This window comes from Nuphar pumila, chromosome 15, assembly GCF_984573655.1.
Source record: "Nuphar pumila chromosome 15, dmNupPumi1.hap1.1, whole genome shotgun sequence".
Lineage (NCBI taxonomy): Eukaryota > Viridiplantae > Streptophyta > Magnoliopsida > Nymphaeales > Nymphaeaceae > Nuphar > Nuphar pumila.
This window is the reverse complement of record NC_143263.1, coordinates 25,600,776-25,744,954: the sequence shown is the minus strand read 5'-3', so window position 1 is coordinate 25,744,954 and position 144,179 is coordinate 25,600,776. Positions and strand designations below refer to the sequence as shown.

Below are 144,179 nucleotides of genomic sequence, written 5' to 3'. Positions count from 1 at the left end.
TTATCATGCCTTGTTTATCATGTCACATGGAAAAGGTAATAAAGTTGGAAAAGATCCAATTAAAATTCAATACTATCTATAATTATATATCTATTATACAAAAAACAATATTGGGAAGTTGGCCGAGCTATCTTTGACAAATGTTATATGGGTGATGTTGCATCTTGAAAATTGAGTTGAAATGCTAATTGATGAAAACTAAATTATGGGCCAGCTATTTAGTTCATTATCTAAATAAAAAAAGGTGAACATTGAAATTTGAGAGCCTCAAATATCATATTGTTGAACATGATGTGGTGTGGGGAGCTGCTAAGGTGGTGCTCGGATCTGGGGCATACAAATGATGTATCTCAGGTCTTCACTTTTTCGAGGATTATACATGTTTTGAAGGGGGGTATGTGGATCTCAGGCATGGCTTAAAGGGTACAGGGTAAGAGATCCTTTGTTCTAAAATCCTCGTTTCTCAAATCTGATCCCTAAATTTTGAGGACTGGGACATTCAAACACAGTGAATATGGTTTCCATTTTGAGATGTCACAAGTAAAAAAACTGCTTTCCAAAGCATAATGCCTAACACTGTGCCTGGACAGGGATGATGGGCAGCATTCCGCTGCTCTTGCAAGACTTTTGAATCATCTCTGAGGTGGAGCACATAGAGAAGATTAAGAAGGGGGAGAAAAAAAAACCCCACTCACATTAGTAAATAACTCGTAAGTTATCAGAATCCTTTCAAGTCCAGGCTCTCCAAGAGACACATGGGTCGGATCAACAACTATCCATTTAGATAGCTTCATGCTTAATTAAGAGCATGATGCAAGCCAATTTGGAAAGGCTTGGCTCAGATGGTAGGTCGGTATAACATGCATCCTTGGCCAATTTGCAAAAAATTGTTTTTATTTTTAATTAATTTTGCCGATAAAAACACAAGAAAAATTCCAATTTCTAATGAGCGAAAGAATTGCATTATTTGCTGGTCTTAAATTTTTGTAACTATGCTTGGCATGGACCATGCCCAATTGGCTAGGGTTTGGTATATGGCTTACTAATTTGGGTGCGAACATGTTTACATGATCGATCACAATAAATTTGACCATAAATCTGAATTTTAAACAAGAAGCTATTCCGAGTTGAATTTGAATTTTATGTGATATTACAAGATCTGACATTGAAATTGCAGCCTTACATATAAAAAATGCCAAGGAGTTGGACTTGTTCTGGATATGGAACAAGGATGAGAATGAAGGAGTCAAAACTCCTGAAATCAAGGAAGTCACCAAGAAAGGCACTACACAGACTAAAGTCGAGAAGATTTATAACAGCTATGAAAACACACACACACACACACACACACACACACACACACACATGCGCACTCTATGGTGCCCTAGGAGCACCTACATCCACTACTAGAAATTATTGGTGTAGGTTGAATTTTCTCGATCAGACCTTATAGATGTACTCAACATAGTTTATTTGATAGGAATCATGCTTTCAATCATGTTTTTTTATATAAAAATAGGATTTTTTGAAGTCATGAAATTTCAATATATTGTGAGTCATTGATTTTTGAAGATCTTGAAAAACCTACATATATGCCATAATCACATGATCCAAAACTTGTTTTAGATTAAAAAATGCATGCAAATAATATCTATGGGCTTTGATCAACAAAAAAACTCAAGCATTTTGAAAACGTAAAGCTTCTACTAGGTGAGAGTAGGTGCTCTCCAAGCACCCTATATATATATATATATATATATATATATATATATATATATATATATATATATATATATATATATATATATATATATATATATATATAGAGAGAGAGAGAGAGAGAGAGAGAGAGAGAGAGAGAGAGAGAGAGGTACCTACTTAATCTCATCCGTGCTTAATCAAATGCACACACACTAAGCATCCATCGTGTGTGTGTGTGTGTGTGTGTGTTATCAACGCTCAACAATTTTTTTGCAAAAAAATATCTTTAAGTGGCACTTTAGAATGCTGCTAAAAACAATAGGATTAATGCACGTGGTGCCCCATGCTGAGGTATTTAGCGACATTTTAAAGCATTGTTAAAGGTACTCATTAGAAAAATTCATACTTTTATAATAAATAAAAAAATAAATATAAAAAAAGTGTAGGAACTCAATCTCACCTCAGGCTTAAGTAGTCCTTTCTTATAACGATAACGAGCACGGTGAAACTCGATAATACTTCAGCTAAGCATGGGGTTCGGGAGGATAGGTGAGACAAGAGATCTAGACTTTATACTAGGTTTAGTGGGCTCAATTGGGTTGGACTCACCTGGGCAAAGTCTGAGTGTTGGGCTCTAGGAAGCTAGGTTAGATGGTAGGTACAACATAGTTTATTTGCTTAGGTTTTCAATATTGAACTAAGGAGAAGAGGTCCCTATTTATAAATTTTTTAATGTGTTTAGATCTTAATCTCATGAATCTAATATCTAAATATCTAAATTGAGATTCTAATGACCATATTGGTTGAAGGTTTGAAAGTTTTTTTCTGATTCATATCATATTAGTTGGACTTATTGAAACTAACCAAGTTCAATCAATCTAAGGTGAGAGCAATTCTTAAGATATTAGGAGCTTATCTCTAAGAGAAGGGTGAAAAGTTCTAGGTGACTTATAGGGTCTTTTCAGAAGATAAAAATCTAAGTTGTAGATGACTTTTTATAGATTGGATAAAAGAATTTTTAATCTTTATGTTTCAGATTGGGTTGTATTTTCATATCCATTATGATAGGCTAATTTATTTTGGTCATAACTTTCTATTCGGGTGTCTAATTGCGATTTACTGCATTGAAAAACTAACATCCTCTACTTTAATTAATCTTTTAAGTAAAAAATAAAATTTAATTTTTTTAGTGGTAAAAAATTCACTCAAATTGGGCCATATATGAAAAATAAGATTTTTACTAAACAAGTCATCTTATTTTTTGTCATAACTTCCTATTCTGATATCGGATTGATCTGATTTTTGCTACATTAAAAATTTAAGATTTAGTTTAATTGTTCTTTTAAATAAAAATCTTGAGAATATCAGTTTGAAAGACAAAAATAAAGTTAACTTTTATAATAACTCTAAAATAAATCAAAAACACTGAATTTTGGCATATTACTCATGACACAAAATGACTTGTCAAAATTAAGGTGTCTAGAGATATAAAACTCTCAAAAACCCTAATCCTTAACTCTTATACCTAACATTAAAAAGAAACTATAATATATAAGACAATGGACACAAAACCCTAGCAAGTACACGAGAAAAAATTACAAAACTAAATGGGTTCACATTTTCCACATAGGAGTACGTTACAGTCTCTAAAATATTTTTAGATCTGGTCATGGATCAAAGCAAGGCCAGGATTTAAGACACCCACAACATTTATGTGTTCGTTAATTTCCAAAGCACATCTTTAGAGGTCATTTCTAAACCGTCCTCAAGGAGTCCTTTTTGTCAAAAGAAAAATATGTATGTAGTAGGCTATGTCACAGGGACATGCCATTTTGGTTGTGTTTCCCTGGTGACATGAGCGGAGATAGTCAGACATGACTACTGGGACACTGATACCTGCAACATTATTTTATGCCGTTAAGACAACGACCATAAGTACGATGGACCGAGCCAACGTGGCTAGGTCTCTCTGGTCATGTGGGTGGTTTCTTTATGTAAATATCAAAAAAACAATATTTTATTAGATTTTTATTTTATTTTAATAAAATTTTTATTTTTTAATATTAAAACATTTAAAAATAGTTTTTATTGATTACAAAATTTCATGTCCTTGTGTCCCATTTTTGAAAAAAATTCCGAACTTTCGAGTCAAATCCCAATTTGGCGTAGGTCTATGTGGGCAGTTACTTATACAAGCATCTCCTCATACCCTTGGAAAGGCGTATTCTTAAAGAATTGAAGTTAATGTCGAGCTATATCATGTGCAGAGTTGCAGATGGAAGCTCTATTGGTTTTTGGATTGATCCTTGGTTAGGGATACCGTTTCTTCATTGTGATGATTTTAGGAGTACCCCAAGTAACTGGTGTAAGTGCTTGGCTGCAAAAGGTATACATGTTTGTGGGTAGGTTAGGGATAGAATTAAAAGTACTGCTATCTGTCATATGTCATTGACTCCTTTGTTTGTAAGAATCTTAGGATACACATCTGGTCACCAGGAAACCAATCTATTGGAATCTATCCCCCCTAAGCATGAAGTGCATAAGTGGAGAAAGCTTAAAGTGTACATCCGAGAGGTTCTTGGAGTCTTTATGTAGCTTCTTATGGGAGACTGCTTACAGGAAATAGATTGAAGCACTTTGAAGTTCATCTTCCGGGCAGGTGTTAATTGTGCTGGAAAGAAGAGTCGCCGGCTCATTAGTTCTTCAAGTCTCAGCTTTGCTGAAGCTGCTTGCAGAAGATTTGTAATTGGGTTTAGACGTAACAGGATTCCTCATACTTCTTTTAACTGGTTTGGTGGCATTTCATAAAATTTAATAAGCATTGGTTTAGCAAATGTTAGGGTCCTCTTTTTCCACATTGTCATCTAATTATAGAGCAGAAGAAATAAAGATAGTGATGCAGGAGCAGAGCATTGCCGACCGGGGTCCAGGATCCATTTGCTTTTCTTTTATGTTTTTAGTTAGATTTAAGTAAATAATTAGCATAGGATCGGATTTTGAGTTATAGTTAGGTTTTGGATCTATCTTGAATCCATATTATAATTAGGGTTTTGTGTTTCCTCTACAAATACTTCTTGTAGAGGTTTACTTTCAGAGATGGAATGAATTATGAGCTTTATTCTTTGCTTATTTTCTATCAATCCATAGTTTAGCATAGATTAAAGTAGGTTAAGCGTAGATCATAGCTCTTAGATTGGTAGTTTCTCGCAAATCCGGCCTTGGATTTGCATCAGATAGTCATGAGAATATTTCTTAGAATTTCTCAGTGAGATTTATGCAGCTAGACTTGAAACTGTTCTTAAAGTTGATTGGCCTGCTAAGCTTAGTTCATATATCAATAACTGGTCTAGAGGCTGCTCTTTTAAGTGATTGCGGTAAATCTGGGCGGATTCTCATGATTGGTGGACAGTTCAAAGATGTGATCTACCCCCAAGCACCAACATTCATCTACTCGATTAGCTTTTAAACGACATTCAAGAATGTTGTGATGTGCTGGTAACTAACTACAAAAGACGAGTGTTGCATTGTATCCTAGCATGGAAGGCTGTGGTCATAGCATGCTGCTCTATCACATGGAATGCCGTGGCCGATAGTACGCTGCTCATGGAATGCCGTGGTCGATATCAAAGTCAGTCCGTAATAAAATCATTTTCACCAAGATGCAATTTGTAATGTCTTTAATTTTCTTCATAAGGGGACGTCATATTTTGAGAACATAAACCCCCAAACTGTGTTCCTGCTGTAGAGACTGAGCTGATATATATTAATGAAATGGGAAAGGGACCATTATCTCCAGCATCTCGTCCACCCCCAACCCCCGCCCCCCCACACACAAAAAAAATCTAAAGCACCACTTGACGGCGGCATGACCCATGTAGATGGAAGGCTCTTTGATGATGATGATAACAACCAAATAAACATGATTTAAGTTAAACAGCAGGGCTTCTTCTCAAAAATACTCACCAGCAGTGTTTTCATCATGATGTGAGTTAACAGAGATATGGAGACGCCTCGTAATGAATTAGCTCTAACAGTTAAAAGAGACTGCTGTAAGAAGTTGGGTACCAGCATATTACAGATCTCAACAAAAGAGAGGATGGAAGGCCTTCACAGAACCTACTAAGCAATGTGCAAATACCAAAGGAGATTTTTTCTAACTCCTGAAGTTAAGCAAGCAACCATTCTGGCATCTTGTTGACAAAAGTACAGTTTTGCTTTGCTTCCATTGCTGTTGGATTAGACCAAGCTGGATAATGTCTACTTAGAGAGTGAGAGAGAGAGCACATGTTCAAACACCATCTTCATATGCCAGCTGGAACTTTGGCGTTAACTAGGAGACATAATTCTAACATTGGTTGGCTGTGTCAACCTGATTGGAGAGATGTATAAACTCTACAAGTTGGTTACCAGGAGAACCAGTGGTAAGGAGCACGAGTAGGGGCAGCAACGCTAACATGCTCTCTCTCTCTGACTGGTGGTGATTCTCTCCGTCAAATGAAGCCTCTAGCATTTGCTTCTCTTTCAGTTCAAAATGTTGTGACTGGTATAACTAAATTCACCAATTGTTGCTTGAATAACTTGGTCTTGTTGATCATCCTGTTGGACTCCCAAAGGAAAGTAATGTAGGATAGTACCTTCTCACCCAGCATCCATTTTCAGATTTCATGAGCTTCAGGAAACGTGGATCTTTGTAATGGTCCACCAATGTGTAACATTTTTGGCCCTGGCAGGGTGCTCTGAAATTCTGGCAGAAAAGTGAGGTTCATTTCTCTGATGTCTGGAGGCCAACAGACCGGTCAGGCTTCATGGTGCCACAATTATTTAATCCACAATGCACCACGAGAAATAAATTTATTACAGAAACCTCTCACAAAGTGTTCATGGATAGCTTTCAGAATGAATTCAATGAAGTATGGATCTGTGCAAGTGAAAAACGAAAGGAAAGAAAGCCATTGTCACACGATGAAATACATGTTTAACTTGCATAAGTACTGTAGGAGATGTTGGAATTAGCAAAAGCCAAGATCAAAAAGCTATGTAGATTAGGGAAACTAGTCATCCTTTCCTTATGATTATCCAACCTACTTTTTGCCTTGCACAGCGTAAATGCTTACAGACTCTAAGCCCAAGTATCGAGTGTTTCTACTAGTCTGTAAAACAAAGTAGTAGTTGCATGCATATAAATTAGCAACCATGGGAACTGGAATTATTACTGGATAACTTCAACAATCCAACAACAGCAAGGTAAACAGATGACAAAATAAGTTCTTGTTCATCACCACACAACTCATAACTGAAAAGGGTAGTTGATCAAGCTTCTGCACCACACCACTCTAGCAAAGTCGGTGTTGCAACCCCAATGTTTTTCATATCAAAAATATTGGCTGATTCAAAAAAGGATCAACAATTAGACATCAGCCATGGCCAAAGGATTGACATATCAGCAGCAAATCATGAAATAAACAAGAATTAATTACTCAGCAATCTGTTTCCGTAATTTAATTTTGGAAGCTTTTAAAAAACAATCATGGTGTTATATATAGATCACAAGATATCAGCGAAAAATTATGAGCACAGAAAGATGTAATCTAGGAATAACTACAAAGGGATAGAGAATACCATTGTGAACTTCAGGAGTAGCAGCAGCAGCTGCATCCACAATAACTGTAACAGATTTGTAGTCGAGTGCAACTGCATCAAAGACAGTCTGTCTAATACAGTTCGGTGTTTGAACTCCTGACACGAGAAAACAAGAATTTGTTAGAACAAGTAGAATCGTAATAAAATCCCATGCACACTGTAACCCATAAAAAATCCCATAATATTGTAGCTTAACACTGTTTAGAATTGCTGTGGCACAGAACACCATAAATGTTTTTTTTTTATAACACGAAGAAACCACACCCGGCACGAAGACCTGGTCGTGCTGGCTCAGCCTGTCATACCTATGGTCGTTGTGCCGGCAGCATAAAACTCCAAGGCTAGGACCCCTGCCCCAGGAGCCTATGCTACACATTGGCTTGCATAGAGGGGAGACGCCCATGGGAATCAAACCTTGACCGACCGTCTAGCAGCCAAGGCCCCACCGTACTACGCCAACCCCCCCTTAGGGCGCACACCATAAATGCTTTGGTTCATTCAAATCAAATTCTTTCTTCTTCAATAGGTCAGCTAACTAATTTTACCCAACACAAATTAGTTTAAATTAGACGTGGAACTGTAGTGTATTTTGGAAATTGCATGAAAAGAGTACTAGAATATATCCATGACGTTTCACTTACCAACAACAACAAGATCAGTGATGCCAGCACTTTTAAGAAGTCCATCTAGATGTGTTGCAAAGAATGCACTGAAGCGTGTTTTCACCAATTTGTAGTCCCCTTCTTCAATGGTAAGGCCATCAACTAGTTCAGCACCCTTAGATCCCTTGCTAACAGGTTTTTCTTTTCCATCACCATATAAGTGCCTGCGGAACAGTTCAACATCTCTGCCAAATGGGTCATGTTCACGAACAACCTACACCATCAACATGGAACATGCACAAGGAAAAGAAATATAAGCATGACCTGAGTTGTCCTAGCCTGGAAGGCAAGAGAATGGACAACAAGCTAGAACAGCGGGAAACTATTGTGAAACGTGTTAATGTACATTGTTTATTGCATATATATATATATATATATATGTGTGTGTGTGTGTGTGTGTGTGTGTGTGTGTGTGTGTTTTGTATTTTTTGTATGTAATATAAAATACCCATCAGGGTACTTTAGTTTTTTCCTGTTTGTAATAGGGTCAGCCTAGTAGAGGCTGTTTTGTAAATCTGTTTTTACTTCTTTGCTTTTTATTTTTTACAGTTTTTATATTAGATAACTGTTGGGACAGTCCAACGACTAGCTGGAATAGCCCCTTTTGCCCTCTTTTGTGTCTATATCTATGTAACACGGACTCTTCTAACAGGGCACCGCACCCGCACCCATGCAGCTATGACACTTGGACACGGATTCCTTTATGTTAGGTGAAGTCAATCACAGTGAGGTCCATTTCTGTCCAAAAGTAGATTCAGTTAACCCTAACCAAGTTCAGTTTTATCTATATTATATATATAAATACATAAATGCACATACATACATACATATATCCATATACCTCCGCACCATGCTATTTTTTATTCATAAGGAATAGCAATTGTAGATCATTAATTTGATTCAGTGTTGTGAAAAGCATTGAGGCGTAGCGAGACACTCCACCAAAAACCGAGGCGAGGCGTAAGCCTCAAATTTTTTTTTTGAAAACTTAAAAAAATTATAAAAAAATATCTAAAAATACAAATAAATAAAGAAATGCTTTATTGATGAAATAACAACTAATAAGATATAAAAAATCTCAAATAAGTACTAAAAAATATGAGATAAAGTTGATAAACATATAAAAGTAACTAAAAAATGATTATATAACTGGAAAATATATGAGATTAACCAAAAAACGTTAAAATTTACTAAGAAACTGATTACATAACTGAAATAACTGGAAAATATATGAGATTAACATACAAAAGTTAAAATATATGAGATTAACCAAAAAAAGTTAAAATTTACTAAGAAACTGATTACATCAGTGTTGTGAGAGGCGTACGCCTCAGTACCTGAAGCGTACGCCTCAGAGGCGAGGCACACGCTCAACGTACTGAGGCATTGTAGTGAGGCGTTTCAGGCTTAAAACACTTTCACTCATGTGAAACGCAAGCTTCCTATTTTTCTTTCAGCTTTGAGAAGGCTTGTGAGAAGGTAGTTCCTCTTTTTTTTATGTTTCCTATATGTTATAAATACATATGGTATTCTAAACATACCACTATCAGCGTGAAAATAGAGACGTGAAACAATGACTGTTCATGGACCTGTTAAGCGTAGGTTAATTGTAAGCAGTGATGACGATGATGATGTTCCTCTGGTATTCAAGAGAGCCAACACACTATCCAAAACAAAACAATCAGATCCATCGATGAGTAAGCCGCCTCAGAAAAACCTGCCCCTGATATAAGGGCTCCTAAACCCCAAAACTCAAGTTTGCAAATGGATAAAGGTGCATCATCTACGAAGATAGTGATAAAGAAGACACTGCAGGCTCACAGGCTTCAACTCAAGTATCTGCTCGGTCAGATTCAAACCATTCATCAAATCAAACCTTAATAAGCAACAACAAGTCGACGGTTTTGAGTAGGTCTCCTAATATACCAAGCATGGATTCTGATGATTCAGATGATGACAAACCATTGAATTTCAGAAGACCAGTAGTACCAAAGGTGGTTGCTAAACATAAGCCCCATGATTTGAAGGATCTGGAAAAAGAAAAGATAAGTTCAAAGGCATCATCTGAAGATGATAAACTGTTGGCTTTGAGGGCAACAATGAAGTCTTTAAATCCTGTTGGTATTTCTACAAAAACGGAGTCAGACTCTGATGAGGACAAGAGGCCTTTAGCTTTCAAGTTTCAGCAAAATGGTTCTGGCAAAGGTTTAAACGGTCAATTTCCTTCAAAGATCAATTTTCTTATGATTTTGTACTAAAATAACTAAAAGCAAATTAGTAGTTCTTATTTAAAATTTTTATTATTTTATTAATATTATATATTTTATTATTTTGATCATGAAGCTTACGCTTCATAGCATGCTCAACGCCTCGCTTCGCCTCATCGCATTTAACAACCTTGGATTACATAACTGAAATAACTGGAAAATATATGAGATTAACCTACAAGAGTTAAAATATATGAGATTATTCTAAAAAATATGAGATTAACATATAAAAGTAACTACAAAACTGATTATATAACTGGAAAATATATAAGATTAACCAACAAAAGTTAAAATATATTAAGAAACTAATTACATAACTGAAAAATATATGAGACCAACCAACAAAAGTAAAAATATACTAAGAAACTGATTACATAACTGAAATACTGGAAAATATATGAGATTAACCAACAAAACTCTTATTGATTATGTCTCATAAGTCCTGTTGTAAAAAAAAAACTTTTTTTTCCGCCTTGATGCACAGAGGGCCGCGCCTTTTTGATAACACTGGAAGAAAGTTTGTCATTTTTTATTAATAAGAACAAAACATTTGCATCCAAATATCACATATAGAGAGGAACAAAATATCCTTAGTCTAGAATAGATAGGAGAGATTTTAAAAAGGTTTTCATATGGAGAAATTTTTTGGATGTTTGGTGGAAGGAAGTCTACTAATAAGATATACGACAGTTAATGAAGCTTTGGCCCAAAAATTTTTTTGAACATGTTTTGAAATTTTAAAAGGGTTTTAGTAGTTTCAAGTTTCAACTATGTGCCTATGTTTCCTTCGACCAAACCATTTTGTTGGAATGTATAAGAACAAGATCTTTGATGTAAATCTCATTTGATTCAAGATATTTTTTAAATCATTTGACAAAAATTATCTCCCTGAATCGGAGCGAAAGATCAAAATATCAGTTTTAAATTGATTTTTGACAAGGTTATCAATTTTTCATATTTCAAAAACTTTATATTTATGCCTAAGAAAATAAATTAGTGAATCTAAGAGTAATCATCAACAAATATCACATAGTAAGTATAACCAGCTTTTGAAGAAATAGGAACAGGACCCCATACCATAGTGACAAATATCGCGAGATTTATGAAAATCTCACGATAATATAGCGAGAAATTGCTTGAAAGTTTAAAACGGCAATTTCTCGCAAGAATTTCAAAATATTGCGTGATTTATGAAAAAATATAAATATCACAATTTAAACGTGATATTTATGTTTTAAAGGGCTATTTATCGCCAAAAAAATATGTATTTTTATTTTTAAATAATTTTTATTAATAATTTCTTATAAAAAATAATTTTTTTATTTTTTATTTATTTTTTTATTGCCGAGATTTTTTCGAAAAAAAATGTGAGATTTATGAATTTTTTTCAATTTCTCGCGAGTTTTTTGAAAAATGAAAAATTGCCGATAAAAACGTTTGTCACTATGCCCCATACATTCGAGTGCACTAATTCAAAAAGTTTTGATGAGAAAAAAGTCTTATTGGGAAAAGGAAGCACTTTCATTTTACCAAGAATACAATAAGTAAAATGAAATTTTTCATTACAAAGTTTTTTCAAATATGGTAAATAAGACAATTTGGATATACTAGGATGACCTAATCTTTGATGCCACAAAAAAATGTTCATATTTTGAACATTGTAACAAAATGTATTTTTTTAAAAGGACAAGTCGATCCACATAGTAGAGATATCCTTCGCTATGGTCTTCCTCAATCCGCTTCTCTAACTGAAGATCCTTCACCCAACATTGGTTTGATGAGAAGGATGCAATGAGATAGAAAGAACACACAAAAGCCTTTTTATGGGCAAGTACAACACACAAATGGAGAACATTATGGGTCAAGATACAATCACACACAATGTCACCTATGGGCAAGAGAGAAAACATAAAAGATTTATAGGATTTATTAGGAGAGAGCTTGAGAACAAGCATACAAATGAGAGCGGATTCATCCAAGGCCATTGGGAGCACTTCCCCCAACAGATTAACTAACAAAAGTTAAAATATATGAGATTATTCTAAAAAATATGAGATTAACATATAAAAGTAACTAAAAACTGATTACATAACTGGAAAATATATGAGATTAACCAAAAAAAGTTAAAATATACTAAGAAACTGATTACATAATTGAAATAACTGGAAAATATATGAGATTAACCTACAAAAGTTAAAATATATGAGATTATTCTAAAAAATATGAGATTAACATATAAAAGTAACTAAAAACTGATTACATAACTGGAAAATATATGAGATTAACCAAAAAAAGTTAAAATATACTAAAAAACTGATTACATAACTGAAATAACTGGAAAATATATAAGATTAACCTACAAAAGTTAAAATATATGAGATTATTCTAAAAAATGTGAGATTAACATATAAAAGTAACTAAAAACTGATTACATAACTGGAAAATATGAGATTAACCAACAAAAGTTAAAATATACTAAGAAATTGATTACATAACTGAAATAACTGAAAAATATATGAGATTAACCTATAAAAGTTAAAATATATGAGATTATTCTAAAAAATATGAGATTAACATATAAAATTAACTAAAAAACTGATTACATAACTGAAAAATATATGAGATTAACCAACAAAAGTTAAAATATATTAAGAAATTAATTACATGACTGAAATAACTGAAAAATATACGAGATTAACCAACAAAAGTTAAAATATAGTAATATACTAATAAACTTATTACATAACTAAAATAACTGGAAAATATATGAGATTAACCTACAAAAACTTTTTTGATTATGTCTCAAAAATCTTGTTGTAATATATATATATATATATATATATATATATATAAATATATATATATATATAAATATATATATATATTTTTTGCCTCAGGCTTGCGCCTTGAGACACAGAGGGCCGCGCCTCAAGGCACATTTTTGATAACACTGATTTGATTTATTGCATGAATTTATGCATGATGAATTGATGATAATTATTTTTATTTCATTAGTGTTAACTTAAAACCGTTTAAAATTATATATGCCTTCCCTGCACCCCCGCACCCAAGGTTTTTGTAAAGTGTCGCATCTCCACATCTGCACCTGCACCTATGTGACATAGGTCTATATAAAAGGGTGTTCCCCATTGTAAAAACTATGCTTTCCTAAGCATTTTTGTGAAGTAATACAAATTTTATTTTTACATTGTTTATCTCTTGTGATGTGTAGTTATTGTGTACTTTGTGAGATTGTATTTTGGCCCATAAGTGGCCCTTTTGTATTTGTGCTCTCTTGTAGCCCTTAGTGGCATTCTCTTGTATTTTTCTTGTTTCATTACAAGATGATAGACCATGCAATTTCAGTTCACATCATTCTATGCAGTGGCACTTGAATGATAACACAGCTGGGATCACTATGCATGGATTAGCTGCAGTTAACTATATCTAGGTCCACCCTCATCCTGGATGTAGACCAAGATCCTCAGTCCCAATGTTATGTCACTTGACATTTTCAGTGGACTCATTTTGAGGCTTCATGCCATAGAGAATCACAGATATTGCTGATGTTTTGAAAATATCAGAACAATATTGCAATGTGATGGAAAATGAGCATCAAAATATCAGGAATTTAAAAATATTTATGGTATTATCACAATAATAACTTGGAATATTTATCTATCATAGTTTTTCTATAATTCAAATATGCTTTTCTACCATCCCTTTCTTTCTACATTTCAAAAACTTCAACATTTTTGTACACTTCTGTGCCCCCAAAACAAAAGGCAAAATCCAATCTTTCCATCTTTTCTATTATTTTTACATTTTTTTAAAATGCCAAGATTTTCCCAAGATTTATAATATCCCCAGCAATTACCTTGCTAACATGTCAAAATGGTATTGGTAACCATGATGCCACACCACCAAAGCCAAAGAGATGCAAATGGTGCCTGTCTGTGCACGCACACCCACAAACACCCACCCCCACAAAAAACCCACACCCACACACATACTCACACACATTTCTGGAAACTGGCACTTAATTTTTCTGCTTATGATTATCTTTATGCCTGGTTGTTCAGGTATTCCACTTACACACATTTCTGGAAACTGACATCTAATTTTTCTGCTTATGATTATCTTTACGCCTGGTTGTTCAGGTATTCCACTTTCCTATGCTTATATCTCCAATATCTTTATTGTTTTCTGCAAGTAATAGATCTATAGATTTTCTATTAGCCTCACAAATTTTAGAGTTTGAAGAGACTTTGACAAATCGCAAGGCTCCGCCTAGCAATTCAGATACAAACAATGTTGTCCATATCGTATACGGTACGATACATATTGTTACTATAAGAAACATCGATATGATATGTACTCGTATTGCGATATGAGTGCGTATTGTATATATCATACGATACAGACTCGTATCATACCCTATCGTATGATAAAGAGTTAGTACACTTAAAAAAAGGCCGAATCATAAATTTTCAGTTTTGAGTTTTAAAAACCTCTTGAGGGTCGACTCCCTCATTTGTGTAGAAACCATTAGAAATGTATCCACACACCCTAGGACTCGTGAGAGCGATTTGGGGGATAATCTGTGCGCAAGGAAGAGGGCTTGCAATTTGCTAAAGTAAAAGTGCATTTTCACTATTTTTCCACTCAAGAAAGTGGGTTAAGGTAAAAAATCTTTATTATGAGTAAAATTACAAAGCTACCCTCCAAAAAAATTCTGCCTCAGGGGGCGCTGCCTCCGGGTAACTTACCTCGAAGTTGGATCCACGGAAATTAGAGATTTATATCAAGGTAAAAATCATGCTTCACACTCCTCCAACAAAGATGACATGATTCGACATGGCAATGGAGCACTAAGGCAATGAGTGAAAACCGATTGAAAATTGAGTGTAACTATTGCCATAATATTTTTGTTTATGTAATATGAAAGTATGAGTCTTGTGACATGTTCTTAATTACAAAATATTTAATATTTTGCATTGTTCTTGTGAGATAGTTGATGTATGATGAAGTCTTATGCAGTGCATAGAGACATAAATATTAAATGCTTCATATGTGATTTTATGATCATATTTTGTGCAATTCATCATTTCTTCTTGTGTTATGATTTTTTTAAATTTTTTGTTAGTGTTTTATGATTTTTAATGATTTTTTTTTGGAATTTTTTGAAATCTTATTTTTAAAAAATTATGATTTTTTACAATACGTATCTTATTTTGGGCCCGACCAATATGGGTAACGATATGAAAGGGTGTGAATGGTCACCCAGGGTATCATCTAACACACAAAAAGACTCGGAAAACATGATAGGCAGAAAAAGAAAAGAAACAACTCTTTTTATGTGGTTCAGCTCTTAGCCTACATCCACGATTCTCCTTCTCTCAAATCATATCACTATGAGAGGGAGGTTCCTTTATTAAAACAATTTACAGCAGGATCAAGGGAGATCTTATTTTGATCATCATACCACAATTTTAGCTGGTAAGTATTACAAGTAGGAGTTGTTTCTTTAAACAACTTCTTAATCTTAGCAACTTTATCTTTTTTATCTTCATCCTTTCCAATCATATGCTCTTGCCTAATGATTGATCCTATCCTTCTGGATTGCCTTGGATCATTTGGAATTTGCGATGGATTTGATTTATGCTGACCCTAAATTGGATCTGGGTCATATGGAACCTGTTGAGATGTGCCTTGAATTTCATGTTACAACCTTGACACATGTTACTTGAAAAAAACCATATTGAGAAAAATTTTAGAAGTCTGTGGTGGTAGCGAAGGGACCGGTCCGTTAGGCTCTGGAGCATAGCACACCACTAACTTCGTGGGGGTGCGGGGGCTTCGCCCCAATGGTATGGACCTGATCCGTTTGTAAAAAGGTCCTATAAATACTCTTTTAGGGTTTTCTTGTTGATGTAACTTCTTTTTGCGAGTTTAGGCATTTTGTGCGGCTTTAGGGTTTTCTATGAGAAGAGAGTCGTCATCTACCTTTGTAAACCCCATTTTTTGACGTAGTGAAAATATCTGCTCCTCCGTTGCCTGTGGACATAGGCCTTTGACTGAACCACATAAATCGTGTGTCTCTCTATGTGTGCATGTTTTCTTCTCGAATCTCTCTCACTCTCTTTCGCTCTCTTAGTCATGTTTATTCCATTGTACAACTTTCTAACAGAACCAAACCTGGATCTTCTTCAACATGCCCCCCTTAAGCTAATCTTTTTGAGATTAAGCTTGTCTCTTAAATAACTGAATCTTGGTCCACCTAATGGTTTTGTGAGAATATCTGCAAGTTGCTCTTGAGATGAAATGAACCTAACTTCAATTTCTTGCTTTGCTACCTTTTCTCTGACAAAGTGAAAATCTACCTCTATATATTTGGTCCTGGCATGAAAAACTGGATTGGCAGACCAGTAGGCTGCTCCAAGGTTGTCGCACCATATGACTGGAGATTTAGACTCCTGAATACCAAGTTCACACATCTATTGTTGCAACCATAGAAGTTCTTAGACTCTTCCAGCTAATGCTTTATACTTAGCTTTTATACTAGATTTAGCAATTGTTTGTTGCCTAAAGGATTTTCAGGATAATAGATTTGAGCCAAGGTAGGACAAGTAACCATTTATGGGCCTCCGATCGTCTGGGCATCCAGCCCAATTAGCATCAGTGTAGGCGAACAACACAAAATTATTTGATTTGGATATTTGTAAACTTGAATTAATAATACCCTTGAGATATCTTAGAATACGTTTCACAAGCAATCAATCGGTATCCATAGGATCGTACATAAATTGGCATGCCTTATTTACAACATATGATATGTCTGGTCTAGTGAAGGTCATATATTGAAGGGCTCCTACAATGTTGCGATATTGAGTTGGGTCTTTAAGCTTTTCATCTTTGTACCTGGATATTGGAACGTTGGCTGCTGCGGGAGTCAAGAGATGCTTGCAATTTTCCATTCCTGTTTTGACAAGGAGATCATATATGTATTTTCTTTGGGCAAGAAATATTTTTGAGCCATTCTTAACAACTTCTATACCGAAGAAAAAATGTAATGCTCCTAGATCCTTGATAGAAAATTCTGCACTGAACTCCCTAATGAGTTGTTGAATAATAACTTGAGAACTACCTGTTATTATTATGTCATCTAACATAAACCAACACATAGAGAGTTACTCCATGTGAGTTTTTAATAAACAAAGGCGTGTCATCCTTAGAGCTAGTAAAGCTCAATTTTCCTAGATACTATCTGAGCCTCTCAAACCAGGCTCTTAGTGCCTGCTTCAATCCATAAAGAGCCCGATTTAAATTGCAAATATAGTGAGGAACTTGTTTATTTTCAAAACCAGTGGGTTAAGACATATACAATTCTTCTTTTAAAAATCCATGGAGAAAAGCATTGTTAACCTCAAGTTGCTGTATGGCCCAACCATGACTTGTAGCAACGGAGAGCACCGTGTAAATAGTTGTGTGTTTAGCTACGGGACTGTAGGTCTCAAAATAATCTATCTCTTCTTGTTGGTTGTATCCCTTAGCCACTAAACGAGCTTTGTACCCGACTATGGTTTCATCTGCATGTTTCTTGAAATTGTAAACCCACTTACACCCAACAACATTGAACAATATCTCAGGTGGAACAAGGGTCCAAGTATTGTTCCTAATAAGAGCATCATACTCCTCTTTCATGGCTTGACGCCATTTTGGTTCCGTACAAGCCTGGTTAAATTCAACAGGTTCAACTTCTTGGACCAATTGACTAATCAAACCAAGACCAAAGAAATAAGGAGACGCATTAGTGTACCTTAAATTTAGGGTTCCATCCTGAGATTGAGTCACCATTGGGTGAGTTCGGCCTTGAATGGGTTGATCAAGCACCTCAACATGTAGTTCATCACTACCATCCACACCATGATCATGAAGAGACTCAACAAGTTGTTCATCATTTTCTAAAACTTTCACACCCTGATTTTCTCTGATTTATAAAAGTGTTGTAAAAAGGCTCTGAGTGATAAAACTGTGAGTTGAGTCTAGGCGGATGTAAAATGACCGATTGATCATCATGACCGGTCTTGACTTCAGGGCTATCAACATTAGTTGACCCTTATAAGTGCCCCAAACTGTGATCAGAACTGAGTTGAGACTTATTTTTCAACCATCTTGACACTTCCTCACCGGTAGCCGGAATTTGGGTTCCAGCATACATGAAGTCAGTTTCATCAAATTTCACATGTGAAATATAGGTTCTTTTTCTAAACTGGGTCAAACCACAGAAAACCCTTGTATGAAGAACCAACAACAATATTAAGGCATGCCTTTGACTTAGGATTTATCTTTGATTTATTGTAAGGAACAAAATAGGGATAGCATGTGTTCCCAAGAATTTTCAAATGGTCATAGTTGGGACATTTTTTAAGCAGCAATTCATATGGAGTCTTTCCCTTCATATTAGGACTTGATAGATGGTTAATCAAATGAACAACATATCTAAAAGCATTCACCCAAAAATTAAATTTCAATGAAGCATAAAAAAGCATACATAATCCACTTTTAGTCACATGTCTATGCTTCCTCTCCACCACACCATTTTGTTATAGTGTGTGTGGGCAGGATAACCATCTTCTAATCTCACAGTGATTTAAAAACACATCAAAATCCTTGTTAATGAACTCACCTCCTCCAACACTATGGAAAGTTTTGAAAGATTGCGCCACTTGCTTTACAACTATATTTTTGAAAATTTTAAAACAGTTGAAAGCATCTGATTTCTTGACTAAAGGAAATAACCAAGAGAATCTTGAGAATTCATCAACAATTAGGAAATAATACTTATACCCTTCTCTTGATGGAACCAAGGTCGGTTCCCAAAGATCGGCGTGAATGAGTTGTAGTGGAGCATTAGAAACGTGTTCAGACTTATCAAAAGGGATCGTATGCATTTTTTCAACCATGCATGTAGAGTATAAACTATCATTTTTTTCATCAATAAAGTTCAAATAATTATTTTGCTTCAAAAGCGATAAAGTTTTATGTCCAAGATGACCAAGTCTAGCATGCCAGACTTTAGAAGAAAAAAAAATTCTGCAGCATATGTCGTGCTCATCTGATGTGTGTTATCCTTGTGCGTCAGTCATACATATATTCCTGCCTTAATTGGTCCGCTTTAAATTATTCTCCCTTTCTGGCAATCCTTCACATAAAACCCGTGAGAATGAAACTCAAAAAAGCATCTATTATCTCTAGCAAACTTAGAAACTGAGATCATATTTGTTGAGAATAGGTGGTTTTAAGTGAAGTCTTTTTATATATTAGAGGCTATTTAAAATTTTGATTTTATAGTAGGCTTAAATGTAACTACTCTTTTCAGCCTCTCTCTATTTAACATAGAGAGAGGCCCTAATAACGGGTTAATAGGTTCTATTATTTGCAGCCGTCTCTCTCTCTCTCTCTCTCCTTTTCTCTCTCTCCCTCTCTCTCTCTCTTTACCTAGGGTTTGGTGCACTTCATCTCTTCTGTAACATGGTATCAGAGCCTACGATCTCAGGAGCGTGATCTACACCAAGGAGCGTGATCTACACCAGGAGCGTGATCTGCAACGATCTCGAACCAGGTGTGGATTAATTTTTTTTAGATCTGATAACAGATCTGGGCCAGATCTGTCATCAGATCTAATGACCATCGTGGGAGTGTATCTTCAGGTCTGGCAGCCGTAACCCCCTTCTCTTGATCGAGATCTGCTGATATTTTCTGGATTTGGCAGTTGATAACAATGTTTACCTTCCATGCTGTCGTGATTGTCATGATTGTCGTGATTGCAGTGATTCTTCATGCTGTCGTTAATTTCTTTACTGTCGTGATTGCAACTGCTGACGTGACTTCGGCATCTATCGTGATTGTAACATCTATCGTTATTGGGTTTTTTTTTTTTATGTTGTCGTGATTAGTTAATCAGTTCATGCTGTCAGTTCATGCTGTCGTGATTAGTGGAAACATCAAGTTGGTTTTATCTGCTATGATGAAAATTATCAGTTTTTTTGTCGAGGGAGTCTGTGTGGAGGATAGATGCTGGTCATCGGTTCTGGCTGATGCGTGATTGTCTCATATGTGTGTGCAGCTGTTCAATATTCATGTGTGTGGGCTGCTGTTCACTACTGTAGCAGAAATTGCAGGCTTGATTCCCTGCTGTGTTGGAAAAATACTCTTCTTGTAGCCTGTTATTCCTTATTGTCGGTGTTTTTTTTTTGTAATAGCTGCTAGGTTGTTGTGTGAGTGTAACACACGTTATTGAAATCTGTCCCTGCTGAAACAGAAGTATATTTTTAGTATGGCTGAAACTTCAAAATGTGATTCCAAAATGAAACATATTGGGGAGTATAAGGCTTTTGCCAACCCCTTCTCGTATGGCTCTTCCGTAAGGTTGAATGAAACCAACTATGCCAGGTGGTCCAGAACTTTTATGATGTCGGTATCTGGACATCATCGAAAACATATTTTGTTGGAAGGCGAACCCACTAAGAAATTGAGAAAACATGTTACTTGGGATGAAGATAATGACATAGTTATGTCATGGATCATGAATAGTGTCGAACCCCATATTGCAGATGGATTGATCTACTATAATACCGCCAAACTGATGTGGGACAATCTTCGTGATACATACTCACAAGAAACGAATGTGAGTCGTATCCTGCAAGTCGAACAAGAAATATATAATTTGCAACAGGGAGATCAGACCTTGGCCCAATACTATGCCTCTGTCAAAGCTGCGTTTGAAAGACTGAATGCTCACAGGCCTCTTTGTTGCTCGAAGCAAAAGGATCATCAAGAACAAACCATGGTTGCTCGTTTTCTTACAGGTCTTTCTTCAGATTTTTCTGTTGCAAAAGTTCAAATGTTGACTGGATCAGATGTTCCCACTCTTGTTGATGCTTACAATCGTCTGAGTAGACTTGCGATCTCTCTGCCACAATCTCAGCCTATGACTCAGTCATCTGCTCTCGTTGTCCCATCTAGTTATGGGCGTGGAAATATTCAGAATATCAGAGAACGAGGACGTGGACGTGGTATGGGAGGCAGAGGAAAGCTTCAATGTACATTCTGTGGAAAATCTGGACATTTAGAAGATCGTTGTTGGGATAAGCATGGTCGGCCAACCTCTTCTTCATCAAAGTCATATACTCCAAAAGCAAATGTTACTACTATCGAGGCAACAAATGTACAAGAGAATATCGCTGCAAATGAAAGTAGTATCACCCTTAGTCGTGCAAAATATGATGAACTGATAGCTCTTCGACCTTTGAGTTCCACCCCTCCTGTAGCTGGTGTTGCCTATTCAATCGGACATCATCTTCATCCGACTGATAGTAAGTGGGTTATTGACTCTGGTACATCCAGACATTTGTGTGGAAATTCACGTGTTTTTTCAGATCTAAAGGATATTAAGGCTCAGCTTGGAGTCTCATTAGCCGATGGGAGCTCCTCCTCGGTTGTTGGTCAGGGAAATATTTCTATGTCCTCCTCATTACAGTTGAAAAATGCTCTTCATGCTCCAAACTTTCCTCAAAGTTTACTCTCTGTTAGTTGCCTTATAAAAGAACAAAATTGTAGAGTAATATTTGATCCAATGGGTTGTCATTTTCAGGATTTGCTGACGGGGAAGAAGATTGGTGGAGGCTATGAAGAAAATGGAATTTACTACCTACATCATCCAATGGGTACTGTTCATGTTGCAGTGGAACATTTATTCAGTCCTGTTCAGTGGCATCGTCGTCTTGGTCATCCTTCATTGTCAAAGCTTCGGTCGGTCTTTCCTCAGATTCCTTCCACCACATCATTTCAGTGTGAAGCATGTCAGTTGAGCAAGCATTATCGACGTTCGTTCCCTTCGAGTCAGAGTCAGTCTAGTAATAAAGTTTTTGAACTTCTTCATGCAGATGTATGGGGTCCTAGTAAGATTCCTACTAGGACTCAGTGTCGTTATTATCTTGTTATTGTTGATGATTTCTCTAAGTTATCATGGGTATTTTTAATAAAAGAACGATCTGAAGTTCCAAGTATTATCAAATCCCTAATTCTTGAAATAAAAACTCAGTTTGAATCTATTGTCAAGATTGTTCGCACTGATAATGCTCTCGAGTTTAAATCAAAAGGTCTGTTACAATTTTACCAAGATCATGGCATCCAACCCCAAACTTCCTGTGCCTATTCATCTCAACAAAATGGGGGTGGCTGAGCGAAAACATTGGCACCTCCTTGATGTTGCCAGGACCATTATGATTCAATCCAATGTTCCTGCATTATACTGGGGTGATGCGATTACCACTGCTTGCTATCTGATTAACCGCATGCCTTCGTCTTCTGTGGGTGATCAAATTTCATTACATATCCTAAAACCTAATGCCCCACTTTTTTCTTTCTCACCAAAAATATTTGGATGTGTTTGTTTTGTACACAAACTTGGCCCTGACTGTGATAAATTAGCCGCTCAAGCTACACAATCCATATTTATCGGTTATCCAAAAAATCAAAAGGGTTATCGATGTTATGATCCTATTTCTCGCCGAGAGTATGTCAGTGCAGATGTATCTTTCCTGGAATCCTCTCCATATTACTCTAGTTCCGGTTCCCCGCTGCAGGTTGATCCAGCTGAGTCTTTTCCATTACCTATACCTCCTTTTCCTTTGGAATCTGTGCCCTTATTACCGAACCAAACTTCATCCTCTTCTAGATTTAATAATCCTCCATTGGTATATATGCGTAGAGCTCCACTTCCGCAAGAGCCTTCATCTTCTTCTTCTCCTGAGGTAAGTTCTACTGACACTGTTGATCTTCAGGATGATGATAACAGGCCTATTGCTCTATGAAAGGGGACAAGACAATGTACCTTATATCCCATATCTCATTTTGTCTCCGATGCCAGAATTGAAAATCAGATGAAGTCTTTTATTTCAGCCTTATCTGCTGAAACTATTGTTAATATATATATATATATATATACATATATGTATATATATATATACATATATGTATATATATACATATTCTTTTTAGTGAAATACCCGATAGGGGTATTCTTGTAAAACTGCAAATGTACTTTTTCTTTTTTTACTTTTTCTTTTTTTCTTTTCCTTTTTTACCTTTTTCTTTTTTTATTTTTCCTTTTGTTTGAACCACAAGGGGCCCCACTCTTGTAGTCGTTGGGGGCTCCCAACGACTACAAGGGAGCCCCCTTGTGGTCCCTTCTTGTGCCCTCCTCCTCTATAAATAGAGGAGGTGTTCCCCTCTTGTAAGCATGGGTTTTTACACCCTTCTCTTCCTTTCTTCAATAAATCCAACTTATGACTTTAAGTCATTTTCGATATTTGTGAGTTTTTGTGTGTGCACATTTGGTGTTTGTGTTCTTGGCTCTTGTAGTCACTCTTAAAGAGTGACTTTTTGCCCTATTGGTGCTTCCGCCTCTTTTCATTACATGGTATCAAAGCTTGGTTGGTGATTGGGCTTTTCGTTTGTCACCTTGGAACGCGTGCCTCTCAAAGTTTTTGAAGAAAGGAAGCATATTTGGTGCCGATGGAACGTGACTCTAAAGTGGAGCTTTCTTTTAAGCTAAATGGGTCCAACTATCTCATGTGGGCCTCCGCTATGGAAAATCATCTAAGAGGTAAGAAACTTTGGGGCTTTGTTATGGGAACTACTCCCGAACCCTCTCTTGTTCTTACAAAAATTGAAAATGAAGTTGAAAAAGCTTTAGATGGCGATGAGCGCATCAAAGCCATTAATGAACATCAATCCAAAATTGAGGATTGGGAAAGTAACCATGCCAAAATTTTGGCATGGTTTATGAACAATGTAGACCTTAAAAATTGTGCTAATATTGCCAAATTTAGAAGAGCCAATGAGACTTGGTTTTTCCTTAAGGGTATGTATACCCAAAAGGATCTTGCTCGGCAATTCTTTTGTCAAGAAAAAAACCGTTCCACCAAACAAATGGATATGAGTGTCCGGGACTATTTTAGCTCTCTAACCCCTCTTTGGGATGAGCTTGCCCTTCTTGAGCCTAAATGGGTTGCTCCACAAGATATTGAGCTAAGAAGGGAACAAATTGAAAAAGAGCACTTTTTTCAATTCCTCCATGGTCTTCGCCCGGAATTTGAACAAGTGAGGGCATCTCTTCTCCATAGAAGCAAAGCCCTACCTATTGAAGATGCCCTTGCCGAGATATGTCAAGAAGAAACTCGACTTGGCTTGAGCATTAGGAGTGATGAAGTTTCGGCCGTTAATAGGCCCGGATCGAATGTTAAAGCATATAGACCTCCCCACTTTAACAAAAATAGCAATGGGCCTAGAAAGGGAATTATATGCCACTATTGTAATGAACCGGGGCACATTAGACCGGTTTGTCCAAAGCTTAAAGGAAAGGTTGCCGCGGTTGGAGAAAGCTCTCCAAAGAAGGAAGAACGCACCAAAGAAGGAGATATCAAAGAAACTCTTAATCATATCTCCGAAGTTCTCCAACACCTTCTCAAGTCTTCTCCTTCAACATCCGGAGCCGCCATCGCCTACTCTTCATCACCTCCAGGTATGTGGATACTAGACTCTGGTGCTTCTTTTCATATGACATCTCATAAAAACTCTCTTTCAAATGTCTTTTCCGAACCCATGTCCTCCTATGTTTCAACGACCGATGGAACGTCATTGAGAGTTGAAAGTATTGGAACACTTGACTTCAAAAATTCTCAAAACTTTTTTGTTCCTAAAGTAAGAGTCGTTCTAAAAATTAATTTAAATCTTTTTTCCGTTTCTCAAATCACCGACCATGGATGACAAGTCTCTTTCTCACCTAAAGATTGCACCGTGCAGGATCTCCAGTCAGGGAAGCTGATTGGGCAAGGCCATAGAAGGGGTGATCTCTATTTTATGGACTTTTTGACGCTTCCATCTAAATCATCTTGCAATCTTGTTAAAGACAAAAGTATTGGAATTTGGCATGAGAGACTTGGTCATCCAAATTTTGTAAAAATGTCTCTTTTCCCGTTTTTGGACAATACTTGTAAAGATAATCACATGACTTGTAAAGATTGCATTTTTGGGAAATCTAAAGCTACTCCGTTTCCTCAAAGAAGTTACTTTACCACTCGGCCATTTGAACTTGTTCATTCCGATGTGTGGGGATCCTCTCCAATCTTATCTAAAGGAGGTTTTTCGTATTATGTGGTCTTTATTGATGACTTCACTAGATTTACATGGATATACTTCCTAAGTCGCAAATCCGAAGTCTTCTCCTTCTTTAAAGAATTCCATGCAATGGTTAAAAATCAATTTTTTGGAAATATATCTATTCTTAGGTCCGATTCGGGAGGAGAATATATGTCTAATGATTTTCAAAGTTACTTAAAAGAAAATGGAATTTGTCATCAACGTTCTTGTCCCAACACTCCGCAACAAAATGGTCTTGCAGAAAGAAAGCATAGGCACATAATAGAAACTACAAGAACATTATTGATTTCAAAAAGTATCCCAAAATCCTTTTGGGCCGAAGCGGTTCTAACATCAACATATCTCATCAATAGAATCCCTTCATCCTCTTTGAAAAATCTTTCTCCATTTGAAAAACTTTACAATATGTCTCCCGATTATAAAAGATTAAGAATTTTTGGATGTAAATGCTTTGTTTTAACTCGCAAAAATGATAAACTTTCTCCTAGGGCTATTGAATGTATTTTCTTGGGATATGGCGAAAAACAAAAAGGATATCAATGTTTTGACATACTTAAGAATAAACTTTATATCTCAAAAGATGTCACATTTCTCGAAGAAGAAAATGGTTTTTCGCATCAACCAAATGAAAATATTGACTATTCCTTTTTATTTGACTTGTTACCTCAAGAAAACATCATAGATGATCATGTTGATCCTAGTGAACCTCTTAATGAAGATCTTGTTGAACATCCAAATAATGATCCAATTTTAGAAGAAAATGCTTCAAGACAAATACAAGTCTACTCTAGAAGGAATGGAAGAAATCCTCCTTGTGCCCTTAAAAGATTTTCTCAAAATGAGTCGATAGAAGAAACCTCTCAAAGAAGATCAAATCGCATTCCCAAGATACCAAATAGATTTGTTTCTTATGACTCTTTTTCTCCTAATTATCGAGCATGTCTACTTGCTCTTCACTCCTTTCATGAACCATCTCATTACAATGATGCTAAACAATATGCTCATTGGAATGAAGCTATGGAACTTGAACTTAATGCCCTTAAAAGGGCGCAAACTTGGGAAATCATTGATCCTCCCAATGGCAAGAAACCCATTGGATATAGATGGGTGTTTAAAGTAAAAACTAAGAGTGATGGTTCATTAGAAAGATATAAGGCTAGGTTGGTAGCCAAAGGATATGCCCAAGAGTATGGGGTAGACTATGATGAAACTTTTGCCCCAGTTGCTCGAATGACTAGTGTTCGAGCCCTTATTGCTATAGCTTCTGTTAAAAATGGTCAATCTTTCAACTTGATGTTAAAAATGCTTTCTTGAATGGTAATTTAAATGAAGAAGTTTATATGGAACCACCTTCAGGTATGAATTTAAATGGAAAAGTTTTAAAATTAAAAAAGGCTTTATATGGACTTAAGCAAACTCCTAAAACTTGGTATGACAGGTTTAGTAATGTATTAATCAATTTAAGTTTTTCTTCTTGCTATACTGATACTGCTCTTTTTGTTAAAAGGACAGGTGACTCCATTATTATGCTACTGCTGTATGTTGATGATATGATCATCATTGGGAATGACAAAAAGAGAGTAAATGATGTTAAATCTATGCTAAAAGATACTTTTGATATGTCTGACCTTGGTTATTTGAGATATTCTTTAGGAATTGAAGTGGCCTATTCCACACGAGGATACATTTTATCTCAAATGAAGTTAGTTGCAGAAATTTGTACCAAATCAGGAATATCTGATGAAAAGAAAGTTGAAACTCCTGAAGTTATCAATGCGAAACTAAGACTTGAAGATGGTGTTCTTCTTGAAGATCTAACTCCCTACCGTCAAATAATTGGATCCCTCACCTATCTATCCATCACCCGTCCTGACATAGCTCATGCGGTTCATGCAGCGAGCCAGTTTCAGCACGCACCTACCACGGTTCATATGGCGGCCGTAATGAGAATTGTGCGATATATCAAGAATACCATCTCCAAGGGACTCTTCTTATCCTCTTCCTCATCTCTTGAATTGACTGCTTTTACTGATGCTGACTGGGGAGGAAATCCCAATTATCGTATCTCAATTACGGGTCTTTGTATTTTTTTAGGTGAATCTCTTATCTCGTGGAGATGCAAGAAGCAGCAGAAGGTCTCCTTATCATCTATTGAAGCTGAATATCGGGCTATGGCGATGACAACTATGGAAATCGTATGGCTCAGAAGTCTCCTTGCTGACATGGGCGTCCTCATTTCCACTCCTACCAAGCTCTGCTGTGATAACAAAAGTGCGATATACATTGCCAGCAATCACACCTTTCATGAGCGGACGAAGCATATCGAAATGGATTGCCATTATGTTCGAGACGAATACCTCAGAGGGACTATTTCATTACCATATGTTACTTCAGAGTATCAACTAGCTGACTTCTTCACCAAAGCGCTTCTGACTCCACGATTTATGTTTCTCCTTAGCAAACTTTCGGTCTTCTCCCCGTAAAGTTTAAGGGGGCGTGTTAAAATATATATATATATATATATATATATATATATATATATATATATATATATATATACATATGCTTATATATATATACATTCGTATATATATATATAAGTATATATATACATATATGTATATATACATATTCTTTTTAGTGAAATACCCGATAGGGGTATTCTTGTAAAACTGCAAATGTACCTTTTATTTTTTTACTTTTTCTTTTTTTCTTTTCCTTTTTTACCTTTTTCTTTTTTTATTTTTCTTTTTGTTTGAACCACAAGGGGCCCCACTCTTGTAGTCGTTGGGGCCCCAACGGTCAGATTTCTGACCGTTGGGGGCTCCCAACGACTACAAGGGAGCCCCCTTGTGGTCCCTTCTTGTGCCCTCCTCCTCTATAAATAGAGGAGGTGTTCCCCTCTTGTAAGCATGGGTTTTTACACCCTTCTCTTCCTTTCTTCAATAAATCCAACTTATGACTTTAAATCATTTTCGATATTTGTGAGTTTTTGTGTGTGCACATTTGGTGTTTGTGTTCTTGGCTCTTGTAGTCACTCTTAAAGAGTGACTTTTTGCCCTATTGGTGCTTCCGCCTCTTTTCATTACAACTATTCCTCTGAACTATCAACAGGCAGAGCTTGATAATCGCTGGAAGCTGGCTATGCAAGAAGAAATGGATGCTTTAGTATCTCAGCATACATGGGATCTAGTTGATTCCCCAGCAGATGCTGACATTGTTGGATATAAATGGGTATATACAATAAAGTACAAATCTGATGGTTCTATTGAAAGGTACAAGGCCAGATTAGTAGCGAAAGGATATACTCAGACATATGGTATTGATTTCTTTGAAACTTTTTCTCCTGTTGCACGGATGGGTACCATTCGTCTTGTTCTCTCAGTAGCTGTTCAGCTTGGTTGGAGCTTGTGTCAGTTAGATGTGAAGAATGCCTTTCTATATGGGGATCTATCTGAGACCGTTTACATGCACCAACCTCTTGGTTTCGGGGTTGAGGGGGAGTGTCAGAAGGTGTGTAGATTGAGAAAAGCGATTTATGGCTTGAAACAGAGTCCTCGAGCATGGTTTCAAAAATTGATTGAAGTGATGTCATGCTTTGGCTTTAACAGGTCATCAGCAGATCATACACTATTTATCAAGAAAACTAGCTCTGGAATAGTTGTTATGGTGGTATATATGGATGACATCATTCTTACAGGAGATGATGTGAAAGTTATTGAAGCCACAAAGGCTCATCTCCAAAAACACTTTGTTACAAAAGACCTTGGTTCACTCAGGTATTTTCTGGGTATAGAAGTTGCCAGGAGCCGTGAAGGGATGGTTTTGTCTCTGTAGAAGATGGCCTGGACCCTAGAGATAGAGAAGAGAGAGAAGAGAGAGAGACGGCTGCAAAGAAAACCTCAGAACTCATAATCTAGATTAGGGCCTCTCTCTATGTTAAATAGAGAGAGGCTTAAAGACCTAATTACAATACAGTCTCATTATAAAGAACTAAATTACAAAAAGCACCTTAAAGAAAGATAACTCTACTTAAAACCACCTATTCTCAACACTCCCCCTCAAGCTGGAGCATAGATATCGATCATGCTCAGCTTGTCACAACATTTTGAAAAATTTGGTCTGGCAAGAGGTTTTGTGAACATATCTGCAACTTGGTCTTCCGACTTTAGATATTGGGGAGTGATATGACCCGCTTGAACCATATCCCTTACATAGTGGCAATCAACCTCAATATGCTTTGTTCTCTCATGAAATACAGGATTGTTCGCTATATATGTTGCAGCTTTGTTATCGCACATCATGGTCATGGGAGAAGAAACCTTCACCTGGAGATCAAGAAGAACAGTACGAGCCCACATCAATTCAACAGCTGTTTGGGCCATAGCCCGATATTCTGATTCTGCACTAGACCTAGAAACCACATTTTGCTTCTTACTTCTCCAAGAGATTAAGTTGTCTCCCAGGAACACACAAAATCCTGTGGTAGATTTTCTATATACTACAGATCCTGCATAGTCAGCATCAGAATAGGCCACTATATCCAGAGGTCCACCTTTCTTGAACAATAACCCCTTTCCAGGAGAAGATTTTAGATATCTGAGAATCATAATAGCTGCATTCCAGTGTACCTCAGTAGGTTTGTCCATAAACTGACTGACTTTACTCACTGCTAAAGCAATATCAGGCCTGGTCACAGTTACATACAGTAGTTTCCCAACTAGGGAGCGATAGCTTTTGCTATCAACCAATTTTGACCCTTCTTCAAACAACTGAACTTTATGGTCCATGGGAATATTTGTTGGTTTAGCTCCCAACATTCCGGTTTCCTTTAATAAGTCAAGAACATACTTTCGTTGAGACAAAACCTGTTAAAATATTATGTCTCTTTTAACTGTAAATTGAAATACCCATCAGGGGTATTTCAGTCCTTTTACTCAATAGGTGTCAGCCACCCTAATGAGCTAACATTTTTACTTTTTCTTTTTTATTTACTTTTGCTTTTTACACTTTTTTTTCTTTTTGACTGTTGTGAAAGGGACAGCTCCATATAGCTGTTGGAGCTGCCCCAACAGTCACAAATGTGACCGTTGGGTGCAGCTCCAACAGTCATATTGAGCTGCACATGTGGCTTCTTTTTGCATTATAAATAGGCCTTAGTGGCCCTTGTAAACATATTCTTTTTTGTGAGTGCATATGCAATATTGTAAAGCCCCTCTTGGGAACTTATGAATTGAAGTTCATTTTGTTTCATGCTGTTGTGCATGTGTATCCGTGCCTTCGTGCACTTGTGAGTGTTCTCCTTTGTGCCTTTGTGCACTCTTTGTATTTCTTGTATTGTGGTGTTACACACAATCTCTTTTTGTAGAGATTTTCACATGGTATCAGAGCAAGGTTGTTTGGAGAAAGAAATTGGTGTGATTCTTCTCAATATCAAGTGCCTCGAAAAACGTGCCTTCAACTTTTTGGTGATTGGAGTGGAGGCTCTTCTTCATTCAATATTTTAGAAGATTACTACAACAAGAAAGATTTAAAATCTTATTGTGGTACGTATTCTTTTCTCTCTTCTTTCCTCTCTAATGGGTGAGAAAGACTCCCATTTTTCTCTTGGTTTCAAGTTAAATGGCTCAAATTATCATGTGTGGGCCGGAAATATGGAAGCTCACATCAAAGGGAAAGGGCTTTGGGGTTACATTCAAGGCTCGATTCCGGAACCCGAGCCTAAAATTACTTTGGTTAAAGAAGGAGAAATCAAAATCCTTGAGGGAGATGAAAGAAGTAATGCTCTTGAGGAATATAGTAGGAAACATGAGCAATGGGAAATGAAGAATTTTAAGATCTTGCCTTGGATTTTCTCTTCCGTTGAAACAAGGATTAATGCCAACATTATAAAGTTTAAAAAGGCTTCTCAAGCGTGGGAGTATCTTGAGAAGATGTATACTTCTAGGGACTTGTCCCATAAGTATTATCTTCAAAAGAGAGCGTTAACTCTTGTTCAAGGTGATATGTCTATAAGAGAGTATTTTGCGGAACTCTCTTCAATTTGGGATGAGCTTGCCATGCTTGAACCCAAGTGGAGTGGAGAAGCCATAGAGCTTCGTCATAAGCAATTAGAAGAAGACCGATTCTTCAATTTTTTGAATGGGCTAAGGCCCGAGTTTGAGCAAATAAGATCTTCTCTCCTATCCTCTTTTACCTCTCCTTCTCTTGAAGATGTCTTAACTAAATTAAGTGGAGAGGAAACCCGTATGGGCATTAGCAAGCAAAATCCTAGTGTGCTTGCAATGTCCACAAATCAAGAAGAATGTGATGGTGTTAATGCCGTTTCTAGACCGGGTAACAATTTAAGAACATATAGACCTCCTCATTTTAAGAATCAAAATCAAGGAGGAAGAAGAGATTATAGCAAAATCTCGTGTCACTTTTGCAAAGAACCGGGTCATATCAAACCGGTTTGCCCAAAATGGAAGAAACTTCTAGCAATGGCAACTACATCTCAACCATCCAAAGAGGAATCTTCAAAAGAAGCTCTATCTCTCAATCAAATTGTGGAGGCTCTTCAACCTCTTCTAAAGGGAGCTATTTCCGGTGCCGCCGTATCCACCTCTTCTCCTCCAGGTAAAACTTCTTGGCTCTTAGATTCGGGTGCATCCTTTCATATGACCCCAAACATTTCATCTCTTTCCGAGTATTCTAAAAATGTGTCACCTTCTTTTGTTTCGACCGCGGATGGTACTTCTCTAGAAATTAAGGGAATTGGAAATTTTAAAACCCAAAACTTCTTTATTCCAAAAATTAGACTTATACCAAAATTAAATTTAAACTTGCTTTCCGTTTCTCAACTCACGGACCTTGGGTGTAACATTCAATTCTCATCTAATAAATGTTTAATACAGGATCACCGGTCCGGGAGATTGATTGGGGAAGGCTCTAGGAAAGGAGACTTGTACTATGTGGACTTTCTTCAAATTCCTAAAAACACCTTTTGTAATGTGGCCCAAGATAAAAACATAAATGTTTGGCACAAGAGACTTGGTCATCCCAACATTACCAAGTTATCCTATCTACATTTTGTTAAAGATCTTTGTAAAAATACTTTATCTTGTAATGATTGTATTCTTGGAAAAATGAGAAGTATACCTTTTGAACCAAGAACTATGTTTAGTACTAAACCTTTTGAAATTATTCACTCGGATGTTTGGGGACCGGCACCTGTCATATCCAAAGGTGGTTTTGCTTACTATGTGATTTTTGTAGATGATTTCTCACGATATTGTTGGATACATTTTCTCAAACATAAGCATGAAGTTTTTTCATGTTTTAAAACATATCATATGATGATTAAAAATCAATTTAATAGTAATTTAAAGATATTTAGGACCGATTCCGGAGGTGAATATCTCTCTAATGAGTTTAAGAAATATCTTGAGGATTGTGGCATTGTCCATCAAAGATCGTGTCCTAAGACCCCACAACAAAATGGTTTGGCCGAAAGAAAGCATAGGCATATCATTGAAACCACTAGAACCCTTCTCATTTCCCAAAATATTCCTAAAAATTTTTGGGCCGAAGCGGCTCTTGCTTCCGTCTATCTTATCAACCGACTTCCATCCAAAAATTTAGATAAAATTTCTCCCTTTGAGATTCTATATGAAAAAGAACCTGATTATAATAGGTTGAGAGTTTTTTGTTGTAAGTGCTTTGTTCTTACCGATAAAAATGATAAACTCTCACCAAAAGCCATTCCTTGTGCTTTCCTTGGCTATTCGGAAACTCAAAAAGGATTTCGATGTTATGACTCTAAGAATGATAAATTATATGTTTCAAGGAATGTAACTTTTTTGGAAAATGATAGTGGTTTTGAAAAAAATGAATCTCATTTAGAAAATGCCGATTACTCCTTTCTTTTTGACCTTTTATCTAAGGATGATGATATCTCTAGTGACGATGAATCAACATATAATAGTGAAAATGAAATGGTTGTGATCAACAATAACTCTAACCCTTCTACCCCTCAAGAAGAAAATGTATCTAGAGAACCCATCACTTATTCGCATAAAGATAGAAGCACCTTTAGGAGTGCTATTGAACTATATAGTGAACCTAGTGAGACTATTTCCACTCATGATTCTCATCCTAGGAGAACTGAAAGAACTAGAAGGACTCCCTCTAGATTCGTATCTTTTGATTCTTTCTCTCCTAAATATCGAGCTTGTTTGAGTGCCATTCACTCTTATTTTGAACCAAAAAATTTTGGAGAAGCCAAACAATGTACTGAATGGAGAGAAGCCATGGAGAGTGAACTCAAAGCTCTTAAGAAAGCTAACACTTGGGAATTTCAATCTCTTCCCAATGGCAAGAAAACTATAGGATGTCGATGGGTGTTCAAGGTCAAGACTAAGAGTGATGGTTCTCTTGAAAGGTATAAGGCTCGTCTTGTAGCTAAAGGGTACAGTCAAGAATATGGGATTGACTATGAAGAGACATTTGCTCCGGTAGCTCGTATGGTGACTGTCAGATGTCTTATCACCATTGCTTCAATTCGAAAATGGAATATTTACCAAATGGATGTCAAAAATGCCTTTTTAAATGGAGATCTTAATGAAGAAGTTTACATGGATGCTCCACCTGGTATGGAAATCCCTAAAAATAAAGTTTTTCGTCTTCGTAAAGCTCTTTATGGACTGAAACAAGCACCCAAGGCTTGGCACGATAGGTTTAACAATGTAATGACTGAAAATGGTTTCACTTCATGCTATACTGACACTGCATTGTTTGTTAAGAAATCTGATGCAGGGATTGTTATATTATTGTTATATGTTGATGATATGTTAATAACAGGTGATGATATAAAAGGAATCAAGAGCATTAAATCTATTTTGACTTCAAAATTTGAAATGTCAGACTTAGGATTTCTGACATATTTTTTGGGAATTGAGGTTGCCTATTCTCAGAGAGGCTATTTTTTGTCTCAAACTAAACTTGCTTGTGAGATTCTTGATAGATCAGGAATCACAGATGACAAGGTCTGCGAAACTCCTGAAATAGTAGGTTCAAAGATGAAGATTGATGATGGGATTCTCTTAAAAGATCTCACACCTTACCGGCAACTGGTTGGATCCCTAACGTATCTCAGCATTACCAGGCCTGATATTTCTCATGCAGTACATGTTGCTAGTCAATTTCAACATTCACCTACTACAGTCCATATGAGCGCCATCCTTCGCATCATCAGATACATAAAGGGTACAGTAAACAAGGGAGTATTTCTATCTTCTACGTCTGAATTAAGTTTAATTGCTTATACTGACTCTGATTGGGGAGGTGACACAAATAACCGTCACTCCACCACTGGTTTCTGTATTTTTTTAGGTGAATCATTAATCTCTTGGAGATGCAAGAAGCAGCAAAAAGTATCGCTTTCATCCACCGAAGCTGAGTATAGAGCCATGGCATCTACTACCATGGAGATTGTTTGGATTCGCAACTTGTTGGAAGATATGAATATTCAAGTTCAAGGACCCACAAAATTATGTTGTGATAATAAAAGTGCAATCTACATTGCCAAAAATCACACATTTCATGAGCGCACGAAGCATATCGAGATGGACTGCCACTATGTTCGTGAAGAATATTTAAGAAAAACCATTGACCTTCCTTATGTTACATCAGAATATCAACTGGCAGACTTCTTCACTAAGGCGCTGTGTTCTCCAAGATTTAACTTCCTTCTTGGCAAACTTTCGGTCGTGACACCCTAAGTTTGAGGGGGAGTGTTAAAATATTATGTCTCTTTTAACTGTAAATTGAAATACCCATCAGGGGTATTTCAGTCCTTTTACTCAATAGGTGTCAGCCACCCTAATGAGCTAACATTTTTACTTTTTCTTTTTTATTTACTTTTGCTTTTTACACTTTTTTTTCTTTTTGACTGTTGTGAAAGGGACAGCTCCATATAGTTGTTGGAGCTGCCCCAACAGTCACAAATGTGACCGTTGGGTGCAGCTCCAACAGTCATATTGAGCTGCACATGTGGCTTCTTTTTGCATTATAAATAGGCCTTAGTGGCCCTTGTAAACATATTCTTTTTTGTGAGTGCATATGCAATATTGTAAAGCCCCTCTTGGGAACTTATGAATTGAAGTTCATTTTGTTTCATGCTGTTGTGCATGTGTATCCGTGCCTTCGTGCACTTGTGAGTGTTCTCCTTTGTGCCTTTGTGCACTCTTTGTATTTCTTGTATTGTGGTGTTACACACAATCTCTTTTTGTAGAGATTTTCACAAAACCATCCCTTCACGGCTCCTGGCAACTTCTATACCTAGAAAATACCTGAGTGAACCAAGGTCTTTTGTAACAAAGTGTTTGTGAAGATGAGCCTTTGTGGCTTCAATAGCTTTCACATCATCACCTGTAAGAATGATGTCATCCACATATACCACCATAACAACTATGCCAGAGCTAGTTTTCTTTATGAATAGTGTATGATCTGCTGCTGACCTATTAAAGCCAAAACCTGACATTACTTCAAACAACTTCTGAAACCATGCACGAGGACTTTGTTTTAAGCCATAAATTGCCTTTTTCAATCTACACACCTTCTGACACTCCTCCTCAACCTCGTATCCTGGAGGTTGTTGCATGTAAACAGTTTCAGATAGGTCCCCATATAGAAATGCATTTTTCACATCTAATTGAGACAGGCTCCAACCATGCTGCACAGCTACTGAGAGAACAAGACGAATGGTACCCATTCGTGCAACAGGAGAAAAAGTTTCAAAGAAATCAATACCATATGTCTGAGTATACCCTTTGGCTACTAATCTGGCCTTGTACCGTTCAATGGAACCATCAGATTTGTACTTTATCGTATATACCCATTTGCATCCAACAATGTCAGCATCTGCAGGGGAATCAACTAGGTCCCAAGTATGCTGAGATATTAAGGCATCCATTTCTTCTTGCATAGCCCTCTTCCAGTGAGTATGAATCTCGGTCTGCTGATAGTTCCGAGGAATAACTTCAGCAGATAAAGCTGAAATAAAAGATTTCATCTGATTTCCAATTCTGGCTTCAGAGACAAAACGAGACATGGGATATAAAGTACATTGTCGTGTCCCCTTTCGTAGAGCAATCGGCCTGTTATCATCATCATGAAGATCATTATTGTCAGTAGAACTTACCTCAGGGGAAGAAGATGGAGGCACTTGCGGAGGTGGATCTCTACGCACATATACCAATGGAGGATTATGAAATCTGGAAGAGGATGAAGTGTGGTTCGGGAATGAGGGCACGGATTCCAAGGGAAAAGGGGGTATAGGTAATGGGCAAGACTCAACTGGATCAACCTGCAGCGGGGAACCAATATTAGAGTAATATGGAGTGGATTCCAAGAAAGACACATCCGCACTGACATACTCTCGGCGAGAAGTAGGATCATAACATCGATATCCCTTTTGATTTTTGAGATAACCTATAAATATGCACTTTGTAGCTTGAGCAGCTAATTTATCACGGTCAGGGCCAAGTTTGTGTACAAAGCAAACACATCCAAACACTTTGGGCGAGAGGGAGAAAAGAGGGGTATTTGGTTTTAGGATATGAATTGGAATTTGATCACCCACAGAAGAAGAAGGCATGCGGTTGATCAGATAGCAAGCAGTTGTAATTGCATCTCCCCAGTATAACGCAGGAACATTTGATTGGATCATAATGGTCCTGGCAATATCAAGTAGGTGACGATGTTTTCGCTCAGCCACCCCATTTTGTTGAGATAAATAGGCACAGGAAGTTTGGGGTTGGATGCCACTATCATGGTAAAATTGTAACATACTTTTTGATTTAAACTCGAGAGCATTATCAGTGCGAACAATCTTGACACTCGATTCAAACTGAGTCTTTATTTCAAGAATTAAAGATTTGATAATATTTGGAACATCAGATCGTTCCTTTATTAAAAACACCCATGATAACTTAGAGAAATCATCAACAATAACTAGATAGTATCGACACTGAGTCCTAGTAGGAATCTTACTAGGACCCCATACATCTGCATGAAGAAGTTCAAAGACTTTTTTACTAGACTGACTCTGACTCGAAGGGAACGAACTTCGATGATGCTTGCCCAGCTGATATGCTTCACACTGAAATGATGTGGTGGAGGGAATCTGAGGAAAGACCGAACGAAGCTTTGACAATGAAGGATGACCAAGACGACGATGCTACTGAACAGGACTAAATGAATGGTCCACTACTGCATGCACAGTACCCATTGGATGATGTAAGTAGTAGATTCCGTTTTCTTCATAGCCTCCACCAATCTTCTTCCCCGTCAGCAAATCCTGAAAATGACAACCTATTGGATCAAATATTACTCTACAGTTTTGTTCTTTTACAAGACAACTCACAGAAAGTAAACTCTGAGGAAATTTTGGGGCATGAAGAGCATTTTTCAACTGTAATGAGGAAGATATAGAAATATTTCCCTGACCAACAACCGGGGAGGTACTCCCATCGGCTAATGAGACTCCAAGCTGAGCCTTAATATCCTTCAGATCTGAAAAAACAAGTGAATTTCCACACAAATGTCTGGATGCACCAGAATCAATAATCCACTTACTGTCAGTCGGATGAAGAAGATTTCCGGTTGAATAGGCAACACCAGCAACAGGAGAGGTAGAGCTCAAAGGACGAAGAGCTATCAGCTCATCATATTCAACACGACTGAGGGTTATACTACTGTCACTTGCAGAAATATTGTCTTGTGCCTTTGTTGCCTCGAGAGAAGTAGTATTAGCTCTAGGAGCATATGACTTTGATGAAGATGAGGTTGATCGGCCATGCTTATCCCAACAACGATCTTCTAAATGTTCAGATTTTCCACAGAATGTACATTGAAGCTTTCCTCTGCCTCCCACACCTCGGCTGCGACCTCGTCCTCGTCCTCTGATGTTCTGAAGATTTCCACGTCCATAACCAGATGACACAACTAAGGCAGAAGACTGAGTCACAGGCTGAGAATGTGGAAGAGATATAGCAAGTCTGCTTAGACGGTTATATGCCTCAGCAAGAGTAGGCACATCCGACCCAGTCAACATTTGGACTTTTGCAACAGAAAATTCTGAAGATAAACCTGTAAGAAACCTAGCAACCATAGTTTGTTCTTGATGATCCTTTTGTTTCGAACAACAGAGAGGTCTGTGAGCATTAAGTCTTTCAAAAGCAGCTTTTACGGAGGCATAGTACTGGGCCAAGGTTTGATCTCCCTGCTGTAAATTGTATATTTCTTATTCGACTTGTAGGATACGACTCACATTAGTTTCTTGTGAGTATGTATCTCGAAGATTGTTCCACATCTGTTTGGCGGTGTTATAATAAATTAAACCATCTGCAATATGGGGTTCGACACTATTCATAATCCATGACATGACTATGTCATTATCTTCATCCCAGGTAACATATTTTCCCACCTTTTCAGTGGGTCCATCTTCCAACAAGATATGTTTTCTACGATGTCCAGATACCGACATCATAAATGTTCTGGACCACCTGGCATAGTTGGTTTCATTTAACCTCACAGACGAGCCGTACGAAAATGGATTGGCAAATGCCTTATATTCTCCCATATGTTCCAATTTTGAATCACCTTTCGAAGTTTCAGCCATACTGCAGGTAAAAAAAACTGGACAGTCTCCACACTATCCAAAAAAAAAAACCCTGCGTGTTACACCCACACGCCAACTGATATTCCAACCAGCAGTTGTTCACTTACGAACAACAATAAAAAAAAAAACCACTACAGTAGTGAGCAGCAGCCCACAAGCAGACAGATAATTCAGCACTTTAGTGATTCACAGCTAACACGACTTCTGCATATGCAGAAAAATTTTTCCATAACAGGGGCAGCTCCCCAGGCATATACAGTTTGACAATACGTCATTAATTTTTTTGAGCAACACCACTAAGAGTTGGATTGCTGGAGAGAAAAAAAATAAGCAGGAAGTCACGACCTGAAATCACAACATTTTCAGTGCAAAGAGTACCAGCACCAATCAAACTCCACACAGCCACGAAACCGAGACAGTAGGTAGTCATGAAACGATAAAACAAGAAGCTGCGAACTCACAGCAAGCATCCACGACCAACTGCGTGATCAGATCTGTCAACAGATCCAGAAAAAAATTTCATCGCTGACCTGATTAGGTATTTTTCTTTTTACTCATTAGATCTGTTGACAGATCTGGTGGCCTTAATCACGATCTGATTGGGTATTGAATCACGATCACGATGGCCTCCACGATCGATCGAGCCTTGATCAGACTCGATCACGCTCCCTCGTCACGGTCAATCACGCTCCCACGATCACGCTCCCACGATCACGCTCCCACGATCACGCTCCCACGATCACGCTCCCACGGTCGGTACAGCTCTGATACCATGTAGAAGATGGCCTGGACCCTAGAGATAGAGAAGAGAGAGAGAGAAAAGAGAGAGAGAAGAGAGAGAGAAGAGAGAAGAGAGAGAGAGAGAGAAGAAAGAGAGACGGCTGCAAAGAAAACCTCAGAACTCATAATCTAGATTAGGGCCTCTCTCTATGTTAAATAGAGAGAGGCTTAAAGACCTAATTACAATACAGTCTCATTATAAAGAACTAAATTACAAAAAGCACCTTAAAGAAAGATAACTCTACTTAAAACCACCTATTCTCAACAGTCTCAACGGAAGTATGTTCTTGACTTATTAAAGGAAACGAGAATGTTGGGAGCTAAACCAGCAAATATTCCCATGGACCATAAAGTTCAGTTGTTTGAAGAAGGGTCAAAACCGGTTGATAGCAAAAGCTATCGTTCCCTAGTATGGAAGCTACTGTATGTAACTGTGACTAGGCCGGATATTGCTTTAGCAATAAGCAAAGTTAGTCAGTTTATGGACAAACCAACTAAGGTACACTGGAATGCAACTATTATGATTCTCAGATACCTAAAATCTTCTTCTGGAAAGGGGTTATTGTTCAGAAAAGGTGGAAATCTGGAAATAGTGGCCTATTCTGATGCTGACTATGCAGGATCTGTAGTGGATAGAAAATCTACCACAGGATTCTATGTGTTTCTGGGAGACAACTTGATCTCTTGGAGAAGTAAGAAACAAAATGTTGTTTCTAGGTCAATTGCAGAATCGGAATATCGGGCTATGGCCCAAACAGCTGCTGAATTGATATGGGTTTGTACTATTCTTAATGATCTTCAGGTGAAAGTTTCTTCTCCCATGACCATGATGTGTGATAATAAAGCGGCAACATATATAGCGAACAATCCTGTATTTCATGAGAGAACAAAGCACATTGAGGTTGATTGCCACTATGTAAGAGATATGGTTCAAGCTGGTCATATCACTACCAAATACCTAAAGTCTGAAGACCAAGTTGCAGATATGTTTACAAAACCTCTTGCTAGACCAAATTTCTCAAAATGTTGTGACAAGCTGAGCATGATTGATATCTATGCTCCAGCTTGAGGGGGAGTGTTGAGAATAGGTGGTTTTAAGTGAAGTCTTTTTATATATTAGAGGCTATTTGAAATTTTGATTTTATAGTAGTCTTAAATGTAACTACTCTTTTCAGCCTCTCTCTATTTAACATAAAGAGAGGCCCTAATAACGGGTTAACAGGTTCTATTATTTGCAGTTGTCTCTCTCTCTCTCGTCTCTCTCTCCTTTTCTCTCTCTCTCTCTCTACCTAGGGTTCGGTGCACTTCATCTCTTCCGTAACAATATTTTTCTTGACATTAGGCATGTGCAATATATTCTTCAAAAGCAAACAATTATTCTTGGAAGGTAAGAGAACATTACCGATTCCTGATATGGGTAAGATGTTGTTGGCAACCATTATTCCATCCATGCCGAGATAATCTTCCTTGCTGCTCAGATTGGCATCATCTGCAGTCATATGATGTGACGCTCCACTATCAAGGCACCAATTCGGATCTGTCATGTTATTTAGGGCCATAGCTGCAAAGGCCTTGGGAATGTCGTAACACTGTCAAGCAGTGTGGTTTCTTCTTATGTAGAATTGAAAAGTGACTTGTGACTCACCACGATTAACACCATTAGCTCTATCATGCTGACCACCATCATTTTGATAAAAATTTTGATTTCCACGACAAAAGTTTTTATTCTGCCTGCGGCCACGACCACGATAAAAATTACCATATCTTGAGTGAAGAAACTGTCATTCTAATAAACCGTGTTTGAATTTTAGTCACTAACAGGAGGCTTAGGGGCTAAGATTTGAAGTCTCTATTCTTGACTCAATAATATTTCATAAATGTCAACAAAACATGGAAGATGAGTCATAGTGGTGACTGTAGTCACAAAACTCTCATAATCAAATGACAAATCATTAAGAGTATAGCTAACAATATCATTATCGGATACTTTTTCATCGATGGCACACAATAAGTTCGCCAGGAGCTTAACCTCATTCAAATAATCGGTCATGGATTTGTCATTCTTATTAATATTTTGCAAATCTTGCTTGAGTTGCAATATTCAAAGACTTGAGTGGGAAGCATACGAGCATTCCAAGGCAATCCAAGCCTCATGCGCAATTGGTATGCGAATAATTTGAAAGAGCACAGATCCACATATCGCTGCTTTGATCCAACTCAGAGCAAGCTGATCTGCCATTTTCCACAATGCATATTCAGGATTTGGAGTTTGGAAGGAGTTAGTACCTTGAACAAACCGAGCAAGGGCCTGAGACGTCCCATCCACATACTTTAACAAATCTTGAGCGTACATGACGGACTCGATATGGGATTTCCATAAGAGATAGTTATTGCCATAAGAGATAGTTATTGCGGTCGAGTTTGATGGAAACCAAACTCGAGAAAGTGTTTCATTGAATGGCCTGACGTGGAACCAATGATCCAGAAGGAACTGAGGTAGAAGACACCATTAGCTCTGATACCATGAAAGGGTGTGTGAATGGTCACTCAGGGTATCCTTTAACACACAAAAAGACTCAGAAAACACGATAGGCAGAAAATGAAAAGAAACAACTCTTTTTACGTGGTTCGGCTCTTAGCTTACATCCACAATTCTCCTTCTCTCAAATCAGATCACTATGAGAGGGAGGTTCCCTTATTAAAAGAATTTACAGCAGGATCAAGGAAGATCTTATCTTGATCATCAGGCCACAATTTTAGCAGGTAAGTATTACAAGTAAGAGTTGTTTCTTTAAACAACTTCTTAATCTTAGCAACTTTATCTTTTTTATCTTCATCCTTTCCAAACATATGCTCTTGCCTAATGATTGACCCTATCCTTCTGGATTGTCTTGGATCATTTGGAATCTGCAATGGATCTGATTTATGCTGACCCTGAATTGGATCTGGGTCATATGGAACTGAACCTGAATCTTCTTACAACCTTGGATACAAATATGTGTGTCCTTGCTGATGACAGACCTTCTCCCTTTCAGTCATGAATGTTAATCCAGAATATGTAGATCCCTAACCTAGTCATAACATTTCCATATTCCTAAATCAACAATAATTTTATTTCCTTTCACTAACTCTCCAAAAACATTTGTATTGTTCATTTTATGCTAAAAGTTCTAGACAACAAGTAGATGCATGACATGACATATCTGAAAAATCCAAAGGCAGAAAAGAGAGTATGTTTGAGCTTTAATGAAGGAAAACTTAAGAAGATTTTTTTTACTTCGACTCCACCTAATGTATCATCTAATGAACAACCTTTCTTTTAAGGATATAGCACATATGCCTTTATCTTCTGTAAGAAAAGATTAAAAAAATACAATTGCCAAAAATTTGGCATCTTACCACTCTAAATAATAATAGAAACCTTTAATATCTCCAAAGGATTTATAAGGTACTTCCAAGTTCCAACTCCAGTTTATCTTGCCAACCAATTGTGAACTCCTCAACCATAATAAGTTTGGTCAGCGAACGTGCATCCAATAATCATATCCTCTCATGAGAAAAACAACCTGCAAAATTTGCTTACTTCCAGCCTTTCAAACACTTTAATCGTCAAAAGAAAACAGGTGCCCTTCAGATTTCCATCATGCCAAACCTTGAAAATATTGCCACTTGTCCTCTGATCATGGACTCTCAATGATTCTGGAATTTAGACCCAACCAATGAAATTGACAATTTTTTTAGTTTGACACGTTTACCCTGATACATGATCATCCACGTATCTCTTCAAATATGAGTTGTAGGATCAAAGAAACCATAACAATCAAAAAGCAATTGACCAAAATGATAACTGCCAAAACTTTGAGTTTTTGAACCTTATAAAAACCCACCCATGTGTTGGAATCGAACACTTCAAGAGATGATCCCTATAAAATCAAGTACATATATCACATCTGTACTTTCAGAATTAAAAAAAAACAAAAAATGCCTGGAAAACCCATTTAGCATGTTTCATTTAGCACAAATGTATTACCCTATATATATATATATATATATATATATATATATATATATATATATATATATATATATATATATATATATATATATATATATGAAGCAACAAATTATTTGACATCTGAACTTGAGAACATGCTTGGAGAGTTGCCCCCAACAGGTTGCTACTTTAAAGGCTTTTGTGGCTTTGATTAAGGAAATGGTGACAACAAACCATGCAAAATGAGCTATGTTGAGTGGGACACTTCATCTATCCCTGTCCAACACTTACAAACACTTTTAGGCACTTAGTTTTCAGTTCCTTTGACGTTTAAATATTTTTTCCAATCTTTAAGGTTTCTTTTTTAACAAAGTACTAATAATTTATTTGAACTTAAGTCTCATACGTTCACTAGTAATTTGTTGTTCAGCTTGACTGTTCAACCTGAGATCCTTACGAGGATAATAGCCGGACAGAAGGTGGATCCTTAGTATGAAAGGTTAAAAGCACTCACACATCAGGAAAATGCCTCTTTTAGACTCAAAGATGACTAAAGTATTTGGATGAAGGAGCAACTTTGGGTGCCCAATGACCCGAAGTTGAAAGAAAAATTACTTGATGAGTCCCATAAGACCATGTACACCTTTTTACCCCAGAAGTACAAAGACGTTAAAAGACCTACAACAAAGGTATTAGTGAAACGATATGAAGTAAGAAGTAACAACATATGTTTCAAAGTGCTTGACTTGTTAGCAAATCAAGATCGAGCATCAGAGAATGATGCAGCAGATAAAGATTCTGCAATGGAAATGAGAGGACATCAACCTGGACTTTGTGGTCGGTCTACTAAAGACTTGTAGGTAACACGATTCAATTTGGGTTATGGTTGACAGACTCACCAAGCCTGGCCACTTTCTGGCTATCCAGATTAGTCAATCACTTGAAAGTCTAGCCGACTTATACGTCAAGCAAATAGTTCGACTATATGGAATACCGGTCTTGATGATATTAAACTATGATCCACGTTTTATATGCAATTTTTTAGGCAATTACAGCAAGCTGTCGATACTAAGTTAAAGTTCAATACCACTTTTCATTCTCAGACCAATGGTCACAAACCTTGAAGGACTTGTTGCGAGCATGTGTGCTCGACTATAAAGGTGATTGGTACTAGCAGAGTTCGCATACACCAACAACTATCACTCAAGTACCAATTATTAGCCTGACAAAACACTAGTTCAAACAGAGGCAGGGCATATGATTGGATAATATATGCAATTTCAATGAACCCCCAAGGATAAATAAATAAAACACAATGAGCAAGAAAATTGACCAGTTCAAGATACTCTCAAACAATCAACATTACCAAAAACAACATTGATTGCACAAAAACCACAAACAGAGATAGATTATCATTTCTCCCCAACCAGGACTTGAAATGAACTACAAGAGAAAAGGAAAAAGTAATCGGAAGATCATACTTTTTACAAAAGAAAAAAGAAGTTCAAGAACCATCTGAGCCATACCCAAACAATCAGTGCTCCTTTCTTTCTACCAACCTCAACAGCCTTCTTCACAGAAGGTACAACAGCTGCACCACCAGCAACATGCAATGGTCCTCCTGGTAGTACGAAATCATTCTGGAAAACAAAACAATTTTGTGTCTCAGTAATCCAGTGATTTCCATCCTTTCTGACCGATTACGAATGTGGGACACCAAGATAAACTCAGCCTAATACACCTTGGAACATAGAAAAGATTGAGAATTATTGAACACCATGTTTCAATTTCTTCTGATTTTGACACCGAAAGAAAGAGAGACACAGAGAGAGAGAGTGCCTGCATGTCGATGACCAGCAACGCCGTTCTCTTCCACTTGCTTCCTTCCATCGCCTCCAACGACCGCACCCACTCTCTAGCTGTGCACTAACGAGTGGGGGGAAGAAACAAAAAACTTCCTTGACCAAGCTGTTGACACGAGATGAATTAGTCAGCAATCGGCAAACAAGCCATAATAGGGTGCCGTCCCGCCCCACCCAACCTTTTCTCCGCACTGTTCGCTGTCTAAACAAAGTGCCACCCGTCAGCGGATATCTTGGACCACCGCGGTGGCTACCCATGGTCAGCGGGGTTATGTGTCAAGCTAAAGGCCAGGGTCGAATCCAGTTGGTACATGGGTGCTGCCCTTGCTTTATCACGGTTGGAGCACGTAAGGTTGGGTAGTCATGCCCTTAATTGAGAAATTTACCTTGCCGGGTAGTGGGCTCATTAAATGTTCTGGTTCTCGGTGAAGGTTTTATCGTCATAAAAAAATTTAAAAAATGTAAGGATATCTTCGGTCGAGAAAAAAAATCGCATTGAACTCGGTTAAGATCTGAGTCTTACAGACTCTGACTTAATCGGATTTAGCTTAATAAGATTCAGATTTAGAATTGAAAATAGGCATTACCAAATCAGAATACAATTACCTGACCGGGTATATTTTACATGTAATCATGTCAGATTATTTGACAGATTCATATTCTGATTTAGATGCAAAACCATGTACCAAATCCGAATACAACAGTCAAGCACATTCTACTTTCGGTACCTGACTAATTGTATTTGAATTCGGCCATATATCCAACCTGGATCCAAACGGTTTGCCTCTCTAATCTTGGGTGGACAGTGGCTATCTAACCATATAACTAAGATTGAATGAGACTCCCTTGGTTTGTCCTCTGGCAGTTTCTTATTTTTTAAGGTTTAGATGATACCAGTGTTGTGAGAGGCGTGCGCCCGAGGCGCACACTCAAGGTACTGAGGCGCACATTCAGTACCTGAAGCGTACTGAACTGGATGGCGCCTCCTTCGGCAGCCTCCGACGGCCAAAATCTGCGATGGAGTCTGACACAAGAACAGAACAAACCTCGTAGGAATCCAACAAACCATCGGCGTTTCCTCCTGAATCTGACAAACCAACATCGGAAAAGAGAAAAAAAAAAGAATTATGTCCATGGAGACAAAGCGGATGACGCAAATCATCCCCTTTTTCTTCATCCTCGCGATCTCCCTCCTCCAGAAGACGGCATCATCCCAGCCATCGATAACTCGCCACCAGGAGGACTCCTGCCGTCCGATCGACCACCATGCCCTCCGCTCGGACCAGCTCACTGTCCTCATCAACGGCTTTTCGGAGCCGCGTCTCCCTCTCCTCCAGGAACTCGCCACCGTCTATTCCTCATCTCCAGCGGTCCACTCCGTCTTACGTCCTGTGGGGCAACCCCTCCACCCCGTCAGGAACCTCTCCTTCCAGTCCCTCAGCGCCCCCATCTACCGCCTCTGTGACCCCAACGCTAGCCTGAATAACCAATTCCTCCCCCGCCCCTTCATCCATACGCGGGCGGTGGCCGTCTGCGACGACGACATTCGAATCGATGTCGACTCCCTCCGCTTCGCCTTCCAGGTGTGGCAGAGCCACCCAGAGAGGATCATCGGATTCTTCGCCCGGTAGCACAAATTCGATCTCAGCCAGAGGTCATGGATATACACGATGAGCTCGAATCGGTTTTCGATCATCCTGACGAAATTCATGGTGGTTTCGGTCGATTACCTGAGAGAGTATTCGTGCCGGATTCCGACGAGGGTTCGGGAATTGGTGGACGAGTGGAGGAATTGCGAGGACATGGCCATGAAATCTGAAGCTTACACTTCAACGGCTCGAGGCTTACGCCTCGCTTCGCCTCATCGCATTTAACAACCTTGGATGATACTCCTTATCTTGTATTAGGTACCTTCTCTTGTGGCCCCCATTGCCAGATGTATTTTTGTTGTGTCACCTACAAGTTGTGGGTTCTTTGAAGGTATCTATTATTTTATTTATTTATTTTTAAATTTTACATATTTGGTTGAAGCTTTTTTTTTATCTTGTGATGTCTTTTTTTTTAGCATCATACGTTCGAGGGTATACCTACCTCTTTTTTTTTCTTTTCTTTTGCAAAAAGTACTTTTTAAGGTTTTGTCTTTTGCATATGGTGCTTTTTAAGGTTTAAATACATGTGTCAGTTGTCTTGTGTTAATCATCCCTTCTTATGAGAACATTGTCACATGCCATCTTTACGCTTTGACTTGATGGTACTAGCTGTTGGGAAGGAAAAGGGAACACATGATGCTTTGAATATGTTTTGTATGCTATGTATACGAATGAGACCCCCTTGGTCTGTCTTCTAGCGACTTTATGCCTTTTAAAGTCTAGATTATACGTGTGCTTGTTGCCTTGTATCAGGTACTCCCTCTTGTATGCTCCATCGTCACATGTCATCTTTTTGTTGTGTCACACATAAGTTGTGGGGTTCTTCGATGATACTTATTATTTTCTTTTATTTTTTGCGAATTTCACTTGCTTTGGTGAAACTTTTTTAGCATATAGAGATTTTTTGTTGTCATGCGTTCGAGGGTATACATGGCTTCTTTCTTTTCTTTTGCAGAGGGTATTTTTTAAGGTTTGTCTTTTGCAGATGATGCTTTTTAAGGTTTAGATGATACATGTGATTATTGTCTTATGTTAGATACTCTTTCTTGTGGGAACATGGCTAGATCGTCTTTATGCTTTTGTGGTGCCAATTATTTGGAAAGAAAAGGGAACACAAGATATTTTGGATGTATTTCATGTGCTAATGTATACACGGATAGTCAGAGAATTGTATGCATAGTCAATGATGTGATAAATTAATAAGACTGAGAATGACAGGCTCGGCTCAAACTCGGCTCGTGTGCATCCCTAGTTGGGAGCACTTCTCAACAGCTATATTTCAAGAGCATTATAAGGGCTATAATGCTCTTGATAAAAAAATAAATTACAAAAATAAAAAACCTAAAGTGCCCCTAATAAATAAAACTAATTACGTAAGAAAAAATAACAAAAATACCCCTAATAGGTTTTACTTAATACATCAAGAATACACACACACACACACTTTAACACTCCCTCTCAAACTTACGGTATAATCACCGAATGTTTGTCAAGCAAAAAATGAGATCGGGAAGAAGGAAGAGCTTTCATACAGAAGTACATGAGGCAGGATGGTGGTTTTCTTCAGATACTCTTCATGAACATAGTGGCAGTCCATTTTAATATGTTTGGTGCGGTCATGAAACATGTGATTGCCAGCAATATAGATGACACTTTTATTGTCATAACATAACCTTGAGGGTGAGTACATGTGCACCCCCATATCTTCCAATAATCTTCCCAACCACACAATTTAAGATGTTGTGGTGTTAATGGATACATATAGAGTGGATGGGTACATGGGTGGTTCATATGGATAAGTGTGTAATGAATACATGGGTAATGATATCACGTGCATGAGTATGGATCTTAATTCTCTTATGACATATAGCTTTATTGTGGTGTTGTAGTATGTGTTGTGTATGTATGTACATGGATGTTGAAAAAAAAAAGTGTGTGTGGGAGTAATGTTGACACCTATTACATATGGTATCTTCTTATGTCTTCTTTCCTTTTCTTTTGCAGAGGCTTTATTGTGATATTGTAGTATGCAGTGTGTATGTATCCACGTGGATGTTGAGAAAAAAAAAAGAGATAGTGTTTGTAGGTGTTATGTTGACACCTTGTACATGTGGCAACTTCTTCTATTGGAGGTGACAATAACTGCTTAGAACTTGACTCCTTCACAGAAAGAATACCGCCTTTATACTCTTGCACCCATCAAAACCAACCAAGAAAGGAAAAGACTAAGAAGGATGTTTATGTAACCGAAGAGGCACTTCCATGATAGGGTGATAACGATGACCCTACCGAAGATGCAGATGATGTTGGTCTATCGGTAGGCGAGGGGTCGAGCTCCATCCAATCGGATAGGATGCAGGTTGGGTTGGAAGATATGGTTGATTTAAGGGTCGAGAGGGAGAGACCATCCGATGTGAGCGATAAAGCTAGCGAGAAGAAGCAATCATAGAAACCTAGGGGTTTTAGTAGAAATGCATGGTATTCCATGTGAGGATGCAGGTTGGGTCAAACAATATGGTAGATTTGAGGGGCAGAAAGGAGAGGCCATTTGATGTAAGCAATGAAGCTAGTGAGAAAAAGAAGATGTAGAAACCTAGGGTTTTAGCATAAATGCACGGTATTCCATGTGTTTTTGCAAGATCCTAATGAATCTGCCATTGTTTCCCCTTTGATCGTAAAATGAACATCTTCATGAAGAAACCCTCGGCTAAAGGTTAGTGTTTTCCTCTGCTTCTAGATTCTCTTTTCTTTTTTTCCAAGGGCGATTGTTTTGAGTGTTAAGAGTGGTTGTTGCCATAGGAAGGGGGCAGGGTATGCATCTCCCATCGATGCCATGTCTGGATCGTGAGAGCCCTTGCTCTATGTGACCTATGTTTATACATGTCCTTTTCTTCTTCTTCTTCATCTTCATCTCTATTGCTCTTTTTGTTCTTTTTTAGCTTTTTATTTCAGTTGGGTTTGGTTTAGAAGCCTGTCAATGAGTTGATCTAGAATGTTTTTTTTTCTCTCTTTTCTTCACGAATTGTAGTGCGAGAGAGAGAATTGCCTGAAGAGCTTGTGATGTTGATTTCATTACTGCAAAAGGTTGATTTGCACAGATTTCGGCATGGGTGAGGGAATTGCTTGAAGAGCTTGCGATGTTAACCTCAAAGTGAACCAATTTTGTTTTAGACAATATTCTTCCTTCTTAGTTTTCCTTTTAAAATTGTGTTTATCTATTGGTTGGTTAAAGATGTGGTTTATATAGATAGTTGGGGTTTCAAAAAGATTCAAAGAAAATCAAGGTAAATGGAAGAAAGGCGAAAAACAATGACTTACTATTTGCTTCTATTCGGGAAGATGAATGGATGAAGAATGAAGATTTGGTGGCATATTGGTTTATATCAGTAGTTTCTTTGATGTCCTCTTGGCTTTTTTTTTTACTCTATCGCTCTCGCTTTCATGGTTATTTTTTAGGTTTTGGAATATACGGAGGGATGATAAGCGACCACTGCAATCACATCTTTATTCGCATATTTTAAGCTATAATAATAGGTATGTTTTTTATAACCCATCTTTCAAGGAGACCTTATATACCTACAAGAGGCTGCTTTCAGATGACGTCTTTGATCTCTCCTTCTCAGAAGAAAATATTGAAGCTTATAAGACTTTAACAAGGTGATGATGCATGAAATACAACATATTTGAGTCATTAATTACATGCATTTAAGTGAAATTTTATGATTTAAATCCATGATTAGGTTGTTGTAGGGTTCAAAGAGCTATGTTTCAAATTTGAGCAAAAACGAAGTTAAAATGAAAAAATTAGAAGCATTTCAATGTTCTGGAGCGAATTCGACTGTGGAATAGATCTAATTTTGAACCAGACTAAGCATTATGGGTTTTGGATTATACAAGATCCTAATATCAATTCCAAAACCCAAATCCATCTAACTTTATGTTATACAATTTGCAAAATAACTCAAAAGAAACGGGCGTTTTTAGGCTAAATTGAATTTCAAAGTATTTTTCGAGTGAAAATGATTTTTTATGAAAAGGGAGAGGTGTTTAGAATTTTTAAATTTTGTTCTATGAACCTCCCTCATAAGGGATGCGTTGTCTATCATAGAGCTTTGTCTATGGCTAAAGGAGAGGAATCCAATTTGTCTCTTGCATCTATTCCAATCATTCTTCGTTGGAATCCGACTATATTTTTCTTTCTATCACCCCATTCTTCTTTGTCTCTCCATTTTTATTTTTTTTATATATCTCTTGTTTCATTTTTTTCATAGGTTGTTGCTGTGTTTTCACAGAATTTTGCAGGTGAAGGGCATGAATCGTGTTTGAGAAATCAAGCATTCTTGATGACCCAGTCGACTTTCTTGCACCTAACGTCCAGATCTTCTTATTGCGGGCATTTTGCTCTTCTGTCCTCTACCCATCCACTGTGAGCCTTGCTGGGATTTTGCAGACATTGAAGCATCCATTGAAGGACATCCTCAGAGTGATCCAAAAACCATGGTCCACTCTTCTTGCACATACACTCGTCGGGCTTCCGAAAGGTAAGCCTTCTTGCACCTCTTTCGTAGTTTAGGACCAAAATAAGAAAATCAAGTGAATGTTTTGTTTCTGTGTTTTTCTGTCAAAAGTTCTTCATTTTATTGCAGATCTGAGTATTTGAATCTATGGAAGATATCTCCATGCTTTAATATTAATTTACAACATGTGACTGCACAAGGTAGCTCTGGCTTAAAGATTGCACAAATTTTCTAAAAATCAATGAACTCAGTTTATAAAATCTGGTGTGCATCTTGGAATTTCTGGTGTCTAAGCCATGAATTTCGGCCAGTTCAATCCAAATTCAGTTGTGGTCACATGTGTAAAGGAGTTTTTGGGCATTGAGTCTTCTTACATGGGTATTTTGGGTAAAAGTAGTTAGTGATTTATTTTTAGTAATTGTTGACTAGGTTTAAAATTCAAAATCCATTTATTTAGATAGCTTTCAAGGAGGTCGACATCCTTGAAGGGTTTACTAATTAGGGTTAGTCTTAGTCTTAGTCAAAGGTTTGAAAAAGAAATAAAAAGTGTTTCCTAATTAGTAGGGGCGTAAGTTAGTTGCCAAAATTTTAGGAGATTTTGAATTTCAATTTCGTAAGTCTAGTTTACTTTTAAGTAAAGATGATTGTTAGCATTAACTTTTAGGTAGGTAATTAAGTTAAAATTACCTCGGTTAAATCAGATTAATTACCTAGCACTAATTTAGAAAGTAAAAATCGCCATTTACCTAGTTGCCTAATTCGTAGGGTGTCAAGATTTGTTTATCTCAAAGTAGATTTAATTAGTTGTTGTTTTCCTAATTTGTAGCTAACTGTTTATTTGAACTAATTTTTATTCAAATGATTTAGATTACCGTAGATTAGGTAAACTTAATTGTAAAAATGTGTGGGGCCCCCTCTGATGTGTCGACCCACTCTCTCTCTCTTATCTCTCCCATATCTCCAAATTCTTCTCTCTCTTAGGTGTCACTTGAGTAGGCCCCATATTAGTTTAATTAAGTAATGTGTCATTAACTTTAGGATATATTTTGATTATTAGACTTAATTAGATTAGTTAGTGAGCTTTGATTTCTTTCTTTTCTTTTTATTCTATTTATTGTCTTAATTGTAATTTTATTTAATATGTGTTCTTTGAAGGACCCACATCAGCCACGTGTCCTTCATCCTTGATTGATACTAGCTTATGTGGACCCTACTAGAGACATGTTCTAGCTTATAGGCCTGACTTAGTAAGTCTGATTTTATTCATTTTGCTTTTACTTACTAGCATTTCAAATTAATTCAATTTAGAGTTAGTTAATAAGTAGCATTTAACGATTTTCATTAAGTGTTTTATTTTTCTTTGACTTTTGTTTATGCATGTGATTAACATAGGTCTGACATAACTTAGCAGCAGCATAGAGAAAATTAAAAATCATGTTTAGGTTTTCATAAATGCATGGTAGATAGCATAATTTTTAGAGCGTTATATTCATTTTTGATAGTTAGTTGTTTTCTTTCTTAGTTTATTTGATTAATTAAAATTTTGACTTTTGTTTCTTGAGTGGTTATAGGGTATGCACAATCTTCAAGTCAAGATCAGCATCTAGATGTCAAGGCATAGCTCTTAGAAGAAGACTATTTGATATTGCCAAGTGCTCCTGTCGATTTTCTAGATTATTTAATTGTATTTCATTTTTAGTTTGCATTATGAATTCGTGTATGCAGTATGGTATTCATTAACAATGTGTTTGCATCTTAATAAAGAGTGATTGTATTAAGGATATTGAATTGTTCCCATTCCCAGTGGATCGACCCGACTCACTACAACAGTGAAAGTCGGTTTTTATTTTTTGATGGACATTTTTCACTTTCTTTTATTGAAAATCTTTTTCTAAAGTTTCCAACTGTTAAAAAGTACCATCACAAGGCTTGTTTGGTTTGAAGCAACAAAGTCCACATGAGTTGAACAATATACATGGTTCGAGGTCAACACATATTATGCAATATCTCTATGTTTTACTAAGCATGATGTTGTTTTCCTTTGCCTTACTTTTCATTTTTGCTGATTTGATGATATAATGTGTGCCATCATTCATTCCTTAGGACTTTCAATGTATAAATGGGATAGTTTAGCATACATGTTGATGTGACATGTTATTTATTTTAGAATGTGCATGGTTTGTATTGGAATGCAATCATTTATGATTGTTTGGCTCTATTTGTTGGTTATGTGCACTTCGGAGTAGATAGTTGTTTCACCTGAGACATGTTTACTTGGATACATGCATTGTGAAAATGTGGGTGTGCTTCAAGTGACTTCTTGATGTGAGAACTGGCTTGGGTGGGAGGTTTTGATGGCGAAGAACTTTGAGAGTTTTGAGGTCATCTTTGGTGAATGCAAGCATGAGTGGTTTAACACATTCTCGATTCCTTTGCAAAACTACATTTTCTACATTCATGCATTGGAACCCTCAAGATTGTGCATACAAGCAACATATTTCCATTCCAATCCTTCCAGGCAATCCACTCTTTTCACCAACTTGAGGATTTGGTAATCTTCTATTCCTCTATTTTGAATCTTTGAAAACTTTTGTGCCATATTATTTTCATAGGTTTTACTCTTGGCAACAATTTCCTTAATTGTCCTTGATTCAAATTATAATTTTCCAAACATAACAAATGCTCTCACTTTTCAAGATTTCACCATAGTCAATACCTCCACTATCCATGTGCATCATCATCACATGCAACATTTAACTTTTATCAAGTTACCCACCACCTGATCATTTTGGATCAATATATCCAGATATGATTACTAAACTTATGAATACAATCATGTTGCATACCATGCATAGATCTTCCAACACATGAAAATATATCTTCATGCATTCCTACAAACAAACCATAGAAAGGTAACTTGTACCTAGACATTTTGCCCAACCATTGATAGAACATGTAATAGATCTAATAACCAAAATTCCCAAGTTAGATGTATAAGGGTGCAAGAGCAAATCCCTACTGAAAAGATATCAAATTGCCATCTAGGACCTCCCTGTCACTGAGTGTATCCGATCTTAGATAACAAACAATTAGTAAGGTTGCATACATGTTGGGTGTCTTGACCAACTGTAAGTATGCACATATGAAGTTTTGAAACCAAATAAACTTTAGAGCAACAATGTTTACTCATACAATCGATAAGAATGACCATTGTATAAATAGTGGCCATGTTAATGGTACAAACTCACAACATAAGCAGTTTTCTTAGGCACCAAGAGGAGAGATAGAGTTATTATAATGCCTCAAATTTTCAGAGCCTTTATAATTGCAATTATTTAATAATTTAGGAGATGATGATTTGGCATTTTTGGTGGATTTGATGCACTGGTTGGACATTGCTTGAGTTATAATCTCATGGATTATTCATTGTTTTTTGGCAATTACGAGGTATGGTCCTGTACTCTCATGTTTTGCTTGCTGGTGTGCAGCGTGTATGTAGGAATTGTGTAACTTGTGTGGATTCTTGAATTAGGTCTTGTTGAGGAAACTATGCTTTATTGCTTGATTCTAGCATGACTATGAGAAGTCTGTGTATTCCTACATATTTTGGGGTTATAGTCTGTTAAATCATGTTTTTGAATGTTGTGATTTTGGGGGTAAACTAAATGGAATTAGAGGCTCCCTATTTAATTTAGCATGATCTTGAATTTTATGAAATTATGTGATTTTGGACCCATAGAAATCATGTTTTATGAGGGATATACATGTTGGTATAGTGATTTCGTGATTAAGAGTGATGGATTTTGATTTAAAGTTTTTATATGTTATTTCTAGCTTTGTTATGCTTGCAATTCGGTTAATTTTAGATTTATCCTTGTGTGAAACATGATTCTATACATATTGGATGAGATAGGATGTCAAATCCTTAGAGGATTTGGGAAAAGCATGGTAGAACGTTTATAGTTGATGTGTTTTTCCCCTAGGTGTATTGGGGTGTTGTGTTGCTCATGATGGTGGCAAGAAATCTTGAGAAAGTTTTGTTTTGAGAGCATGAAAATGAATAAAGGATTGTCATAGGTCGACACCCTGTTGTTCTGGTGTTTGTTGGTTAGCCCCAAGGGTTGTCCCTTGGGTTCAAGAGTCAACCCCTGTGTTTGTCAGCGTCAACCCCTGCAAAGGGTGGGTCGACCTTTGTTATGTCAGAGTCGACCCCTGCAGTTGAGAGTTGACCCCAACTAAGTGTGGGTTGACCCCTGCAATGCCTGAGTCGACCTTTGATTGGTCTGGGTCAACTCCAGTGATTGTGAGAGAGCTTCTTTTGGTAGCTTGGGTGCAAGTTAATGCTTTTAAGCTTGGGATTTGAGAGATCCAACCCGATACTAGTGTGGAATGGGTCTGTGGGACCCTACCTTGTTGGTGTTTGGTATAAGGACCAAACATAGCTACCTATTGTGATCTTGATATGTACAAGCTTGAATTTGAAGTTGGAGTTGTCCAAGAGAGACTTAGTTGGTGCACGAGGCACATTTGGAGTTATGCTCGATTTGAAGGGGACCCGATTGGTATGAGCGCATACCATTAGCACATGAGTATGATTGATTGTTTTATAGTGTGTGTGATGATGCATGAATTTAAGCTGTGGTGTCCAAGAAGATTGGGTTTGTGCATTATAGCACTCTTTGCACGTGAGCATGTTGAATGGCATGTATGCTGAATGTGTGAAGCTAGTTTAGTGATAGATATAGCTAGTATGACAATCCATAATTTGGATTGACTAATGATTGAAAATGAATAGCTAAGATTTAGAAGGGTGTTGACCCATATATATAACTTGGTTTTATGTCGATACCATAAGAGTATGAGGTAGTTTGGCTTTATACTGGTGTTGTGATGGTACATTGAGTGTTGGATTTATGCATCTACTGTAAGGGTATGGTGTGTGTGTGTTATGGCCTTATGCTGGTGCCATAGTGGTACAATGTGAGTTGGCTTTATGCTAGTGTTGTGATGGTATGTTGAGATTTGGCTCTATGCTAGTGCTAGCATGGTACAATGCGAGTTTGGCTTTACACTGGAACTATGGTGGTATGCTTATTTTAGCTTGATGTTAGTACTTAGTGGGTTACATTATATGTTGGTTGCATGTCAGTACCATGAGGGTATATTGTGTTGTGAAAAGAAGCATTGTAGTTTAACTTGAGAGTTTGTTGAGGGTCGATCCCTAGGAGGATAGGGTCAACACCTCTTGTGATCTTATTGATCTATGTTGGGTGTTGATCCATGGTACCAAGGGGGTATCTTGAGTTAACCTTTTTGTTAAGTGTCATTGTATGTGTCATGTCTTGGCCTAGACCTAGGTACCGAGGTTGTACCTTGTGGTGTTTTGTTGTCCGTACTTGAGACTACGTGGGCGTTGTTCTTGTGGCTCATACCTGAGGGGTACTATGAGCTTTGTCTTAGGGTGCCAGTACCTAGAGGGTACATTGTTCTGTTGGTTTATGCCATTTTTTTGTGGTAATTATGCATTGGCTAAGACACTGGTACCATGATGTACAATATATGAAGTGTTAGCTCAGGTTGCCTTAACCACGAGAATATGATGCATGGATCGATGTTATGCTATAGTTGTGAGCTCATGACAATTGGATTGCACCACCAGATACCAATGAGCCTTAGTTGGATCATCTTCCCTTAGATTGGGATGATTTGTATTCCCCTATATATGGCTTGAGTTTGAAAGTCTACATTGAGATTATTCTGGAGTTATCCTTTGAATTTGAGATTATTGGATTTGGGGTCAACACCACTTTATGAGAATGGACTCTCAGCTTGTGCTATGTAGCCTGTCGGTAAACCCGTGTATCGAGAGGATCAACCCCTCTGTGTTTTAGTTTGTGATTTAAACCTAAAGGTCAACTCCTGATAGTGAAGGGTTGACTCTTCCAGTGTTAGGATTTGAGTTTTGTCCATGATGAACTTTCTAACAGTAGATGTTGGTTATACTAATTTTGTGATTTGTGTTGAGTGTTGGATCATACTAGGACATGTTGCAGTCTCATCCCACTTTACTTTTATGTTTTTAGGTGATATAAGCGAGTTGATGGTACAACACGGAGGACCCGATGGTTTCTGTGGCACTAGACCTGAGACTGCTTCTAGGAGTTGGTTTTGGTTTTTATACTCTATCATATACGGATGTTGTTTATAAACTCTGACATTATGAAATGAATGAAAGATATTTTTCTGACAAACCTTGTAAATGAAATGAAAATATTTTGGGTATTGACCCGGTGCAGAAATGATACTTTAGGATTGGCTTAAGGTCAATGCCAAAATGGTACGTGTGAACATAGTATGTTGACTTATAACCAATGTCGTAATGGTATATAAAGAAAATGATGATTTTGCAAAGATGTGCAAAGTATTTAAATATTTGAGGTCTTTGTTTGGAACCTATATTTCGAAAAAGGGTTTTCTGCTATGTTTGCTTTTCGGAAAAGAAAATTTAAAAATGAGTTTTCAAAAAAAAATTGGGCATTATAGTTATGACTAAAGCAGTGTCAGGGAAGAAATCTTAAAGCTACTATATTGTTACCATGCCAATTTGAGTTACGGTCTTTCTGGCTAACAATAATTGATTAGTGTGGCCATCCAACTGAAACTAGATAGCTCTTTTGAAAGGGATTCTGTTTAACCTATTGTTTTGTTGCTAAAAAAATGTATTTCATATTTCTCACCTTTGTACAATAGTTGCATTGACTTGAATATGATGCCTTAGTGTCAATAATTAAAACCCAGTTAGGATTTATACTACCTTATTTTTCTTTTAGTAAATGCATAGCTCATGCGGGGCTTGGTTTTAGTCAACCATCTCTAGAGTTCATAAAGATTTAAACAACTTTAATGTGGATAAAACATAAGCAAAGAAACATTCAACATGATTTAGCAACTATTATTATTGAATTTTGGTGGTCATGGAAGCTTTCTACAGTGTACTAAAAGTCATTAGAAATCATTGTTTTTTCTGATGGAGATTGTCCAAAATCTCTCTCTCTCTCTCTTTATTTCATATTTTAGAAAACATAATTTTTGTATTATTAGATCTTTTTGTTTGAAGGATTTGTTGGAAGTATGTTGTCAATCACAAAATTGTCTTATGAGAGGCAAGACTTTATTTTTGTCATTATTAGTTTGGCTACGATTGGTCATTAGGGATGGCAGTGGATCAGGGAGGGGGACAAGGTTTCCACCCCTGCCTCATCTTAAAATCCTGCCCTTTATCCTCGCTTCCATCCTCATTTCATGTGCTCCATCCCCAGTACAAATGGGGCAAGGCGGGATGGGCCTCATTTTCCCTCAGTCTATTGCCATCCCTAAAGAAGGATTGAGGATGGGGCGGGGTTGGGGGAAAGTGTAAGTCCACTCCTGCACAGGTTTTGATTTTAACCTCCATCCCCATTTCATGTCCTCCATCCTCGGTCCAAACAGGGCGAGGCGGGGGGGGGGGGGGGGGTCCCTTGGTTGGCTATTGGTCATTCATTACTTTATTTTTATTGATTTTAAATTTTTTAGCAAATTTGGGCTACCTACATATATTTCATGCCCAAATGGTTGTTTCAATGTAGCAACCCAAAATATTTAGGAGTTTCCCTGTAAGCCGATTTGGCTTTTGAGGCATGTGTATAAGTTTATTGTATGTGCAATTTTTTTTTTTATCTATTTCCAACATAGAAACATGTTTAGCTAAAAGATATTTTAATTTTGAGAAGTGTGTTTTACTATGATGCAATTACATTGTTTTCACAAGTAGATAGTTTAAAAGTTGAGATACTGAAGTTTGTATCATCAAGATCATTTGTAATTGTAACTGGATGTTCTAGATTAGGTTGGTAAATTTGACCAACATATCTTGATTGCATTAGAACTTTTGGATTTGTTAATTAGGGAAGCTGTGTACATAGTTCATATACAGTAATGAATGACATGTTTTCGTAATAACATCACAACTATTTGTTTGCTCTAGAAAGATAGATTTCAATAATTTAAGCAATGTGCAAAGCTTCTTAGTTAACTTTTGATTATTGGCCAGCTAATGGTTTCTATCATCACAAGCATAAAGTAAAAATATGGCATAATAAATGCAACATGACTAAGATGAAGCCAAAAAATCTACGCTCAAATAAGAAGCAACGAAAACCTTCAATGGCAACCAAAAAAATTATTAAGAAGCCTGTGGCCAAAATCATATCTCCCATCCTAGAAGCATCTGAGGAGATTCATGTGTGTAGTCAATGGTGAAGAAGTTGAAGGAGTCATTGAATAAGTCTGAGGTTATTGTTAACCTTAATGCCCGACTAGATGACGTAGGAGATGTGGTCACCTGTAGTAGCAATGGTGAGATGCAGAGGGTGAGTGTGGACACTATGAGGGTGGGGAGGGCAAAAGAGGTAGCTAAACAAGGGGAGCATGTCATGCCTAAGGTGGAGAAGATAGAAGGTAGAGATGCCAAGGTGAAGAATGATATTAATGGTCCTCATCCAAAGGAGAAAGAGAGTGAGGGTTCTTTTGCAGAAGAGGTGACACAACAAATAGAGAAGGTTGGGGGTGAAGAGTGCACATGAGGATGCTCAAGAGTGAGAGGAGGTTAAAGGTCAACCCTTGGAGGAGCAAGTGTATGCTTCGAAGAAGAGGTCACAATGGCAAATAAGGTCCAGTGTTTGTTGATGTGAACCCAATTGTAGAGAAATTCAATCTGCATCCATTGTCCTAAGATCTCAAAATGGATTTAAGTGTTGCAAGCCCAAATCCAAACTTAATGCACCAATTACTCAAAGTGGATCCATTTGGTGCTGCTCCAAACTCCAAGCTATATCCATTTGTGAGACCCACCCCTTGAGCACTGGTGTCAATTTTATGAAACCGATTTTAAAGATGTATTTTTACAAAAATGGTCTGTGAAAGCCGAACACCAAATGATAAAAACTGGTTCACACTAGGGTGAGATCCCGGTCGAACTCAGGGAGCGGTTTTGAGAAACTTTGTATTCTAAGTAAATGAATGCTTTATTTCCTATTTTTTTTTTAAATTAACTAAGAATGTATAAAGCAAATGATCAAAGACTTATTACAACCCAAGTGCTGAAAATAAATTAATTACAAACTTTGAATGTGGCCTTGAGGCCCTACTTAACTAGAAATTGAAAAAATAAGAAAATAAAAAATGGGGCTTTCACTTTTGCTCCTTCACGAGAGATCCAAATCCTCTTCAATACACTACACCCCGTATGCGGCAACCACCTGCAAAAAAGTGAATACACAAACACAAAATGCAAAATACTACACTAAAAGGGGTTAGCAAACTAAACTACAAATCTGTCCTGTGCAATTTTAGAAAACCTATGAGAATTAGTTTTGGGAAAACCGCAAAATAATATAGCAAATTAATTTGGTTCCTACTGAAAATTTTCAGGAAGAATCCTAACATGCGTAGAAACCGTATCCAATTTACAGAATTAAAAAATTCTGTGTGAAACTCCTAGAACAGTTAAATGAACAAGAAATTATAGAAACAAAAAATTGCTCAAAAAAATTCTAACAGCTTCTCATATCCGACTGTGTCAATATATCAAACTGAATTGGAAATAAATGAAAATTTTCAGATTGAAACTAGATTCATTGAAAAATCCAATCCACTTTACGGATTTGAATTCAAAATCCGGAAGCTTCAGATATCCTAAAAATAAAATGCAACAAAAATATAACACTAAACAGAACAACACTAATAGAGTTTTCTCGATAGGTCACCAAAACATTCCATGATAGTTTGCGAAACAGAACCAGATATTGATGAATTTCTCCAGAATAAAAATAGATTCATTAAAAAATCTGATCCAATTTATGGATTTCAATTTAGAATCTGAAAACTCAACTTATACTAAAAACAAAATCTGACAAAAAATTGAAATAAAACAGAAATTTAGAATTATCAATTTTCACACTTTGATTCAATTAATCGAATCAAAGAATGAATGAATCAAAATTCTAGCAAGAGATTCTAATTTCTAATCTAACTAATTACATAATACAATCAAAGAAACAAGAAATAAAATATAGAAATTGAATCTATGCTTGTGAAATGAAATGATCCACAACTACAATTGGATTTGTGTCAATTGAGCATGAATTGACTTTCTCTTTTTATGATTTTGCTAAAAAAATAAAATAAAAAATCAGATCAAACACGGATCAATTGATTTGATATGATCTAATATGATCTAATGAAGAAAAGAATAAAAATAATGCTAGACATTACAGAAATTAACATTGAACTTGCACCAATTCCAAAAATGCCAATCGATTCTTATTCTTTTTGGATTTTTCAAATTAGGAATCAAATCAAGAACAAGAAGAACAGTGAAAATTGAATTAGATTGCAGCAAATCAAAGAAACAAAAATAAAAAATGAAAGATCAAAAGAGAAACACACAAATGCATGATTTGGAGGTAGAGAAGAGATCGAACTCATCGGATTTCGATCCAGCAACTCCATTGGCCTTGGTTGAGATAAAGAGTACTCTGCACCGCTTGGAATACTCATCACAATCTCCGGAATGGATCTCCACACAGATCCTTCATGAAAGAAAGAAAGAGAATAGAAGAAGAAGAAAATGGCGTGGGATAGAGAGGAGAGGGGATTAGAGAAGAAGAAAGCTATGCATGAAATGGGTAAAGACCCCTTTCATGCCCCCCATAATGAGTATTTATAACTACTAATTAGGTTTAGTTATCATTTACAAATTTAATTCAAAACTATTACTTATTTCAAAATACTACCTAACTAATTAAAGAATTGTAAAAAGAAGGTGGCGCCAATTCCAAAAAGGTTTTTTTTGAAAATATTAAGTTGGATTTGAATTTGGATGTTTGATGATCATGTTTGAATTGGATCCATGGTCCAATTAACATGATTTGGACTAAATTTAGATCCGATTTGCCTTGAGATTCGATCCAAAACTGTAAAACGACAATAATTTCCTCATTTTAACTCCAAATTTTATGAGATTCGAATCATAGCTCATTGATTCCTAAAATATCATAAACATGGGATGTAAAATAATAAAAGACACATAAATTCATGATTTTTGTCTTAATCATGAATGCATTATCAAATTCTCCCATGCTTACTGTTTGCTAGTCCTCGAGTAAACGCGACTCCAAAACTACAAGAAAATAAAATTATATTTTAAACAATGCAGAATTAATGTAAAATGCCTAACTCACTTTCATAGGAATCACGATTGCATTTAACATATGTAATAAGCCCTTTAAACATCTAGGTTACCCTAGTGGATGAGTAAGGTCTCATGAGGGTTTTCAGTGATGATACCCACAAACATCTCTGTCATGCATAATTTTGCAATTTTCAAAAAATATTGGCCAACTAAAATCTATTTTCAACAAATATATTTTAGGTATTCACATTCTTTTTCATTTATTGAATCATTCATGCCTTCATAGTAAAAAAAACTCTTTTTATCTCTTTAGACTTCTAGATTATGTATGTTTTATTTTTATTTAAATTTTGTTCGCTCATGTCATTCTCTATTTATTATTGCACAAATGCTTTTGCACTGTTTTGTAAAAAAATTTAAGTAATAATTTTCTTTTCTTTAAGCTCTTTTATTTTTCTATTTCTTTCATTGTGCACTATGTCAATTTTCAGATTTCATGACTCATGTAACGAGCTTTAGGCCAGTGACTCCCAGGCTAGATGACTTTAGGGCATTAGACACAAAGTGTCCCTCAGACTTAATCACTCGGGTCACTGCATCTTGAATTTTCACAATTACATATAGTTTTTTTTCTGCTTTTAGCAATATTGACTGAGCTGTCTAATGGATCCTTGTAGCGAGTTTTGGGCTGGTGGCTCCCAAACTAGATGACTTTAGGACACTAGGTATAGAACACCCCTCATGCTTAATTACTCTAATACAAAAGGCCTCATTTGAATAGTGCATAGAGAGTTTTGATGTTCCTAGCTGTCTTATTCGCTTGAGTACAAATACTTCAACTCGTGTCTATTTTCCCTGATTAGGAATTCAATCACATGAGTGCAAGCACTTTAACTTGTGCCTAAACCTTGCTTTTAAATGTGCTACATCTAAAGTGTCAAAATACTATTTGTATGCTCTTACTTTTTTTTGCTAACATTGCTCATTTTCGAAAAATTCATTGCATTTGTATTCATGTAAATCATAATAGACTTTAACAATTATAAACAAATATTTTCTTCAAATGCCACATAAGTCACCTTTTCAACTAAATTGATTTTGGAAAGATTTCCGCATGGGGCTTAAAATTCATTAAAAATGTCAAAGATATGCAAAAACCATCATATATTGTTAAACTTTTGCTTTAAAAATGCTCGATTTTTATGAGTTTTTCAAAAAAATTTATACATGGACAAATTTTTTTAGATATATCATACCTTCCCCCATGCTTGAATATCATTGTCCTTAATGACACTCTCCCATGCGTGAATGAAACTATATGGATGCATGAATGCACAAAAAGAATATAGAAAAGTGAAATAAGGAAAGATACAACCAAATATAAATGGTAGAGTAACCTTGATAAGATGTATCGTGCTGCAAAGCTCCAGATTGTCCTATTCTTGTAACTCATTATGACATGTATGCATGATCTGTCGTTTATGCTCATGAAGAAAGAAAAAAAAAACAAATAAGCAGAAAAGCTACTAAAATTGCAACACTAGGATGAGCTACCTCCCAATGAGTACTAAGTTTTAAGTCTTCAGTCAGACTTCAAATAGTGCTAGCCCTCACATTCTATGAGGTTGATGGACTCAATGTGCTGTTCCTCGCTAAGATTCGAGATGTAGGGCTTCAGCCTTTGCCCATTTACTTTGAAAAGTCCTCCTGTTTTGGGGTCCACTAACGTATATGCACCATGGGAAAAAACTGTGTGAACCATAAACAGGCCATCTCATCGAGACTTAAGCTTGCCTAGAAAAAGCTACAACCTAGAATTAAATAACCAAACTTTTGTCCTGTCACATACTCCTTCCTAAGAATATGCTTGTCATGGAAGGCCTTGGTTTGTGCTTTAAAATTTTGGCATTATCGTATGCCTCATTGTGGAGCTCTTCTAGCTCACTCAACTGCAATCTATGCTCCTTACTAACTTGGGATAATTCAAAATTGAATGCTTTAATGGCCCAGTAGGCCCTATGCTCCAACTCAACGAGAAGACAAAAAATCAATCGATATGGAGACATGCCAATAGGAGTTTTATATGTGGTCCTATATGCCCATAAGGCATCATCTAAACGTTGGGACTAGTCCTTATGGTTTGGTCTAACTGTCTTCTCTAAGATCTTCTTGATCTCCTTGTTGGAGACTTCAACTTGTCCATTGGTCTGTGGGTGGTATGGGGTGGCTATCTTATGATGCACAAAATACTTCTTCAATAAAGAAGCAACCTGCATGTTCTTGAAATGCTTTCCCCCATCACTAATGATGGCTCGTGGCATACCAAACCGACTGAAGATGTGCTTAATGAACTTAAGCACTACCTTGTGATCATTGGTTCTAGTGGCCACTACTTCTACCCACTTGAAAACATAATCCACTCCATCAAGAATATACACAAAACCAAATGAGGGTGGAAAATGACCCATAAAATCAATCCCCCATACATCAAGGATCTCAACTATCAGAATGGGGATCATGGGCATCATATCCATCATATCCCTCTTGGATATGTTTTTCGTCTGCTGGCAACACAAACATCTATGACAAAAATCATGAGCATCCTTGTGTAGCGTGGGCCACAAAAATCCAGATTGTAAGACCTTTGTTGTGGTCTTTCTACTGAAAAAGTGTCCCCAATATGCTAAGGAGTGACAAAAAATCAGGATAGAATGGACCTCCTCCTTGAGCGCACACCTCCGGATAACTTGGTCTGCACCTAATAAAAAAAACTCTGGATCCTCTCAAAAGTAATGTTTTACCTGCGCTATAAAACAATCTTTTTCCATCTTACCCCAATGCGCAGGAAATTCTCCTGTCACCAGATAATTCACAATGTGGGCAAACCAAGGAAAATGTTGAACGCTCAGAATCTGGTCATCCAGAAAAGAGTCATTAATTGGTCTCAACTGAGGGGATAACTCTACAGTCAATCTCAATAGATGATCTGCTACTACATTATGACTATTGCACTTGTCTTGAATCTTAAGATCAAATTCTTGTAGTAACAAGATCCACCGGATGAGTCACGGTTTGGTGTCCTTCTTACTCATCAAATATCGCAAAGTGGTATGGTCTGAGTAAACGACCACCTTAGATCCCAATAAGTATGATTGAAACTTCTCTAATGCGAATACTACTGCTAATAGTTCATTCTCTGTGGTAGTATAGTTTAACTGAGCATCAGATAGGTTTCTGCTAGAGTAATAAATCACATATGGTTTTCGATCAATTCTCTGTCCAAGAATGACTCCAATCTCATAGTCAGAGGCATCATACATTATCTCAAAGGGAAGTGCCCAATCTGAAGATCGCAGAATTGGCGCCGAGATTAAGGCTTCCTTAAGTGTAAGGAAAGCCTGCATGCAATCAAAATTGAAGTAAAAGAGCATCTCCTTAGAAAGTAAGGCACATAAAGGACAGGAGATCTTGCTGAAGTCTTTGATAAATCTAAGATAAAATCCAGCATATCCTAGAAATGAATGGATCTGGAGTACTGAGGTAGGTAGAGTAAGTTTCGCAATGGTTTTTACCATCGCCCTATCTACCTCACTACCACTTTGGGACACAATATGGCCCAACACTATACTCTGCTTCACCATGAAGTGACTCTTTTCCCAACTGAGACCATATTTGTCTCTATACACTTTTTCAATACTCTAGTCAACTTTTGGTGATAATTCTCAAAAGAAACTGATAAGTCATCCATGAATATCTCTAGGACATCATTTACCATATCCAAGAAGATGGCCATCATGCACCTTTGAAAAGTCGTCGGGGCATTATAGTGTAAGTTTTATGAAAATGATTTTTAAAACAATATTTTTAATAAAAATCAAGTGAAATTCAGACTCCAAAAAATATAAAAATTAGCTCGCACAAATGGTGGAGTCCGGGTCAATCTCAGGGAACAGGAAATACTTTGTATTTAAACAAGCAATCTAAACTACTCTTTATTGCCTTGAAAAAAAATTTAATTAATTAAGTAAATAAAAAAAGAGTGCAGCCCTCTGCGGAAGACATTAAACAATAATTAAATGGCCTTATTACAACCCAATTAAATGAATAAATAACAAAAATAAAATCCTAATCTAAAAATAAAGGAAAAAGGTCTTCAATGCTTTAGGCTTTTGTAGTCTTGAGAATTGATTTGCTTCTCTTTATCCTTCCCTTTGTGTACACTTTTATATGGTTTGATAAATCAGAGGGAGAGTTTTGCCCTGAGGGCACTTTTGAGGGTTTGAGGAGACCTCATAGGGCACTCTGAGGGCATGAAAAGGGGCTTACTGCACATCCGAACGCTTCCCTATAAGACACAAAAACAAAACAAAGCAGTACAAATCGATCTAAACAAGAATTTACTAACTAATGACTAAAAAATTCAGCAAAAACAAGATTTGAATTAACTAAGTTAAACTAAAAACAAGAACTAACTATGAGCAAACTAATAACAACCTAACACTAGAAGACAAAATAGCAAAACAACCTAACTAACTAATCAATCAAGAAGCTAATGTAACAAACTAAGTTTAACTAATTCAAGAAATCAAGAAACTAACTAATCGATTAAACTAAATGAACAAGAACACAATCAGCTGAACCTAACAAACTAAGTAATTACTTTACTCTAATATTAACAAGTTGATAAAAACAATTAACAAGAACTAAAAAAAAATATTGACTACAAGAACTATGCTAATCGGCTAATCCGAATAAAGTAAAACTACTTATTAAATTATATGCAAGATAAAAACTCTAACTAACCTAAACCAGCAGCTAACACATGAACCAAGAGAGACTAACTGCTGTAAATAAAAGAACTACATTAGACTACAGACTACGGCTAATCAGCGAAAAAAACTAAAACAATTAATTAATAATGGATCATGGCTAATGAAATCAAATACCTAATGAACACAACTATCTAACAAAGATTAACTTAAACAAGTAATAACTGATGTTACTGACATCTAATGCAACACCTAGCTACAATAACTACCTAATGATGAATAACTAACCCACATAATATCAGAAATTAATCCAGCCGACTACATGTCGACTACATGTAATCAAAATATTTCAAAACAAGCAAATGATCTAAAAACGTTAAATGATATAAGTAATGAACTCAAATGCTGCTAATGAAGTGAAATGACTAAAACATATAATCCAATGCAATACGTAACTAAGACTATCAACACAAATGAAATACTAGACGTCTAATGTAAATAAAATAACTAAAGCAATGCACTTAATGTCTATGCAAGGGAAAATAAATTAAATGCAACACACTGACCTATCTAATGTAAATCGATTCTAACACACAACAATATCAACGTTAAACAAAAGCGAACACCCCAATCAGTGCTGAAAATCACACAGAATTAAAGTTACTAAAAAAAAACTACTCGGCTACAAATCAACGCTATCTAAAACGATAAGTGGTAATTTTAAACAACTAACTCTAATCAAACTGATGAATGAAAAATTTTTGAAAATAAAAACTAACTATTTACTGATCAAAGAAATCAAACACTATTTAATCTAAGGTATTCTATGAAAAATAAGAATTGAATAAAAGAAAGCATATCAACTAAATAAAAAAATTGTTATTTAATGGCTCTAAAAAAATGAAATAAAAAAAACATGAAACAATCTATCCTAAACTCGATCCAACCTAAACTAATCTAATGCTAATCAAGAAACAAGAATCAAGAAATAAAAACCCTATTCTAAAACTATCAATTATCTAAATCAAAATTATTCAAGGCTTAAATCAAGAAACAACTACACTATCAAAATGAAATCTGTTTTTTTTTCTTTTTCTTTTTTAGGTAAAAAACATGAATTAAACTATGTTAACATGTAGATGATGCAATGATCTAACAAAACTACATGCGATGCAAAACTAGATCTATGGTGAAACGGGGGAGAAAGAAGCAAACTATCGTGGATCGCCTACGACAGATTGGATGAAAAGAGAAGGTAGTTAATCCCAGCTGCAAGCAAGTATCTCCCTGATGAAAAGACTGTATTGCCGACGACAAGAAGGGCTAGAAGCAAGAAGAATAAGAGGAAGAAGAAGAAGAAGAGGTAGAGAAATCAGCAAGGAGAGAAAGGAATGGAGTAAAAAGAAGAGAAGAGAAGGGGCAAGAGAGAGGAGGGCTTGAGGCTGCTGGAAAACGTCCTCTCTCTCCCTATCGCTTCTATTTATAACAGCCATTAGGTCAAAATTCAGTTTTTTCAAGAAAAAATCTGATAAATTTCTAATAATTCCAAAAAGGTCTCTTCTTGAAAATGAGTTTTTTCAAAAGTTTTTTTTTCTAAAACTAATTCAAACTAATTAAGTAAATCCTAATCTAACTAAACCACAATTAAAAAAAATCTAAACTAAAAAAAATACTAAAAATACAGGGCAAACTTTGAAATACATATTTTTTTGATAATTTCTATTATAATGTGGTTTCTCGAAAGCAATGATAAAAATGAGTTTTTTGATGCGATTTTATCATGGATCATGCATAAATAAAGATAAATAAAATACAAAATATATGCATGATCACATTGAATAGCCAAACGACATACGCCAATATACAAAGGTGCCATAAGGACATGTGAATATGGTATTCTCCTGATCCTCTGGGTGAATGGACACTTGGTTATATCATGAATATCCATCCAGGAAGCAAAAATAACTCTGGCCTTTGAGTTTCTCTAGAATTTGGTCAATGAACAACAACGGGAAGTGATTATTTCTCATTGCATTGTTCAACCTCCTATAATCAATGCAAACCCGCCACCCAGTAGTGGTTCTCATGGAGATGCTTTCTCCATGCTCATTCATCGTCACCATGAGCCTTGATTTCTTGGAGACAACCTGAGTAGGGCTCACCTAGTGACTATCAGATATGGGATAGATGATCCCAATATCAAACCATTTCACCACTTCCTTTTTCACCGCCTACCTCATATTGGGATTTAACCTACTCTGCATTTCTCTGAAGGGTTTAGCACCCTCATCCATAATAATCCTGTGCATGCAGAAGGAGGGGTCGATCTCCTTTAAATCCGCAACTGACCACCCTATCGTCGTTTTATGCTCCTACAGGACCTGAATCAACTGATGCACCTTATCACTTGTCAGGTCCGAAGCAATAAACAGAGAGTGTTTGCCGATCACCTAAAAAAGCATACTTAAGAGTAGCCGATAAGGGTTTCAACTCAAGTACTAGCGAACACTCGACAGAGGGTTTGGCAGGTAACTCTGCCAGGTCTGGGAGAGGTTCAAAAGTCCAGGCTACTCTTCTTTCGCCTGGTGAGACCATCACATCATGAATCTCCAACTCATCTTTTGGGAATAATACATCCTCCTCCTCCTGAGGATGGTCACTTGACATCCATAAAGGCTCGGCTTCAACCAAGTCTTAGACAATATTTACCTGGAAACAAGCATTATTGCTTGCAGGTCTCATGGCAACATTGAATATATTTAATCACATCTTCTTGTTGCCAAAAGATATGTCCATGGCTATGGTGCGACAGTTAATGTAAGCATTAGCTATTGCCAAGAAAGGGCGACCCAAAATGATGGGTGTCTGCCAGACAAGATATACACCTTCCATATCCAAAATGATGAAATCGATAAAGAAAAAAAAGTCCTCTATCTTGACCAATAAGTCTTTAAGGATCCCTCACAGGACCTTAACAGATCGATCTACCAGCTGTAGGGTCAAGGGTGTAAGCTTTATGTCTTTAAGCCCAAATGTATCATAAAAGAAACTCAGCAAGATGTTAACACTTGCCACAAGATCGAGCAATGCACGCTCGATAAGGATGTTTTCTATGACACAAGAAATGATGGGTGCCCCTGGGTCCTTGAACTTAAGCGGTCTTTGTTATAAAATACTAAACTCACCTGCTCAGTCAAATATACTCGCTTGGGTGCATTGGACCTCGACTTCTGCTTTGGGGTGCAAAGCTCTTGAGAAACTTTGCGTAGGCGGGAACCTGCTGAATCACATCAAGCAATGGGAGGTTTATGTGAACTTTCTTGAATAATTTAAGCATCTCATTCATCTTGACTCTCTGCTTGCCAAAATGTTTTGATTTCTCTAAGGTCTGAGGGAAATAGTCTCTAGGGATGTAGGAAATAGATGGCTTAGGCTGTGTGTCTTGACCACTTTCCTTGGGCCTAGTGGTGGGGTTCGACTGCTTTATGGGTGGGTCCTTGGGGTTCTCAGTCGTCTCCCTAAGTGGGTGAAACTCCTTCCCATTCTGAAGGGTCATAACGGCTTTAGCCTACTCTTGATGAGACTCTGTCAAATGCAAACCATGGTGCATGGTTTCTTTTCCCTAGGGTTGACTTAGTAGACTCCCCTCATTGTGCCTGCTTAATGCCTCAGCTAGCTGTCCCATTTGAGTCTCTAGCTTCGCTATCGACTGTGTATGAGAGTTGAGATTAGCATTTATGTCGAAAAAGGCTTCTAAAAGCTTTTCCTGAAATGATTGACTAGACATGGGTTCCTAGAGAGAAGGCTGACTATACTGGGGTAGAACTTGAGGAAAGTTGGTGCGTGGGTAACTTTGCTGAAAGTTACCCGGTCTACCCTGAGTCTGGGAAGGAAAGGTGGGTGGGCCTTGTGGATTTTTTCACGAAAAATTTAGATGGTTATATGTCTGCTAGAAAAGGTTGTTTGCAGATCTAGAGAAACCTTGTGCTGCCTGAACATATTCTTGAACAAATTTAGGGTATTGTGGCGCTGCTGGACAGTCCACAACATGGTGTGCTGCTCTAGCACACAAAGTCCACACCTGTTGTACTGGGGTAGCTAGAGCATGAAAGTAATTGATCCAATTTTTGGGTCAATGTATCTACTTTTTGATGCAACTCTAGGGAGGCCCCTATCTCATATATTCCCTTTTTCTTGGGTGCCACAGGTGCGCTATCCAATCTTGAGGCCGCGACATGGTGCATTGAGTTTTCGCTCAATGTTTCGAGCAGGGCCCATGCCTCATTCGCACTTTTAAGCATAAATGTGCCCCCACACAAATAATCTACCATTTGCATGTCTTTCTCAGTCAGGCCATCATAAAAGTATTGTACTAACTGCCACTTAGGCACTTGGTAGTAGGGACACTTATTGAGTAGGTCATTCAACATATCTTAGGTTTTATAAAACTATTCTTCCTCTATTTGAAGAAAACTGGTTATGGCCTTTCGATATTGATTCGTTTTGCCAATGAAAAAATATTTTTTAAGAAATTCTGTCTACATTTGCTCCCAGTTAGCAATACGAACTGTATCTAAGGATTTAAGCCAGTGTTCACTTTATACTTTAGAGAGAAATGAAATAAAGTTAACCTAAAAGCGTCATCTCCAAAGTTATGGATCTGCATAGTGGAGCAGATCTCAAGGAATTCATCGAGGTGACGATATGGGTCTTCATTACTATGACCATAAAAATATAGTAGCATCTATATGACGCTGACCTTAATGTCGATTTGATTTGCTTCCACATCAGGTCTCGTGATGCAGGAGACAAGGGTGTAAACATTTGGAATGAAGTATTCTCTAAGGGGACATATAAGTTATTGATCTTTGGCCATGTGGCTTGATTTGTGGCCTTTCTTAATTAAGGACTCGGGGTCCTCTATGGGTAAAACAAGCTCGGGATCTTGCGAGTGTCACCCTCGCATACACCTTAGGTAGAAATTGGTGTAGCAACCGTCCTAAAGTAGTATTCTACCTAAGTCTAACGTGCAAGCGTGATCAAACCACAAAGCAGGCAATTATAGAAAAACAAAAAGTAGTAAACAACTAGAATAGCATGGCAAAAACCATCAATAATATAGTAGTGAAAAAAATACACAATAGTATGATCATCATATATAAATAAATATAGATGAAAACATGACAATATTTGGCAATTTTTTACATGATTGCATTGAAAAATTCACACACGCACATGCAAAAGGTGATGTTATTGCAATCCTTGTCAGGGACACAGCCATGCAAGCATGCATATACATCACATTTAGCCGGTATAAAATTTTCAACTTTATAGTTTTCAAAACATCAAAAACAATAAGAGTAACTTACATATGCAAGTGAAATAATGAACTATCTTACAACAAAGTTCAATTAAATTTTACAAAAGAAAGTTGACAAAAATTGGATGAAATAGTGCATACAAATGTGACAGAATAGAACATCAAAATCTACAGGGATGTGAAGCAACATTCCATAATATAATAGAGATGCATATCTTACAAGAAAGGCTCATCAAAATCTCACAAAATGAGGTTGACAACGATCGGATGAAACGTTGCACAATAACTTCAAAAAAAGAACGTAGAAATCCATTGGTAGAAAGATTATATGAGAAAGTGCAAAAGAACACTGACTAAAGGAGAATAACCATCAAAATAGTTACTAGAAAAGTCACCAGAGAAACCTACTAGAAAAGTGGCCGGAAAAAAGTGTCGAGAGAGGCACGGGGACATAGAACCAGAAGATGGCACCTTCTCTGCTCTTCCACATAAACTGGTGTGTAGTCAACCAAAAAACAACTTTTCAAATTTTGTTCGTCAAAACTTGGTTTCACTGAAAGGTTGAGTTATGCTTAAACTTTAAAGGCTTCAATTTTCGCTAGGAAGGGAAGTCTCGCTGAAAAGTCGAGTTTCGTTGAGAGTTCTGCTATAAGGTGATATTAGAAAATCGAACTTTACTCTTCTCATGTATAGGTGAATCTCATATCTGCCTAAAATTAGAGTTTCACTGGTTCGTGACAGCGAAAGTCATCGTTATATTTTAGCGGAAGGGAGTTATCGTCATAATCACATTGTCTATGTACTTTCGCTATTTTATTTCCTAGGCGAATCTCAGTTACGCTTTAAATATGAAGAGTTTTGCTAGGAAATTTGAAAGCAAAAGCGGCTTTCTACGTTCTAGCAGAAGGGTCAAATCTTCAAAAATATCTCCAAATTCAGTCAGTGGAAATCGAGCTGGTGGGTATGCGAAGAATATTGCGATATCTTGCAGTTATTCTATGAAAGAGCATTATTCTCAGAGGTAGTAATATAGTAATATATATTGCTAGTCATTTGTACATGCAATTTAGTAAAAAACACTTATTTCTCATTTTTCCACTTCTTTTGTAGATCTAACTTCATGGATGTGATCTACATAGTTTATTTAGTAGAAACAGATTTTGGATCATATTTTTGCTACATTGAAGTTGGTTTCCAAAGTCTTAAAAAACTAACAGCCCAAGATGTACTAAATTAAGCTTCATGACTCAGAAAGAAAAAAAACATGTTTTTATATATAAAAAAAAAAGATGCACTGAAGTGTGATCCCTAGCAACAAACAATGTTGAACACATCTATGAGGTCAGATTGAGGAGATACAACTTGCACCTATGATTTTCTAACTAGATTATAGATACTACTATCTACTCTGTGTGTACTTGTATGTGCGTGCTACTTTCTACTCTGTAGAATCTAATTGGAAAATAATACGTGCAAATTGTGCCCACTAAATCTCACCTCATAGACAAGTACAGCATGATTTGTTTGCTAGGGATCACACTTTGAATCATCCTTATGATTTTGAATAGCATAATTTTGGTTTGTGGGCCGTAAATTTTTGAAACCCTTACAAAACCAACTTAAATGTTGCAAAAACATGATCTAAAACCTGTTTTCTACTAAGAAGTTGTCCTATATACTTATATGTAGAGGAATTGGCGAATAAGCACAGGCTTGAACTCTTGAGCAAGCGAGCTCATATGGAGCCAATACAAGCCAAGTTTAAAGAAAGCGAACTTGGCTGGTTCGACAAATTACCAGCTCTAGCATAGCCACACGGTAAATTATTAGCAGTTAAGAAACTTCAGTACCAAAATGAAGAGGCCCGACCTCTTGCTTTGAAGTGGAGGTTCGTAGCCAGAATCACGTGATTGTACACAGGTGCATATACAATGCATTGAAGGAGAGATGGTTAACCTCACGTTAATATTATGTACAACATTATTACACATTGACCAGTCTGTACAATTTGGAGAGCGCCAAGAAATGTAAGCTTTTGAATGAATGGTTCAATCTAATGACTCGGGTTAATAAATCAATAAATAGAGAAGCTTGAAATGAGCCCCGTAACTTCGGCAATATCATTTTGTTTCACCCAACACTGCCTCGACAACTTTTAGCTGAGACCCCATGCCTGCAGATCGAACATCATAAGTATGATTACAAATCAGAAACAGACAATTTCGGCTTTTAACAACTTTCCGAAACATAATAGTAATCTGGTGAGATTGTAACAAGATAGACAACATCTGCATGTGGTACTTTCATGCTTCACTATCTAATTGGAACACCTTTAGAATTAAGTGTACTGGAATGCCATAACAAGATAAGAAACATGTCCTTTTAACTAATAAATCCTCGCTGTTTTTGTTATCTAAACAAAACACATTGCAATTTTATATGTATGCTGCATCAGAGAGAGAGAGAGAGAGAGAGAGAGAGAGAGAGAGAGAGAGAGAGTAGTTACTTGAATCGATCCATCTGCAGTTCCAAGAACCAAAACCTCATGCTCAACATACAAGGACATGCTTAGCACCGGACAATTTGTTCGAGTGTCGAGTGTTCCTACTCTGTTGAGCCTCTTCCTTGACCACACTTCCACAGTACCTGCCTGACACCCTAGGTAGATGAGCTCAGAACTTACAGCTATTGATCGCACATCTGCAGTTGATGCTAATGACCCCACCAACCTAGAGGACGCAACACTCCAAATCTATAGGCAAATTAACAATAATGCCATCGGAGTTCATATGACAATTATAGATATGCTTTTGGATATCCTAAAGTTTCACAGATTAAATTACCTTCACAGCCGGTGCTCCATCTAAAGAAGCATTTGATGAATAGACGAAACCATCATGAACTTGCAGAGCATATATTGGATTAGCTTTTCTTATCAATTTCCTGATACCTACCTGAATTGTAATTGAAGTTCCAGTTGCCAAATCAACTTCCTATAAATCCAGTGATTTTTTAAATCAGCAAGAGAAATACCGACTGAATGAGAAAGAAGACCTAACATGCAAATGATAATATCTCCTGCTCAAAGTACTTATCAGCATCATCAATATATTGAATTAGCATCATAGCATATGGTTTCAAAACAATTCTGTATCATAGCATATGGTTTCAAAATAATTCTGTGGAAAGATCCCCAAACTATAAATCAGTTCGACAATGCATAAACCTCACGGTTCAAATATATGATGTTTTAGAGAAAGTAAATGGCATGTATACAGTTGCTTGAAAATAGGAAATGAACAAGGGCATTAGAAAAGAAGTTCAAAACCTGGTCACACTTCTATGGGATTCACATGGTACATAATTTTCTTAGATCAAAATGTAAGACTTAAAATGAAGTTAAAATAAAGCAAAAGTTTGAAACCTGATCTCATATCTATGAGATTCACATGATACATGATTTTCTTAGATGAAAATGTTGTTAGGAAAACCACGAGCAAGAAACAACAAAAAAGAACAAGAACAATCTAATGAAACACAAGAAGAACACAGATTTACGTGGAAAAACCTCTCCTCAAATCCGAGAGAAAGTAAAAAACCACGGCCGCCCAGAGAGAAATCTTATTACTCTTATCAGACAGTTACAAGCTAGGGAAAGAAAAGCGAGAATATAAACAAGGCAAGGGCAACAACCCTAACCCTAACCAAATCGGGTCGGATCCACTGAAAACCGGGTCCCAAACATAAGTCCCAAAAAAATTTCTTCAGGGGGGGGGGCGCTACCCCCCTATAACCCCCCGCCAGGGGCGGCCCCCCCTGGACCCCCGCCCGCGCAGCGGGAGCCACGCCGGGGGGAGCCCCCGAACCCCCCTTTGTGCAAGGGAAAAAACAGTAAATCAGGCTCCACAACTCATCAATCTCCCACTTGGAGACTGATACAAAAAAAAATTCTCCAACTGTCTTTCTTCTCAAACTCTTCTCTGAATCTCTGAAACGACATCCCTCCCTCATGCTCATTGAAGGAGTCCAACTGAGGCAATGCACAACCTCAGTTTCTCAGTGGTCACACCCTTTGTCAACATATCTGCTGGATTCTCGGCACCAAGGATCTTCTCTAATGACAATGTCCCATCATTTATCTTCTCTCGAATGTAATGATACTTTAATTGAATGTGCTTTGTCCTTGAATGAAATACTGGATTCTTTGCAAGGCACAAGGCACTCTGACTGTCACTTAAGAGAACACTTTTGTCCTGTTCCTTGCCAATCTCTTTCAGAAAATTCTTCAACCACACCATCCCCTTTCCGGCCTCAGAAATAGCAATATATTCAGCTTCTGTGGTTGAGAGGGCAACACATTTCTGAAGTCTTGACATCCAACTGATCGCGGTGTTACCAAATGTAAACACATATCCAGAAGTGTTCTTCCGTCCGTCCACGTCTCCACCAAGGTCTGCATCTACAAAACCTTGCAAGTTTGCACTTCTCCCACTGAAACAAAGTGTCATACCTGATGTCCCCTTTAGATATCTCAATATCCACTTCACAGCTTCCCAATGCTCTGGTCCTGGATCCGCCATATAACGGCTCACAACTCCCACTGCATAAGCAATATCCGGTCTGGTACACACCATGGCATACATGAGACTGCCAACGGCTGAGGCATATGGGACCTTAGCCATTTTCTCTCGTTCCTCGTCTGTTTTTGGTGACTGCTCCTTCGAGAGTTTGAAGTGACTTCCCAGCGGGGTGCTCCTAGGCTTTGCATCTTGAACTCTAAATCTTTCCAATACTTTTCCAATATATTTTTCCTGTGATAGGTTTAGAGTTCCCTTCTCTCTATCCCGAGTGATCCACATTCCAAGAATCTGGTTTGCTGGGCCCAAGTCTTTCATCTCAAACTCTTTTGATAATTTCCGCTTAAGTATGTTTATTTCCTGCATGCTAGAACCTGCAACAAGCATGTCATCTACATACAAAAGCAAAATAATGTAAGACTCACCAAAGTTCTTGTAGTAACAACAATGGTCCAACTCAGATCTTCTAAATCCACAGTTACACATAAAAGTGTCAAACCTTTTATACCATTGCCTTGGAGCTTGCTTTAGGCCATATAGGCTTTTTTGCAGTTTACACACCAAGTCTCCTTTACCCTGGCTTTTGAAGCCTTCAGGCTGCACCATATAAATCTCCTCCTCCAAATCTCCATGGAGAAAAACAGTTTTCACATCCAACTGCTCTAGGTATAAGTTTTCTGCAGCCACAATACCAAGAATTGTCCTTATGGTAGTCAACTTCACCACTGGAGAGAATATCTCAGTGTAGTCGATCCCCTCCTTTTGCAAAAATCCCTTAACTACCAATCTTGCCTTGTACCTCTTGCTGCCATCAGACTCATCTTTCACTCTGTACACCCATTTGCTCAGCAATGCTTTCTTTCCCTTCGGTAATTTGGTTAGCACCCAAGTCTCATTCTTTTGCAAAGACTTGATTTCATCTTGCATTGCTAACTCCCACTTAACCGAATCTTTCACCTGCATTGCCTCAGAAAAATGTTCTGGCTCGCCAGAATCAGTCAACAGTAAGTAGTGTAAAGATGGAGAATACCGAGTCAAAGGTTTAGGTACTCTAACAGATCTCCTCAACTCAAATGCAGGAGTGGTTGGCTCTACGTTAGAGTCTACTTCGACTGTCTCAGAATTCTCAACAGGGGTGTTTGTTGAGATTTTCTCCAAGTCAATCTCTCTCATCATATCTTCTTGTTTTTCTGTCCCCTCTGATTCTACACTGGACCTGTCTTTGTAAAACACATTCTCATTAAACGTTACATCATTAGTTCTTATTACTTTCCGATTTTCTTCATTCCAGAAACGATAACCAAAGTAATTAGAGCCATATCCAATGAAGTAACATTTTTGGGCCTTAGCATCTAGCTTATCCCTATTCTCAGAATCAATGTGTACCTTCTTCCCCGTCCATTCTTCTTCTGTAAGTTTCATATCCAATGGGACTGAAGGACCCCGGTTGATCAGATAGGATGCAGTATTGATAGCATCAGCCCAAAATGCCTTGGGCAAACCTGCGTGCAGTCTCATGCTCCTCGCACGCTCATTGAGAGTTCTATTCATCCTCTCAGCAACTCCATTCTGTTGTGGTCGGTTAGGAACAGTCCGACTCATTTTAATTCCGTTCTCCGCACAAAATGCTTTGAACTCTGTACTGTCATACTCCCCTCCATTGTCAGTCCGTAAGCCCTTCACTTTCAGCCCGGTCTCATTTTCTACCTCTATTTTCCACTTCTTAAAAGTGGCAAAAACATCAGATTTATTTTTCAAAAAATAAACCCATACCTTTCTAGTGGAATCATCAATGAAGGTCACATAGTATCGTGAGCCTCCAAGGGAACAAACAGGGGCTGGTCCCCAAACATCAGTGTGTACTAATTCCAATTTCTTTGCCCTCGGTTCTCTTCCGATCTTTGAGAAACTGACCCGTTTCTGTTTGCCTAACACGCAATCCTCACAGAAACCAGTGTGTACAGACTTCAAGTCTGGCAATAGTCCCTTTGATGCTAACACATTCATCCCTTTCTCGCTCATGTGCCCGAGTCTACAATGCCACAACTTAGCATCTGCTTCCGAACTCACCGAAGCAACAATATCTTGGTCGTTATCAGTCATGTACAGGGTCCCCAATTTTCTTCCCTGTGTAACAACCAAGATTCCCTTCATAATTTTTCAGAAACCATGTCCAAATACGGTTTTATACCCGGCACTATCCAACTGACCTATTGAAATCAGATTTCTCTTTAAACCAGGTATATAACGAACATTATGCAATGTCCATTTGGACCCATAAGCAGTCCTAATATGCACATCCCCCCTCCCCATAATATCTAACTGCTCATCATCAGCTAAATAAACTTTACCAAGCTTTTCGGCTACAAAATTGTGCATAAGCTCTTTGCACGGAGTAGAGTGAAAAGAGGCACCTGAGTCTAAAATCCATGACTCGATTGGACTGTCCACGCTCAAGATCAAAACGTCCTCAAAACATGCAGTTTCTTCAACTGTTGCATTTACAGACTGAGCGTTGTCCTGGTTCTTCTTCTTAGGGGCTTTACAATCCCGCTTTAGATGACCCTTTTTATCGCAGTTCCAGCAGACAAGGTCACCACGAGGTCTCGACTTACTCCTTCCCTTTGATCTTGACTTACCACGGTTTGAACTCTGGCCCCGTTGGAAGTTTCTCCCTCTGCCTTCGAAACTCAAGGCAGCGCCTGAGGATTCTCCCGACTCCTTTCTCCGAATATCCTCACTGAGAATCATATCTCGGATTTCTAAGAGTTTTAACTTCTTCTGGCCAGACGAACTGCTCACCGCAGTTACCGTCGCACCCCAACTCTCGGGTAAAGAGGATAGAAGAATAAGGGCTTTTACCTCATCATCGAAATCGATGCTCACCGAACTCAGCTGGCTTGTGATGGTGCTGAACTCATTGATATGATCTGTCACAGAGGCACCCTCAACCATCTTTAGATTGAACAACCATCGCATCAAATACACTTTGTTAGAGGCGGATGGCTTCTCGTACATGTTTGACAAAGCCGCCATCAAATCTGCCGTCGTCTTCTCATTTGCAATGTTAAACGCAACATTGCGAGACAGGGTGAGACGAATCACACCTAGGGCTTGTCGATCCAACAATAACCATTTTTCTTCCCCCATCGTCTCCGGTTTCTTTCCCGATAGAGGCTGATACAGTTTCTTTTGATACAACAGATCCTCGATCTGCATCTTTCAGAAACCGAAATCCTTACCATCGAACTGATCGATCTTTATCTTTCCCTCTTCCATTCTTGCTTCAACGAACCTAGCTTTGATACCAGTTGTTAGGAAAACCAAAAGGAAACAAAGAACAAGAACAATCTAACGAAACACAAGAAGAACACAGATTTACGTGAAAAAACCTCTCCTCAAATCCGAGAGAGAGTAAAAAACCACGGCCGCCCAGAGAGAAATCTTATTACTCTTATCAGACAGTTACAAGCTAGGGAAAGAAAAGCGAGAATATAAACAAGGCAAGGGCAACAACCCTAACCCTAACCAAATCGGGTCGGATCCACTGAAAACCGGGTCCCAAACATAAGTCCCAAAAAAAATTCTTCTGGGGGGGGCGCTGCCCCCCTATAACCCCCCGCCAGGGGCGGCCCCCCCTGGACCCCCGCCCGCGCAGCGGGAGCCACGCCGGGGGGAGCCCCCGGACCCCCCTTCGTGCAAGGGCAAAAACAGTGAATCAGGCTCCACAACTCATCAAATGTAACACTTGAAATGAAGTTAAAATAGAGCAAAGCTTATTTATATGGCAACGTTACATACATATAGACATTATTTACCAGTATGTTTCAATTTTAATCCAATATAATAGCTGGAAAAAGGGGTCGTGTTTTAGAGGAATACAGGATCCTAAAACATAGCATATAAAAGTTGTCCTGAAACATTCAAAATAAAAAGTTCACTCATATTTTGAAAGCACATGGCACATAACTGCACCAAAAATATGCTTAACTGGATAAGAGCATAAATCAAACAATTATAATGGTCTGACTTTATCAAAACACAAATTTTATATCATGGATATTTGGGATAATCAACAATTGGATGTTGATACCTGAATGCTGCCATCATTGCACCCACAGTAAACTCGTCCTTGTACCAAAGCCAGGCTTCTAACATGCTTGTTCGTATTGACCAACTTGGATCGCCCATTCCAAGAATGAACCTGCAATATGGTGAAGAATATTTTCACAAACATCAATTGATTGTCAAGAAGTAAAGACTTGAAAATGGTTAAATAAGAATTCTACCTTCACGCCAGATCCCTGTGGAATGAAACAAGCAACAGCATTAGCAACAGTAAGATTATGAACTGAGTCCTTCACATCATGGACTTGTACAAGCTGTATTCCGTCTACACCAATAGACCAGACCTATTTGCAGGAAACAGCCACTTAGAGAAAATAAAAATAGATCTGATACTAATTCACAGTTGGCCCATGTAGAAAACCTACCCTTATGGATTTGTCCAAAGAACCACTATACAATTTCTCATTGTTCTGCAAAACTGCCAAGCTTGTGACTGGCTTTGAATGCACCCTAGTTTGTTGGATGCAGTGTAGAAGGCTTTCTCTAATGCTCCAGACCTTGATAACAGCCGTGTTTATGTCAGAGATAATGCTGATGAGCCTAAGATTTCATTGTCACAGGAAAAAAGACTTTGAAATGAACTGAGTAGTATGGCTATAAATTCCTTTGAACATACTCTTGAGGTATCAGACACTCGCATAAATGAAGGCACAGGAACTGTCGATATTTAAGATAGGTCTGCTGGAGCTAAAGGGTTTTAACTTTTCACATTGAAATATTCTCCAATACTTATTTTTCATTCGTAATAGAATTGAAAATGATGCCACAGTTCAAATACATTTTGGCTCATTTTCAAGATTTGCATTGGTAAAAAGAGCTTTTTCAGTGTTCATAACATATTTGTTCTTTCTGAAGATATGACAAACATTGTAACACGTTGTATTCTCTTTTCATTTTTTATCAAAGGTTCATAAAATAGAATTTTTTCTCTTTTGAAGATGTGAAGAACATGCAAACAGTGTCATAGGTTATCCACTCAGTATTCCTGTTGTATTCTGTAAGTCTTTCATGTTCTGCTCCTGGCTAACGGTTCAGCAAATACACCTAACAAATTGTTGGAAATGCATGTCATTATTGGTTAACAAGCAGATTTTGGAATGTGTATTTCTCCATCACTTTTTACGCAATTATAATATCCAAGCACAAAAAGGTTACATATATAGATAAATTATTTTATAGATTGAATGACTAGTATTACTTAATTACACCTCAATGCCCTCATTTTCTATTAAATGCTAAATAGCATATGGTGTGATATGTACAACATAACTGTTACAATGCAAAAGCATATACTGAAATGAAGTGAATAACAATCACAATGGAATGCCACTAAGGGCTACAAGAGATCACAAACACAAAGACCACTATTGGGTCAAATACAATCTCACGAAGGAGACACACAAGATCACAATCTTACAAAGAACACAATATAAAAATAAATATTTTTATATCACCACACATATGCTTGTGAAAAGCACAACTCAATACAAAAGGAGAGCTCTATTTATAGAGCCATACAAGACAAGAAGGGAGGCAGTACAACGACTAGTTGGACTGCCTCCAACAGTGATGTTGACTGTTACATAAAAACAAAAAATAAAAAAAAATAAAAATGACTATACAGGCCCTACTAGGCTGTATTTATTACATGTACTAAAAAGACCAAAATACCCCTAAGGCTTTCAATATCTTAGGTGGGCGGTTTCCATGGGTTAAAATCAATCCAGGGCTTTCCTCAACTTACCTAGCAAAAAAGAAGATATACAACTATGCTCTCCTCATCTATTTAACATATATGAAAACCCCCTCCTCAGCTTCCAAATTTGCTTGTTTCTCACCCAACCATCAAACTTATCATGGCAATATACACATTAAAGAAGAGCCTTTTGTGCACCTTGTTCTCAATCATTTCTTGGATGCTCATCTTAAAGAAATCAGTGCAAGAATCTAAAGTGACAGAAGACTAAATATATCCATATCTGAACTGAGCTTAAGAATCGTTGCCTTAATCTGCAAAAGAACCTGCCAAAGCATATGCTCCTTATTTGACCTTTGCAAATCTCTATTTATTTTCCTGATTGTTTCAATGTAGGGAATTTATGCTAGTACAAGTGAAATATTGGATCATGTAATGAAGCATGAAACCCATGAGCACATAACTACGCAGCTTTTCTAACAGGATAACATTCATTCTTAGACCTTCATCAATAGCCAATTAAACATACATGGACATAATAAAATCATCATGATTTATGATGGAGATTGTTTGTTGAGATGAAATTTCCAGAATTCAAGCAGGAACTTAAATGTAGTCTTATGGAAAGCTCAACATTAATTGCAAATGACTAGATCCTAACCTTGATTGTTCCATCTGAATGGCCACTAAAAATAAGATCTTTGAAGCAATTGACAGCTAATACTTTTCGATTCTCACTGCAATCCTTTTGATCCAACTCTTTATGAATCCAGATGTCCTGCTTGAAACAGGAAAAAAATTCAGTTCCATGTAACCTTTTGAAACAGACCTTCAACAATCATTGCCAGATTAGAGGACACTTACATAGATGGAATCTTGGCGTTCTACAAGAACCTTCGACATTTCAGCTGCTAAAGAGGATGTCTTCTTCAATTTCCTCAAGATTTTCAGTATATCTTTCATGTGTAAAATAAGAACTTGGAAGACATCTGAAGTTTTGAACAATCACAGAATTAGCTTTGGGATCACAGTGCCTACTAGCTTACACTTTTGACAAGTTGAATACCAACCAGGGTCATGCATACGTATAAAGCTGTTCATGACAAGCATCGCAAGAGCCCTGTCTTCCACATCTCGAGCAGACTTAAAGTTTGAAATGAATAGTTCTAGCAAGCATGGACGTGCAGCTCCACATACCCCTGTGTCTGGAAGGGCTGTAAGCATAGAAGCAAGCCAGGTTGCTGAAACAAAACATGCTGCAGATAGCTCCTTACATCTGCTCTTCATACCCTCTGCCAAAGCTTCAAAAATCAGACCAAATTCATGACTGACTAGAGAAAGTGCCATTTTCCTTTCCCACTTATCAGCTACTTTCTCCTCTTCCTGTTACAAAAATACAAATTACAGGGAATTGCCATGCAAGAAGAAAATTCAAAAGACACAAAGTAAGAATGCATATATTCACTATTTTTTCCTCTGAAAAAAGAAGCATACTTATTAGAATCATTCCAACAAAGATAAGAAAAAGATTCCTAACAATAAAGAAAATCTTTTTGCTAAGGTTTAATCCAGGAGACAACTGATAAAATGAAGAATCAGCTTCCCAAGAAGGCACTGAAATACCGAGTGATATTAAACAGCCTAATACCAAAACAGCATATTATTTCCTTTTTGAAAAACTTGGTGCTACTTATGTTGTATAAATGAAGCACCAAAAAGAAAAGGAAGACTGGATTATTAATTCAGCAAACCATATCAATTCCTAAGAGCCATAGAATTACAGAAAAGTTCCCCAGCTCCTTGAGCTGATATATGAGCTCAAGTTGTTGATTTGAAGTTCAGATGATGGTTGCCAGTTGAGGAAGCGGGAAGCGATACGGGAAGCGGGAGCGGAAAGCGAGGCACTTTCAAAATTTTAGGAAGCGGGAAGCGTAGGACCACTTAGGAGCGAATCAGGAATCGTCTCGGAAGCGACCTAGGAAGCGAACCGGAAGTGACCTAGGAAGCGAAAAAAATAAAGATAAAAAATAAAAAATACAAAAAAATGAAAAAATGAAAAAAATGGGGGAAGTGAGGGGGAAGCGTGCTTCCCATTAAAGGGAAGCGCGTTTTCCATTAAAGGGAATCACACTTCCCATTTAAAAATGGCGTTTCCCCGCACGTTTCGCTCTTCAGGGAAGCGTGCTTCGAGGAAGCACGCTTCCCCACTTACCTAGGCGCTTCCGGTAACTCTGGTTCAGAGCCTCAGAAGGAAAAGAAATGTACACTAAAATCAGGCAGCAACATGGGCAGCTTAGCACATACCCAAGATATGTATTCCATCAATTATTAATAATGAATTCGAAAACCCAGAGGACATATAACTAGAAAACTTTCAGTTTATTAGCTTCGCTTGATAAAGAACACTCACCAAATTATCCTTCAATTGACTTTCTACAAGACAGTTTTGTTCTGTTTGCATTGCAGCTATGTAATCCTTATCAAATCCTGCACGCTTAAGAAGAAGAGAACGAACAAGTGGCTTTCCCGATGCAGAGAACCTTCCTTGAAGTGCAACAATAATTTCTGCAGCAGCTGTTCGGGTAGCAGGAAACTTGGAATCTCTGAGGCAAGAAATGAGTGCATCTATGGCCTCCTCACGGTATATGCTCATCTTTCTAGGCTCTGCCTGCCAAGTGGGAATTTGATGAATAACCAAGTTATTTAAATCATAGAAACTGGAAAATAAGAAATGTCAAAAGCAAAATATCTCAGTTACTGTCACGCTAGTAAAACAATTCCCAACCAAGAGATCAAGTTGGAGTAGAAGACCAGCAATGACAGGGCGCTGGTCCTGCAGAGCTCTCTGTAGATAAATGAGAAGAGTATGCATTGTACTGAATGAACCCTCATTCTTTATGTTTCGGAGAAGCTGCTCATTATATGTCCTCCTAAAGACAAACATGTTTGTTATTTTCGGAAACAAATGTTGCATAGAGAAACAGTTCTAATAACTATTACAGTATATAAGTAGCACAGGAAACTCATTCACCAAGCCATGTTGAAAGGACCATATGAGGTGACATTTACATCTGCAAATTCATCGAGGGATCATGGAGAGCCAGATAGCCTAGCAAAATGATAAATAAAGTTGACCTGCGACATCTAGTTGTATTTGATATAGCTAGTTGGTGTAACCACCACGGGGTCACCCCCCATGTGACCAGCGGGGTGGTTGTGAGGGTGCTGAGATGAAGGCAATAGATCAAACCTGCTGGCACATGGGTGTGCCCGTAGCTTTTAGAGGTGGGCCACATAAGGCAGGGTGGTAGTGGGGCCCCACCCAGGGTTTTCCTCACTTCAGCGAGGGTTCCTCGTCACAAAAAAAAAAGATATAGCCAATTGGTGTACAAACATGCAATGGTTTTATGGCCAAAGTTAAAATCTCAAGAAGGAAAGGATGTTATTTTGACGAGTTCCACTAGAGCATTAATCCACGTGATAAACTTTTTGCAGAGGTACTGAGTGGAAAGCATTATGCTAAGGAGCAACTAAGATAGTTAGTCGACCCTCAAACTTTTTGCAGAGGTACCGAGTGGAAAGCATTATGCTAAGGAGCAACTAAGATGGTCAATCGACCCTCTGATGTTGTCAACCAAGAAAGGAGAAAAGGACATCAATGTTGGTTCAATATCTTTTAATTCATTCAACTAATTTCCCTTTAAAAGTCATTACCAGGTATAACCTCAAGCACGTATCCTTCTCACTTCAAAACAAGCAAAGGACCAAATGTATCAACAACACAAACAAATAATGCAAGTATCATAATATAACCAAACCTACTATTCTAACCATTGTTGTGAAAAGCGTTGAGGCGTAGCGAGGCGCTCCACCAAAATCTGAGGCGAGGCGTAAAGCATAAGCCTCAATTTTTTTTTTGAAAACTTAAAAAAAACTATAAAAAATATCTAAAATTATAAATAAATAAATAATGCTTTATTGATGAAGCAACAACCAACAAGAAATAAAAAATCTCAAATAAATATTGACAAAATATGAGATTAGCATGTAAAAGTAACATTAATGCAACAAGTTGATCTACGTAAGTATCTAAGAAATAAAATATGAGCATTCATTCAATAAAAAATTAACAACGAAATGCATATTAGCATTAACATCATGTCATAATTAGAAAATGCATGTTAGCATTAACAACCAAACGTTAATATATTTGTCCAAAACTCTTCAAAATGAGAGTAAAGCACAGATATACACTAACATATAAGAATATTCAATAAAAAAAACTTAATATCAAACAATTAAAAAATTGGGTAACTTTATTATTCAAATGTAGTGTGTTAACTTTTTGCCACTAGCATTCACTAAAAGTAGCTTGTCAACATAAGGGCCAGAATTCATCTATTATTATGAAATAATAGATAAAGGTTGATTCAAGCTGCAAAGAGCTTCTTGTTCACTTTTTTCTAATGAAATCTCGTTGAATCTATAAACTGTCACATAAGTACAACTATGGGTATGGATGCAGGTGTGGGCACATAGGGTACAACATCAGAATTTACAAAAGTATGGGGTATAGGGGTATGACACAGCTATGTGTGTGTATGTGCGCATGTGTGTATTTTTTTTGTTTGAGAAAAAATAGGTATACATGCATGTGTGTTTGTGTGTATCAAGCATCATACAATAATGAATAAAAACAACCCTTTATGCACCTTAAAATGGATCAAAATAGGTAATGGATTGGGTTTGATTGGTCAAATCCAAAACTGGTCTAACCCGTGCCCATTGAAGTACCAGGTATACCTGAGTTGACACAGGTCGACATTTTCATGAAGTAGACATATTACATAGCTCATGACAAGCCAAACCAAGCCGAGTTAAAAATTTACCTTTCTTCTTCTTTTTAGGCTGACAGAGGAGAGAGGTGGGAGAGACCTAGACAAGCAAGTGCGTGAGAGACGAGTGAGTGAGTGAGAGACGAGCGACTAAGTGAGAGACGAGCAACTGAGTGAGTGAGAGATAAGTAGAGATATGGGAGACGAGCGAGAAATTGGAGAGAGTGAGTGCGACCAAGACAAGAGAGAGGTGGGAGAGAGTGAGTGAGAGACGAAGCTGACAGAATGAGGGGCCCCGACCCTAATTAGGGTTGAGGGCCCTAATATTTAACCCTAATTTTTAGTCAAATGGGGGCTTTGACCCCCATTTGACTAAAAACTTGAGGCGTGTACGCCTCACCTTGAGGCACGCCTCGCCTCGAGGCATACGCCTCAAAGCGTATGAGGCGTACGCCTCAGGGCATTTGCGCTTTTATGTTGCGCCTCAAGGCATAAAGGCCCTCGCCTTGAGGCGAGGCATGCTTTTTGCACATTGAGGCGCGTTTTTAATAACACTGATTCTAACTAAGCAAGAGATTTGAATGAAAATTTGTAAATCAGAGCAGATGAAGAGATATGATGTGCAGAGAAAGCAGATGCATTATTTGCATGAACTAAGGGTGCATTTGAATCCCTCGGATCTTGAGATGAATTATTTCCACTAGAGCATTAATCCACCTGACAAACTTTTTGCAGAAATACTGAGTGGAAAGCATTATGCTGAGGAGCAACTAAGATGGTCAGTCGACCCTTTGATGTCGTCAACCAAGAAAGGCGAAAAGGACATCAGTGTTGGTTCAATAACTTTCAATTCATTCAACCAATTTCCCTTTAAAAGCCATTAACAGGTATAACCTCAAGCACGTATCATTCTCACTTCAAAACAAGCAAAGAACCAAATGTATCAACATCACAAACAATTAATGCAAGTATCATAATATAACCAAACCTACTATTCTAACTAAGCAAGAGATTTGAACAATGAAAATTTGTACATCAGAGCAGATGAAGAGATATGATGTATAGAGAAAGCAGATGAATTATTTGCACGAACTAAGGGTCTGACCAGATTAGAGATCCTCGGATCTCTAGTCCGACCCCCAGGGCTTGGTCTAGAGATCCGAGGATCTCTCTCCGTCTCCCTTTATTTCAGGGATCCCAAATCCCTGAAATGAGGGGATTTGAGATCCCCGGTTTGAGTGCCTCGGATCTCTGGCGGGCCTACGCCACATCAGCCAGCCCCATGCTAGTTCAGATCCTCGGATTTGAGATCCGAGGCATTCAAACGCACCCTAAATGACATACCCAGCTGATTCAGGTTTTCAGGGTATTAACTAACAAAGTGAAGAAGCATGCCTGTTTAGACGGACGAGTTCAGATAGGAAACGAACAATTTCGAACCGCTCTGCATCATCAACATTTATAAAGCTTTCGAAGACAGGTGCTAAATTAGCCTTGTCTACAATTATTTTCCTGCAACTTCCTCTCTCTACAATGCAGCTCAGTAGGATTCTGACAGCCGCAACCCTCTCCTCAATCCTATCAGACGCCAGACTACTGATGATATTCTCCAGTGCCTTCTCCATAATTACAGCACGACCAACATTATGAACATTACTATCGTCCCCTTTAAGAATCTCCACCAAAAGAAAGATGGCAGCTGTCTTTGGTCTCAAATACGTTCGTAAATGCCGACTTTCCTCTTGCTCTTCTTCCTTCACAACTGCCAATAGGGAATGAACCAGATCCATGGCGACAAGGCTTGCCCGCGAAGGCCTCAGCAGATAAATTAATGCAGCAGCCTCAGGCATTCCCTTTTTGAGCAGAGTTCTGATGCACTTTATGTCTGAATCAATACCTCTAAGTGTCTGCATGATGATGTCATTCCTAGCAACCAGCTCCGAGAGGAGATAAATAGTCACACTTAACACCCGAAGGTCCTCCGAGTTGAAGAGTACCTTCACGAGCCCATTTACAACCGGAGGTTTTGCCAAGACGGTCTGAATTTCATGGGCTGCATTTGCTTCAATCCATGCCCTTTCGATGGCAAGCACAGAATTCTCCATTTCCTGCAGCATTTCTGACATGCAGAGCTTAGTTATCTCTGGCATAAGCTCACTGATGATCCCATCAACCCCGCTGATAACACTGATTGGAGACGAAGGTGGTCTGAATTTTGTTGAATCAGCGAGACCCATCTTGGGGCCTTCATTGTTGGATTGAGTCAAACCCTTGGACTCGAGAAAGGAACCCGGATTCTGCTCCCTCCAATCTGCAATGATCCGTTTTAGGACACAGTTGGTTTTAGGCAGGATGGTGATCGCTAGATCTTGGTGCGCGATGAGGCACGTACTGTTCCTCCTCTCAGTCCATTCCTGAATGGCTCTCTGCTCATAGGTTTGGTCAGTCTCCAGCGTCACTGGGTCGACAAAGAGTTGACCCGTTATGGGGCAAACAAAATCCTTTGGTGGCGTTGGTTGGGGTGTTGTCCAACCATTGTCAGAATCACCCATTAACGAGCCCAATGAACTGTGAGAGAGAGAGACGGAGATTTGAGTGATGGAGTCATACTGATAGAAGGGTAACGTGTACATATATAAAATAGATAGAGATGAACCAAATCCTCACCAGCTGCTTTCTGAATGTTCATTGGTGGTCTGCTTATGCTCACAAACCGAAGAGTCCTTTTGAATTGTATCCTGCAAAACAGCAAAGTCCGCAGATTGATATAGATAGTTGGCTTGGATGAACACGATAAAAGAGAAGGACAAGGTTTCGAAGAGAAGAAGAAAGGGAGTTTATCATCTTTATGCTTCTTGGGAAGAGTTTACACCTCCGGATCGTCCTCGGCATCAGAAGAAGACAGGGAGTGATCTGAGGAGAGGGTCAATCCTTCCATTAGAAGACTGCTATCATTCGAAATAGTGCTTGGGAATTCTGTCTTTAGAAGGTCGGCAGCCACCCTCTCTGAAAATGAAACCAAAGGCTGCCCACTCATGGAGGCGAAAGAGAGGTCAATCGCACCTTCCTTCTTTTCCCTCATTGGCTAGCAATTGCAAAGAACATAGATGAAACAAATTTGTCCATTCAGGTTAGGTGGAGAATGCATGCAGAAAGCAAAAGGAAAAAAGGAAAAAAAAAAGATCACGAGTTGAGAGATGCATCATATACACGCCAATGAATGCTCATGGTATGACAGACAGGATCAAGGAGGTTGATGCCATGGCACTACTTCACATGAAATATGAAATTCCTCGCAGAATTTAGCTTGCCAATGACCAGGTTTAGTGCTGGTGTATCTGTAATTCTAGCTCCACTTTGGGGGGGGGGGGGGGGGGGGCGGGGCACTTCAATGCTAATATCAATTTTGCCCATGGCAACTGGCAAGTAGAGAAGAACAAGGAAAAACCCAGAGGAACGAGAGGCAACAAGAGAGTTGGGTTGATTTTTACACAAACTCTTATGATTATTAATGACCAAATCTGTCCCAACAAATAACAATGTGTTCCTACTAAAAAGAAAAAAAAAAAGAAATATTGCAAGGTATTCCCAGTAGGTATAACCATACACATTCCCAATAAGTATTTTATGTTTATGCTAAGCGACAAAGTTTTTTTTAGCAATGTCATCACATATGCTTTTCTCGACCTTTTGGCCAACAAGAAGTTACCGGAAGCTTCTTAGATAGGCGAGTCAAAGCACGATACTCTACGCTTTAGAAACTTAAGGAGAACCTCGATTCCTCCATACTTCTCCTGTGCTTTCTACATGCTTAATCTATTCTTAGCATATGTTCTTCTACTCAATTTTTCATATTTTTTTTATGTGTTTTCTCTAACTCTTTTCCCTCACTTTCATGTGTTTTTTTTAAATTGTTAGTCATCATTTTTAGATTTTGTTAAAATTTTAATTCTTACACTAAAAAACTCATAAAATTTAATATTAGTCACTTTATTTTTAGTTTTTATTTGTGTTTCATTTTGATTCTCATTCAATTCTTATATATATTTTTTTAATATTTCTTGCTTCTCGCTTTCTATACATTTTAAAATACATTTCTCGCTTTCCCTTTTAGTCTGGCAACCTTGGTCTGTTCACAGTTTAATTTGTTGATTAGGCGGTGGGACTGTGGGAGGATCAGTATCTGAAGGGAAAGACAAATTACCAAATCATGCAAAGATGGACACGCAAGAGATGACGCAAGTTTGACCATAGGGACCTAAACTAAAATATGGATTTAAAACTCCAAATCGATGGCCCCATCCCTCAGCTCAATTTCCTCATCCTTCATGGCACTCACGGTAACTTCTGTACCATCGACTTAACTGCCATCATCATCTTCATCGCCAAATTATCTTTGAATTGACTAAGTGAAGTTGCCATGTGTATTCTGCTTTTTCGAGCTATTAGCCTAACTGTGTCATGCTAAGCAGTCCGTTATAAAATAAAAAAAAAACACACACATAAAAAGATATCTCTATAATTGGTAGAAATGGTCAAGAGATGACTGCAGTATGACCCTTTCAATGCTGAAATTCTGATGTCATGACAAGGGAAGGAAGACGCGTCTAAGGCCTCTCTGGATATACCAAGTTGACAAAAACAATACGTTTAAAATCGACCTTTTGTCTTTTTTTTTTTCATAGATCTCACACATACGGAGAAAGTCAATCATTTACTAGGATTGAAAGGAAAGACAGAAGAAAAGGCCGTTCTTAGGAGAAATGTGAACGTGAACGAAGGTTGATGATGATGGGAGCAGTGGCGTAGCTAGGATTCATGTGAGGGGGGGGGGGGGGCAAACAGGGCTGTAGCAAAAAAAAGAGGGCGCCCGAATTTTTTTTGAGATAAAAAAAAAATGACTACAATTATTAATAAAAATCTATTTCATATGGACAATTCAAACTATTTGCTGCAGTCAGGGCTGAGCTTGGACTGGGCTGGGCTAAAAAAATGGATAAAAATCTATTTCATATGGAATCAGGGCTGGGCTACGACTGGGCTTTAAAAAAAAAATTTATTTTTAACTGTGGGAGCAAAATTTGCCAAGTGAAGACTTAAGGAAGCATGGCAGGTAGGGGTAGCCATCAATTGAGTGTTTTATGCACACTATTTCAAATATAAGCAATATTTCAAGAAGCTTCTTGTTATTGCGTACGTCGCTCTCGCTCAGCTCATTATGGTACGGTCTTTGACTATTTATCCCGAATAATAAGAGAAATAGTTGGACCCCTTGGGGTCCGATCCGACTACTTATCTTTATTTTTGGGACAAATAAGCCCAGGCGGCTATTTATTCATGCATTCAAACACACAGGTTTGACCAGCCTTTGACGGATCTATATTGGGTCCAGGTCCTGTTCCGACAAGAAACCGGTTCGTGGCTTCCTCCTGGTAAGTCCAGAGTCCATATTCCCTGCCAAAAAATGGGTCTTGTGGGTCCCACACGTTTAGTCACATCTACTTAGCCAAGCCATCATTAGGCCGGACCCTGATCCAAGTCCAATCAAAAGCATCGACCTTAGGACTATCCGGTAAGCTTCGCTGTGGCAGTACCCGCGGGCTCCAACCCTGTCCCGCCAGACCGACATGGATCTACTTATCGGGTCCACTAGTGGAATCATATTACCAAGTAGCAATGAACTTGAGACAACTCGACGGTGGGTTCGAAGAGGCTCACAAGGTCCAGTCAGGGGCCGAGCCTGTGGGGATTCTAGGGGTACGCTGGCCTCTATTGGATCCTTTGAAACAATCAGGACCCAACCCTACCCGACTGCAACATGATCCACCTTCTTCAGTGACTCCGTTTCATACTTTTGAAGCAGACAGAGAAGGAATAAGGAAAAAGAAAATCGAAAAAAAAATAGAAAAAAAAAATAAAAACCAGAGAAAAGGGGCGTTCCGTTTTACATTGTACCGTCCGCCGCGCAATCCGGCGTCTCCGGCTTTGTCCTGCTCCGTCTCCGCTCCCGAAACCCTCATTCCTCTTCCTTGAGGAACCACCGGCACGAAATTCTTCTTCTTCTTCCTCTTCTCCCCTTTCTTCTCCGAATTCTCAAGGAATTCCCTCAAGAAGATGGCCAGAGCCCTTGTGTTACTGTCCAGAGCCTCCTCGTAGGCTTCCTCCAGCATCCTCAGCTCCCCTGCCGTCTTCCCTCTCATCCTTGACAGCATCTTCCGGCGACACGCCTCGTCGAATGCGATAGACTCGCTCGTGAACGAGAAATCCGTCGCCGAACATGATTCCGACTCTTCGTTGAGCTCCGGTGAGACTGAGGCGATGATAGCCTGCTTCTCCTTGAAAAACCAGTGGAGCAGCGGGAGGAGAGGCCGCATGAAGGATTTCTCCCACACTTTGGGCGCGAGATCGAGCCGAACCGACGACGGATCGGAGGCGAAGGCGTCAAGGAGGAATCGGGCGGAGCGGACCGGGTCGCGGCGGAGGGCGGCGACGAGGGCGAGGTGGAGGGAGGCGACTGCGCAGGCGTGGGTGTCGCAGTCGAGGTCGGAAAGGAGGAGCCTCTCGGCGCGATCGAGGAGCTCGATCCGAGAGTCCGGGTCGGTGGCGAGGATGGCGCGGTCGAGAGTTTGGGCCGCCAGCTGGAGGGCCGAGAGCGAGGATTCGGCGTCGCCGGAAAGGCGGCCGGCGAGGGAACTGCGGAGTCGGAGGCGGACATCCTGATGGGAGAGGGCTTCTTCAGAAAAGAACAACGCCTGGCGGAGGAAATTGGAAGCCGTGGAGAAGCTCATCGCGGCCGGCAGGATCGCACCGCCCCGGTTGGTGGTGGAACAGATAACCTGCTTCGCCCCACGGTAGATAGCTTTGCAGAAGGCTTTGTTTAAATGGCCTCGTAACCGCTAAAAATTATCAAAATACCTACACTTATTGTCACGCGTTCACACTTCTCTCTCTCTCTGGACACACCTGAATAGGTGGGCCAACCTGCATTGACACGGAGCGGCGATTGACAAACCCACGGTTCAGATTGGATCGCTGTAAGTTGGCCTTCAAATGAAGGATACATCACCGTCCGCGTCGGCTATGACCATCCGTTACACCGATACCGTATCCGTGTATGTCTGACCTTAATGAAAAGAAGAATCCAAAAAAGTGCTTATCCGTGGTCGAAGATGTATCCGAGTACCCGCTACTTTTACCGCGTCAATAAACGTTATTTTTAAATTTTCCTTTTTGAAAGCAAATACAACTCAAGGACGTTAAAACCCTTTTTTTGAAACATAGGTTTTATATTCAAATCTATAAAGACAATTTTGCATACTTACCCAAAACATAATAGTATTTTACAACAACAACGCCTTCATTTCAAAACAATTGGGGTCATCGATATGAACCAAAACAGAAAATCATATTGGGTCTTCCACATGAATCCTTCTCCTCGAATCATTTCTATCCAATGTCATATCCTCGACGAGGTTCAAAGCATTCATATCCTTTTCTATCATCTCCATCCAAGTCTTCCTAGGCTTACCCTGACCTCTTTTAACTAATATATTTTTACATTTCTCCATCCTTCTAACTAGAGCATCATTAGGCCTTCGCCGAATATGTCCAAACCACTGTAAACAATTCTCTCTTATCTTATCTTTAATGGATGCAACACCTACCTTCTTAGGTATCTCCTCGTTTCAAATCTTATCTTTTATTGCATTTTTACATATCCATCTAAGCATACGCATCTCACCTACACTCATTTTTTGAATATGATGTCTCTTGGCAGCCCAACATTCCGTACCATATAATAAAGTGGGCCTAATAGTCGTCTCATAAAACTTTCTCTTCAACCGCAATGGCATTCTACGATCGCACAACACTTCAGTTGCACTTTTTCATTTCATCCACCCAACCTTTATCCTATGATTTACATCTCCATGAATTTCTACATACTTTTGAATGATAGATCTCAAATATTTGAAATAATCATCCACCAGTATTTCTTGCTCACCAAGCTTCACTACACTCCCATTACTACTTCGTTGCTTACTAAACCGACATTCTATATATTTTGTCTTACTCTTACTCAACTTAAAACCTCTTGCTTCCAATGTCTGTCTCCATAATTCTAACTTAGCATTAACCCCAGCTCTAGACTCATCAATCAAAACAATATCATCAGCAAACAACATACACCATGACACATTTTCTTGAATTGATCTCGTAAGCTTATCCATCACTATAACAAATAGGAAAGGGCTTAAAGCAGATCCTTGATGTAACCCAACCGTTATAGGAAAATTGGTTGTCGCCCCTCCACAAGTGCGGACATTGGTTACTACTCCTTCGTACATATCTTTAATTATACTAATGTACTTGAGAGAAACACCTTTCTTCATCATTGTCCACCAGAGAACATCACTAGGTACTCTATCGTATGTCTTCGACAAATCAATAAAAACCATATGCAAATCTTTGTTCATCTCTCTATATCTCTCAATAAGTTGTCTAAGAAGATGTATAACTTTCATAGTTGATCTTCCAGGCATAAAACCAAATTAATTCTCCGATATCATGACAACTTTCCTCAACCTATACTCAATCACCCTCTCCCAAAGTTTCATAGTATGGCTCATGAGTTTTATACCACGATAGTTTGTGCAATCTTGTATATCACCCTTATTCATATATAGAGGCACAAAAGTACTCTTCTTCCACTCATTAGGCATCTTATTTGTCCGCTAAATCTTGTTAAAAAGATTTGTCAACCATTCTAAACATTTCTCCCCTAAGCATTTCCAAGCCTCGATAGGTATACCATCTGGGCCAACTACCCTTCTTGATTTCATTTTCTTCAAAGCCTCTGTAATTTTTTTCTTTTAAATCTTATGTATGAAGTCACGATTCATCTCATGAAAAGGAATGGAGAAGTCTCCAAGATCCTGAGCATGACTTCCATTAAATAGTTTATCAAAATAATCTTTCCATCTCTCCTTAATTTCCTCATCTTTGACTAAAACCCTTTGCATTTCATCTTTGATAAATCTAACCATACCTAGATCCCTCGATTTCCTATCTCTCATCTTTGCAATCCTATAAATATCCTTCTCGCCCTCTTTGGTATCCAACTTGTCATAAACCTTCTTATATACCTTGTCCCTCGCGTTTCGAACTACTTTTTTTGTTTCCTTCTTTGCTATCATACACTTCTTCAAATTCTCATTATCATAACTCTTACTTAGATTTCTATAATACTCTCTTTTAACCTTAATAGCTAATTTGACATCCTCATTCAACCATGATGTATCCTTACCTAACGATGCACAACTTTTAGACTCACCCAATACCTCTTTAGCCACCTTTCTCATGCCACCCGCTATCTTATTCCACATTGATTCTGAATCCTCCTCGAGACACCAATCGGCTTCCTTAACTACCTGTTCTACAAATATTCCTTGTTTAGCTCCTTTCAGTGCCCACCACTTAATTCTAGGATCTTTCCTATGTCTATCCCTTTTGCGGCATTTTCTAATTCTAAGATCTAAAATTAAGACTCTATGTTGTGTAGCTACACTTTCTCCCGGTATAACCTTATAATCAATGCAACAACCCCTATCCCTCTTTCTAAGTAGGAAAAAATCTATCTAACTAGTATTAACCCCACTTTTAAATGTTACTAGGTGAGACTCCCTCTTCCTAAACCAAGTGTTTGCTAAGATCATATCATAGGACAAGCCAAAATCTAAAATCCTTTCTCCTATACCATAGCCTCCATGGATACTCTCAAATTCATCCCTACTAATGCCTACATGTCCATTAAGGTCACCGCCGATGAAAAGCTTTTCTCCATAAGATATCCCTTGTACTACTCCATCTAAATCTTTTCAAAATCGATGCTTAATGACATCATCTAAACCTACTTGAGGTGCACAAACACTAATATTATTAATAATATCCGTACCTAATACTAATTTAATAAGTAAAATCCTATCACCCTTCCTACGGAGCTCAACTACATTATCTATAAACTCATGACTAATAACAATCCCTACTCCATTCCTATTCCTATTTATTCCTGTATACCAAATCTTATATCCCCAAGGTTCTATCACTTTTGCTTTCTCACCTACCCATTTGGTCTCTTGTAGACATAAAATATCAATCTTTGTCCTACACATAACATCTACTAACTCTACCAACTTACCAGTTAAAGACCCTATGTTCCAAGTGGCTAACCTAAATTTATGGTCTTCAACTATCTTCTTTACCCCCATCCGTCCATCAAAGTGAGGGAACCCTTGCCTATTTGACACCACACCTGAGCATCGATGTGACGCGTCACTTCTCGGCGACGACCTAGCAACCCTTGCTCATTTATCACTGCCTTCGGGCCTATAAAGTATAGCACATCGCTGGTGTGAGTTTTTTGAAAACAGTTTTAAAAACGATATTTTTATGTAAAAACATTGTGAAAGCCAGACACCAAAATTAATAATAACCGGCTCGTACGAGTGGTGGAGTCCAGGTCGATCTCAGGGAACGGAAAATACTTGTATTCAAATACACAAGCTAACCTACTTTTTATTGCAAGAAAATAAAAGAATAAATTAAATAATTAAATAACTAAGAGAGTATAGCTCTACGCAGGGGACTTAAACAAAATAAATGGTTTTATTACAGACCCTATAATTGAATTGAATTAAAAAAAAAAACTAATCTAAAAATAAAAGGGAAATTCTTCAGTGCTTGAGTCTTCTTATCCCCTTGGAGGCTTTGCTTTTCTTATTTGCATATCACTTTCTGATCCTCCTGAGGGGTACCTTGAGGGACACTTCTGAGGCTCCCTTAAGGGGACCTTTTAGGGATCTCAGAGGACTTTTCAGGGGCACAAAAAGGGTTTGCTCGCACGTCCAAATGCCTCCCTGCAAAACACGCAGCAAAAACGAAAAATCTACACAAAAAATAACATTTAATATGACAAAAAAAATCACAAAAATGTGAAGTAAAAACAAAAGCTACAATATACCACTAGTACTAAAAAAACAAAAGAACAAAGTGAATCAACTACAAAAATTGCAAAATTAACTAAAGAACTTAACTACTGATCTAACTAATGCAAGAAATCAAGAAACTACTCAGCCCTACCGATCAAGAGTGCTATTAGCCTAATATATGATATACTAACTAATCAATTAATCTTAGCAACACAAGTAATAAGAATTAACAATAACTAAATTAAGAAAAGTACACTAATGTCACATAATGAAGTATGTTGTACGGTATTTCAAAATATAAAACCTTAAAGAGTAAGAGTAACTCATCTACCTACTTGATCATGGCTAAAAAAAAAAATCAGTTCATGAGAAAAAAATGATATCTAATATTATAACTTACATGAAACAAGGACTGAACCAAAATATTAACTACCATATAACTAAACAACTATTGGAGATGCTAAAGCACGTCTATATGCTAAAATGTTCAACCCACTAAAAAAACTAAACATTAATTGAAAACTTAAAGCAATGTTGCTGGACTAACAACTAGCCTATATATAAATGAACACATGACCTACATATATAGAAATCTATTAACCTACTGAAACGTTGATGCTACACGACTAAAATGATTTAATGTAAAACTCTATGCAGTAGGCACTCTAACGACACAAAACGACTGATACAAGAAAACAAAAAAAACTAACGGATGTTCTATGTAGAAACCGAATATATAAAGGAAACTAACACTTTGTTGAAACAAATAACACTAATATGATCTTGAACATAAACTGGAATGGACTGACGCTACTTGACGTAAAAATCGACGTTCCAAAAGAAGAAACAGAAATGAAAGGGAAAACAACCAATCGGCCCAATGAAATATTCTATTTACTAGATCTAAAATTAATAAAAACTAAAAAATAAACATGCTGCAGATTAAATTAAATCTAATCTAAACAAAACTACACTAATCTGGAGAATAACCAACCCTATTCAATGTCAAAACTGAGAAACAGAGAAAACACTAAAACTATCAAAGAAATAGTATATGTTTTTTTTTCTTTTTTTTTTTTTCTGATTTTTTTTAGTTTTGTTTTCAGATGATGCTAGATCTATATGCAATGCTATAAACTACGTGAGCTAAATGAGACAAGAAGAGAGGCAAACCGAGATTTGTTTGCAAAAAAGGGATTGAGAAGAGGAAGATGGAGATTCCAGCTGCGTGCAAACAATCCTGATGAAGAGGAAGAGGCTGCCGATGAAGAAGGGGTTCGAGGCTTGATGAAACAGAGGGGGAAAAAGAAGAAGGGGAGAAGAAGAGAGGAGGAGAAATCGGCAATAGAGGGAGAGAGAGCAAGGGAGAGAGAAGAGAGAGGCAAGATGGAGGAGATGTGAGGGCTGTTGGAAAAACGTTTTCTCCCTCCTAAACTATACTATTTATATTATAATATTACGTTAAAACAAGTTTTTCAAAAAGGGTCCAATGATTTTTCAGCAATTTCCAAAAAGGTCTTTTGAAAAACATGTTTCATAAGACAAACTTCCTAAACTAATTAAAACTTGTACTTAAACTTTTTTAAACTAATTAAAAATTCCTAAACTAAATAAAACACTGAAAAACACAGGGCAAGCTTTGAAAAACACGATTTTCTAATAAATTTCATTTAAATGCGGTTTCTCAAAACTAGCGATAAAATGAGTTTTTAAAGCGATTTTAACTTGAATCATGCATAAAATAAGATGAATAATAATGCAAAATGTATGCATGACAGTCGCTCAGTAGAAAATGCCCAACGAAATTCAAATATTGGTTTATATTCATAGGGTATGACTAAGTTTTTATGCTGGCTGTCACTGACCTACCGCAACCCTCCTCCTTTAGCTGGGCTTGGGACCGACAATGTATAACTAAACAGTTATACACAGGCAAAGTTAAAACATAATAGTATTTTATTTTACAAAATTTATCTTATACAAAATATTTATCATTATTTACGTCCAAGAAAAAAGTTTCAAAATTACAGAAGTAGTCTCAGGTTCACATCCTCCTCACCGATCACTTCTGCCAAGACATCACTTGAGAATTGATTCAAGTAGTGGAGTGAAACAAAACACAATCTTAGTGTGATCCAACTACTCAACACTTGAGTCATGAGGTAGTAGCAAGATATCAAGTCAGTTTGAAAAGTCACATTATTGAAAATTCATTTTTCAAAATAGAAAGAGTCGGGCCTTGATTGGAAAAGAGACTTCAGAGTAGTCAACCTTGCTGAACCAGGGGTCGACCCTCAACTGAACTAATTGATTGTAAAAGAGCAAAAAAGAGTAGACTCTACATTCGTATGAGTCGACTTTCAAAACTAGACATATTATCCATAACTAGAAGAGGAGTCTATTATCAGCTCAACAAAATCATCAATCATAAACAACTAAGAAATTGATTCACCTAACATATGGGTCGACTCTCAACTTTAGAACATAACACTAAATATAAACCAAGAGAAGTCGACCCACCCAACTCAAGTGTCGACTCTCATAACAGAACATCCAAATCAAATGAAGAGGAGTCGACTAAACCAACATAGGGGTCAACTTTCAGAGTAAAACATAATACCAAGCATAAACCAATAAAAATCAACCCACTCGACTCAGGGGTCGATTCTCAAAGCATAACCCAAAATCAAAGAGGAGTCAACTCTCCCAATTTGAGAGTTGGCCCTCAGAATATAACATAATATATCATAAAAAAAAGTCTACACTCCCAATTTAGGAGTCGATCCTTAGTCTAATTGAATCACTAACACAAGAGTTAACTTTCTCAACTCGAGAGTCAACCCTCAGTCTAACAGAACCACCAACTGAATAAAAGAAGAATCACCCAACTCACGGGTCAACCCTCTCATCAAACAAAACATATTGAGAGTCAACCTCTCACAAAGGTATCAACCTCTGATTCCAGCAACCACCACACACACAAGGAAAAACTTTGAGGTATTAACTTTCCTACTTAAGACAAGTCGACCCTAAGTGCCCATGCACCGACCCTACAAACTCATGCCATATCTACTTACATGCATGAATATTTTATTAAATCTTTCCTTTAATTACTGTTGCATTACATGCTATGTCCACACACATTTAATATTATGATCCTGATTACATTCAAGAGGGCACCACTTTCTTTAAACTTGGGCATCACTGGGCCATTCAAGGAGTGTTTGTTAATAAATTTCATTTATAAAATCCTGACTAGTCACTGTGATGCTTGCACCAGAGTTCAGAATCCTTCGTCAAGGCATTCCTCTCCCTAGGACTAAGAGTTTGAGACCTTATCCTTCTTTCTGAAGTCAACATAGTTCTCTACTAGGCATAATGCAATAGCTTCACCTTTACCTTGTGTATTGGAATCTAGTATTGTAACACCCAAAATTTTTAACCCCAAAATTACGAGAATTATTTTTTTTAAATACTTTAAAATTTACAAAAGAAATCATTTGTTAAAAAGATAAGTTAAAAAGATTGGGCGAGTTACTGATCTATCAAACTATACAATGAATGAAATTGAATTTATCAATTGCATAAATAACTTAATTTAGCCCCATAAAATAAAAGATTAATGTTTATTAAAAAAATGCCCAAAAAGGAAAATGTTTGGCTCTCAACTTGCCACAACATCTCGCCATCGCAATGCATCATCAATCAACACCTACATGTAATTTTTAGGTTTAGACTCATCGAGCCCTAGTAGAAGGTACTAAACCAGCACAGGTAAACTAAAATCAATATACACAAAACATACTCCAATAAATCCAAACATCATTTTAGACAAACATCTATTTTAGATATACATGATATCACAGTTGCATAACAAAACTAAATTTTAGAAGCCAATAATAATTTTATGCATAGGTAAGTAAAAATACATGCACTTATCAATGCAGAACAATGGATCTTTCATGCACACATGTAACAAACCCATCTCAAGGATTCATGCCTCCATTTTGGGATCGTTGATGCATGATTTAATGCTATCATCACTTTCATGGCATGCATGATAATTGTAAAACATTTACACATTTATTTTAGGCATTGCATATGAATAATATTATGCATCTACACATTCACATGCCACATACTTTAAAGCACATGCATTTGCAATTCAATAGCAGTGTTCTTTAGTGATATGAAATAATAACAAGGTCAATGACATGTTTTATAAAATTTTAACATATGCATTTAAACATATATCAGCGTACTTATGCACATTAACATGCCAACACATTCATCAAAACAATATAAAAAAACCATGCTTCACATAATTAATCGGCCCATGCTTGGTTAGGGTCCAATTAGGTGAAATTCACTATAAGCATTTATTCAGTGGCATGCAACAATAATTCACCTAATATCATGCTTATTTAAAACTTAAAACATGCTTTTATGCGATACGATAGAGTATATCCACATGTTAATTTATCATTCACAACCAAGCATCACCATCATGAGTTTATACTACACATGACTTAACTGACCCATATTCGGTTCGAGACCCGTTTAAACAAACAAGTAAGGTTTTGTTTTATATAAGCCACCAGTTGAATCACAAAAGTGTGGCTTGCTTAAACCTGCAATAGGATGGCTTATCTTACTTGCACACATAAGGTCATCGACAGTGCCCACAGCTTGATTATGCTTTATTCAGTACAAAAAACTCAAACGAAGTTGTCAAATATTTATAAACATTTTTTTTTTGTTTTTAAAACAAGGCAAAACAAATAAACTTGTTCAAACCCAGTCCCAATGAGGACTTACTGTTCCTTAGTGGATTGGATTCAGGTCTGGTCCATTATTGGATCAGTCCATGAAACTACATCACCTGGTTTGTGCATATATATATATATATATATATATATATATATATATATATATATATATATATATATATATATATATATATATATATATATATATTATCACTGGGCTGGCCCACTGGAACCGTTTAGACCTAGTCCCAAGACTGGTTTGATTTGTTTGAACAACTCAGTTCCGGTCTCTTATATAAAATGATCAGACCCATGAACCTATTCACCACGATTTGCATAATATTATTTTTTTTTGTTATAATTGCTGAACCAGAACCTCTAAACTAAACAGGCCTAGTTCCAAATGGGCACCGGTCAGATCTTTTTTCAAAGGAACTAGGTTCAGGTCCGATCCATAAGCGGATCAGACCCTGGAACTATGCACAACGTTCTCTCTCTTTTTTTTTTATTAAAGAACATTTCATGCTGACCTTGGGCAGGTATATGGCAGCTCACAAAGCTTCCTGAATTTGATCTTCATAAACACATGCCAAACAATAACCATTTAATAGCCAATCACAACAAATTGAACCCAAGGGGGCAATTCAGCAACTCTTAAGAAAAAAAATTAGTTAATTTTATTAAACCATATTTTTTTTTGCACTGGACCAGATTCCTAGAACTGAACAGACAGTCCCAAACAGGGACGGTTCTGATCTGTTTCAAGAACCCAATCCTGGTCTGATCTATAAATGGATCAGACCCATGAGAAATCATACACAAAAAGACGTCGCAAAATACAGTAACAAGGGAAAAACAAGGTCTTTTACATATTGCACCAATGATTTCCATTGCAAAAAATACAACCTAAGTTGACAAGAAGATCAAAGAACATGAAAGGATATAAAACGTAAATGAAAACCCATTCTTAACGTGAATTGGTAATAAGAAGCAACTTAACATCAACTGTGAAAAATATATCACAGTATCAAAGTAAAGATTGTTTAGAGAAGGTATTTCCAAGAAAGAAAAAGGTAAATAAAGATTGTTCTTTTTTTTTTCAATGTGCCCCTCTTTTTTTTTTTTTCTTTGAGCTGACATCTGAAACTCGACAGACCCAATTCCAATAGGGATGGGTCTGATCCGTTTCAATAGCTCGGTTCTGGTTTGATCCCTAAACGCATCAGACCCAGGAACCGTCACATATCATCATCCCCCTTTCTTTTATTTGAAAATTCCTGCTAAGGCTGATCAATCCCAGCACTGATCTATGTGTGGATCAATGCCATGAAATGGTTTAGCACACAAAGTATGCTCGCACATAAGGGTCATAGTCTACATGTATCGGATTAGAACCCTCACCTCGATCATCAAAGATCATCGGATGCGAATTTGCTAGTTGTAGACTCGAACCGAACACCTTCGAACAATGGTTGTGCTTCCTCACCCAACGTCCACAACCCCACTTGTTAAAAACCTAACCGCACATGCATGCACATGAGAGAGACAACGATTAACGTGGTTCAACTTCTTTAGATTGAATCTTTTCCCTCATAAAATGACAGTCAACCTCAATATGTTTAGGGTTTGGGGTCAAGTGCTGGATTAATTTCTAGCCCTTGATCTAGATCAAAATAAATTTCTAAGTCTCAATGTCATTTTACTTTCCCTTTCTTTTTTTTATATCTTATTTATTTATATATCTTTTTTATAGCTTAGTATACTTTATACTTTATACCCTATTAGGTATATTATGCATACATATATACATACTATATGATATCACATGAAGGGTCTCCATAGGCCTGGTTGACCACCCCTATGGAACCTCTCTTTCCTTTTTGCAAAATATAGCAATTTTCTTGCTTGGCAAGCAAGTTGACTAATTCAATTTTTTTTTAATTCATTTATAATTTTTTCTTTCTTTCTTTTCTACTTCTTTTTCTATTTTGCGCATGGGTCCAGCCCTTGCTGGACCCTTCTAAAGCTCTCCTAAAGGAAAAAGTGTCACCCCCCTTGGGCTTCTTTTAAAAAATTTGGTAAGTTTGACTTTTCTCCCTTTTTGCCTTGTTTTTGGTAACTTTGATTTTAACTTGAATTTCAAGTTGATTTTATTATTATTTTTTATTTTTTCTATTGACAACTTTAAGTAGGATGCCACATAGGATGGGAGGGCCCACCTATGGACTCCTACCATTTTATGAATTTCAATTTATTTTTGAAATCCATTCCATGAAATTCAAGTTAAATTCTTTCTGAATTACATTAGAAATGCCTTGTAAATTAATTTAAAATTCATATAAATTCTAATGAATGTAATTTAAGTAATTTCACACCTAAATAAATTTCATTAGTTTATTTTCAAAGATTTAAACATTTAATTTATTTATTTTCATTAATTCTACTAAGGTGAATATCCAAATTTTATCGAATTATGACCCAAATTTCCAAAAGCTTTAGGCATGTAGGGTTAAACACATTTTAAATAATTTTTTATTTTATTATATATTTTTTATAAACTTCCCAACTAACCCTATGAATCTACTCAATGCATATCTAGCTAAAGGATTTTATAATTTAAAATCCATCACAAAACATAAAAATTCAAAAAATCCAGAAAAAGCCTTAAAAAATTGCCAATGTTACACTGAGTCTAGGAATTGACTTATCTTTTCCGCAGTCAACTCTCTTCAAACAAAACTAAAACAACATAGTAGAGAGTCGACTCTCCACTGCAAAAGTCGACTCACATCCTGCAAAAGTCTATTCACAACACAAAGGAGTCAACTCACACATCAAGAATTCAATCCCTTACCTCCATGAGTCAACCCACAACAAAAAATATGTAATAAGTATGAAACCCATGCATATAACCTCCAACATCAACCAGGTAGGGTCCCATAAACCATATCACAACCTACCAGGTTGGATCCCTCAGATCCTAAGCTCAGCCACATCAATATGCACACAAAACATCAAAAGAAACTCACTTTGACTCAGACCACTCATGAGTCGACTCATCAAGCAGCACGAGTCAACACAACAATACTCAGGAGTCGACTCATCTATTTAGGAGTCAACTCATCATGTTTTCGAGTCGACTCTCTGAATACAGGGAGTTGACTCTCTATCTCCAAAACCTATTACCGAGTTATGAAATTGAGATGAGTCAACCCTGATTAGCAGGGGTTGACCTTCGGGGATAGAGCAGAGGTATGACTATGAAAGAGTCGACTCTTAACTAGTAGGAGTTGGCCCAAATAAGGCCAAACCAAAAAATCCCAAAATCAAAACAACTTTTCAACAGAAATACATAGATTCTTGTCATAACCATGAGGTAAACAATTTCAACATATATTTTTGCGAGAAACAAACTCATACTTGGCATTTAAAGCTAATATCCACTTAAAACACACATATGCTTTTAAAAAACCCATTTTCTAAACATACAACAGTCATGGGCATAATTTTTTTTTTGAAAAAGCTCAAACTAAACATAGTTGAACGATTTCATAACCTACCACAAATTTCTTGGCAGAAACATTCATGATATACACACAAAACTACATCCCAAACATGCCAAGAATTCATCTAAGCTAGCATGATTTCAAATAAAACTCTATCTACATGCTTACATGCCCCTAGAGTTTCATGGACACTACAAGAAAATTGTTAATTAGCGACGGAAATTTGTGATGGATTTTTTCCGTCGCAAATTAGCGACAAATTAGCTAGAGAAAACTTTTTTCATGAATCCGTCGCTAATTAGCGACAGATTAGCGATGAAAGTTGTTTCATCGCTAATTAGCGATAGATTAACGACAACAATTTTTCGTCGCTAATTCTCAATACAAGAAAACCATTTTAGCGAGGGATTTAGCGAGGGAATTTTTCCGTCGCTAATCCTTCGCTAATTAGCGACGGAAAAATTCCCTCGCTAAATTTCGATTTAAACTGAGCGCGAAATTTTCCCTCTCTCCTCGTTCGAAATTTAAATCGACCGTGCGATTTAAACCGCTCTCTCCCCGTCAAAGAGCGCGCTGGAGAGCATGACGGCGATGAGGCAGATTGTTGGAGGACGGCGACGGAGGACGGCGACGCCGGAGGACGACGACGATGGAGGACGACGACGACGAAGGACGGCGACGATGGAGGACGGCGATGACTTCGGAGGACGTCGTTTCACGGAGGACGGCGACACCAGAGGACGGTGACAACGTCGGAGGACGGCGACGGTGACGACGTCGGAGGACGACGACGGTGACGACGGAGGACGGCAACGAGTTCGGAGGACGCCGTTTCACGGTGGATGGCGACGAGGCTGAGCGATTGTTGGAGGAAGGCGACGCCGGTTCACGGAGGACGGCGATGCCGGAGAGCACCGGTTCACGGAGGACGATACAAGTTTGTGAAATGCCTGTCGGGTGCGGTATAAGTCCGGCTTATTGCTGCCGGAATACCGCCCGACAGGGATCAATTTTTTTTTATTTTTTTTTTAAATTTAGCGACAGATTAGTGACGGATAATGTCCGTCGCAAATTTGCGACGGAATTAACGACAGATAAATTTTTCGCCAATTAGCGAGCAAAAATTCGCGATGGCCTCTATCGATCGCTAATCCGTCGCTAAGCCATCGCTAAACTGTTTAGCGATGGCTTAGCGACGGATTAGCGACGGATTTAGGTCGTCGCTAATCCACAGGTTTCTTGTAGTGGGAGTAAGATGATCACACCTAAAAAATGCAACAATATGAAGACTTAATCTCAGCTACAACTTGCTTGCAACACCTTAAGCAACATCGAAACTCCACACTCGTCGGAGGATGCTCCACTACACCGAAAAAGCTCCTCCACTGGCCGAACTCCTCCTAAGGTTGCTATTTTAGTGTGGAGTGTGGCCGATCATAAGGGAGAGAAGAGGTGAGGAAGGTGTGTGCAAGATAGGAGTGTCGAGAGGAAGGAGAGCGTCCAAGATAGAGGTTCGGTTGAGAGAGAGAGAGAGAGAGAGAGAGAGAGAGAGAGAGAGAGAGAGGTGTAATGGGCATAATGAGAAAAGAAAAAAAGGTTAGGAGGATAATAACCCCATAAACCAAAATTCAAGGGGGGATGAGTCATTAGGGAGATTAGCTATTTCAACAAAGGGTCAGATCTTGGTCAAGAAAAGCATAGACAAACATGTGTCAACCATTATTTGAACTACACCAAGGTCATGGACGAATTACAATTTTTGGATCCAAAAATTAGGAGCGAAATGGCTGGGATTAAGTAAATTGAACCTTCGATCCAAATTCGACATCCAGGTCTTTGATAGTGACCTGTTTCTCTCAAAAAAAGAAGAAGAAGTAGGATCTATACATGCATTTCGGATCAGATTCAAACCTATCTTATGTGTAAAATTTCCAATTTGAATTAGTATTTTCGATGGGTCTTTCTCCACCTATTTTACCACGTCCATTCATCCAATATTTGTTGGATCTGGGTATATAGGATCCAAATGTGTGGCCACATGGTCCAATATATTGAAACACAAAGGCACTATTTGGTGGGTCTATTATCGTTTATTAGAAATAGTGTAATTCTAAGTTAAGCAAGGTTCGTTTGCTGGGATTTTCATCATAAATAAAAAATTTTACCTAATGAAAAAGACGACTTTGACAGTATAGTTATAGCCAAATCTCTAATATGACCTTTAAAAAAATTCATGAATCATTTTTTATCACTTCTCCTTCAACCTTTAACCCTTTTCTCTATAAGTTGAACAACTTTTTAGTGGCATGGGGTCAATGATGATCTAAATATCAATAAGTTTTAGGAATAAATAAAAGACAATAAAAACAACGGAATATTGGGGAGAATATATCAAATCAAACTCACCGGAAAACCCATAAGAGTGAACCAGCTAAACGCTGAAAGCGTCGAACGGGCATCCAGCGTTAAACACCGACAATTAACCACAGACACGATGGCCGCTAATTGTCGACGGTCACGACTGCCGCTAATTATCACGTTTCATTAAAAAATAATGTTCGCGCGCGATCAGCATCGGACCTTTGTCCGATAACAGGTAACGATTTGCTGGTCCACTGTTATGGGCTTCTCAAAAAATGAAGAATGATCTCTTTGTTGGAGGGTAAAAAAGTAAAATAGTTAAGATATGTTATTAGTGATCTACGTAATTCAAGCTGCAAGCACTTAAATTTGGATCTTGATTGTCCCATGATTCACACGATTTGCACCATTGGATCATAATACATATCAAGTGCGCATTGGACCTAATCCAATTAGTGTATGTGCCCAACTAACTAGAATTCCAACCAACCTTAATCAGATCCATTAATGATCGCCTTCCAATCCCTAGATGGGTGAATTGTCAAGCTTGGTGTTGGGTTTTCGTAACTGAATCCAATACATATAAATGGGTGTCTAAATTCAAATCCCATGATAACAGAGCTAATCGGACTCATATCTTGTACAGGGTCTTACAACACAAGATCCGAACCATTAAAGTTGTTGGGTGGATTGTTTCCGAGCGGATATCCAAAGTTCTAAACCCATTACCATAATCGACAAATGTTTGAGAAAAAAATGACATTTTCGTAATTAATGTGTATGTTGAGGGTAAGAAAGCGACTGTTTTTTTTTTTTAAATCTGGCAGGGCCATAGCCATTGATTAGCTTAAACGTGTAGCACGGTGTGGACGAAGTCAAGTTTCTGCGGGCCCACGCTACTAAAGTCACCATGCCGTGTGGTGCGAGGAGAGCTGAGAGATTCGAACTCAGTTCCCTGGCCCTGAATAGACTCGGACCAGGTTGGGTCTCCAGCTAAGCCGCCCGGAACTGCAACTTGTCCGTTTGGACTCAAAGCCTTGGACTAATATAGGTTTGATTGTACTCCAGAGTCGAGCCACTAGTCTTGGCTTTGACTGCTACCTTCTTCTCGCTGCGGTCAACAAGTCCAAGTCTTGTAGGTCCACCAGCAACCAAGACGACCCTCTTGTTACACGCACGCACACACACACACACACACACACACACACTATATATATGTATATATATATATATATATATATATATAGAGAGAGAGAGAGAGAGAGAGAGAGAGAGAGAGAGAGAGAGAGAGACCCCGTAATAGTGGACGCACAAATCATCAACTGTTGTTGGACACTTTCCTGCTGCTGATCGCGTGCAGATCAGAGGTGAAAAACTTCAAGCTAAAACGGGCATTAGCAGTGGTCGCGATCGCCGCCAGTGTTAATTTTTTGCGCATTAGCACTAATGCTCTGATTTTGCACCCGACCTTTGTTGGATGGAAAACCCATCCATTGATATATATATATATATATATATAGAGAGAGAGAGAGAGAGAGAGAGATAGTACCCCATAATAGTGGACGAGCAAATTGTCCACTGTTATCAAACAAATATCTGCCGCTGATCATGCGCAGATCAGCAAAGTGACCACCGCTAATTATCATTTTGACCACCACTAATTGTCATAGATTAATGCTGGACGTTTAACGTTACCGGTTTTCCTATATATATTTCCTATATATACAGGGAGGGAGAAAGATAGAGAGAGAAATATGCTAAACTAAACATGTTAAATGAGTTTTCGGGGCTTTTTCATTTTATTTTTAAATTATGATCATACAGAAGTGATCTATGTAGTCAATTTTATAGGGATAAGTGCTTGGTGCATTAGATTTTGATGCATGGATCAATTTTTAAAAGATTCTAAACATCAATGGTCCAAAATCTTTGTAAAATTTTTAGACTCAAAATATATATTTTTTTTATAAAAACACATGGTTCAGGCATTGAGTTTCAGTAAATTGATCGTGCAAACACATCTATGGGGTCAAAAATATTGTGAAAGAAACATAATAGGTTCTCCAAGGACCGTCTGACGCATTACAATCGGATGGTCCTTAGAGGCCTTTTTTTAAGTTCTTTTGGCAAGGGAAAGTCTCTCTCTCTGTAACGCTCCAAAATTTTCAACTTTGAAAATATAGAATTTTGACCAATTTTTTTTTTTAAAATAGAGATAGCACATTGAATGTAATTTGGGTTTAAGAAAAAATAAAAAATATAATTCTTTCAATTTTGGTGGGTTACAGAAATAAAATAATTGCATGAGGCTTGACCCGATTCCTATTAGAATCAGATCTATCCCTAACTCACAAACTGAAAAAAATAATTTTCATTTCATCTTTATCATGTAGTTGAGAATATTTAAATATAAGTTTCGAAATAAAAATTAAAACATCTCAATTGAAATGAGACACACAAGAGCTATCCAAGGATCGCCAAGACTATTAAGAAATGATAGTTTTTGGCCTCACCGCATATCATACTTTCACACTGTATCTTCATTGATCACCTGTGCCCCATGAAACAGGTTCAAAACTCTTGCGAGTCGATAAGCAAATCCACATAATATGCATAATGATAATTAATCAAGCTTCTATCATAGATATCATAGCATGCTTTCTAACAGTCATATAAATACAAATAATTCAACACATGAGTCCAAACATCATAACATGAAATCTCAAGTACATAAACATCATGAATAACATGAAGAAACAATAACCATGTTAGTTAGTTAACAATGTTAGTAAATTTTGCTTCACTATGCTTATACTTTTGGGTACGCAGAGGTAATTATCGTCATGCTTACTAGAGTATACTACGGTGTTCATTATGTAAATTGTATATTTGCTATAGTAACTACAAACCAGATAAACATACTTAAGCCCACGGTACATGACCGAGAGATTTTTGGCGCAAGGGCAAACCAGATTGCTATCTCTTACTACTTCAGTAGCTGAGGTATATCATTTTTGGGCAACCTCGACCTCCCTAACTCTGAGTGACTGGAGGTCCAAGGATGCCTTTGCTCCTTAATTCAAGTCGGTATGACATGCAGTTCAAACTTTCATGCGACATCGTCACTCGGGGTTGTATTGTTCCACTCTCTTAAAGGTGGACTATGGTATGAATGAGTTACATGGGTGGTTTCATCTTTATTAGGTTAGTTAGTATTTTATGCCCCTGCTTTATGAGAAAAATAGACTCAATAGCCTTCATACTCTCCTCAGGTTAGTATACATGTCATGACACAGTTTTGCCCAACCCAATTCATGTGCTCTAGCACCTTTAGCCTATATGAACACCTCATCGGTGAAGGCGACAACAATGATCTTTAATGTGTGAATGTATGCATGCACATTCTGACTTTCTCTCACAAATATGGGGTTACAACCTACCCAAGCTCACAAGAGAACATTATCCAGCAATGCATTTCTATAGTTAGTTCATATTGCAGATAATATCTACATACAAGTCCAATGATGTTCATACATGCCTCAATATTTCATATCATAGTATAACAAGGCATAACTTCCAAATGCATATAGATGTATTTTTACAACATGCTATGTCCTACCTTTATATGTAGGCTTCATGGCCAATTCATGAGGCAACATATTACATGAATAACTCATGTCAGAAATGAAGAACACCATTATCACATAATTTTATGCATCATATGCTATTTATGTAAGCTTATGCAAATTGTTTTTTAAACAAGTATTTTCTTCATAGTCAATTTGACATATTGTGTTTAGCATAAACATAAACATTTTATCTCACATGGCATTCAACACTAGCATAGATATTTCCTATACATTTTGGGCATATGGCATTTGGCATAACCATAAGCATAACATAAATATTTCATGTACAATGGTTATATTACATTTGTCATAAGCATAAGCATAACATGTTTACTTCATGTGCAATCACCATATTGCATTTGTCATAAGCATAAGCATAACATTTTCCTATGCATTTCATCTTATCTGCATTTGGCATAAAATATTTCATATGCACTTATCCGATTTTTTATTAGCAACATTTATGTGCATGAACATTTCTTAGCATAACTCAATACATAGCCAATATGAGAAGGTTTCAATACTTCACGTATATAAGTTTGCACCCATGCATAGATTTTACACATATGTGCATAAGACGATTTTGCTATGACACTTGAGCATATCACGTATATGTTATACTTAGATCATTAAGCACGCAGGCATACTTCGTATGCATTGCTGTACCAGTTTGCAGACATAGGGAGTCATCCCATGTGCTGTGAATCTTTTTGAAATAGATTTCATTTTCTTCTCTTTTGTGTATATATATTTTTGAAACTGATTCACCTTTTATTTTTTTTTGCAGGTTTGGACCGTTTGCTAGACTGCCTAGCCAGTGTGGACTGGGACTGGGTTAGGCCAGTCAAGCAGACCTGGGTTCAGACCTAGGTTGAACTGAGCCAATCGGTCTGGCCGATCTAATCCAGTCAGGCGCAGACTGCACCTGAACCGATTGACTCAGTTCAGGCCGGTCTGGCCATCCCACCTGGTCGAAGTCTGAACCACAGCTGGGTTCAGACCTGTGTGTGGATCAGACCTAGTCTAAACCGTGGGCACGGTTCGGGCTGGGTCTGTCCAGCCAGGGTGAAGACCCCACCGAATCTATGAACCTATTTTTTTTTTTCTTTCAAAAATGTCTCATATGTTGTTGATGCATATATGTGACTTTTAAATTTAGGGAATATTAGATATCTCATGTGTTTTAAGTTTTCAAAAATAATGACCAAGTAGTGAGAAGGTTCAAATAGATTATATGATGTCTATTTTGAAAATGAGGCATCTTTCTAACTATGAGTTAGCATGAACCTACCACTCATCTGTGAGACAAAATTTGCCTACGTTACCAAAATCATTTCTCTTTTCAAAAAATCAATATTAGTTATAAGGCATCTTCTTGATCATGGATGAGTTTGCAAAAATGCCTAACACTTGAGGTTTTAACATATATCTAATAATAGATTTCAAAATTTTATAACCTTGAGATACCAACCTTTCAAAAAAAAATTCACTTTTCTTTGTGTGGAAGAACACAAACCCTAAGTAAGAACAATATTATAGTCACACGAATTTACTAGAATGCTTCATACATAGAAAAACCACATATTTATTTATGAAAGAGATAAGAAAATGTCATCAATAATGAGAATCACATTTTCAAGCAAGAATCTATTAGAGGAAGGAATTATGATTCGTGAAACACAAAAATAATTCCTTCAAGAATGATTAAGCAACCAAATAAAAATACAAATCACTATTCTCAGTGTGAGGCATGGTTCAAAATGATGAAACACCGCTAGGATTGGTGACCATCATTTTTGACCGTGGGTTTTTGTCAAAATCGTATGTGGATCAAGAGAGTAAACATATATGTGAAAAATCACGGTTCAATCCATGATGATTCCTTCTTCATACCCACATGCACTATGAAAATGCATGTTTGTAAAGTTGTGTGTGTGTGTGTGTGTATATGAAGGGGGGGGGGGGGGGAGAAGAAAAGAGCTTGAAAAAAAAAATCAAAATCAACATGCTAAAATGAATATCAACTTTCAAATTTTTTTTGCAAAGAAGCTTGAATCCGATTTCAACCTTGTTCTTCAACAACAAAATGGTGTAAAATAGAGTTTTTCTAGGGCACCCTACACTAAACTCAAGTGGGAAAAGAGAGAGAACTCCAAATTTGTGGGAGAGAGAGAAAATTCTCTTGAATTTCTCTCTTCTACTTTTTGAGAGGTATTTATAGGCAAAAATCTATGAGTAAATGAGATGTGTGATTTAGATTACATGTAAGAAGATAGAGGATTGAAATTGGTGAAACCCTCTTCTCAAAAAGAAGTTTTCAAATATAACCCTTGACCTCCTCTAGCCATGTGAAAACTTTCATAAATTTGGTAATCTACAATAATGCTATTATTTCTAGCCTTTTCTATTTTTATTCTTTCTAGGATTTATAGAGATTTCACCATGGGATCCATGTGGAATTCCATTGGCTACAATTACCAAGGCAGGGACTAGGCCAAAATCGCCCCCCACTTAGTTAACATCTAGTTGGTTTCATTCCAACTAGTTCTAATTGCTTAGTTACCTTTTGATATATTTTATTATTTGCTAGTTTCACCTTTTCTTGATATTACTTTTAGGAACCTTAAATTATAAAATTTTTATATTGGTCCTGATTTTATTTTTAAAAATTCTAAATCATAAAATTTCTACTTTGGATCTTCTAGTTGGATTCAATCCCAATTGGATCCGGTCCAAATCCAAATTAGATCCAAACTCTACAATAACACTTTAATAAATGTTTCCTTAATTTAAATTCATAGTTTAATGAATAATTTGAAAGTAATTATTTACTTAAGGTTAATTAGATATAGTTTATCATTAACTGCTATTAATTGACAAATAAACACTAATTTAATTACTCTGACTAATTAATGCCTTAATTTCTAGTTCTAAAAATATGAATAAATCTTAATTAGCCAAGATAAAAATTAAATTAATATTTTCTCAACTTGAATTTTCCACATCACAAATTCTCTTTATTTAGATTAAAATTTTAGAAATTTTGTGGGACTTATATCCTATCCCTCTTAAAAAGTGTTTCATCTACAAAATCGTATTACATGGCTAAACAAAAAGGTTAGGATATTTTCCTCTCATACTGACTTCAGGTTCCCATGTACATTCCTCGATGCCATGATGTTTCCAACGTATTTTGACTAACAAAATAATTTTTTATCGCAAAATTTGATCTTGTCGATCAATGATTTCTACCGATTGTTCTAACATGCTTAGATCCTCATGCACCTCCATATCCTCATATCTGATGATGTGGAAAGGGCCGTGAATGTATTTTTGCAATATAAATACAGGAAAAATATTATGAATCTGAGCATATTATAGCGGTAACTCTACATGATATACTGCTTCACCGATCCGTTCTAGGATTTTGAACGGTTCAATGAATCTCAGACTCAACTTACCCTTTTCCTAAATCTAAACACATTCTTAGTAGGAAATACTTTCACAAATACTGTATCTCCTTAAGCAAAAGTGAGCTTCTGACACCATTGATCAACGTAACTCTTTTGTCGGTCCTGGGTAGCTTTCAACCTATCTCAAATTTTATAAACTTGCTGAGTGTAGTGCTGCAATACTAATGGTGATTCGGTTGATCTCTCATCGATATCATCCTAGTAAGTTGGCGATCTGCATGGACTTTCATACAAAGCTTCGTATGGAGCCATCCCAATACTTGCGTGATAGATGTTATATAAAAATTTCACCAAACTTAGATGCATATCTTAGTCACCCTTCCATTCAAGTATACAAGCTTGCAACATGTCTTCTAAGGTTTGAATTATTCTTTTTGACTGACCATCAGTTTGTGAGTGAAACATGGTACTAAATTTAAGTTTCGTACCTAAGGCTTGCTGTAGTTGTCCCCAAAATCGTGATGTAAATTATGGATCATGGTCTAAAATGATCAAAATTGGTACTCTGTGTAATCTCATAATCTCCTTGACATATAAATCAACCAGTCTCTTCAGACGCTGATTGATCCTGATGGATAGAAAGTGAGCTGAGTTAGTAAGTTTGTCGACTATAATCTAAATCAAATCGTGTTTCTTGTAGGTCCTTGGTAGACCTACCACAAAGTCTATGGTAATGTATTTCTATTTTCATTAAGGAATCTCAATTCTATACATTATCCTACCAAGTCTTTGGTGCTCGATCTTAATCTGCTGACAAGTCAAGCATCAGGAGACATATGCAACTACTTTTCACTTTATGCTATTCTACCAATATTTTCACTGTAGGTCCTTGAACATCTTGGTACCAACAGAATAGATGATATATTTGGTCTTATGGGCTTCATCTAGAATTTTCTTTCTCAACTCAAGGTTATCTAACACCCATAATCGTCCTTTCATTTAGATACTTCTATCATCGTCAATATGAAAAAATCTACCTTCTTCTTGTGCTCATGCTTTTACTTTTTCATAATGAACATCTTGCTTCTGTTTTGTAATGATTCTTGAGAGAATCTCCGATTGTATGGTCATACCAAACAACTGAATAACTTCGTGACCATATGAAAAATGTTTTCAAGCAATGAAATCCTCTACAAGCTTCCAACTACTCGCAAGACTAGCCAGAACACTACCAGACTTGCAACTAAGCGTATCTGCTATGACATTTGCCTTTCTTGAGTAGTAGGATAAGGTAAATTTGTAGTCTTTGATAAATTCTAACCAATACCACTATCTCATGTTTAGTTCTTTCTATGAGAATAAATAGTTGTGACTCTTATGACCTGAAAAGACTTCAAACTTATCCCCATACAAGTAGTGTCGCCAAAGCTTCAGTGCAAACACTACTGCTGTTAGCTCTAAATCATGGGTTGGATAGTTTCATTTATGAATCTTTAATTGATGAAATGTATATACTACAACCTTATCGTTCTGCATCAACACACAACCCAAACCCGTTCCAGAGGCATCTGTGTACACCACCAAACTATTTCGACCAAAAGGCAAAGCTAAGACAGAAGTTGTCATGTGCTTTGTTATAAAAAATTGAAAACTCTCTTCGCATTTGTTTGTCCATTCGAACTTGATTCATTTGCGCAAGAGTTTGATCATAAGTAAAGCAATTCTAGAAAAGTCTTGAATGAATCATCGATAATATCCTGCTATACCAAGAAAAATCTTGATGTCGTTGACATTCTTGGGTTGCTTTCAATCTAGTACAACTTCAACTTTGGCTAGATCTACGGATACTCTATCCTTAAATATCACGCAACCCAAAAATATGATTTCATCAAGCCAAAATTCACACTTGGAGAACTTAGCGAACAACTGATGCTCCTTAAGGACTCCTAAAATGATCCGCAAGTGCTCTCTATGTTGTTCTGAATTCTCAGAGTAAATTAGAAATATTATCTATGAATACGATCACAAACAGATCCACATAAGGTCAAAACACTATGTTCATGAGATCTATGAAGGTTGCTGGTGCATTAGTGAGTCCAAAAGGCATTACTACGAACTCATAATGCTCATACATTATTCAAAAGGTAGTCTTTGGAATATTCTCATCCTTAATTCTGAGTTGATGATACCTAGTCCTAAGGCTGATCTTCAAAAATACTTTAGCCTTATGCAATTGATCGAATAAATCCTTGATACGTGGTAACAAATACTTGTTCTTAATGGTAGCCTGGTTGAGCATCATGTAGTCAATACACAATCTCATCATTCCATCTTTGTTCTTCAGGAACAATACCGGTGCAACCAAAGAAGATACACTCGGTCGAATGAATCCTTAATCCATTAACTCTTGTAGTTGCTTCTTCAACTCCTTGAGTTTGGTTGGCACCATATGATATGGTGCTTTGGAAATTGAAGTTGTTCCAAGCAACAACTTGATATTAAACTCCACTTATCATTGCGGAGGAAGTCCTGATAACTCCTCTGAAAATATATATGGGAATTCTCTTACTATGTCTAGCTCTTCTATAGACGTAGTTTTTGGTTCAACTAGGGTGATACTGACAAGAAAAGCAGTACACTCTTTCTGTGGATACTTCTGTGCTTTCAACAAAGAAATCACTCCGCCCTTCAATGTGGGCCTAGAAAGTTTAAACTCTATTATTGAACACTCGGGTCTAGTCAATTTTTTTTTCTTGACACACGATCCATGCATAGTACTTGAACAACCAATCCATGCCCAATATGACATCAAAGTTAGTCATATCGAGTAAGATCATTTTAACAGGTAAATTTTTTCCTGCTATTAGCGCTTCTATGTTTGACACATAAGTTATGCACAAGGAACGTTCACCAGTCAAAGTATGCACCTCTAATGGATAGTTCTGGGTTTTGACAAGTACATGCAGTTGTTTTACAAACTTTTCTAAAATAAAAGAATGAGTGACACCATAATTGAATTAAGTAAGAGCCACTTGGTTAATTTCTCCATGGTAGTGTCATAAATGCGTCCCGCCATAGCTTTTTGCTTAGTTGGCTTCTGTTGCTATTGATGTTGTTGCTGCGGTGGCCGCTAAGACAATTGCTATGATGTTCTAGGCCCCTTTCTCCATTCATCGTATTGCTTCTTGCGATTGTCCTTGACATAGTGGCCCATTTTGCCACAATACAGACATTCGTCTATCTCACGGGAACAAGGTTGCCTCAGATGGTCGACTCTACAATTTGGGCAAGATTATGCTGGTCTTTGCTATTGAGGCCTCATGCCTCCTTGTGGTCTCGACTTCTTGGTAGGTGGTGTGAACTTTCTACTACCTGAGTACTTCTAAAAAAATCTTTTCTTAGGCTAGCTCCTCTGACCCATTGAATGTTGTACCCCTCGATTAGGTTGGGCTTTCTGAGATTCTATCCAATCATGATTCAAGAGAGTATCCACCTCGATGGCCTCATCCAATGACTTCGGTTCATGAGTATAGACCTTAGTTCTTAGGACTGGTTTAAGCCCACATGCAAACTTCATTGCATGTTCCTACTTTGTGGTGTAAACATTGGGGCAATATTGCTCTAAACCCCAGAATCTAGTGATATAGTCTGCCAATGTGGATCATCCTTATTGTAGGTTCAAGAATTCTTGCATCTTTTTGTTTTTCTCATGCTTCAAGAAGTAAGTTGCATAGAATACTTTGATGAATTATTCTCATAGCACAAATCCATTGAGGAATTTGACTTCTAGGGTTATAGGCCACCATCTTTTTGCATTTTTTAAGTTGATAAGTTTTGAAGTTCACTTTGCTATCCTTGGGGACTCACAAAACTCTAAAGATCTTTTCGATCTCTCGAATCTATTTTTTTATCGCTTCAGGGTCAAACTTTCCAGTGAAAGAGGGAGGATTCATGTCTACGAACCTCTTGTACAAAGCTCTGACAATCGCTAGTGGCACAGGTGCCATGTGATCATGTACTACTTGCTGGAGGTTGTCCCCCATTGTGCACATAGTTTCAACTTGCTGCCATACAACTCCTGCCAGGTTGTTAAGGGTATCTATGATGGCGTTGCACCTTTCTTGCCATGCCATCTAAGGATCATGCAAGAAATTGCTTTTAGAAGTTAAGTCAGTTTTTATCTTAGTGTCATGTATTTAATAAAGTTGCTTTCATAACAAATAATTGCTCACACCAGTAAGAAGCAAAACAGTTATATGCATTACTATGCCTTAATAGGTTCACAAAAAGTCAGAAGATACCCAACAATGCTGGCAAAACTTAGAACCTATTTCATCATAATATTTAGGAGTTTCTAACTCCTACAGAAAGAAAACTAGATGTCTCTACATCCTATGGATGACTGGTGTAGTGCTTGCGGTATTCCAACATGTTTATGGTATGCCCTTGCTTAGGCATAGGAGAGTGTGGTGGTGATGCTGGTGTGTATTGTGGAGATCTAGGGGGAGTGGTGAATGCAGTTTGGGAGTACTCGAGGGATGTCAAAGTTAATAAACATGATCAATTTTAATCTCAATGCGCATTTGAATACTTAAAAATCTATAAATACAACATAAAAATTTATTTTTACTTATTAAAATAATTGCTAAAAAATTACGGGTATTATAGATACTGTGATCACCCTTCTCAAACCTTCTTTAGATTTTGGACTTCTTCCTTTTTTTCTTTTTTAGGTATAACCTTCTTTAGATTTTATTATTTTTTAATTGAATCTCATCATGCTCAAACAAGACTAATCTTCTCTTCTAAGTATAACCTTTAGGGGTGTATTGTTAGGAAACAACCCTTCGATCTACTGATGGATCGAAGAAACAATCACGAAAAAAACAAAAGGAGAAAACAATCACACATGAAAATAATGATTTTATGTGGTTTGATGAAAACTACCTGCATTCATGACCGCACTGAGCCTTTTTTATTTGATTGGGATACATAATACAGATGAAGATGCCTTCTTAAATAGGGGATGTCTATACATTTTACATAGAGTCTACTAGTGTTGCTAGATAGAATAAGGAGTCTAGGGTAAAATTATAAAACTACTCTCCAAGTTGGATCCACAAAAAATTAGGATTTATATTCAAGTAGGAAACAACCTCCACACTCCTCCAACAATCTTTCACTTGGAGACTGATTTCCTTTTAGCAACCACACATTATGACTTTTCTCTACATGCAATCCAGAATCTAAATGTGACACCTCCAACTACTATCTATGAAGACCAACTGAGGTTGTGCACAACCTTAACTTATTTGCAGTATCTGTCTTGATCTAGATTTTTTGATTCACGAATCTTCTCAAGTGACAGTTCTCCATCAGCCAACAAATCATGAATAAAGTGATACTTTATCTGAATGTGCTTTGTTTTGGCATGGAATACTGAATTCTTTGCTAGATGAATCATACTTTGACTATCATAGAAAATGACATTATTGTTATGCTTTCTGCCAAACTCTTCTAGAAAATTCTTAAACCAGATCATCTCCGTGTTGGCTTGAGTAACAACAATATATTCAGCTTCAGTGGTGGAGGGAGCTGCAATCTTCTATAACTGAGAGACCTAGCTTATAGCAGTGCAACCCAAAGTGTAGACATAACTTGTGATGCTTTTATGATTGTTAACATTACCATCTAAATCTACATCAACAAAGCATTGCAAAATCATGTCACCTTTGTCAAAACAAAGTTTTATATCTATTGTACCACTCAAGTATTGAAGGATCCACTTCACATCTTTCCAATGTTGCTTCCTTGGATATTCCATGTACTTACTCACAACTCCCACTGCTTGAGCTATGTTTGACCTGGTACAAACTATAGCATATGGAACTTTGGACATATACTCATAGTTCTCATTTCACTTGGTTGACTGCTCTTTCGATAATTTAAAATGACTTGCCAAAGGACTTATGGGTTTTATATATTGTATATGAAACTTGCTTAGCACCTTTTCAATATAATATAACTAAGACAACTTCAAACAACCAACTTCTCGATCTCAAAAAATTCTTATCCTAAGTATTTTCTTTGTAGCTTCTAGATTCTTTATTGTGAACTCCTTTGATAATTGTTTCTTTAATTGGTTAATCTCTTGAATGTTAGATCTTGCAATGAGCATATAATCTACATACAAGAGCAAAATAATATAGCAATCATCAAACCTCTTAAGGTAACAATAATGGTCCATCTGACATCTCATGAATCCATGGTTACACATGAATCTATCAAACTTTTTATACCACTATCTTGAGGCTTGCTTCAAATCACACAAGCTTTGATTAAGCTTGCACACAAACTCTTCCTTACCCTACAATGCAAACCCTTTTGGCTACAACATGTAGATGTCATCTTTTAGATCACCATGAAGAAAAGTAGTTTTCACATCTACCTACTTTAGAGGTAAATCTTCAACTACAACGATACTCAATACACGCCTGATTATAGTCAATTTAACAATAGAAAAGAAAATCTTAGTTTATTCAATACCTTCTTTTATTGAAAAACTTTAACAACCAACTTGACTTTGTATCTCTTGTTGCCATCATGTTCTTCCTTAATTTGATAGACCCATTTGTTATGAAGTGACTTTTTGCCCCTTGACAGCTGAGTTAGCACCCATGTTTGATTTACTTGCAATGAGTCAATCTCTTATTCTATGGTTGACTCACATTGAAGATGATCATTAACTTGCATTGCTTTACTATATTCTGGCTCACCACCATCTGTCAACAATAAGTAACACTAAGAAGGAGCATATCACTGAGTAGGTATGGATACTCTAAACGATCTTCTCAGTTTCATAACAGATGTGCTAGGTTCTGGATATGGCATAATATTTTCAGGATTCTCCTTCTCTCTTTGTCACATCATGCTCAAAGTTCTCTTCTAATTTAAACTGCTAACCCTTTCTTGCATTGTCAGATTCTGCAACAAATATGTTTTTATACAAGACACTTTAATTGAATATAACATATTTTCTTATGATCTTTTTGTTATGATCATCCTAGAACTAATACCCAAATTCGTCATTACAATATCCAATAAAAAATACTTCCTGAACTTTGGATCCAACTTACCTCTGTCATCAGAATCTATATATACATCTAAAATACAACCGAAAACTCTCAAGTATAACAAGTTTATCCACACCTCCTCTGGTAGTTCAAAGTCCAAAGGAATAGAAGGCACTCGGTTGATCAAGTAAGCTGTTGTGCTCAATGTTTTAGCCCAAAAGGTTTTTGGGCAATCCAACATGTATCCTCATGCTTCAGACTTTAGAGGAGGAGAAAGAACAAGTAGTTAATACATTTCCAAAGATCATATATAAGACCTTGATTGCGGCCTTGGTCCACGTCAATGAGCTTGACCACAAGGGTCCAACCATTGAGTTGGGTCAGGGAAAAGCCCTGAAGAGAGAGAGAGAGATGGGCATGAGTTAGGGAGATAGAAGAGAGAGAGAAAGAGGGAATATAAGAGAGAAGATAAAACTTTTACATTAATTCATATCTTGTCTCTTTAAATACATGGCCAAGCCTATATACAAGCTAATGTTGGCTTCTTAAAAGCCACAAATATAACAAGGAAAATATTTAAATAAAACCTAAAACTAAGATAAAACCTAAACTAACATAAATAAGTCTACTTATTAAATCTTTTTTCCCAAACTCCCTTTGGTTTTCCCATGACCCACATTTAGAAAGGGGATTTAAGAGGCTGTGCGACTCCCATGGGGGAGCCTTAAAGAGTGCTACACATCTACCATGGTGGCTTTTAATGCTCGTAGGGAGCCAAGGAGGTGGGGTTTACTTGTAGGTGGCTTTTCTAGAAGGGACATCCCACTTATGGGTCCCATTGAAGTGAATATTGTGATAATGTGACACCCTAGCTAGGGACGGTTCCCACTGGACCTACTTGGTTGCTTTGTTGAGGTGGCATCCTGATGATGGGTCCAACATGGCTGATCTAATGAAGTGGTGCCTGAGGGATGGGTCTCACAAATTGATAGAGCTTGGAGCAACATCGTATGGATCAACTTTGAGTAATTGGTGCATCAGGTTTGGATTTGGAATTACAACACTTGGATCCATTTTGAGATCTTGGGACAATGGATGTAGATTAAATTCCTCAAAAATTGGGTCTGCATCAACAAACACTGGACTTTGTTTGCCGTTGTGACCTCTTCCTTGAAGCATACACTTGCTCTTCCAAAGGTTGACCTTTCACTTCCTCACACTCTTGAGCATCCTCCTTCGATTGAGGACCATTAACATCATTCTCCACCTTAACATCACCACCTTTTATCTTCTCCAACATCTTCTCTACATCAGGCATGAGACATCGTCCCCTTGTTGAGGTACCTCCTCTGCCCTCCCTACCCTCACAATGTCCACACTCTTCCTTTGCATCTTACCATTGCTAATGCAAGTGATCATATCTCCAACGTCCTCTAGCCAAGAATTGAAGTTAACATTAATCTCAGATTTAGTCAATGACTCGTTCAACTTCTTCACTACTGACTGCACACATGAATTTCCTCAGATGCTTCTAAGATGGGAGACATGATTTTTGCCACATGCTTCTCAATAATTTCTTTTGTTGCTACTGAAGGTTTTGATGACTTCTTATTTGAGCATAATTTTTTGAGCTTTATCTTACTCATATTGCATTGTGCCATATTTTTACTTTCTGCTTATGATGACAAAAACCGTTAGCGAACCAACAATCAAAAGTCAACTAAGAAGCTTTACACATTACTTAAATTACTGAAATCTATCTCTCTAGAGCAAATAAATAGTTGTGATGTTATTATGAAAACACATCATTCATTACTGTATATGAACTATGTACGGAACTTCCTAGATTAACAGACTCCTACACAAAGGAATTAAATTCGAATGGACTAACAAATGAGAGAAAATTTTTCTAATTTTGAAGACAAAGCTTACAATGGCTCTAGTCTTGGCTTTGCCTTTTGGTCTTGGAGGATTTGCAGTATATACAGATGCCTTTGGAATAGGCTTAGGTTGTGTGCTGATGCAAAATGATAAAGTTATAGCCTATGCATAACGATAATTAAAGATTCACGAACAGAACTATCCAACCTATGATTTGAAACTTGCAGCAGTGGTGTTCGCACTGAAGCTTTGACGACACTACTTGTATGGAGACAAGTTTGAAGTCTTCTTGGACCACAAGAGTTTCAAGTATCTCTAAACTCAGAAAGAGTTGAACATGATACAATGATGATAGTTAAAATTTATCAAGGATTATGAATTTACCTTATCCTATCACGCATGAAAGGCAAATGTCATAGCAGACATGCTTAGTTGCAAGTCTCGTAGCATCCTATCTAGTCTTATAGCAACTGGAGGCTTGTGAAAGATTTCATCGCATGAAAACTGCTTCTAAGTGATTATGGAAACATTCAATTGTCAAGTCTAACTATACAATAAAAACTAATCTTTTGAATCATAGCAGAGCAGAAGCAAGATGTGCAATACAAAAAGTTGAAAGCACAAGCACAACAGGAAGGTATATCTTTTCATATTGAAAATAATGGAAGTATCTGTATAAGAGAGCAACTCTGGGTTCCAACTAACCCAGAACTGAGGCAAGAAATTCTCGACGAAGCCCATAAGACCAAGTACACCATCCATCCTAGAGGTACTGAGATGTTCAAAGATTTGGAATGAAGTTATTGGTGGAACAACATGAAGCAAGAAATAACAACCTACGTCTCTCAGTGCTTAACCCATCAACAAATTAAGATCGAGCACCAAAGGCTTAGAGGAACGATGTAGAGAGTCAAGATTCTTTAATGAAAATGGGAAGACATTACCACAGGCTTTGTGGTGAGTTTACTTAGGACACACAGAAAACATGACGTAATTTAGATTATAGTTGACAAACTTACCAAGTCTGCTCACTTCTTACCCATCAGGATCAATCAGCCTTTAGAAAGCTTGGATGATCTGTATATCAAGGAGATCATGAGATTACACGAAGTACTACTCTCAATCATCTCAAATTTCGATCCATGATTCACATCGTGATTTTGGGGACAACAACAAACATTGGGTACAAAACTCAAGTTTAGTACCATATTTTATGCACAGATCGATGGTCAACCAGAAAAGATAATTCAAACCTTAGAGGACATGCTATGAGCTTGTATGTTCGATTAAAAGAACGACTGAGATGTGCACCTAAGTTTGGTTGAATTTGCATACAACAACAACTATCATGCAAGTATTGGTATGGATTCATACGAGGCTTTGTATGAAAGACCATGCAAATCACCAACTTACTAGGATGGCATCGGTGAACGATCGACCAAATCATCGATAGTTTTGCAACACTATAATCAGCAAGTCCAACAAAAATTGAGATGAGTTGAAAGCTGCCCAAAACAGGCAAAAAAGTTACGCCGATCGCCGACATCGAGAGCTCACTTTCGAGGAAGGAGACATGGTGTTTATAAAGGTATCTACTATGTAAAGCGTATTTCGATTAAAAAAGAAGAGAAAACTAAGCCCGAGATTCGTTGGACCATTCAAAATCTTTGAATAGATTGACGAAGCAACATATCGTGTGGAATTACTGCCACAGTATATTCAGATTCACAACGTTTTAATGTGTCATAATCAAACACTTTAAGAGCTAATCCCCATAAAATCAAGTACATAGATCACAACCGTATGGTCAAAATTTAAAAGTAAAACAAAATAAGTCTGAAAACCCATTAAGCACTTATCATTAAGCATATTTCATTAAGCATCTACCCCTCACTTTAAAAATGAGGATTAATTATTTCTAAAGACATACATAATCTGGTTTCATGCCTTTGTTTTTTTAATGGTTAACCAAAATAATACTTGGAGTTAGTTCCTCAAATGATGCTTCATATTTTTACTTCAAATATTTATTTCACCCTTGTAGTTATTTAAAAAGTCAGTTTTACCCTTGACAACTATTTCATCACTTCTCCCTACAGGTGGGCATCAGGCCGGCCCGGCCCGCTAATGGACCGGGCTGGGTTTTGGCCCGGTTCTTAACAAGCTCGAGTTTGAAGAGAAGCCCATGGCCCGGCTCATTGGCCCAATGGGCCAATGTGAAATGGGCCTGGTCTGGCCTGACCCAAACCCATTTATAGGATATTTTTAATAAAATTAATATATTAATTCTTAGAATACAAAAAAAAGTAAATTAAATAAAAAAACATAAAATTCAAAATAACACAAAACATTTAAAGGCCTTTTTGTAACATAAAATTCTGATATTTCCAAAATAAGAGATATTCAGTTTGAAATGGATTCAACCATGGGTTTTATGCTATGGATGCAAAATCCACATCCACCCACGGTGCCCAGAAATTCATGCGACACTGCGTTAACATATTATCAGATATATTATGTTATAAAGGTAAATAATAATAATTAACAAATAGCAAGTTCTTATGCAATTGATTAGGTAAATAGTAATAGTTATCCAAGTTACTATGTAATAGTTAATTTTAAAATTTTTATATTATTAAAAAATTAATAAATAACTCTAGCCCCATCGGGCCGGCCTGGGTCGGCTTGGCCCATCGGGCCACCCGGCCCGTTGCCTACCCCTACTTCTCCAATCTCTTTTGTACTTCCCTTATCAATTTTTTATTGCTTTCTTTTCAATCCCCTTAAAACTGATCGGGTCGATTGCATCAGTATGGTCAGATTTAAGAAATAAACAAAAAAACACCCATAAAAATAGTGGTTTACGCTCTAGTTCTCATATTTACAGTTGACTCTCTCTCTCAATCAGAAAAAGCTGTTATTATATATTTATAACAAATTTGAATATTTAAATCAGGCATGAAATATCACTATTTTTTAGTGTTATTTTTTTATTTGTACTAAAGGTACTTTGTATTGAAGCTTTTAAAAATGTTGTGTGCACATTATATTTAGCCATCATATTTTGAAGGACAAAACATATTTCTCTTCTGTTAGAGTGGCTTCAACCCTATTAATGCCACTCAGCCTGTATAAAAAAGGAAGTTCGGTGTAACTCGTAACGGCCTTAAAACTTTAGTCACATCTTACAAATTATGTTTAGAATTTTAATTTTAAATTAAAAAGTAAAAATAAGTATCTTTGATTTATCTTAATAATTCACCACCTAAAACAGCATGATTTGGTTTCCAAACTTTGAAAAGCCTGTGTGACCCTTTTCAGTTTAGAACTTTAGATCCTCTTTGAGGAGAGTTGTTAATTTAGCCAGTGCGTGTGCACAAACCTCTGTGACAAATATAGTGAAATTTACAAAAATATCGCTGATATATTATTAGAAATTGCCTGAAAGTTTAAAATGGTAATTTCTTATGAGATTTTCAAACTGTGACAAATATCGCTATATTTATATCTTTAAAAGATATTTATCATGAAAATCCCTGATATTTTTATTTTTAAATGTGTTTTATTTATATTTTCTTATAAAAAATATTATTTTTGTATTATTTAATTTATTTTTTATTCCCGTGATTTTTGCAAAAAAAAATGCAAGATTTATGAAAAATTTCAATTTTTTTTAACTTTTGTCACTATGGCACACACATACAAAGCCATTGAGCACTCTGTTTGCACGTATCGGACGAAACAAGGGTTGTTCACTGATTTTGCTTTCGAGAATGCCTATTGAAACATGAATAAAAGCACACTTTAAACAAAAAACAGAAAAACAAAAAGGCAAAGCAGAGAAGAACGACAGTTATTTTAATCACTACGCCCACAGTCATGATTCCAACTATGGTTAATTATAGTTTAACCCTAGGTTTGGTGGCATATCTTGCTAAGATCCAGAGAGCACTTTGGGCACCTTTAAGCTACGGGTGTCAAAGGCACTGGTTTACCCGGACCCACTCGAACCAAACACTATAGGGTCCGGACCTGACACCATACCTAAAAACCGGGTCCAAGTCTGGTACCACCTGGGTCCTAACCAAACCCGACCTGTTGACAGCCACACTTTAGGGCGCAGTACTACCATAGTACATTATGTTAGTATAGCCACGAGGCATATCTACTGCTAGATTCACGTGCTTATATACGTGGCGCTCATTCGGACCCCCGCACCTGCGTGTTCTTGGGGGAAACATATAACCTGCTTCGTCTCTTAATGACTTCAATTTATATTCACCCTTTAATCACCAAAGGATAGGCACATCCACTTTAAGAAGATCAATGAAGCTGATTTGCTTCAAAAATAATATCACACGCCTAGATCTGAGGTTGTCAAATGAGATATTTCTCAGGTCCCCTCATTTTGAGGATTTGAGATACATATTAAAAAAGAAATACAGAGTTCTTTAGCCTGTCTTTGGTGTTCGGATCATAGATCCACGGTTTTCAAGTCAAGATCTCTTATGCATAGTGACAAATATCAGCAATTAAAAAAAAACACAAAAGAAATCACGACAAATTGCCTAGACAATAAAAACACACGTATCACGAGAACTTGATTTGTTTTATTAATTTATATATATATATATTTTAATTTTTCTAAAAATTAGTTATTTAATTAAATTTTTTTGCTGATATTTTTAATGCGAGAAATATGAAATTTCTCAATTTCTCACGCGATTTTGGCTGCTGATAAATTTCATTTTAAACATTTTGTCACTCTGTCCTATCACTTGGATTTGAGAACCATTCAACCATATGCACACCATCGTAGGAATAATTCCTAGTCAACTTCTCAATGTGAATCTAATAAGATGTATATATGAAGCTATCTTCTAGAGATCCTAAGTTTGTCTTCAACATGTTCATAATAAGGCACACAGTTGCTGAATTACTTTGATTTCTTTATGGCTTATGATGTATGGTTCAAAGGTCTTTGTTGGGGGATGCAGTGATATATTTTATTCTTTATATATCTCCATCATCCTCCCTGCTTCCATAGCAGTAATCATTAATTATTCAACAACAGTGCCTTATTATTACAGGGAAGGGGCTCATGCCTGATTTAATTATTTTATAAGACAAATTTGTTGGTTATATTAAGCTTTTTAAGAGAGAGGGAAGCGATCATGACAGAAGCTTCTTGCTATAATTGTAGGTTTAGGGTTTTTGGGATCAGTGTTTTGCATCTTGGCTTCTGTTCCATACACCACAAAATTTAGTTTGCATATAGAGAATGATGGGGGAAAGCAAAATCTGGAGTGTTGATCCCTAGAAAAATAATTAAAGGCATCACCAAGATGTTGTGATGTGCTTTATTGTGCTGTTTTGATGAGGGACTCCCTATTGGGTCATAGGCCATTTAAGCATAGCAATCTTGTTCCTTGATTTCCAAGGGTGAAATTTTTAGGATATCTAACTTGGGACCTGGGGATTGATGAAATATTTAAACAGCATATATGTGAAGCATGCAACAGGAAGCACATGAAATCAGTCATGCATGCTTCTTTGAAAATTGAGGAAACTGGGTTTTCTTATGATTCACATCATTTCACAAATTACAAGCTTCTCTATTTTTGTGGTTTACTCCAGTTCAGCTCTTACGTTATAGCTCCCATGCCATACAAGTACGGGTGTGAACAGTTCGGGTCTGATTCAGATCCAGGTGAGTCCAAAGCCAGATCTGTTTTGACGTGTAGGTATTGGGTTCGAACCCGGATTCTATTGGGTCTGCTATATGAAAAACTATACCTGAACCTTATAAGGATTACATGAACCAGACTCGGTCCATACCCTGTAAAATAATGCTTTTTTATTTATATTGAAAAATCACAGTTCTTAATCGGAACTCAGGTCGGACCCAGGTCTGGTATGAAATTTCACAAACCATACCCGGCTCCATATACTAATCAGACCCTTTGTGTTCGACCCGGTTTCCAATAGGACCTCTTTTTTAATTACCAAACCCTGACCCTATAGGGTTTGGTAAGTCTGGGACAAACCCAACTCATTGACACCCCTACATACAAGTCTTTCAATAGCCCTTATCCCAACATTTTCTCTTGGCAAATATTGTGATTGAGTTTTACATCCCCTAACTTGAGATTTTAAAAAATTGGTATTATCATATTTGATCAGTCATCATTTTCTTTTTGCAAATATTGTCAACGCTTCTCAAAGATTGTTGCATGTACATGTTACAAGAATATGAAGGCCAATAATTAGGCAGAGATCACATGTTTGTGAAGTGAAAGTTTTGAAGAAAGACAAGACGCATGGCTTTATCTGAATGGTGAATGGCTTCAAAGAGAAAAGCATCTGCTCATGTACTATGAATCTGGGAAATAACAGCGCATGTGATGCAAAAGCTACACAATTTCTTTCTAGATGTATATGCATACTAAGAATATTGAAAAATGTCATTAAATATAGGAAGATTTTTTTTTTATGACAAGGAACCCTCACCATGAACGGGCTCACATAATGGGCCTGCCCAATGTTATCAGTATCCGTGCGTATCGGCCTGTATCATCCGATATGCATTGTATCGGCAGAATTTTGATATGCTAACCGATTCGGATAATTTTTAATAAATGTAAAAAATACCAAAAAATATTTTTGTATATTAATTTTGAATTATTTTAATGATTTTAACACGTGTTACATAATAAATAATTTTTATTATTTTTGGGCCGATACAAAACGATTCAGCTGAGTATCCGTATCGGCTGATACAGCTGAATAGGCAGCCCAACGATTCAGGGCCGATACCGATACTGACAACATTGGGCCTGCCTCCCTGCGAGGTAAACCCCGGGTAGGGCAACCAGCAACCAAGCACTTTCACACCTGGTGGGAGTCAACCTGAGACAAAGGGGTCAGCACCTTCTTTCCAGGCCCGCTACCACTTGGGCGACCCGGGCGCGAGTGTGGATTAACAAATGTTAAGACCTTTTATTTGCCCATAATAAATTTATCATATGGTCATTAAAATATTGCTTTCTAGTGGACCGTTGGAAGGATAGGTTAGTTAGCTTGATCATAGCTTCAAAAATGCTTGGTATCCAAGTTATAGGCTTTAGTAATGGTAGGATTATAGGTGATGCAATTAATGGTCCTAAATTCTATGGTTAAGCCCAACAAGTTCAACATTAGGGAACCCTTTTTCAACAAAATAAAGCGATGTTGGGGGGAAAGTAAGAGAAGGGAATTCAAAAGAGCACCAACAAAATTTTCTTTTATAAAAAAATATATTCTAAACTAAAACAGCGCTTCTCGTCTTCCCAAAGGGTATCCTTGAGTGCTTTCTGGAACTTCCTTTTAGCTTTCAAAATTTGCAATGATATGCTTTGCTTACTTGTGATAAGAGTTGGTGAAGCCATTCAAAAGCAACAAAGAAAGACTAAAAAAGAAGGGAAATATTTACGACCTCCATGTAATACTGTGTATGAAATCTGAATTCAATTATTAATCAGATACGGGTTGCACTACTGGATTCAACCAAACGGATTTGGATCTCGTCGGATACCCTACCTAAAACATGATGCATGTTAAGCTTGTAAGAGAGAGAGAGAGAGAGAGAGAGAGAGAGAGAGAGAGAGAGAGAGAGAGAGAGAGAGAGAGAGAGCTATGAATAAAAGAAATGGAAAGAGACAACAAATAGAGACACAAGTCGCTCATATTGGATTTTTATTTATGTTCTTTTGCGTGTGGCAGCTTGGGGAGCTCGGAATGCTATATGGTCAGAGCAGAAGTGGGACCCACTGGGACCATGCGTGGATGGCCTTTTGTCGAAACAGATGGCCCCACATGGACAACATGTGCTCTTGGTCCCACCCAGTACGCTCTCAATAGCTCGCTTACTTCTCGAGCTCATCATCTTCACAGACCTTGATTTCTTTTCTTTTGAGTCTCAAGTCCTTGCTGTGTTCCGTGCTTGGCATTCCCCATATCAATGTACAGATTACACGCATGTCCATTCATGTTTATTTTCTAACCAACCTTCCACGAAGGGTAACTTGACAGAATATGTTCGAAAGGAAAATGCCATTGAATTTTACATCCCTAAGCCTACCTGCTTCAAAGCAAATAAAGCAATTAATTAACGCAATTATACTTTGGAATATATCAACATCATACAACAATAATATATACTAAAGTTTGCCTTAGTGGTCCCTAGCCCAAACACAGAAAGGGCAGGGAGCATGAGTCTGTGTCAGGTGGGCAACGGACTTCAAGCTCTGCCAAATCCTACGGTGACCTGAGCTTGTGCTTATGAATGCCATTGACACTTTTTATATATTAAGCCTATGTCATGCAGCGCTTGTGCAACACTCCTTTCCACCCACATGATTCAGATGGAAAAATAAATGGGCTCTGGCTCTCTCACAAAAGAGAAGATGAGCTAGGAGCAGCTAGTGCACGTCACCTTGTCTTGGGAGGTTCAAACCCAATGGTATAGTTGTATAACTGGTAGGGGTCTGCCTAACCTCAGCTTGCCTTTAAAAAAAAAAAAAAGAAGCTCAGGATAAAATAAGTACTTAAAATATCACCTTATTTGGCAAATATTCACCACCCATACGCAGACGTACATTCATGATGGGTATATATATATATATAGTGGTGGGGCCTTTCTACACTTTTCTAATGCACCTGTGCTAATTTTTGGCCTTCTTCTATAAGTCTTCAACACTAAACAATAATTTTTTCATTAATTTAAGATTAATAGCCTATTAAGGACATGCATGATACTTGGTAATTACAACATAAAAGACCACTATATGTGTACATGACTTTGCGATTGCCACTACTTGCATGTCATAATACCCATAAACACTACCACTACAAGAAAAATGCTAATTAGCGATGAAAATTTACGACAGATTTTTTCTATCGTAAATTTATGACGGATTAGCGAGAGAAAACTATTTGTCGCTAACATTCAAAATATTTGCAAAATTAACGACAGAAATATCTCCTTCGCTAAATCCATCACTAATTAGCAACAACATTTTTTCGTCGCCAAAACGCTACAAAAAAATGCTAATTAGCGACGAATTTAGTGAGAGAATTTTTTCGTCGTTAATTAGCGACAAAAACATTCCTTCACTAATTTTTTATTTAAACCGTCTCACCTGAGGCACAAATTTTTCCCTCCCCCCATTCAAAATTTTTCCTCCCTCTATTTTTATCGGTGGAATTACAGGTTTTATTGGTCATGGAGATCCCTACGACCATGATTTACTGATAATGGTGGTTGCGGTCCCCACCACCACCACCACCACCACGCGCTTCTCAGGACGCCAAAAGCCCCGCCCTTCCTCTAACGACACGCAACGGTCACCTCTCTCACCCTCCGAGCGCGACAATGGTGTCGGCCCCCGAAGGCCAAAGGCTCACGAGATCAACTCCTGCTACCTCTCCCCCGTGCCGTCCTCCTCCTCCCGGCGGTGCCCCTCACCAGTCTCCACCGCTCGTCCCACCTCTCCCTCGTCGGATCCCGTCTCCACTACGCCGCTCTTCTACCCCCTCCTGCGCGTCTACTCCTTCACCGACAGTTTATTCCGTGAAGCAGGCGCCGGAGGTCCTCTGGCCGTCGACACAGAGCTTGTCGGTCTCCTTTCAGGGGGAGTCGTTCTCCCTCCTGATCGGCTGCCGCGAGAGGCCGCCTGCGGCTGCCCGTGCCCCTTCTCCCGCCGTGACTGACTCGCTATGGAAGAGCGTTCCGACGCCGGAATGCGTCAGTTCTGTGCAAAAGATCACGCCAAAGAACGCGTTGATTTTGTGCAAAAGAACACGCCGGAGAACGCGCCAGAGAACGTGCTATAGAACGCGCCGAAGAACACGTCGATTCTGTGCAAAAAAATTGCTCCCTGTCGGAGAATGCGCGGCATAGAGCAATTCTTTTTTTAATTTTTTTAAAAATTTAACGACGGATTAGTGACATATATTATCCATCGCTAATTTAAAATAGCGAAGGACTCTCGACAGATCATGTTCGTCGCTAATCCATCGCAAATTAGCGACGAATAAGTTCTGTCACTACTTAGCGTCAAAAAATTCGTGATGAAAGTTATCCGTCTCTAATCCGATGCTAATCCGTCGCTAAACTATTTAGCGACGGATTAACATCGGATTAGTGACGAATTTAGGTCGTCGCTAATCCATAGGTTTCTTGTAGTGTAAGTTTACTCCATATGTACCACTGCTAGACCCATTATGTGTGTGAAGAACTTACATAAGCACTATATCTTCCTTCATATCTCTACACACAAGACAACTTTGAAATTTGATTTTGACTATCAATGCAAAATGGGTTTATACATCTAATACATCCAACAGATTCTACCATTGTCAGCACAGAGCCCTTCAAGGCAAGGGAGTTGTGTGCTATATTAAAATACACAAGCTTTTGCACATTGTCAGTTGGAACTTTTGACTTGAACAGGTGCTGTATATATATTATGAAAATGAAAGCTCACAAATTAGAACAGTCAAGGTGCATCGATCATCTATGCCTCTTTGGGCAGCAAGAGTAATGTCTAGAGGTGCATGTCCCAGTGGGGCTGGCTCTAGTTCCATAGAATTGCACTTTATTCGTTTCTAACTAACAACTCCCTGGTTTGTTGAAAGCATGATTGAGATCACCAAACTTAGTTTGCACGCAACAGTGTGGTACCTCCATTTCTTTAGTTTTATAAGAGTTGGTTGTTCATTACAAAGGCAAAAATATGGTTTTTTATTCAAACAGATGGATATCTTCTATGAAACTACAATGAGCATTCATGACATGAGAAGAAATTCATCTGAGAGATAATTCCAAGGGTTGGGACCCACCATGCTCGAATCGGCCTAGCTTGCCTATCACAAAAGAAAGCTACTGGCCACGCCTGTTGAGGCCTACCTAGTAAGACCCAAATCCAACCGGTTTTAAATCTTCAGCTTGCAGAAACTAGAAGCAGTGGTAACTGCAATAACAGAAAGTAGTCTATGCCCATTGACCATTGAACTGTGGCACCAAGGGAACCTGAATTGCAAAAGCTGCAACCTTCATTTTCTTTTACATTTTCCAAGTTCACTGTTCCACAGCAAACCGAAAAACAGTCACTGGATAATCCAGGAGAATTGAATATACATGGAGACTTATGAGTATCATTATAGATGTTTTTTAATAAAGGACTCAAAGCTCAACCTGGAGAAGTGGTTAGGTGATGGTGCCCGATTACTTTACAAAGTACAAAGTACTTGAACATAGAAAATTTCCATCGCGTGCAGGATTTTTTTTGTAAAATACAAAACACAGGAAATCACTTTCTTATTGCAATTATTGATACATGCAAGCCTATACTAGCTGGCTAGCCTAGGTGGTGCCTACATGGGGTGGCATGACATGCTTGTTATTTCTTCTACTTCTTTGAGCTTTTATAATCAGCTGGGAATTGGGTGGCATGCATATAATATCTCAATGTACCAGAGAGTTTGTCTATAAAAGAGCCAGCCAAGACAGAGAGCATTCATTGCATTGTTTTAGCTTTTGCTTAACGCAATGGGAGATGAGTTCATTGAGAGCTCTCTTGTGAATGTTGCCCTTCCTCTAAAAGGGTTAAGCTCAGGTAGTTAGGTCTCTAACCACTTGAGAATCTCATCTAACAATCCATAATCATCAATCAAACAACTTGAACTACCCGTGTAATCAACCCAAAACACCAAACTTTTTTGCTTCAGAAACTCATGTTGAGTAGAAGATCTTGGTTATCGAGGTAGGTTCTTGTTGAATTCCACGTGTAGATCAATCTACGTGTTGAGTTCCAAGAATCTTGATAATTTTTAGTTGAATTTTATTTGGGTATGAAGATTTGAAGTTCCTGAGTATTTTGAAGTGTTAATAATCAAAATTCAGTAAGAATTGAAATTTTGGGTGTGAGAAATTGTATTGAGAAATCGTTCTTGATAAAAGTTCATGTGTAGAGGTCACCTCCACGTGGAGCTCCTATAAGAAGTGATTATAGAGGGGTGATTTTTGTAAAGAATTTCATACTTTCGCTAATAATCTAATTTTGGGTCTGATATATGTTAAAATTCAATTGATTACCTGTTGAATGATGGTGAATTTGAAATTGTTTGAAGTAAGAGTGATTTTTGGGTCAGTTTCTTGATCGAAATCATGTGGAGAATGCAAGTACCCAAGTTGGAGTTCTCAAAACTTAATCTTGTTCTTGTGTGCTATTGTTAGGTTGAATTCTTTGTAGCTGTTATCAATTCTTTATGTAATTTGGAGTGTTTGAAGACTTGAGAAAGTCCAGAACTCGTGAGTTGGTGATTGGATACTGTTTGAAAGAAGTAGCACAAAGTTCTTGACTTGGAATTGGGTGCAATTCTATTAAGGCCAGCACAGTTCAGATCTAGAAAAGTGGTCAGATTCAAAAACACATATCTGAATATATGTGGAACTTAGGTATGAAAGTTTAACTATAGTTCTTATGACATGATAACTTAATACCCTTCAAATCATGCATTTGTTTGATACATGTGCTGTGATTTATCATTTTTTTGGTGCAACCTGTTTTTACCATACTGATATTTTAAACATGTTGTAATCAGACCAGTTTGAATTGTGGACCTACTTACCCCGACTTAGACTGAACCGATTGACCTAAAATTTGGACTGTAGACCCCCAAGACACCCTACAACAAGACCAAACCAAGTGTTGACCTAAAACCAACCCATATTGAACTCATTTTACCCTTATAAAATCAAACTAGAACCAAGTCAACCCATTAAACTAAACCAAGCATAATGACTACTAGAGCACAAGGCCTAGTAAAAGAGCTAAGAGCTAAGCATGAAACGAGATTGGAGACTTTGAACACTGAATTAGATGAGGTTAAGACGGGCATAAACAACATAAAATCAAACATGCATGACATGAAGTCTAGCATAGCCAAGATGGAGAAAATGATTGAGGCCTTGCTAGCTGGCCAAAATGGACATGGAAAAAAGGTAAAACAACTACCCTCAAGTAGCAGAACTATTAGTGATGTTCTCTTGGTTTTTTGGCCATTGATAGAGTCCTCCCTTACTCTGTCCTCTTTGAAGTACCTTCTAGTTCTGCAAGGCCTTAACCGCAAAGCCAAGAGAATAGAATTCAAACATGCAACTATTATCACTAGTAAACTTTACCATAGATATTAGGTTCTTCTTAATGTTAGGCACACGAAGAACATCTTTCAAAATAAATCATTTCTATTTAAGCGAAGAGAGATGTTACTCATACCAGTGATAGGAATATTTGCCTTGTTTCCAACAATGATGGTGTTAGATCCAGAATAATCTTTCTTTCCTATCATGCTTATATCATTGGTTGTCAAATAATGTGTGGCGCCCGTATCAGGATACCACACATTCACTTAAGGTGAACTCATAGACATGGCAATTGTAAACACCTTAGGTGTACTGTAACATTGATGAGCAGTGGAGTTTTTTTAAACATAGAATTGACAAACCATATGACCTTCTCGAGATCCACTACCTAATGGCTTATTATATCCATTTTTATTTGTAAAATTATTTTGAAAACCTCATCCTCTAAAGGGACCATGACCCCTGCCTCTTTGAGAGAAGAAGGCAATGGTCATTGACTCAAGCTGTTGGGATGACTTAGGATGCAACAACTCAATCCTTTTCTCTTGATTTAAAAGCATGTCAATTTTTTTAACAAAGGTAGGTAACTTTTTTATGGTAGACACAACTGTAATAAAACCTTCATATTCGGGAGACATGTCATTCAAAGTGTGCAACACAAGATCTCCATTTTTATAATTTTATTAACCACACAAAGAGAGTTGACAATAAACATTACCTTATTCATATACTCGACCATAGATCTATCCCCTTTCTTCATTTGTTGCAGGTCCTTTGTTAACTGAAGGATTCTCGTACTTGACATAACAACATAAGACTTTTTCAATGCCAACCAGACCTCACGAGCTTACGTATGCTTGATAATCTGACCCAAGATGACGATCTCCATGGCCTTGATCCAATTGAGTGCCAATTGATCAACACATTTCCAAACAAGAAAGTCTGCATTACCAAAAATCATATCTCCTTTCACCATAGTTTTACTTGGTAGTTCTGATGATCCATTAACATACTTGAGATCTTGACTAAATATCAGATGTTATATCTATGATTTTTAGAGAAGATAGTTTGTACAATCTAGCTTAATCTAAAAAAGACTCAAAAAAGTGTTGCATTAAATTGCAGTAGGAAGACAATGAGGTTTCACTTGATGACACCATGATTAACACAAATGAGAGCGCTCTATAATCATGGCTCTGATACCTTGTAAGATAAGCATAAAGACAAGAACATGATCACACATGCACAAAGGCAATGCATTTTATGTGGTTTGGCTATTCTGTATCCTACATCTATAACAAAAATGATTCATCTTTGTAGACACCCATTTTTTAATTGAGATGTTTTCCATACCAAAAATCTATTTCTTTTCATCTTCCCCCAAAGTAGGGTAACTTTAATCTAATTTTTAGCTTTCAAAGTAAACTCTTTCTAATTTCTGACCAAAAGAAGAATTAAAGAGTAGATTCTTAGATTTCCAACGAGCCAAAAATCAGGTTTATCCTACATCAAGATCAAAGGCCAAAATAACTTTTCATTCTTTGACGATAACTTGCCATCAACCCTATCTTGATTTGTCATCATCATTGTTGGATTGTCACCATTGTCATTGAATTATCATCAAAGGAACCTCTCTTTTGGAAGGTAATGTCATCCACCCCTAACGACACCTTAAGTTATAGTCAGGACCCTATTATAACCTATGATTTGTCATCTGTAACCACGAGTTGTTGTTAGCGTCTACCTCTCACACTTAACTGGTCATTAGAGAAACTTGGCATCAACGAAAGTTGTCATCAATCATCTTTTTTTATCGTCAACTACTTTTTTCACACGCCCCTTGGATGAGATTCACCTCTTCAACCATCCAAACTTAGAATTGAAGAATTTTTAATTCTCATAACCCCTTTACTTAGAAAAATCTTTCATCTAAAGCCATAAACCTTGAACAAATTTGAGCCTTTTGTTAAAAGACAACTCATTTAGAAGTTATTCATCTAGATGGATCCCAAATACACAAGAAACATATTTAGATCTGCTTGAAAAACTACAAATAGAAAGCCACCCCTATTCGAGATCTAAAATATGAGATCTAGCGTCTATCTGAAGTTCATTTGTGTCTACGTCACCACTCTGCTCGAGTCTCTATAAAGCCTAACCTACCTAGCCTAGCCAATCAAACATCACCAAGCCTAGTTTAGGGTCAAGATCCCTTGTCTCACCTCTTTTTGGAGCCAGTGCCTAATCAAAGTGTCGCTCGTGCCCCTATGTACTCGTCAACCATAAAAATGCCTACTTAAGCCCGATGTGAGATTTGATTTTTTATTTTTTGTTCATATTTTATTTATTTTGTATGAATAAAGTCTCTCCCTAACCCGATCCTATTTATTTTGACTTTATTACCAAAAAATAAAATATGAAATAATATCTTTGTTGGACCCTCACACTTTTTTGGAAAACTGAAAAGAGAGTAAAGGCACCCCCAAATATTTTTTGGAAAGTAGGGAAAGAGGGGGACATTTTTAAGGAAGGGGGGATGCCTCTTTTTTCCTTTCTTCTTTTCCTTCTAAGTTGCCCCCTAGGGGCTCAACTTGCTTACCTTCTCCTTCACTTTAGTACAGACTTGTGTTCATTGACTTTTTGTATTGAGAATTATGACCTAATTTTTAAGAGACACCTAGGATCCAAGCCTAAGGTCCACTTGCCCATCCCAAAGAAGGTTGTCCAAGCCTAGGTGGGATCTAGGAAGCTGACATGGTAGTTGAGGTGACATTCACATAGGGAAAAAATTCAATGAACAATTGTCCATGCCAGAAGCAAGGAGTGTCAATCGACGGGGCCCACATGGGAGGGCATTAATTAAGAAGTCCAAGGTGGGATGTTCCCACCTTTCTAGAGAATTCTTTCACCTTTTAGGAAGGTGATTAGGAAAAGTCTAATCAGGCCCTCAAGTTAGTTTTAATTATTAATTTTAATTAGAGTAAGAGTCATGATAGAGTTAGAATTCTAGAATTCTCTCTCTAATCTAGTTCTTGTTTCACAATATCATTCTTTATGACTTAAGTGATTAAGTAAGGACTCTATTTCAAGACTCCCATCTATAAATAGAGTCTTGAGATTTTTCTTTTATAAAATAAAAATATATTAAAGTTTCTCAAGCTCTATCTCTCTAGCAGTCTCCTCTCTAGACGATTCTCTTTCTTCTTTTTAGACATCCCTAATCCCACTGACGTCTTTCTATTGTCTATCTCCTCTCTCATATCTTTCTCTCTATCATTTTTGAGCTTATGTGTAGATCAGACCCATGGATCTGGTCATCCACTTATTCTAAGGGTTCAAGCCCTTCTCATTTTCCAAAATACAGTTGTCTTCTTACTTGTGGAAGCTATCATTAGAGTCATGTCAGTCATAGTTATGTTGATAATTAAGTCATCTTTTCAACCTTATCTCAATTATTTATACACTCTCTAAAACCCTATCATACCTTAGGACTAGTTCATAACCTTTCTTAAAACCACCTAATCCATCTAGGCTAAGATCACACTCGAAACAATAATGCAATCTCATTTTGCCCTTTTTAATTTTTTGTATATACCCTGACTACACTTGAACATGTAGACCCATTTAGAACCTTTTTAGACTTGCTACACAATCTCTGAAACTAATCTCATCATTAACTGAGACCCTACTTACGTCTGGAACCCGAAATACCAAAATCGCACCTTGTTGATTTGGTAGAACATGTAATTTTTCCCATTTGGCCTCATCAATCCCCCAATGACCTATTGTAGTGATCTCTGACGTCCAATAGCCTATCCTAACCCTGACATATGTTACTAGGTGCCCAACAATCCATTAGTTCAGTCCATATCAAATCTAAACTTATCCTTCTGAGTCATTTTTAGCTTACTTGATTCCTAGTTTTGTTAGGTCTTATCCCCAAACCTCCTAACCTTATACGATAGTTACCCTTAGGCCTCTAGTCCATCATATTTAGCAAGGATTGGCATCCTCGACACGTCTATCTTAGCCTTGAAGGTTTAAGAGCCGCATGCACGATCCTCTTGCTTCCATTGAGCTCAGATTAGAATACCCATATGTTTCTAGCGTGGGGCTCCCTTCAGGTCCAAACTTTGAACCGATTCAACCGGATATTGAGGATGGTGTAATAGAAGCAACTTTGACTAGATGATGCGGCATTTGGATTCTAGAGTAATGGATTTGACATCTTTTCTAAATTTTAGACCATAACAAAACATGCAACGGTAAGAGCATTAATTATAAAATAACCTTAAGACATTCACATGTTAAATAGATTCATCTTACATTAACAAGAGATTCATATATAATATTTATGAATGTCATGTCATATATTTGTGGATGTATGTTTTGATTTTATACAATTTTTTAGTTAAAGGAAGTTTACATGTCGTCTGCGCGAAAGTCAAGACATCTGCAAATGTATGGAGCGAACCTGCCGAGCTCAAACTTTTAATTCTAGAAGGTTCACATTAGGCTTGAGAATCTTAAAAATTCATGCATTTTAGATACGAATCTCCTATGTTGGAATTCACATATTCACAAAATATTTATGTGAATTTTATTTGGTTCGCAAAATTTTTATATGAATCTCTTTCTTATTGAGATGTTGCGACCTTCAGACAATGTACGTATCTATCCCGTGAACATCAATATGTTTGTTTGTGCGAAGGGTAAAAATGATTTAAAAAAGTCAGGAATCGGCGATTTTGAGCATGTAGAGGATTGCTGCCAATTGGTAGGCATTTTAAAAAACACACTATTTTTAAAGAAACAGTACCATCATTCTCTGTTTGTTGTATCTTAAAGAACAGTAGTC

At 37.4% G+C, this 144,179-nt stretch overlaps 2 protein-coding genes and 1 pseudogene across 2 annotated transcripts; 1 reads left to right on the top strand and 2 right to left on the bottom strand.

Moving 5' to 3' along the window:
• Nucleotides 1-6,881: 6,881 nt before the first annotated feature.
• LOC149814873 (Isochorismatase family protein) lies at nucleotides 6,882-45,978 on the bottom strand. The gene is made up of 5 exons (XM_089989326.1): nucleotides 45,775-45,978; nucleotides 45,462-45,575; nucleotides 7,983-8,217; nucleotides 7,321-7,437; nucleotides 6,882-7,085 (listed from the first exon to the last, which is right to left on the bottom strand). Exons 1-5 carry the CDS (start codon nucleotides 45,823-45,825, stop codon nucleotides 7,012-7,014), a joined length of 591 nt encoding a protein of 196 aa, XP_089845452.1. The 5' UTR covers nucleotides 45,826-45,978; the 3' UTR covers nucleotides 6,882-7,011.
• Nucleotides 45,979-46,930: 952 nt separating this feature from the next.
• On the top strand, nucleotides 46,931-47,428 carry LOC149814872 (glycosyltransferase family protein 64 C3 pseudogene; annotated as a pseudogene).
• A 27,790-nt stretch (nucleotides 47,429-75,218) lies between these two features.
• On the bottom strand, nucleotides 75,219-125,554 carry LOC149814871 (putative E3 ubiquitin-protein ligase LIN-1). Its single transcript, XM_089990437.1, has 16 exons — nucleotides 125,393-125,554; nucleotides 94,467-95,414; nucleotides 91,391-91,603; nucleotides 91,186-91,256; nucleotides 89,914-91,086; nucleotides 86,469-86,613; nucleotides 86,094-86,351; nucleotides 84,754-85,066; nucleotides 84,548-84,672; nucleotides 84,345-84,461; nucleotides 82,353-82,484; nucleotides 82,149-82,271; nucleotides 81,953-82,063; nucleotides 76,126-76,275; nucleotides 75,789-76,034; nucleotides 75,219-75,455 (listed from the first exon to the last, which is right to left on the bottom strand). Exons 1-16 carry the CDS (start codon nucleotides 125,552-125,554, stop codon nucleotides 75,438-75,440), a joined length of 4,305 nt encoding a protein of 1,434 aa, XP_089846563.1. The 3' UTR covers nucleotides 75,219-75,437.
• Nucleotides 125,555-144,179: the final 18,625 nt, after the last annotated feature.

Bases quoted from the DNA above. Each gene is read 5' to 3' on its own strand.
- LOC149814873 (XM_089989326.1), bottom strand. From the start codon at position 45,825: ATGGAAGGAAGCAAGTGGAAGAGAACGGCGTTGCTGGTCATCGACATG. The intron at 8,218-45,461 runs GTATGGCTCAGA...TTGATGGTGTAG, and splicing joins AAGGAGCACTGATTGTTTGG to GTTGTTCGTGAACATGACCC. The intron at 7,086-7,320 runs GTATTCTCTATC...TTTTTGAATCAG, and splicing joins TACTCCTGAAGTTCACAATG to CCAATATTTTTGATATGAAA.
- LOC149814871 (XM_089990437.1), bottom strand. From the start codon at position 125,554: ATGTTGGAGAAGATAAAAGGTGGTGATGTTAAGGTGGAGAATGATGTT. The intron at 95,415-125,392 runs GTTTGTTGATGC...GATAATTTTTAG, and splicing joins AACGGCAAACAAAGTCCAGT to CGGTTACGAGGCCATTTAAA. The intron at 86,614-89,913 runs GCATGCTTCTTC...GTTTGTCTTTAG, and splicing joins GAACTCGTCCGTCTAAACAG to GAGGACATATAATGAGCAGC.